The sequence below is a fragment of the Solea solea genome, chromosome 9 (assembly GCF_958295425.1).
Source record: "Solea solea chromosome 9, fSolSol10.1, whole genome shotgun sequence".
NCBI classification, from domain to species: Eukaryota; Metazoa; Chordata; class Actinopteri; order Pleuronectiformes; family Soleidae; genus Solea; species Solea solea.
The window spans coordinates 22,093,689-22,237,867 of NC_081142.1; the positions used below are offsets into that span (position 1 = coordinate 22,093,689).

The 144,179-nt window shown below is 40.7% G+C and overlaps 8 protein-coding genes and 1 non-coding gene across 13 annotated transcripts; 4 read left to right on the top strand and 5 right to left on the bottom strand.

Moving 5' to 3' along the window:
- Nucleotides 1–29,325: 29,325 nt before the first annotated feature.
- On the bottom strand, nt 29,326–33,762 carry LOC131466015 (alanine aminotransferase 2-like). The gene is made up of 11 exons (XM_058639051.1): nt 33,616–33,762; nt 33,356–33,445; nt 33,181–33,289; nt 32,942–33,078; nt 31,533–31,776; nt 31,373–31,452; nt 31,146–31,282; nt 30,747–30,918; nt 30,424–30,579; nt 30,000–30,112; nt 29,326–29,854 (listed from the first exon to the last, which is right to left on the bottom strand). Exons 1-11 carry the CDS (start codon nt 33,712–33,714, stop codon nt 29,764–29,766), a joined length of 1,428 nt encoding a protein of 475 aa, XP_058495034.1. The 5' UTR covers nt 33,715–33,762; the 3' UTR covers nt 29,326–29,763.
- A 2,235-nt stretch (nt 33,763–35,997) lies between these two features.
- Nucleotides 35,998–40,438, bottom strand: ndufa11 (NADH:ubiquinone oxidoreductase subunit A11). The gene is made up of 4 exons (XM_058637559.1): nt 40,301–40,438; nt 39,326–39,418; nt 38,421–38,543; nt 35,998–36,178 (listed from the first exon to the last, which is right to left on the bottom strand). The coding sequence occupies exons 1-4, from the start codon at nt 40,377–40,379 to the stop codon at nt 36,066–36,068; spliced, it is 408 nt and encodes a 135-aa protein (XP_058493542.1). The 5' UTR covers nt 40,380–40,438; the 3' UTR covers nt 35,998–36,065.
- An 817-nt stretch (nt 40,439–41,255) lies between these two features.
- Nucleotides 41,256–42,728, bottom strand: mrpl55 (mitochondrial ribosomal protein L55). Its single transcript, XM_058638835.1, has 3 exons — nt 42,595–42,728; nt 41,819–42,014; nt 41,256–41,544 (listed from the first exon to the last, which is right to left on the bottom strand). The coding sequence occupies exons 1-3, from the start codon at nt 42,639–42,641 to the stop codon at nt 41,395–41,397; spliced, it is 393 nt and encodes a 130-aa protein (XP_058494818.1). The 5' UTR covers nt 42,642–42,728; the 3' UTR covers nt 41,256–41,394.
- Nucleotides 42,729–43,531: 803 nt separating this feature from the next.
- Nucleotides 43,532–54,964, top strand: LOC131466175 (leucine-rich repeat-containing protein 24-like). The gene is made up of 8 exons (XM_058639358.1): nt 43,532–43,871; nt 46,963–47,156; nt 47,561–47,647; nt 48,324–48,515; nt 48,894–49,062; nt 49,195–49,457; nt 49,969–50,544; nt 51,806–54,964. The coding sequence occupies exons 2-8, from the start codon at nt 46,980–46,982 to the stop codon at nt 52,214–52,216; spliced, it is 1,875 nt and encodes a 624-aa protein (XP_058495341.1). The 5' UTR covers nt 43,532–43,871; nt 46,963–46,979; the 3' UTR covers nt 52,217–54,964.
- Nucleotides 54,965–57,949: 2,985 nt separating this feature from the next.
- On the top strand, nt 57,950–62,201 carry ahsg1 (alpha-2-HS-glycoprotein 1). The gene is made up of 7 exons (XM_058639282.1): nt 57,950–58,195; nt 58,777–58,887; nt 58,991–59,075; nt 59,482–59,651; nt 60,216–60,332; nt 61,404–61,481; nt 61,643–62,201. The coding sequence occupies exons 1-7, from the start codon at nt 57,995–57,997 to the stop codon at nt 62,084–62,086; spliced, it is 1,206 nt and encodes a 401-aa protein (XP_058495265.1). The 5' UTR covers nt 57,950–57,994; the 3' UTR covers nt 62,087–62,201.
- Nucleotides 62,202–62,568: 367 nt separating this feature from the next.
- sass6 (SAS-6 centriolar assembly protein) lies at nt 62,569–73,516 on the bottom strand. The gene is made up of 16 exons (XM_058639281.1): nt 73,295–73,516; nt 72,622–72,682; nt 72,459–72,538; nt 72,252–72,356; nt 71,984–72,152; nt 71,380–71,457; nt 71,126–71,245; nt 69,879–70,070; nt 68,731–68,925; nt 68,519–68,608; nt 67,836–68,015; nt 66,350–66,431; nt 65,394–65,503; nt 64,733–64,836; nt 63,161–63,252; nt 62,569–62,835 (listed from the first exon to the last, which is right to left on the bottom strand). Exons 1-16 carry the CDS (start codon nt 73,354–73,356, stop codon nt 62,783–62,785), a joined length of 1,773 nt encoding a protein of 590 aa, XP_058495264.1. The 5' UTR covers nt 73,357–73,516; the 3' UTR covers nt 62,569–62,782.
- A 1,084-nt stretch (nt 73,517–74,600) lies between these two features.
- Nucleotides 74,601–117,253, bottom strand: nfic (nuclear factor I/C). 5 transcript variants are annotated; one of them, XM_058637778.1, is made up of 14 exons: nt 113,655–114,161; nt 102,915–103,085; nt 102,620–102,796; nt 100,482–100,665; nt 94,038–94,112; nt 92,086–92,160; nt 91,576–91,708; nt 90,839–90,960; nt 90,334–90,447; nt 90,064–90,221; nt 89,398–89,481; nt 89,008–89,191; nt 86,703–86,791; nt 74,601–85,124 (listed from the first exon to the last, which is right to left on the bottom strand). In XM_058637778.1, the coding sequence occupies exons 1-14, from the start codon at nt 113,682–113,684 to the stop codon at nt 85,104–85,106; spliced, it is 1,617 nt and encodes a 538-aa protein (XP_058493761.1). In that variant the 5' UTR covers nt 113,685–114,161; the 3' UTR covers nt 74,601–85,103. The 5 variants fall into 5 exon arrangements, with proteins under 5 accessions (XP_058493761.1, XP_058493762.1, XP_058493759.1 ...); XM_058637779.1 differs by lacking the exons at nt 86,703–86,791; nt 113,655–114,161 and adding an exon at nt 117,094–117,253; XM_058637776.1 differs by lacking the exon at nt 86,703–86,791 and having other exon boundaries at nt 113,655–114,163.
- On the top strand, nt 99,016–99,103 carry trnar-ucu (transfer RNA arginine (anticodon UCU)). The gene is given in 2 exon segments: nt 99,016–99,052; nt 99,068–99,103. It is a non-coding gene; the product is annotated as a tRNA-Arg (tRNA).
- A 22,344-nt stretch (nt 117,254–139,597) lies between the features above and the next one.
- LOC131465320 (uncharacterized) lies at nt 139,598–143,855 on the top strand. Its single transcript, XM_058637894.1, has 3 exons — nt 139,598–140,073; nt 140,726–140,855; nt 142,280–143,855. Exons 1-3 carry the CDS (start codon nt 139,796–139,798, stop codon nt 143,021–143,023), a joined length of 1,152 nt encoding a protein of 383 aa, XP_058493877.1. The 5' UTR covers nt 139,598–139,795; the 3' UTR covers nt 143,024–143,855.
- The last annotated feature ends 324 nt before the right edge of the window (nt 143,856–144,179 follow it).

Genomic DNA, 144,179 nt, shown 5'->3' on the forward strand with positions numbered 1-144,179 from the left:
AGCTGCTCATTTTCTTCTGCTGAGGAGTTTGGAAACAAAAGAGGAAGACGATCAGAAGCAGCGTGACTGGTCCACCTCTGGTCCACAGTGAGAAAGTCAAAATTCCTTGTGCTTGTGTTTCCTTGTGTCTTCTGCTCACACTCACGTACAGTATACTGTGCAGTGGTGACTCAAGCACCTCAAGTCTGCTTTCATGTCTCAGCCTGAGCTGCTGCAGAAGAAAGAAACAATCGACTCTCTGTGTGTGTGTGTGTGTGTGTGCATGCGTGTGAGTATACGCGTTGACACACACACACACACACACACACACACACACGTATGCACAGGCCTCGGTGAGCCCCCCTCTGAAGGATCGGCGATCAGGATTTGAGTGGTTTTCGCTCGACAACGCCGACGACGCAGTGAGATCATCACTAATTGATCCTCCTTTTGAGTTCTGGGGGGGGGGGGGGGGGGTAATATTGCTGCTGTATGGGGTTGTCATAGCAACTGGCCCATTTCAAAGCAAAGGGGATGTGGATGCTGGGGTTAATTGGGGATGTTGGGGGTGGTTGTGAAGTGTGTGTGTGTGAGTTGTTGATGTTCTATAGATGCAACTGACACACATGCACACACATATATATATACATATATGCATATATACGTATATATACAGTACATATATGTATATATACGTATATATATACACATATGTATATTTATATTATTCAGAAACCTACCATGTTACCGTGTTACCACACCATTCAATGTCATTTATAAGGTTGCACAACATTATATTACTCGATTAATGGATTATAAACAATTACTAAATCAATTGTCAAATAATTCTCTCGTCGATTAATCGGTTTGAGTGTTTTTTATAATTAAAACAAGTCCTCTTTCAGCTTCTTTAATATGTTCTGGTTCCTTTGCTTCACATAACAAAGAAATCATTAAGACTCAATCATTTTGGTTTGTGGACGATTGAGAACGTCATTGATTATGAAGATAATCGAAAATAACGTGACAGTCACAACCGCAGAGTCGCTTTGATGTGGATGTTTCAGGCAGAAGAAGAGAGAAGATAATAACATGGAGATGGACAATAAATGATTTTCCACGGCGTAAACAAGGTCACACAGTGACGTGGTGGTTAGCGCATTTGCCTCACAGCACCGGAGGTCACTGGTTTAAAACCTCTCGTCCAGTGTCTCCTCAAGGTTAAGAGAATAAATGATGGATTAAATGATTAAACACTGCATTTAACCATACAATGTAAATAATAATGCACCTGCCATCTCTGCGGGACCAGGTCCTCCCGATCCAATCACGCTGCAGCAACAACAGCGATTAAAATCACCATGGCAACAGAGTTCCTACCTGAAAGCAAGGCTGTGGCAACGCTGGAGGAAGAAGGATGGAAGGATGGAGTGAGAAAGAAGGAAAGAAGGAACACTTTACACTGTGAGGCATTAAAAGCCTGGCAGATAATCAGTGAGTGGAGTCATTCTTTCTCTTTTCTGTCTTCCTGTCTTTTATTCAATTACACTCTTTTTTCATCCTCTAAATGTAAACACATTTCAGTCTCACAGTCTGTGTACATTCATTTCAGTTTATTTAATCCTTGTCCTTTCAATGATGTCGTGAATAAGTGACTAATCGTGTAATGGCGAATCTCTCGGGAGCATTTTTTCTTTTTTTTTCCCGCTCACGCTCGCAAATATTCCGTGCTCTGCCAGAACATTGTTGCGTGTTCTGGTTTTATTATGTTTTCACAGGCTGTAAAGTCCGAACACTCATTTCCGTACACACCACATCAAGCGTAAAATCATCCGGGAAGATTTCTCTGGTGTTCACTTTATTTTCAATCATAAACACTTTTAACACGTTGGATTTTGTCAGTCGTTTTTCCCTCACATGAGTGGTCTTTTGTTGCACTTTCAAAAGCTGAGTGAGGGGGAGTGGCAAGCCGTGCAGGGGGCGTGGTCTGGTCGTGAAATATGACACCAAGTCCCACCTCCTCCATGTGACGAGCGTCTCAGTCGCTCACTCTGAAGACAGAAAGACAGAGACAGAGAGACGACAAAGACATACTGTAGCTCTGGCTTTTATGAAAAAAAAGGGGGGGAGGAGTCTGGGACAACAAGCCGTGTGCTGGTTGGACAAGAGGTTGAACCAAGAAAGCCAATGGCAAATATCAAATGCAGTTGCTTGTGTTTGACCAGAGAGGCAGTAGATACATGGTTTTTATCACATGTATATTTTCAATACTTCACACTAAACCTGGATCAACACATAACATCACTGAATACACTGGCTTTCACCTAGTTACACTTGGTTGTGTCTTGTGCTTTTGTCTCACTCTTGTCCAGATTAAATCGTCCCTCGGGCCACATTAGGGCCGGATGCCGGACGTTCCACACCCCTCACCCAGGCGTAGAAACCCTCACCTTCAGAGAGACGATAGCTCACCAGAGAACAATGCCAGCGTGATGAATGGAGTGTGAACAAAGAGGCCCACGAGGCTCGTCATCATCAGGCTTCATCGAGTCGGTGCACATGAAAAGTGTGATTTAAAGTGTAAACATCAAGGACTCGGGGCTCTGAGCTGTCCTTGTATCCTCTCACCTCTCTGTCCACTCTCTGTTTTCTTTGTGAGTGAGTGAGTGAGTCATCCTTCTTGTGCAGATCAATGAATATCACCACATGGGTCCCCACAAACCTCCACGTGCTTCCTTCTTCCTCTGTCATTGCCATGGAGACACAAGCCATCAGCCTCACTACAAGGCGAAGGGACTTGGGTACACACACTGACAGTTCCTCAATTTAGGTGACGGAGGCAACCGATTCCTCGTTCCCCTGATTGCCTCCTTTGGTCTCTCAGCGTTCCTCGTCCCCGTCTTTACAGGTTCACACTGTGAACTGTTTTTCCCGTATACGAGCACATACGACTCTCCACTCTCACTTTTATAGTTCCCCAGTGTCTGCTGTGTAACATGGTCACGGCGAGTTCACACAGTGGCAGGAAGATCCAGAAGGACACGGAGAGAGCTGAGGGTTTGGGAGAGTTTACAATAAAACCAGAACGTGATGGGACGCGGGGGAAATAACACAAAGCATTTAAAAATAAAAGGGTCACGTAACAATTGTAAGTTGAAGGAGCAGTCGGTGAACACAGTGAAGGAACATGCGAGGTCAACACAGACGTGCAACGCATTCGTTTTAAAAACGAAACTGTCTTGTGATTTTATTGGAATCGATCTGAGCGCCTTGAAATATGGACAAATATGGTCACGTGTGTGTGTGTGTGTGTGTGTGCGTGTGTGTGGGGCAAGGTCTGAACTTTTGGTCTCTTTCATTCCAAAATAAAACATTTATATTCCAGAGGTATCAGAATGGGGGGATGTTGTTGTCTTGTTCACATCATGTGAGGTTGCCATGACAACCGCTCCACAAATAAAGATCAACCTCAGTCCGTGTTCTTTTCTTAAAGCATTCACAGACTCTGTGTGTCTAATGTACTGTACGTTCTTCCTTCACTAACACTGAGTATATGGTGTATTTACTGACGGCAACAAAGTTGTTATAACACTCACAGACATTAGAAGGTGTTTGTCTCCGTCACAGGACATCACAACCTCAGGAGAAAGTGTTCCACACTGTGCCTGGATCACATTTATGTGACGTAATTACTAGTGCTGTCAAACGGTTCAAATGGTGAATCGCGATTAATCGGATTAATGTAATAGTTAACTCGCGATTAATCGCAATTAATCGCACATTTTTATCTATTCTAAATGTCCCTTGATTTCTTTTTGTCCCAGTATTTTTTCAACATATCAACATAGAAAAGTGGATCGGCTTGCCCCCTGGTGTTCAGGAGGAATAAACCCAGAAAATACAAATGAATTAATATATGGCTCCTACAACCAGGAAAGCACTCTTATTTATCTCATTATTGTAACATCCTGAGTAGCCTTGTGTCCTGTTTTCTGTTTTATTTTGAAATAATTACCATTGCCTCTCGTTTCAGTGTCTGCTTCCCTCCTCTGGGATCACCTGCCCCACCAGTAAGCGTCAATGTCCGTATTTAAGATCGGTCACTAGGAGCTTTTGTGCTTTTGAGTCCACATCCAGTGTTTGTTCAGCCTGATAATTATATTTTTAACATTTTTGAAACACTGTACGTCTCTACTCAAATATAATCTTTTCCATGGTTTGCAAAACATGTGAAATAGCAGCAGAAATAGTCTCAGATATAATTTAAGTTATATTCAATCCTCATTTCAAGCTTTTTCACATTCTCCATAGTTTAAGCTGATGATCTGATGAGCTGTCTGTTGTTCTTACATCTGTGGGGACATTTAAACATTCTGCACTCAGAGGCTTTAAAGCTGCATCGTGTAACTTTCACACATTAATGTCCATCAGCTCCACATGACTCTCTTTGTTTGTTTAGATTACAGTGACATTCCCACGCTGCACACAGGAAGTCTTTTGTCTTACGTTTTAAGACAGACAGAGGCCACAGCGACGCTGGAATATGACAGAAAACACAAAGAAACTTAAATTCTACTGCTCAAAAAAACCCTCAGCAGTTTGATTGGATAACTCGCTGCCTGTCCCTGTGATGCTGCTGTATACACACTAACACTCCCTCAGTCAGATCTGATAGTTTTGCTTGACAGAGCCCATTTTAAGATGATGAACGAGGCATACAAATAATTCTTTGCCCTTTTGTACGATCTGAGCTGTTGCTGTTGAGAAGGACCAAACCCAAACATGACAACATTGTGAACATGTGTGTTTGTGTGTCTTTGTGTGTCCTTGTGTGCACAGATTTGCTGTGACAGTCAGTTGCCTCGGAGCTCTGTGACCAAAGTCGTCCAGCGAACACGGGAGCATCAAGTCGACGTCAAGCGTCACATCAATGTCCAGCGAACCCGCCACTGAAACACGAGCGAGAGACGACCGCTGTCCTGCGGAATAAAAGTGGAGAAACAGGCAGAAGAGAGAGAAAGAAAAACACCCTGAGACGACGTCAGAGACAGGAAGAGTTCTGTACTTGACAGCAGCGATCCAAACAATACAGAGAACAAGTCAAAGACTTGATAGTCCGATAAATAAAACACATTCATTCTGACCTGCACAGGACTCGACAGCAGGCGAAGGTGAGGAAAACAACAATGAAAGCACTGCAGCATTTCTCAGTGTCTACATGTAGAGTGTGACTTTAGGACATTTTTGTGGCATAAAAACACTGGGAGTGCTCATGGAGACAGAAGAACTGTTTGAGTTTAGATTCAATTCTTCTGTCTCCATGAGGACAATTTGAATTGTGATTATGTTTAAGGTTAAGGTCAGGCATCATCTGAATCTGCCTGGACTGATTTCACTTGGAGACAACGAGGAACAACAGTAAACACTGCCTGTGTTTTTAATTTATTACTGTGACCCTGCACTATAAATGTCATACTTCATACACTGTGTTGACAGGATCTAGAAGTGAAACCGTTTTCGTTCCATATTATTAGGTCAACTCTTCAAAGATAGTTTGGTATGTCGTCCAAATCTTGACAAAAAGTCACAATTTAATATGTGGTCCAAAATGTCATAGTTTAGAATGCCGCCAAATTTTGAAAAAAAAGTCAGTTTAGTATGTCGTCCAAATTTTGACAAAAAAGTCACAGTTTAATGTCTTCCAAAATCGCACCAAAATGTCATAGTTTAGTATGTCGTCCAAAATGAGACAAAAAAAGTCATTGTATAGTATGTCGTTCAAATATTGACAAAGAAGTCATAGTTTAGTTTGTCGTCCAAAATGAGACAAAAGAGTTAGTTACTGAAACGATGGTTTTGTTGGCTCTGTCTATGTGAGTGCTTCTGCACCACCTTGCAATATGAGCAACAGAGACATCTTAGAGTAACAGCGATAAACTTTTGCAATTCACGGGAGTTGAACCTACAACCTACAGATCTGGAGACAGACACTGTACCCTTGCACCATAGAGTCTGTTATACATCTAAGCAGTTATATATGTCGTCCAAAATTGCACCTCAACATGGGACTGCAGCTCTACCAAGTGAGCTAACGCCACACCAAATTTTGACAAAAAGTCATAGTTTAGTATGTCGTCCAAATTTTGACAAAAAGTCATAGTTTAGTATGTCGTCCAAAATGAGACAAAAAAGTCATTGTATAGTATTTTGTCAAATTTTTTACAAAAAAAGCCATAGTTTTGTATGTCGTCCAAATTTTGACAAAAAGTCATTGTTTAGTATGTCTTCCAAAATGAGACAAAAAAATAATTGTATAGTATTTTGTCAAGATTTTGACAAAAAGGTCATAGTTTTGTATGTCGTCCAAATTTTGACAAAAAGTCATAGTTTAGTATGTCGTCCAAATTGGGTTTTTTTTAAGTATTTTTCTGGGCTTTTAACCAAAAGTGTAGTGCAGAGAGACAAGATAAGGGGAGGCAGAGACTGGGAACGACATGCAGCAAAGGACTGTGTGATATTGGATTTGAACCGGGGTCGTCTGCAGTGAGGACTGTAACCTCAACATGGGACTGCAGCTCTACCAAGTGAGCTAATGCCACACCAAGTTCTGAGAAAGAAGCCATAGTTTTGTATGTCGTCCAAATTTTGACAAAAAGTCATAGTTTAGTATGTCTTCCAAAATGAGACAAAAAGTCATAGTTTAATATGTCGTCCAAATTTTGACAAAAAGTCATTGTATAGTATGTTGTCCAAATATTGACAAAAAGTCATAGTTTAGTATGTCGTCCAAATTTTGACAAAAAGTCTGAGTTTAGTCAGTCATCATCTACCGCTTTATCCTCTGCCAGAGGGTCGCGGGGGGTGCTGTGCCAATCTCAGCTACATTGGGCGATAGGCGGGGTACACCCTGGACAGTTCGCCAGTCCATCGCAGGGCCACACACAGATAGAGACAAACAACCATTCACTCTCACACTCACGCCTATGGTCAATTTGGAGTGTCCAATTTACCTATCCCCACATTGCATGTTTTTGGACTGTGGGAGGAAGCCGGAGAACCCGGAGAGAACCCACGCACACACAGGGAGAACATGCAAACTCCATGAAGAAAGGCCCTTGTTCCAACTGGGGCTCGAACCCGGGTCTTCTCTACCAAGTGACCTAACGCCACAACAAATTTTGACAAAAAGTCATAGTTTAGTATGTCGTCCAAAATGAGACAAAGAAGCCATAGTTTTGTATGTCGTCCAAATTTTGACAAAAAGTCATAGTTTAGTATGTCTTCCAAAATGAGACAAAAAAGTAATTGTATAATATGTCGTCCAAATTTTTACAAAAAGTCATAGTTTAGTATGTCCAAATTGTTTTTTTTTAAAGTATTTTTCTGGGCTTTTAACCAAAAGTTTAGTGCAGAGAGACAGGAAATGGGGTCCACAATTGCACAGAAAAGTCATAGTTTAGTATGTTGTCCAAAATTTGACAAAAAAGTCATAGTTTAGTATGTTGTCCAACATTTGACAAAAAAGTCATAGTTTAGTATGTCGTCCAAATTTTGACCAAAAAGTCATAGTTTAGTATGTTGTCCAAAATTTTACAAAAAAGTCATAGTTTAGTATGTTGTCCAAAATGAGACAAAAAAGTCAGAGTTTAGTATGTTGTCCAACATTTGACAAAAAAGTCATAGTTTAGTATGTCGTCCAAATTTTGACCAAAAAGTCATAGTTTAGTATGTTGTCCAAAATTTTACAAAAAAGTCATAGTTTAGTATGTTGTCCAAAATTAGACAAAAAAGTCAGAGTTTAGTATGTTGTCCAAAATTTGACAAAAAAGTCATAGTTTAGTATGTGATCCAAAATGAGACAAAAAGTCATAATATAGTATGGCGTCCAAATTTTGACAAAAAAGTCATAGTTTAGTATGTTGTCCAAAATGAGACAAAAAAGTCATAGTTTAGTATGTTGTCCAAAATTTGACAAAAAAGTCATAGTTTAGTATGTCGTCCAAATATTGACAAAAAGTCAAAGTTTAGTATGTCGTCCAAATATTGACAAAGAAGTCAAAGTTACTTCACCCCAGGGAGTGTGAGTAAATTAATAAGTTTTTGTTAGCTCTGTCTATGTGAGTGCTTCTGCACTTCCTTGCAATATGAGCAATAGAGACTTGTTAGAGTAACAGTTATAAACTTTTGACTGATGGGAGTTGATCTAGCAACCTTCTGATCTGTACCCACTGTACCCTTGCACCACAGTGTCTGTTATACTCCGTAGCTGACAGAGGGTTGTTGGGTGAGCGGGGTGAAGTCTGCCATCTATGATTTCCTTGTTGTCAGAGGCTGTAAAGTATAAACAGATTTATTTTCAGTCACAGTCGCCCTCAGCGATTAAAAGTGAGCTTTTTCCTCACCCCCTCATTCACAATTCAGCTGCTTTGCTTTGTGTGAAAAAATCTGTCACTCAGTCACTCAGGATATATTATGGCACCAGAATCTCCAGAGCTGTGCACAAACACAAACAGACCTGCGAGGAAATAGCCACAACCAGCAAACGAGAAGCTGCGGAGATTATTCCAGCTCATGGACAAAACCAATTACTTTTAGTGACACTGACTGTTTGATCCTCGCGGCTTTTGACAAGTTCTGTGCAAGAGTATTTAAAAAAAGGACAAAATCCATACAGTCCAGTAACACATCATTGTCAAGTGTTTAATCACAGTAAACAAAGTTCCTTAAATATTTCTCCATAGAGTTTCCCCACTCAGATCCAAAGGACGCACTGACTGGATTTCACTTTATTAGATTTGATTGACAGCTCCGTCTCCGTGGCAACATACGCAAATGAAATGACGGCAGACTGCAATTTTTATGTTGAACTCCAGCTGCCCGTCTAGACCAAGGGTGATGTCAATGCATTGATCTGCATCATGATGATCATGACAGCTATAAAGAAACACATAAAGAGTTTTGTGTCCACTCATAAACACTTTATTGCAATTCTTAATATGAAATCTAAAGACCAGAAAGTTTCTTCTGTGTTAATGTGTAAGAGTTGATTTAATCACAAATAACTATGGAACTTGTGCGATTAATAGAGATTAAGAACAAATAATCACTTGACAGCTGTAGTTTCTGGTCTTCTTCAAATACAGACCATAAAGCAGGGTGTGGCTATTGTTTGATTGGCAGCAGATGTCATGTGACCTGCCAGTACTTGAAACGTTGTTGTCGTTTCCACTGAGTTTTTTTTGTGTTTCTATTAGGAATAGAACTCCAAAATAATCACTCCTAACCGTTTTATTTTTGGCACCACTCCCTAGAGTAACATGGCACGGTGCGGGGTGGAGCTAGACTGGCTCCACCCACAACAGTCAGTCTCTTCCTGATGTAACTCCATCGTTGTCTGTTGTGTCGAGTTGTTGCGGCACCGCCCACTCCTTGTAAAGCAGTTGTTTTCAGAGTAACTGAATCAGTACTTCCTCCGTGACCGGAGCACAGACTCCGTCTGACAGTCAGCAGTGCTGTCACTAAATACACCAGACTCCTCTGTTAAATATTGAGATTTTAGACATTTCCCTGGTAATTGTTGTAGATTAACCCACGTTTTTTTAGGATTGTTAAGTCTTTCTAACTGATCTACAGTTCGGCATTGTTCGGCTTGATCCTTGTGATGGACGCCACTTGCTCAGGGCGTTTGGAACCTCGCAAGAGCAGGTCCTAATTATGCTAGTGGAAACGCAACTTAACCGTGCCGTGCCCTGCCGAGGCGAGTCGAGCCGGTGGAAACAACATGCCAATAGTGACACAATTGGGGGCTGTGCTACTATAACACACACACACACACACATTAACCTAATTTTAATCCTAATTCTAAAAATAAATCTTAACCCATAAACTGGTGTGTTCATGGATTGTCCTCTCCGTGTTTCCTATGGTTCATAGGTTGTTTGGTCTTCTTGACACAGATGTATGAACAAGTACACACATGCGTGCACACACACACACACACACACACACACACCAGCCCCTGCTGCTGCAATGAAATTACCGCCTTTATCAGAATGTAATCACTGTTATTGTGCCGTCCGTCCTCACACTGCCACACAGCCAGAGGAAATGGCTGTGAGTCTATTTCCAGGCTGTGAGCTGCAGCAGACACAGAGTCCTCTGCAAACATGTGAACATGTCGATACTTTATAATTATCCAACATCCACTGAATTGTCCCGCAGAAATCTACCATTCCCGATGCTGTAATAAACATTATATTTAGGCTATAATTTGACTTTCAAACATGTGTGGCATGAATGTATTATTTCTGCTCTTTTCCCACGTCGCCCGAGGGGATGAGTTCATCGTCAGAGGCAAAGGTTCCTCGTGGACAAAACGTGGGCTACAGTTTATTTGCAATTCAGATTCCGAGACTTGTCTGTTGTGTCCCTGACAAACGCACGCTGTGATTTCATTATCCTGCTCTCTTCTCTTTGGAGCGCTACATGAAAATCAATCCAGAGGAGAGCGGAGGAGCAGAGGAGTGCTGAGATCACCGCAGATTCTTCTTATCTTTTCACACACGGTGACAAGAGGCCCGACAAGTGTGTGAGGACCTTTTCATGCACGAACACTAATCTTTTTCAGGGACAATTAATCCTCATGGAGACCAAAAACCTGGTCCTAATGAGGCAGAATCTCATTTCATTGTCGTGGTGTTTGTTCATCTGTCTCTTGCAGAGTGAAACGTGGGTTTTCAAAATAAAAGTACAACAATGCAGCATGTGTGAGTATTTAACTGTCAGCATGTGTGTTATTAACCTACTTTATATATTATGAAATAACACCCTAGGTTTCCCTGTTGTGTATCTAATAAAGGACTATCTTATCTTATTTCATCTTATCTTATTCTGCTTTAGTGTTTATTTGAGTCCAAATTTGACCCCAGATTTAAAAATCAACTCGCTATATTGAAGAAACTATACTGTGTTCAAATTACATGGGAGCCAATGGGAGCTGAGCTCCTATAAAAAGGGGGTTGGGCTCCCATGAAGGTAGTAAGATCGTAAGTCCGTGCGAGGGTCCGCCTACATCTCCTCCTTTTTCTTCAATAAACTGTTAAACTGCCGACAAACACATTTTACTACAAATTTGTTGCGTCACGTTGTTTGTGACGTGAGCACTAGCCGTAAGTCGCTGTACTTAAACAAAACTGCGGAGAAGAAACCGTCGGTTTCTTTTTTGCAGATGTTTCCACAACAGATAAAGTGTCGCACAGCACCGAGCGTCCACACACTGAAATAATAAGTTTTTCCGAGTGGAGTCTGGACGCTGGCAAGTACGTGACGTCATTCGGAGAATCTCAGCGCTGACTGGCCGTCGCGGCGTCGCATCAGCACGATTTTTGGCAAAAATTGAAATATTTCAACTTGAGCTTCAGATGCAATTTGTGCGATAGATGAGATGGGCGCGATGCGGCGGGCGAATATCCTGTCTGTGCATTGACTTTGTTTGTGAAGTTGTCGCACAAAATTTTTTCGTGGTGTCCGGTGTGAGCACAGCATTAGATTTACCTGATATTTCGCACTTTAGGCAGTTGCCCCTTGGTGGTAATTGGAGAGAACACATGTTTGAGACACTTCAGTCCCAGAAATGATGTCAATGTTTGACACACGGAAATCCACGTAGAGTCTCCTCACATATCCTCACAAAGTCATAAGGAGTAGAGTTAACCTCTGCTGATCTGGAGGATGAGGATGAATACATGAGAGTCAGTAATGACAGTGAATGATGTAACAGTGTCAGTCACTGTCTGTCACTCATTATCTTTAACTCCCCTGTCGTCCTCCACTCTCTTTTTTCTCTCTCCTCTTTTCTCTTACTGCATGTACTCATTGCTAAATTGGCAGCAGGTGGGGAAGAGGTACATGTAGCCACGATTTAGCCAATTACAGTAATGATGGGTGAGCGCTGAGTCTCGTTTCCTACAGTAATGCACTAAAGTCAGTCCGCACACTGCATACCAACGCTCTGTGTGAATCAGGACTGGGCCTGGTGTTTGAACTGTGGTGTAGGGAATCCCTGGGTTTTTTTTTTCCCCTCCACCCGAGACGTGGTTGCCATGGAAACCATCTGCCATAGGCTTAAGTGAGCCTCTGTAAATGTCCTGAGCCTTACAGAAGAAGGTGCCCAGGATCCTGAAATGAGAGAGTAGTTAAGTAGTAGTAGTAGTTGTTAGAGTAGTTAAACACAGTTACTGTGTAATAACTGAGTAACTACAATGTAATAACCACATCATAGTGTAGTAACAGTGAAATAACTGAACAGTAATTCAAATAAAAACAAAAACATGTAGTACATGTTGTGTAATTGCTGTATAATAACAGAGTAATAACAGTAAAATAATTCCACGTACATTTCTCACAAATAGTTTACACAGTAACTTTGTAAAGTTTGTCAGAAAATCATAGTTTACACTCTCGTACATGATATAAAAGTGAAATATTAAATGGGAAAAAAAGAAGCCAAATGCCAGTATTGCTGCTTCTTGGTCTTTATATCCCATAATGCTTTGCACTGGATTAAATCCAAAATCCAAAATAGTCCCTTTTAGATGTTGTGTTTGTGTAAACACAACATGTCTGTTTAGAACACGAAGGTTTATTTTGGTAAATTGTGACTTCAAGATAATGGAATTTTGACCACCAGTTTCTATAAAACTGCACAACACACAACAATTTTAATGTAAGTAGTGGAATTATTTGAAATATAAGGACATTTGATCAATGGATGAGTTGAACTGTGAATGGAACATTTCAAAGTGAGCCCATTTTTGTGAGTAACATTCACACATTAAATTCACCTTTGCATGTTTCTTGAAATGTAATGATACAAAACGATGAATGTAAACAAGTCCAGGGGAAGCCTTTAAAAAAGGCTTTGCATAAAAATGTAAATACCTATTTGTCCTATAGCTAGATTAGATTCATAATCCTGTCTCTGTGATGCTGCTGTGTAACACTTCTTTAAACTGCAGTTAGCCACTGACTCTGTACTTACACACACAGAATGTCACGGCAGCTGAAACACTTCTCGTTCACTTTAAAATGGAGCAGTTAATACGACGTGGACGAGTGAATTCACTGTGAGTCTCAAAAAAACTGATTTATACGTCGTGGATCTTGTCACCTTGCAGGAAAAGGTAAAAAAACAGAATAAATGTACTGTAGATAAAAGGTTATTAGCCACACTCAGCCTTTCAGATGCTCCTATAGATCCTCTAATAGTTGCAGATGCTGATGCACGGCAAATCATAATAATTATATAGATCCTATCCATGCAGATTAACTGCACTGACATGACTTTTTCTATGGTAAAAACTGTGATAAACAAAATAAGTTCCATCTAAGAGCAGTGAACACTCTCAGAGATTTTTTATGCTGAAGTCACAGCATATTCCCTGCACTCTGTGCCACAGAAGCTGCCGCTAATGTTTTCTATTGACTCTGTCTGCTGTAATCTCATCAGGATAATGCACTGTGCATGAAATACTCACAGTCTATTTTCAAACCCCCCCCCCAAAAAAAAGATCAGTCAATCATTTCCACTCTGTAACTTAGTCGAGGGATGGATTTTCTTACATTATTTTTAAACAATCACCGTCCGTGGGATTAAACGTGCAAAAAGCTCGACGGGGTGAATCGACCCGACGCATACGGGTCGAACTGCTTAAGTGGAGGTGAGGAAAACTGATCTCCAACACACACACACGACTCTCTCGGACACAGGTGGACGATGAACTCCGAGTCACCCGGACTGTAAATCCACAATCTTTTCTTTACGGTGTCAGAGGAGGCCACGTCTGCGTGTAAGGCGACACCGGCGTCTCCTCCGAGCCAAAGGAAACGTCAGGTGATGCATGTTAACTCGCTGGTATTTAAGTAAACAACAGGACTTTTGTCAGGAGGACCACAGCTATCACATCACGTCTACGCCGTGCGTAACGGTGCGATCCTTTTAATTGCAGTGAGTGAAAAGTCTCCCAAAACATCACTAATATGCTGCGTGAAAGCACTGATTATACTCGTAATGATGATAATGTGTGTGAGCACACACTTGCAGGGTGTAATTTGTAGATGAGAGAACACGTAATAGTAATGATTATTAGAGAATAGGATGAGTCATAATTACAGTAAGTCGAATTCTCATTGTTATATGAAAGAGTGGGGGTTGGATTCCTCTGTGAAAGCGAGCGATCTCCCCCCGACCAGGCACCTCTCGCCAGGCCGGTGTCGCTTTCTGTGGGATTTGTTTGGCTAATTAAATCGGTCGCTCCGTCAAAGACCAAAGCCCCGAGGGCTCGTGACGCGGGAGCGCCGGCATGAAACTACAACGTAAAGCGAGCGAGGTGAGGGTGTGACAGAAAGCTGATACGACAAACACAACCAGAGAGAGATCGCGTTACCAGAGGTTCTCAGAGGTGGAATCAATTATTTCCCTTTGACGCTGAGAATAAACTCCTGGTGTTCAGGAGGTGATCACGTGATCGAGGCAAGACAAGAGGTCGTGTGACGGACGACCTTTGTTTCCAGACCATTAAACAACACGATGAGCCTGTTCTATGCAGAATAACATTGGGATGCTGTGTTCCAATTACATCGGACGGCATCTCGGCCGCAGCGTTGTTAGTAACAGTCAATGATGATGGTTTTCATGCACACAATGGATAAAAATGGAACAGAGTTGTCTGTACAACTGATTTACTGTCAAACCACTAAGACAGGGAATCCTACGAAGGGTCTGCTGAGGTTTATCTTACTGTGCACGTCGGAACTTGAACAATTAAACATTCTTGGGTTAAAGGGGGTAAACTGTTTGATAGCCACATAAACATAAACAGACAGAGTCAGTGCAACATTATGGATGTCAACTGTCATAAAAGACTCCATTTAGTATTTCAATGGCTACCAAACAGCTTCTGTTCCCTCAGCAGGAAGTTTTTCAGTGTGAAGATCTTGTTTCTTAGCTTTAATTTTCTAACAATTAAAAATCTCTGGCTCCCCACACTCCTCACACTCCTCACACTCCTCACACTCAAACACACAAACAGAGTGATGCATCCATCACAGACTAGCTTTCAGCAGCACAGGCACAAATCCTCTTGCATCAGTGGCTGGTCCAGAATGTGACTTTTCGGGGGTTTAAATGGCAGAAATGTGAATATTCTACCCTTAATAGTGTTTGCATAAGTAAGCAGAAGCTAACTTTGCAAACAAAGAGGAAGGACATGCTTTCTGGCATGCAAAGGCCACCGTAGTTCCCTGAGCAGACTGAGCAAAGGACTCCTTAGATTTCACTAATTCTTACAGACTGACCTCACCGTACAAACCTGTACTTTAGTATTACTCTGCTGTAAATAAGAGTGTACTTCATATACAGTACTTAGAGCAGAATACTGAGCTTCTAGTCTGTTCTGATCAAGTGAAAAATAGTCCGACTTTTTGGGGAGAAAGCAACAGTTCAGTCGGGGGTGGGGCAATATGTGCTCAGAGTTATATCACAATATTCCATCATGAGTTTCATAAAAGATCAGTAATTCTTAAATAACTTAGGGCAGCAGGACATATAACACACACACACACATCTGGCTGGACTTGAAGGACTGATGTTGTTACTCGGACTGAAATCTTCTCTCGTTCACGTTCCACTGACGACGTGTGATGTGTAACCAATGTTCCGTGAACCCGCTCCAGATGCTCCGGTGTCTGTTCAGCCTCGGGCGGCAGTGCAGACGACCACTGTTGTACTACTACTACTACCACTACTACTACTACAACTACAGTACTGTAGTCTCTGTGGAGCCTGTTCTAGCTGCGGGGGGGGGGGGGGTGACTGGAACAGCAGCTGAAAACAGGAGCTCCACCAGCCGTGGCTCCAGACAGGAACCCCAGACACGGCCGAAAAGTGTAAAAACGAAATACAGCAACAAGGCCACAACAAGCACGGTGTACTTGGTGCCTGTGGTGCCCGTAGTTAGATAGTAAAAAACACACTAATGTAGTTGGAAAAAATTTAGAAAATTTAGATTTAAGGGAAAAAGCTAGAAAATACCTTGCAAATATGGAGTCCCACGTGCAATACTGTGATTTTACACATTTTAAGTGCAATATACATATATAATATCCCATGTTTGTAATGTGAATATCAAGCCAATACTTTATATAGTCTGGAAACTGTCTTAACTTTTGTATAGTCTTATTGTTAATATCTTTATATAGTGTATAGTGTATGAGCGCGACCTCCGACACACGAGTCAAACCCGGCAAGAACGTTACAGCGAGCATACATGTCTGCCGTCCACAAAAATACACCGTGGTCCGTCTACGAGGTGTTTGCCTTTGGAGGATCCAGACAGAGCTGTAGTTCCAGGGCCACGTTGAGGAGGTTCTATGAGGTTCTACCAGAGCCGAGTAGTGTGACACATCTCGTCTTTGAACACCTCCAGAACTGATCTCTGCTTAAGGCAAACAAAATGGCCTTCAAGGTTCCATGAGCCATCAAGCCCAGAGCAATTCAGCTCGAGCTTCTGTTCCCATGACAGCGGCAGCAGCAGCAGCAGCAGCAGCAGCAGCGGCAGGAATCAGTCTGCTCAGAAATCTCACAGATGACACTGATATGTGCCTCAACTGCAGCACAGCACGACTCACTATGATTCTAAAATAACGCCAATGTATAGTCGGAGATTTACAGGAAGCTCACACGTGATATGATTTATTGAGGGGGGGGGGGGGGGGGGATCAGCAGGGTGAGCATCACACGGAGGCAAAGGAAGCATTCTGTGCAGCAACATCCCAGGAGTCTGGTTGATAGAGAGACAGTGCTGTTGAAATTCAGATCACACCCACGCTCGCTAAACATGCTGCTCACCAGGGAGGGTAAAGGATGAGAGACAAAGGGGGAGAGGGAGCAGAGAGAGGGAAGGAGGGGGGGGAGAAATTAAGGGACAGTTGTAGACAGAGGAGGAGGAGGAGGAGGAGGAGGAGGAAGAGACTTGCTGTGAAATCACATCACCGAGGAGCTTTTGTTGAAACAAGGAGGCATCCAGATGGAATCACGCTCGTTAAAATTCCACCTACATTTGAGCTCACATGTGTTACGTAATCCCTCTCAAAGTTTGGATCAGACGTTTTCCTCCCCTGAAGCTGAGCAGCAGCAGCAGCAGCAGCAGCAGCAGCAGCAGAGATGATGATGATGATGTAACACAGAGGGAAGAACGCAAACACATGACATCACCTGCGATGTGTGGGATGGATTTTCACTGCCTGGTCAGAAGTTTGTGCTGTGGAAGAGCAGCAACTTAAAGCTTGTTTTGTGTCAGACAGTGATGACGATGTCTGTCGCTGTTGTTGTGTTGCGTCACCACACAGTAATGTTGCTCGTAGCACTGCGATGTCCTGGCTCCCGGCAAAGTTACTGCAGCGACACAGTGAGCAGCAGCGATGAGGCTGAAATGCTGAAGGTTAGCAAACATTAAAAAAAAAAAGACTCAGTACCTCTCCAAAAAACATCTCAACCAGAGGAGAGGGAAAAACAAGGGTCTGCAGTCGAGATGCATCACAATAGACGACTGAAAGCGCAGAGAAAGTGGAAAAACAGAACGGTTCATACAGGTTGTTGGAATTTAAAGAGTAACTGAACTCCTGGTCTGAGGTTAACTCTAAATACACAGCGTGTGCCTCACATCTGTCTGTTCATTTTTAACACAAAATACATAATTCAAATACTTTTTGCAAAGCTACCAAGAGGTGGAGGTGGATGAGTGAATAATATTACTAGATAACCATATACACTAGTTTGGTGTTAGGGGTTTAGTGACTCTTTAACATATATCATGTTTTTAAGAGTCTGTTATTGTGACTTTGTCGTCCCCTCTCACCTTGTGATAATTCTCTTCTGAGACAGCGACACACTTTCTCTTTCAGTCTTTGCCTGTTGCTGACTCCTCAAGTGAATAAACACAGAAGAACACCTTGTTCTTGAAACGTTGGCAGCCACGATGTTGTAAATCGAGATTGCACTAATTGTTTTTAATGTTCAAGAAATGGGTTTTAAAAGTGACAATGTTTTATTACTTTTGCTTTTTTTGGCAGAGCAAACATTTTTTAATATCGTGTAGCTTTATTTTCAAAGTCATTAAAGAATTGCTCTCAGAGGATTGACTTCCCCGCTGGTCTTTGGACTTTTGCCCAATATGCTGTCCTCTCTAATTCCTCTGTCGTTAAATATTACTTCCTTCTGTATAAACCAAACTGTCTGGATCCACATTGACAAACTCACATATGAACACAGAGTGTCTCATTTGTCCTGTTTCAGCTGTGACTGAAGGTAAGTGAAGGTGAGAATTGCAGAGTAAATGAGAGTTTGCTGGTGTGCTTAGATTCCATCACTCTTCAGTCCGTACAGCAGATTACTAACACTGCTTCTCTGCCAAGTCAAATATACAAGAGCATAATGTTGACTCTCTCTCATGATTAAAATAACAAAAACACAGTTTACCTCTGACTGTCTCATGCATTTACACTTGGAAGGGATTACATTTGAATTTCTTTAACTTGTAGATGTGCTCCTTGTGTGTCTCGCAACCGCGTCTCAAGAAGATTATGTTCCTGCACAAGTAAACTGAATTGTTGAAGGATGTTTTGCAAGGACTTAGTTTTCTCCCACTCAGCATTCAGCTAAAGCAACTAAAAAGCAAAGAGTTTGAGACAATATTCTGATCCATGGGTGGAGGACAGAGAAGGACAGGCGATGACAAGAGTTTTCTCATTTCAGAAGTTGGCAAAATTGAAACATCATGGACGTAGAAGAAGAAGAAGAAGAAGAAGAGATGTTCACCAACCAGGAGACCACAGTGTCGTTGCCTCCTCCTTCGTCTCCTCCTTTCCTCTCCTGCGTTCACCTCCAGCATGCAATCAGTTCACCTGTGGCGAGAGCACACCTGCTCCCAGCAGCTCAGCCTTTATATTTCCTGCATGCTCCTGCAGTCACGCTGTTTATGGTGAGTCTGTTCTCTCCGGTGTCCAGTTCTGTTTGGAACCGATTGCCTTTTTACATTTATTGAACCGTTTGAATAAACGGTCGTGTCAAAATTGTTGTTGTTGTTGTCAAAATGACATTTTGGACACAGGGACACAAAATGTGTCTCCAATCTGTGTGTATATATATATAGACTTTGTTGTCCTCCTATGACGATCAGAGTAAGACGGTGTCTTGGATACATTCACAATAGCAGGGGAATCTCTGGAGGATCCACCTGGTCACTCGCTGTGGATACTCTGCCTTCTCACATGAGCTGATTTTGGTCATTTGTCAGAAATAATAAGAGGGACCAGACAGGAGATTCTCCAAAGCAACTTCTCTAGACTCTTTGTTTGCCTTCGAACAAAATCTCCTGAAGGTCTCTGGAGTTCAGTGCATGTCTGAAAGCACTACAGTGCTGAGGGAAAGTCCATTAAGGTCAAATTGAGTTTAGAGAAATGGCATTAATAGCATTTTTATTGAGTTATAAAGTTGAGTTATAAAGAACAGCTCCAATCACTCTGTCTACTGTTGATTCTCCAAATGCAACAAAAGCTACACGGTGTTGATTAGGTGCAGCATTCAATCAGAGCATTAACGCAGCAGTAAAAACAAGGCATTATGGGTAGAAGAAGGCTGAATCTATTGGTACCATTTTGGTGTCCACCCCTCAGCCAGTCCCTCCATGCTCTTGTCTTGGTTTTTGGTGCCTGTTTATTCTGGGTCAGAGACCTTTAACAAAGTGGTGGTCTTCCGTCAGTGCGGCACTCAGTCCCCTCCTCTGATCTACAGGACATTTTTAGAGCCTTTTGTCCAGGAGGAGGACGACAACGAGGTTTGAGTGCAGTTGTTTGTTTACTGTCACGCAACATATGACCCTTCAGCGGGGGGCCTCTGTGTGTCCTGCTCATGCTGCTATTAACGGAGCAGGAGGGACAGAGGGTCACTCTGTCATCGTGTGCATGTCCGGTCCGAGGTCCACTCGTCTTCACCTTTTTTTTTTCATTCACTGGCATTTTTATTTGCAATAATCCCAACCTACGTACAGTACATATAGGTCTTCTCAGTTTTTTATGGTGCAGTGGCAGAAATACGCTTAAGAATCAGATTTATGAGGTTTACTGGTGTGTAAAATGATGCCAGTTTGTAGCAGTAAACTATAGAGCTGAAACGATTAATCTATGAATCGATTATTAATCTATTACTAAATTAATCGACAACTATTTTGATAATCGATTCATCGGTTTCAAGCTTTTTCATGATTAAAACAAGATTTCTGATTGTTTAAGCTTCTTAAATATGAATATTTTCTTCATTTCTTTGCTCTGGATAACAAATTAATCATTAAAAGTCAATCATTTTGGTTTGTGGACAAAACAAGACATTTGAGAACATCATCATTTCCAGGTTTGAAGAACACCGATCAACATTTTTTATGGTTTTCTGATATTTTATGGAACAAACGATTCATCGATTCATCGAGAAAATAATCAACAGATTAATCGATTATGAAAATAATCGTTAGTTGCAGCTCTAGTAAACTATGTAACATTGTATCTGCATTACAATGACAAACCTGTGATGGTTTGCAAACATGGACGGTGCTCCCACACAGACGTGCACACGCTTAAACATACTACTCGCCTTGCAGCACCTACACTTCCACTAATCACTATGGCAACCAACTAGGTCGACATTTTCTTCTCACCAGCATCACCGCGTTGAGGGAAAAAACAATAATTTCACAGCATCACACTTCCTCACCGTGTGTCACACAGTCACTGCATATCTGTGAGTTAAATTATCAGCGTTCCTGGCTGTGGCGTTTGCTTCTGCTCTGTTTGGCTCCTCAAGCACATCGTGTGGTAAAGTGCAGCTATTCATAGTCTATCGATGAGGAGCGACAAAAACAGCGCTTAATGACGTGTGAAACGTGTGCTTTTGATGGCATGTGTACATACACGGTGCAGTACAGTGAGTGTGTTCAGAACAAAAGGACGACACGTCCGCAGTGTCTGTCTACTGATTCCTGTCAAATAACGAGTGGACAATAAACGATGTGAGGACAATTAGACAAAGACACAAGTGGTGTGTGAGCGTGTGCGTGTGTGTGTGTGTGTGTGTGTGGTGCATGGAATCATTCCTGACATTTTATCCCACGGTGAGATTTGGCCACTAGAGAGTGAAAAATTCATCTTCATCATTGAATCCTGATCTAAAAGTCAGTGAATCAGTCGCCAGATCCCCACATGTCTTCAGTTTAGGACTGAAGACGACTCTTGGATGAGCGATACAACTACTGAAGATGACTGAGAACCACCTCAGACATATTCACCATCATAAATTTCCATGTTACTCTCTATTATGTCTATTATGTTCTACGGTTCCTACAATTGTGCATAAAAATCTGATTTCCTGGACTAATAACTATTGTCACGGCTTTCATGTCATTTAATCAAAAAAAAAGCACAGAAGTTCCGCACGACTGTGCGTTCATGAAGCCAGGGGAAAATCATATCCCACAATTCGGCGGTTCGGTTGAACGTCCCGACTGACAGTTTGCGGCGGTCACTTAGCGACGACAAAGCCACCTAAAACGAGCCGATTTTAATACTAGAACACAAAAAAATAGAGAGAGCTTGCAGTCATAACAACACTGTACACACTTGTATATGAGCTAGTTAGCTAGCGATGGCTACCATTAGCTAACCCGCATATGTCATGCTGTTCTATGGCCTCCCAAACTTTTCTGTACTTTTCCTCACTTTTTCCTCCTTTTCTGGTGACCTTCTCTCTCGTGTTTGACTACAAAGCCACAGACCGAGCATCGCTTCGATGTTCACAACTGTGTCGTCACCGCAGTTTCGCGCAGCCGTGTTGTGATGGTGACCCTGCCCATGTTGAGTAGGTACTATTTTGTAGTAGAAAACCAACCAAACCGTGCAGACGCGAGCCGAAGCAGTGGAAAGGGGGCTTAAATTAATACTTACTGATTTGCATTTAGCTTTGTATTATTAGATTTGTGAAAAATTGTACTTCCCAACCTCATTTTCCCCTGAGTCGAGAAATATCTTCATCCTTTTTTTTGTTTACGTGCCCACCAGTGACACTTGGTCACTTGGTCTGAGGCTTGGAACTGCGACGCTAATTCCGCACTTTTTAGACTCACTCGTAGGAGGGCGGGACCTCATTCCCAGGATGTAAACAGTGTCCGCCATCTTTGCTAACAGTTAACAGGACCAAGTGTCACTGGTGGACACGTAACAAAGAAAAGAATGAAGATATTTCTCAACTCAGGGGAAACTGAGGTTGGGAAGCACAATTTTTCAAAAATACTACCTCTTTTCTCGTAATGCAAAGCTAAATGCAAATCAGTGAAGTTATAACGGTGTCGCTATCTATAGTCATAGTGAGTGTGGTGTCAAATCTTGATCTTGGATCTCTGGAATTAGGCAAAAATAAGAACAGCGAGAGAGAGGAGAAAAACTAAGTGGAGGGAGAGAAAACAAAGTTTTTGTCATGATAAAAGGTTGAGTGTCGAGATGTCACCTTTAATGTCCGTGTGACATCTGCACATAAACCAACTCATGGCTGCTTTACATAGCAATAATGACGGTTGTGCGTCGTCTGCTGCTGCATCCAGAGAGTGATGAAAACTGGATGATGGAGCATCAGTGAGTCACAGCGTTTCCTCAGGCTGTTTTGTCTCAGTGGACGAGTTTTAGATTGTGAGCAGGTGGACTCGGGTGGATCACAGACAAAAGGCTGCATCTGTTATACTTTTTTATTACAGTGTTTTTTTTTGTTACTGTGTCCATTATGTTGCTATATGTTCTCCAAATGTCTGCACATGTGATTTACAAATACAGTTACACACATCCAACACTCCTCATTGCCCAGAGGAGAATTATCCTGCGACCGCAACAATTGCCAACCTACCCACCCACACCCACACACACACACACTGACACACACAGAGAAAACAGAGCGCAGTCACAGCCTGTCTGCAGTCCCACAGGCCAGCAGAGTAAATGAGGTGGAAATGTATGAAGCCTAAAACATCCCCGGGGAAACATTACGTGAAAGAGACACCATTTTACCGAGGAGGGGAAGCCACACAGGGGCCAAGAAGAGAGGCAGAGCAGAGAAACCAAACCAAGCAGGCAAACACAGGCTACTCATGGTAACATAAAGCTGAGAATCCATGCTCCACAGACTGGACAAGTCAACGTCTCATCGACTGCTCAAATACAGACACTCTCATGGCTTTTGCCCCACAAAGGTCGTGTTGACGTGGATTGCTGCCTGCGGTCCACTAAAAAATGTTTTTGTATGCTTGATTGCTTCATTTCATTCTCTGAGGGGAAAAAATTCTAGTGTAGAATAAAAAAAAAACATGGTTTTTTTAACCCACAGTGAGACTGAAATGCTTATTAGGGGAAAGCCTGGATTACCGACCAGGTAAAAGTATTTATTTGTTTAAAAATTACACTTGACGGCCAATTTATCAGGTACACAGGAGAGGACACCTATTTACATGGCAGTAGTGGCATCTTCTGTTGCCTCGCGATCACTTCAAACCAGTCAGGTCATTCTCCTCTGACTCCTGGCATCAACAAGGCATTTTTACCCAGAGAACTTTCTGCTCACTGAGTATTTTCTCTCTTTCAGTGAACCCTCGAGATGAAATCCCAGTAGATGTGCACTCTCTGAAATACTCAGACAAACATGTTTCTTCATGCCATGTTTTGAAGCTCGGTTTGAACTTCAGCACGTCATCCTGGTCGTGTTTACGTGACTGAATGCACTTGAGCAGTTGAACACGTGTACTTATTAAAGTGGCCAGTGCGTGTCAGGGTTCCCACACCTTGGTTGACATCAAATTTAAGGACTTTTCAGGACCAATTTCCTCATGGAAATTGGAAATTCAAGGACAGAATGTGCTGATGCAGCTTAAGATGGAGGACAACTTGTAAGCGCCGCTTCGTCCATGATGGCGTCCTCTTTTACTGATTTGCAGCACGGCTCTGCATCTGGATCAGTGACTGGGCCAAAGTCAGTCTTTGGTAAGACAAAGATCTTGGAATTTTCCTTTCCCAGGCATTATGTCGTTCATTTGCTCTCTCTTCCTTAACTTTACTCGCTCATTGTTCTGCACGGAATCTCACGGTAACGGTGGAGAGTTAGTGAGACAGAGACAGTGTCCACAACACCGCTCGTAAGGATGACTCCACGTTTGTCCTGCGTAGGCCAAGTCTACGTACATCGAGCAATGCAGGGCATGGAACAGTAGGTGGCGTCGTAACAAACAAGCTCTTTCTGTCTATTTAGGAGCATTTTCAATAACTTTCAAGGGCCTTTTTGTCCCAAATTCACAAGCTTTCATGGGAACCCTGGAGTGTATATCAGGTTGTTTCCATGGACCATTATGTAAAAAGTGGGCATAGTCTTCAGGTTTGCCGAATAAAGACAACCCGGATGTAAGAATATATTGAATAGCCACCAGGGGGCGACTCCACTGAGTCATTTTGAATGGAAGTCCATGGGAGAATATCCTACCCCTCTCTTGATTTGCTGTATAACAACAGTGGAATATCAGCACTTTGTCAATAGAAGATGACGTCAATTTTGTAAAATATTTTCCCACTGAAAATAAAATAGACAATTAAACATGCCGTATAAGAAAGGACACCAGTGGGACTAACAGAAGCTATCATCCAACTGCTGGTGACGTCTGTAAATTTCTGATTGCGAAAACCTCAACTTCATGCTGCCAAACTGCAAATCTCAAGGCTCCAAAATGGAATTTAGATTGTGTCTCAGGTTGGTTATAATATTATTTCATAAGCAGCACAGCCAGGATATTATTCGTTGTTTTTTATACAAATGAGACACATTTTATAAGAAAACATTTCCTCTGTTCCACTGAAATAACCAATTCCTGGACCTGTGACAAAATGTCCCCGCTCGACCCCGCAGTCATGTGTGGATGTTTCCTCTGACATTGATACAATTATGTATTCCCTGCAGGCTTTGTGAGCAACACGCTAACTGTCTCACCCCTAACCAGCAGCGTCCAAGGTGCTCCCTATTCACTGTCACCTGTCCCCATGGAGCCTGCAGGGGCAGCTGTACCTGCCAAAGCCCCGTCAACCTCCTCCCCCCCGCTGCACGGCATCCGGCACCTTTCACCCCCAAAGCGACACCTTCCATTTCCTGCTGCTGGCATTCAACGTTCAGCAGCCAAGGTATTTCAGCGCAGGCAGAGTCAGGGAGGGGAGAATAAGTGTGTGTGTGTGTGTGTTTGTATTTGTCGCCTCTTTAGGACCTTCTCTGTCATAATCACAGACCTTGTCAGGACCAGTAGTCCTCATGGAGACCAAAACCTGATCCTACCAAGGAAAAAAATCAAATTTTTGTCCAAATAATAAGGCGTAAACGCTGTGTCCTTAAAAGGAAAGCTGTGGGATCAAGTGTGTGTGTATGTGTGTGTGTGTGTGTGTGTAGCCTGAAAACACACATTCTAAGTGTTCCCTAAATGTCCCCGCTCGCAATAACATCTTGGTGAGATAGAGTGAACTCCTCTCGGGAGGTATCCATGGCAACCCATTGTGTCAAGCCTCACTTCTCGGAAGCAGCAAGCTGTGCCCAACACTCGAGAGCCTGACACGAGAGTCCTTTCAGCACAAGATGCTCGTCAAGTCCCGCTGCAGTACACCTGCGCTGCCACAGGGAGGCAGGCAAATCAATCGTAGCGGTCAGATGTTGCTTAAAATTGCTTAAAGGGATAATACAGGTTTTTTCTAGTGTGGTTTATGATGTATTGACACAGTGTCAACAGTCAGCACGTTTACGTGCACAGTTTAATCGAGCTACAGTACTGCAGTTCATACGTCGTCTCCTTCTACTTCCGGGTCAAAGACCGGGGAGGACCTTTTGGTGCATGTGCACAGAACGCTAAGTCCGACTCCAGGCCGACTAAGCATACACATGCAGAGTAATCAGACTATGAATCGCATTATCCAGGTATGTTAGTCCGACAACGACTAGCTCGATTTTAGCTTGGACTAAAACATGTTTATATGACATTAAGAAAACTGAAATTATTGTCTCAGTCTGACTAAAATCTAACCATTTAACAGTCAATAGTATTAGATTAGTTTCTGATTGACTTGGCAGTTAGTTGTGTTCCTGCATTCGTGAACTTTAATATATTTAATTCTCTAACCTGGCTTCACCTCTCATCTGTCTAAAAATGTCCCAGCAATAAGATTTTTTACCATTTTTATTGCTGTTGGTTTCTTCTTCTTCTGTGTACTGGATTCTTCTGTTATTTGTCAGGACCAGAAGTCCTCATGGAGACCAAAGTCTGGTCCTCATGATGTAGAATCTAATATCAGATGACCAACGTTAAGGTTAGAGACTTCAGGCATGTCCAAAGTCCACCCCGCAGGCCAATCACAGCTATTGGTCAGACTTTGTACAGCCTGCAGCTTCAGTTTTATAATGTTATCTGACTCTAGATGTGAAAGAAAGGCTTAGATTTGGTTAAATTACCATTTAAAATGATAATTGTGACATTGAAAATGTAATTATTATAAAACATAAATAAAACTGTTGCTTTTACTGTTAGAAAAAGGTCTGAAGGGACCCGGAAATCTTCACAAATCTGGCCCTTGTTAAGTTTTTGGTCACCCCTGGTAAAAGCTGTCGGAATGAATCAAATCAGGAAGTTAAAACAGAACCTGTTTCACCTTGTTACAGGAAGAACTCGCTCCCTCCTCAGCACATTGGTTCATCCTGTCCCTGCACACCACGTCCCCGCTGATGTCTTACTCTTGTGTCCGCGTGTCACCTCCTGTTTGTTCACACCGTCAACAGTGAGGCGCGCCACATTCTCTGCGCCGCACGTGTGCTGCGCCGCCCGCCATCGCCCGTCATGTGTGCAGCTGAAATCCAGACGGGCAGGCAGGTCAGCAGGCAGATGGCCAAACAAACAGCGGGGATTGGATTAACACGAGTATCTAATTGCATTTGAGAAAAGCAGAGAACACACCAGAGGAAAAATTAATAGTGGCATCCAAACGACGGCTCAGTTACATAGCAACATTGGCTCGATCGGGGGGAACTTTACAAATCACTCTGCGCTCAAAGGTCACTGTCGTCTATGTGATTCATGACACGACGCCGGCTGATTCTGGGATGTGAAATATTCCAAAAAACACAAGAACTTTACTAAGTTCATCACATTAACTGTGATAATGAACATCTTTTAATCGTAAAAAGGTGATGTAATAAACAAACATTTCCTCCAATGAAAAATGTCACCTAACTACAGTAATCGAATACTTGTCTGGTCCATAAAATGTTGAAAAATGTTGATCGTAGATAGATAGATAGATAGATAGATAGATAGATAGATAGATAGATAGATAGATAGATAGATAGATAGATAGATAGATAGATAGATAGATAGATAGGTAGGTAGGTAGGTAGGTAGGTAGATAGATAGATAAAGTGTGGTTAAAATGTGCAAAAAAAACATGTAGATAAGGTGCATAGTGGGATAAATGTCCTTGGATTTTACGGCAGATGTGATTTAGGAATTTTAAGGAGCTTGTTTTTAATTGTTAAAAACCCCAATATAATCGATTTACAATTATTGCAGCCTGACCTTACAGTGTTCAAAGGGTGCTCCAACTGTGGGAAAATGACACGACCTGAGTGGAATAAACCACTCTAGATATCACTGTGTGCAGTCACAAATGAACACATTTCAATAATGAAGTCCATGTTTCTTTCTTTCTTACATTTTAATTGTGAATATGAATATAGAAACCAAATCAGAAAGCTTGAAAATAACATTTTAAGTTGAAAGACTTCATGTAAAAACATGGATACGTTTACACTTCTTTATTTCTTAGAGTTCAGATCTGTCATTAAGTTCCGCTGTCGCAAAAGTCTATTATTTCTTTGTGCCACTGATATTTCTTGCCTTTTATTTATATATTTTTTGCAACGCCTGTCGACAGTGTGTCACAGTATTTCTCATATCATATTTTTGATTGATTTATTTCCTCCTCCCCTTAATCACTGTAATCATGACTGTTTATTTCCTGCTCCTCCTGTAAAAGCTGCTGATTCTACATTTTCTTTCCTCAGCCTCCTGCGATGGAGAACCCACCGCTGAGCACTGAGGGTGGGGGTGGGTGTGGGTGTGGAGGGGGAGTGTGAGGACTCTGCTTTTGAGGAATGAGCCGTCTCACCCCTCTCTCTCACTCACACACACATTTTAATTCGCTCCCTCGAGAGCAACTGGGGTGGAATAATTACATAGCATGAGCAAAATTGAAGCATGGCATTGAGAGGATAGAGAGAGGGAGTAGTAGATCGAGAAACATAGCAAAAAAAAGAGGGGGGGGGGGGGGGGGGGTAGCAGCCAGTTCCTGTGGGTGAAGCTGAGCCCTGCACAGCAGTTATCACGTTATTTACAGCTGAGGATTTAATACATCGTTTTATAATGAGGCTCCAGCACAACGGCCTGTGATCTGGAGCTCGCTCATTCACTAGTCCCGGGCTCCACTCCAGGAGCAGGAGGAGGAGGAGCTGCTGTGTGAAGGCCAAGCAGATGCAGACCAAACTGGATCACACTGCTTTATTGTTTTAGTATAAACACACACATACATGTTTTAGAAATATGAAATGTGTGTCGCCCTAATTTCCACGAATCCACAGCCGCAGAAAGACGAGGACGGGATGCTTTGATGGTGTAACGCCTCATAGATGTCGCTCCCTATATGCAGCATATGAAACATACAGTATATACAGTGATGAATAAATGATGCGTTGTCTCTTTGTGTTCAAGACACATTCAAGTCCACATTTTTCCCCCCCAACATTTTTTCACCAGCAACAGCATCCAGATGCCTGTGACCTGTGACAGCATCTGCCCACATGCTGGACAACACTGACACCCTGTGGTTCCACAACGACATTGGGGATCAATCTAAATTGACCGTAGGTGTGAATCCCTGTGATGGACCCCGTCTTCTGCCCTATGAACCCACCACGTGAACCTCATGTGCTGGATAAAGCAGTAGAAGAAGGATGGATTGACGGCAAATCTATATATTTTCAGGGACAGTGTAAATGCACCAGAGTTAGTCCCTGGACCCAGGTTCTTAATACTAAACCTTAAAGTTAAATTACAATGTATAAAGACAATACATGTCTATTCAAAGACAGAAAACAGAATTACAACAATAAAGACAAATATAATTAGTGGAGTCAGAAATGCATCCAATCGTTTCAAAATTAAGTTTTCATTTTTATTGGAATTTGCCTCAAATCGCTCATTTTAATTATCAGGCTTTACCGTCGAGGCTTTTCCTTTGTTATGTTTTTATCCTGTGAAGCACTTTGAGCTGTTATTGCCTCGCATGAAAAGTGCAGTATCAATAAAGTTTGATTGATGGACTGACATCTGTTAAAGCAGTAGTGCCATAGGGTAAGCATGCATTTGGTTTCTGCTAGGGGTAAATAAAGATTTGAATTGAACATGTTGCATTAACACACAACACAATACAGGCTTATTTTGAATGATAATTAAAAAAAAAAAAAAAATACAGCAAAGAATAAGACCCTTAATAAAGGAACTGCAGCATATTTTCATATTTTTCAAGATCAAGAAATAACTTAAACCATGAAAACCATGCTTGTCTTTTCCATCAGTGAGAACCTTCCAGCAGACGCAGGTGGAAAGACCGAAGACGAGCCAGGACCTGGTCCAGAGACGCAGGAGGAACCAGAACACACAACCTGAGAACACAAAAATCCACACTGACATGAACACATTCACTCAAAAAGGCAACAATGATTCCTCTCAACAGCATATATATATATATATATATATAGAGAGATATATGTATATACATATAGCATAAGATGGAGCTTCTCCTGTTACCTGACGTGGTAGTTTTGATCGTCGTGTCCATTCTCACAGCCCGGTCCCAAACACACGCCTTCTTCTTCCAGAAACCTCTGACAGTAAAACACATCTGCCTCCACACCTGACGTCTGAAATCAACAGCAACAGCAACAGCAGCGTGATTTTTCCACCGACTCACATGTTTAACGATTCATGTGCAAGACCATGTGCACATTTGACCTCTGAAAACAAACACTATGGATACAAACAAAGCTTCGTCTGCCTCCAGAACATTTCATACACAATCCTGACGACAATTACATGTTCATTTATATAACATATAACATTAAACACAACATAAAAACACAATTTATTTGCATTATGACGCCTCCCTGTGACATTGAAAAGGTGAATGAAAAAATCACATCAGTGCAAATATTCTGTAGCGTGAGTGTCTGACCTTTGCCTCCTCAATCATGTGACTCGGTAACTGCAGACGAGGGTAAAGAAAGACTCCGCCCATCGCCGGTTGACAGCTCATCCCCGGTAAAGCGTTCAGAAAGTCACACGCCCGCCGAGCATTCTGGGACAGTGTTTTCTGTCTTTGGAGAATCTCCTACAATGGAGGACAAAAAGATGACAGACAACAGTGTGAAACCAAACACGTCGAACATGGAAGACAACAGAAAGCTGGCGTACCACTGTTTTTATTCCACTTCTATATCACTACATCTCTGTGTTTTTAGTTCCGTAAGAAAGCGACTTGTCGTTTTATCCTCTCACCTGTGCATATTTGCCATACGACAGATCTCCAGGTGTGGGTGGATTGACCATTAAATTCAATGTGAGATGTGAGAGAACCGGCGGACACGTGGTGATCTGCAGACGTTTGACGTACGTCATGATGGGCGGGTCGACGTTGACGACCTCCATGTAAGCTCCTCTCAGACCACACCTACAGACACGGTGAACATCATTATTATTATTATTGCCTTATATTTCATGTGACGGAAGCTTTTGTCCACTTCCAGCAGTGTTGAGGTCAATGAAATGTTTACACTTGGATCCTATCAAGATCAGTATAGAACTTTACCAACTTACATAAGCATGGAAAAAAAGAGTGTAGGTCAGAGACTAGGCTTGCTCGAGGTTTGCTCTTAAAGAAACATGAGGAAAACTCACTCTCCCATGCTGGCTGTCGATATGGAATGGATGGAGATCAACTCCACTGCCTCTGAATACTTCTTTTCCATCTCAAACAGGACTTTCTTATAGGAAACAAACTGTTTGTCTTGCCCATACACACTGTCCTGGTGCACCTAGAAGGTCCAAGAAGGGACATTTAAAGGTGTGTGTCTGTGAACTGGAACTTAAAGCCACCAATTTTTGGGGTGCAACTTTCTGATCACCTCATGAGCCAACAGCACCAGACCCTCTGTTGCAGCAAATCGGATCACTTGTTCTATCGTCTCCCTGTCTTGCACATGACCTGGCAGGACAGGTAACCAGTTAGCATCAAATATTCAAATGGGAAATCTACTTGATGTAGGTGCTCATATTGATAATTACCTGTGGGGTTTCCTGGGTTGCAGATGTAAATGGCTCTGGGCTCACAGTGCCCCCTAGCAGCCTTCAAAGCCTGGTGCAGCTTGTCCAGGTCCACGGCCCAGCCTCGCTCCTCCGTGAGCTGGTACGGCACCGTCTTCACCTCTGACTCGTCCATCAGACTGAGCAGCGTGTGCGGGCAAGGCGTGGGGATCAACATCCCCGTCTGACTTCCCCCGGACCCACAGCTCATCAGGTGCAAAAGGAGCTGAACACAATCCAAGCGACAACACGCAAACAAAGGACAAACATCACGACTTGAGTGGGAAAAAAAGTGGAGGAAAGATTCTAGTGGTTGCTGTGCTATGATGGAGGTCAAACATTTAGCATCCATTTCAACATGTTATTATGCAGTGATATACTGTAACTGCTTCAACAGTTGGTAGTTTAGGTTTTAGTTTTAAACATATAATACAGAAATAGCATTATATCAAAACATATTATGAACAACCTGAAATTTCTTGAGAGAAATTTGTGCAATTTAACGATATTATGTCTAAGTTCACCATTTACACATGTGATCACAGTGAAGCTACACAAAACATTTAATCACAGGTCTCTGGAACTGAAAAATATGGTATTTCACATAACATGGAGGATAAAGAGGTAGAAAATGGATGGATGATCATCCTGTGGGCCTGATTGGACCCTCTAGCGAGCCGGTTCTGGCCCGCCGGTTGTGTGTTTGACACTCCTGGTTTAAATCAGTGCTAAGCACTAAGTGTGGTTTACTGAAGTTAGATTGAAAAACGTATTCATTCATTCATGTCTATGTTTAAAAAACAAACAAACAAACAAAACACTCCATTGGGGGCCCCCTGGTGGCCAGGAGGCCCTTAGTTCACTTATGCATCGGCCGGCCCTGGTAGTCATCACGGTGTGTGTGTGTGAAGGGTGTGGCATGGTGCGGTAACAGAGACAATGAAAGAGGGATATTTGTTTCCGTAGGTGATGATGAAGAGGCTGGAACATGTTTCCCCGCAGCCTGCCGTGTCCTCCCACCCCCACTTCCACGAACACTTCCACAGCATCACACACACGCAACATAAAAGTAAAACTTGTTTCTCTTGTCGACACCCTCACTGTAGTAACACACACGAACGTGACCAAATAAAAAAGCAGCTGTGTTTTCACTCCAACTAAAGTCTCCACTTAAATTCACTACGTTTCGCTGCCTTTTCTCAAGGACACTGATACGTGTCATCAGTCATGCGCAAAAAATAATAATAATTAAAAAAAATGTTTTAAGTTAACTTGGGGGCCCCCTGGTGGCCCTACACAGCCTCTTATAAATATTTAAATAGCTGTAATTGATAAATAGGAAGCCCCAGAGTGAAGGGTTTTGGGGTTTTGTTTTGTTTTTTAAATCATACCTGAAAGATTTTCTGAGAACCACTGGAGAAGATGATGTTTTCTGGATGTGAACGCACTCCGCCATCTCGCCTCGTTATGAAGTCAGCAATGGTTTCCAGGATCTGTGGCGTGCCATTGGTCGTTGACGTGTACGAACCTAACATCACAACAGACCATAGAGGCTTATTTATTGTGTTTTTTGGGGGGGTTTTGCCCATGTGTTTCTCAAGATGAGAGAAACCATTTTATGGATTCTCACCCACACTTCCTCCACTGCACCACCCCAGAAGCTTCTGTGCCCGCTGCCTGGCATCCAGAGGGAAGTGTTCGTCCTTGAGGAGCTCAGGATACTGACACATTGCCAAGACCTGAGACAGAACAAACATGGAATAACAGGCACAAACAGTCCACGAGGAACTATGGGAAACACCAACCTGGCGAACGAATGAGATGGGCGCCATCCCTGCCTCCTGGGGATCATGTGAACTGACATCAGTCACCTTTTGGAACGGCCTCTTTCCTCCCTGTGAAGAACACACACTCATTGTTTGCTCAATGCCTGAACTGTCATACTTCTTTTACTACAGCTTTAAACCTCTGTTCTGAAAGATCAGCCGTCCTTTCTTTGAAGGACGAGTAGTGAAAAAGAACTTCTCCTCAGCCCACAGTGGTTTTGGTCGCTCAGGTCACTCACCTCGGTGATCTGCTGTGTGATGTGAGCAGCCAGAGTCTGCAGACCTGTGGACTCTCTGATCGCCAGCACTCTGGGGTTCACCTGCTGCAATGAAGTCATCTCTGTTGCTCTGCTGCTGCTGCTGCTGTTACTGCTGCTGCTGTTGCTCTGCTGTTGTTCTGCTGCTCTGCTGCTGCTGTTCTGCTGCTCTGCTGCTGCTGTTCTGCTGCTGCTCTGCTGCTGCTCTGCTGCTGTTCTGCTGCTCTGCTGCTCTTCTGCTGCTCTGCTGCTGCTCTTCTGCTGCTGCTGCTGCTGCTGCTTTGACACAAAAAAATTTGAATAAAACCAACACAGCCTGTTAATCTGTGTACAGAATGCCCCAGGCTATTAAAGGTGTTGGTTTTTCAACACATAGTCACCAACCCTGCAGAAAAAATAGATAAAGGCCACATTTTCTTTCTTTCTTTTATTTTTTACTCCTAACTGTGATTATTTCTCATGTTACATTGTTTACACCAAAAAAGTAAAGAAAATGACAGCATTAAAGTAGCCGGCCACATTCAATGACCTTATCATTTCAGTAAATTACTGTATTACTGTGCTTTGTGTTCAAATAAGAATTTGAATATTTCAATATTTATCACCAGCTACAAATGAATGTGGCAAAACTGTTTTGATTTCAATCGTGTTTAGAGCTGCTTCGCTTGTTGTTCACATGGAGCTAAAGTGATATTTGTTTGGACAGAATATCAATATATCTTCAACACTCCCGACCAAGCCAGAATGAAATTCTCTGGCCTGCGACTCACTTCCTGTGATGAGTATCGAGGTTTCACCTCGCCCTTCTTCTAAAAAACCTGGAAACAGTCCACAGCATTGTTTCTCTAGACTTTCAGACGAAGAACAGCACGACCGTAACTCACCTAACTCCCCGGAAAATCCAAAAGTGAATGGATCAGTGGCAAATGGGCTTGATTTGTTGAAGGTGTTTCACCTCTTACACAGGAGGCCTCAACAATTGTGAAGGTTTGTGTTGGTGAAACCCAAGGATTTGACCATAAAGTGAAAAATGGGCGGTGCTCACCGTGACTCCAGTGAGTCCTAATGACTTTAATGTCGTCAGGCTCCAAACTGCCATGAGAGTCAACTTCAGTTGTGTGAAAGTTCTGGGTTATAGACACATCTACATAGATAATATACGGTAGATGTGTCAGAACTGGAACTTTGAATGGTTGTTTGTCTCTATGTGTGCGATGGACTAGCGAACTGTCCATGGTGTACCCCACCTATCGCCTGATGTAGCTGACATTGGCACAGCACCCCCCGCGACCCTCTGGTGGAGGATAAAGCGGTAGATGAGGGATGGATGGATACTCACACTCGTAAAGCAGAGATTCCACTGAATCTGAGGGTATGAATTAAAATAGTCCACACAAAAAGCACCAAGGAGATAAAAAAACAAAACATAACAAAGAATAAAGACAACAGAAATCTCTACTTTCTACTAATCTCTATTTTGTTTGCAAGTACATTTGTCAATATCATTAATTGGGGGAAACCCCAAAAAAGTTTTTTTATTATAAGCCCAACATTTCCGCAATTGGGGAGCCCAGAGAGATTCTGGGTAAAATAATTTTGGGCTACAAGCCTGTATAAACCTAATATAAATAAAAACACAGCTCACACTACATGAATTACAACATAGTAAACTTTGTACGCTGCTTGAACCCACACGCAGTGTACGATTCCTGGATCGAACACTCCACGCACACCAAAGCACCGCGGTGATAAAAGCCAATGAATAAACAGAAATCTCTCGTTTTTATAAATGTAGCATGGTATTAGCAGCTTGTCTAGACTTTCTAGATCACAGACTGTATAAAAGAGGTTAACATACCTTTGTTTAATTCTGCTGTTTGCAAAAAGAGACATTTCCACCGAGTTCATGGTCTCAGCGCTTCTTTAATAGAACAGAATGTTGATTTTGTAAATGATGTTCCCCACTTAGAGGAAAACTGAGTGTTAGGTTATTTCCTTGACAGAATATGTAAAATCTCGCCGACTATTTCCGTAAAGAATATTTGTCCATGTGGTAATTAAGTAAATTAAGAGAGAGAAGTTTGAGTGTTTCACATACAGTATTGGAACAGTGAGGCCAATTCCTTTACTTTTGCCATAGACTGAAAACATCTGGGTTTGACATCAAAAGATAAATATTTCAGCTTTTTACTTCCAGGTCTTTACATCTGGATCTGATACACAGCATAGAAGAAGGCACCTTTTGTTTGAACCCAACCATTTTTCATGTGAGAATCGAGGTAATTTGATCTTAGATGAAAAATGGAATGAGGTTTTTCTGAACACTGGAGAGACTGTAAAAACCTCACTGCCGCGATAACTTCCTCTTTTTCACAATAACTTTATTTAATGAACTCTTTTTACAACATACAGTTAATTTTTACAGATGCTCCTCATAGTTTGGGCGGCCCATAGATCCTCCATCCCTCCATCTTAGCCGCTTTTGAGAAGAAGGCCAGCGTTCCCAGACCCAGGCACGCTGTCGTTCCGGTCATGGCACTGTGGGCTGCAGAAGAGAAAGGAGAAAAGTTAAAATGCAGATTTTACACAAGTATATCACGAAATATGAACCTTCTCTTTCATCTTCTCTAAGGATGCATTCACACTCGGGCTGGGCAATATGGACTAAAAGTCATATCTCGATAGTGTTTAGCTGAATGGCGATACTCGATATTTATCTCGATATTTTTTCTGTGACGTAAATGGGGTTTCCCCCAAAGCATTATAGCATATTAGATAAAATGTTTTCCAGAGGCAAACCCTTTAAAAATAAACAAACTGTCCATTATAAGTTTAAGCCACATGCCAAATGTCAGAGGTCACTGAAATAAAAATGCTCCTTGAATAAAATAAAATAAATCTCTTTCCTGCGTGACAAAAATATACAGTAATTAATTCAAAAATACAATGCTGTAACAATTTGAACAGTAACAATAAACATTTTTCCACTGACGTATTTTTACTGCAACTGCAAAGCAAACTGTTATTTCAAAAAGAAAAGAAACGCCACACCCCCTTCCTACATATTTTTCAAGTTATTTCATTTCAAATGTTAAGAGGTTATTATGTCCTCAATTTGTAGGGATCAACACAAATTGAGAATCTTAATGGCTGGGTTAGGGTTATGAATTCATTCATACAAACTCATCAACTTTGCCAACTCAATAACATTGGCTTCACAAATGTTTTCATATTTTTGGACAAAACAATAAAAAACGATGACTACAATGACAGAAGGGTACAAAATGTATAAAATACAAGATATAAAAAGCTTTCCATTTAAATGAGTGATACTACAAAAGTATAAAAACACACTCAGTATAAAATAATATACACATGTACAAACTAACAGGAAATAAAAACAGACTTAAACAAATTGGAACAAACATGACTAATAAAATAAAAATCTGTGAAAATGAATGCCCAATTGGGTTTGAACACTTTTCTCAATTATTTCACATCTAACACAGCTTGTTGATATGATAATTAAATTATGTCTTCTAGTAACAGAAAATAAATCAAATCTCTTTAGTGTGTGAACTATGAACCAGCTAGTTCCCGCCTCCTCAGCACGAGCTGAACAATAAAACACACCAAGAGAGGCGGGACTTAAAGGTGACATAGAATGCTTGTATCACACATATTTGTTAGTTATGGAGGTCTACTTATATATATTAACTTGTTTTCATGGTGAAAAACCTCCTAATCGCTGCAAACGAGCCAATCAAAATATCTCCTCACTGACGCTCTCGTCAGCTGTGTTGTTTCAGACCAAAATCACACCCCCAAGAACGCGGACTGTGTTGCGAGAGTAATTCTTCTTCTTCTGCGGTTGAATGTACGCAACCGGATGTGCACCGGGCTAGTGCCTGGAGCTACGGTGGTGAGAGACGTGGTGAGGTTTACTGATGACAACAATAGCAAACGGAAGTGCCGATCCGCTTTGCAGAGCCCAGGAAAACAATAAAACCCTATTTTCTCAGCAGTGGCTGAACTGTTTGTTCTGAAACTGTAGGGTTTCAGAAACGAGGTAATAACGCAGATACACACACAAAAGCAGCGTTAATTGGAGCTTCCGGTCTGTGTCGCCTTTAAGGCAGAAGAGGCAATCATCAGCTGGTCACACTCAAAGTCGGTGTCATGTCTGAGGCAACAACAGGAGAGGGAGGGGGAGAGGAGGCAGCTGCAGCGAGCACAGACACAGAACGGCCAGAGAAATGGAGCGACTGTAGTAAGGCGAGAAAACTGCAGAAAAGGTGTGGGTGTTGTGCGACGCCCCTTTAGTGTGTGTGTGTGTGTGTGTAGGGACGGAGGGGGAGGAGAAATAGGTGCGAACTGGCAGCCTGTGTATTATATCTTGTATCTATATCGATACAAGCAATATTGTCCCATGTTATATCTCGTTTAGAAATATGTCGATATATATTAAAACAACGAGATATCGCCCAGCCCTAATTCACACCAGCCTTATTAAGTACAGTTTGTTAAAGTCAGTGTGAACATAGTCCAGATCTCTGATGGGGAACTAACAAGCAACCAAACTCAGGAGCAGTTCATCGCGCGTGTACTCTATCCACACCTTTGACTGGAAGCATGTTCTGATACTGATACCAGATGTGAAATGGCGAGTACATCATCAGACCATACTTCAAAAAAACCTGAAGTATACCTTTTAAGAGACTGGATTCTTGTCTTTTGGTTTCAGGTGTGAAGGCAGATTTGTTTCTCTATCAGGACTCATAACTTACTTCTGGCTCCCAGGAAGATTCCAGAGGCGCAGCCACCGATGAAGTAATTGAGTGGTTCATCTGGAGCTTCGCGAGCCTGAGCACTGAGACATGTAGCCATTCCAAAGATGGCCCCCATGGTGGCTGAGAGAACACAGACAGACAGACAGACAGACAGACAGACAGACAGCAGGTGTGGGTTATTGGTGATATATCGTCGTCCTTCCTCGTGCAATACGATAATATACGTTAAACCAGGGCAAATATCGGTACATTAATGAACAAATCAAGGTGCTCTAAAGTAAACAGTTTCTGCCAGTTTCACTCTGTGTCACCTCACGGTGGCTCTGCTTAAATGAATGAGGGGAAACTTGAGTGGAAGTGACCTGGCTGAAGAAAGAGGGAGTTCACAGTGGGATAAGCTACGTCAAGAGATGCTCCATCCACCTTCATGACCTTTGACCTTTCTCTATGTCGTAAATAAATAGAGAAATCCTGCACTTTTAACGTTTCATGTTAACATGTTTGTTTTCTTCAGTTAGATATAGACAGATATTGCGATGTTTCGCTATATGATTGTCTTGCAATATAATGATTACAAGAATCGCAGGCATCATGTGTATCACGTATCGCGTCATGTAAACAGGTAAACTTTGATTCACATACTTAAGGAAGAAGAGGTGAATCAAAAATAAAGTAAGGCCAGCCTAGAAAAGGAGAAATAAGATGGAATTTAAAAAAAAGAAAGTAGACCAAAATGTAAATAAAATAATATTAATTTGATTTTTAAATAGGGGAAAGACAGACTGGGAAATTTTGTGCTCACGTCTCCATTGACAATAATACATTTTGGTTCATATTAATTAAGCCCCTTTCAGAGATTAAGTCAGATTTGGATTTTGAAAAATAACAACAAAAAACCTTACCCATGGTGACAGTCGCGGTTGTCGCTTTTTGTACTGCTGCGATTGCAGAGTCAGGCTGGAATACCACGATGTGATAGGCTGAACCAACCAGGCCTGAGGGGAAACATGCGCACACACACACACAAACATAAGGGGCAGGGTGTAGTCCAACAACTAGAGCTGAGCCAATGTCTATATTTTATCTATATGTTGACATGAGACAAGAGATGCTTAGATTTTGTAGCTGTGATGATAATTATTGTATTTATTATATTGATTAAATATGTGAAATACACTAAATATCAGTCACCCAATAACACAAGATGTGTTGTATCAGAATGTGACCATATTTATTGTTTGCAACACACATAAATATCATTACTTTAAAGAACTAAAGCAGGTTTTATCTGAAATGAAAGGTAATAATAATGTGATCATTAACAGTGAATTATATTTTATTTTAGCGTGTATTTACAGTATGCTGTCACTCTCACTCTTTGAGAAGCACAAACTTTTCTTGAGTCCAGAGAAACAACCTGCACACACCCAGGCCAATAAACAACAAATAAATTAATCGGGAAAATAATCGCCAGATTAGCTCACTGTCCAGAATAAACTTAATAAAGATTTAAACTGAGTTTGAAAAAGTTTGTCACAAGCTCAAAAAGACTTGATAAATATTCTTCTTATCTTTTAGCAGCAGCTTAAAGGCTATTTGTTGGCTTTATAGACACACTGGCTGCTCTGTGGTTTCAAATAACACTAACTACATATGGGGAAACCACAGTTATATTAAACACATTTTTATCTCCCAGTATTTGTGTTTTATTTTGAAAGAAGTCTGAGCCGAAGCCTTTTACCGGGGAGCTAACCTGCTAGCTTATTCGAGTTAGCATTGACAGTAGCTAAACATTAGCTGGTTTTGAATTCGCGGCCCGGAGAGAAAAATACGATGATTATGGTCAGCGCTTTTATGTTGCTATCGCTCATATTTACCTAAAGCTGTGGCCATTTTGGTGGTAATCCATGTTTTCTCCAAACACGCCGTGCCCTCTGGTTCATCCCAGTAACCCATTTTGCACTTAGCCCGGACCAAGGACGCGATTGAGGAAGTGGATCCTCGCGAGAAGACTGTGTCACACGATTGTATTTTGGTTTGTGAACTATCACTGCCACCTACCGGGCTGGAGTGTAAAACCCTCAAAGTTTATTTTTAACTACACATTTAAACATAGATATATATATATAAATAAAATAATGTGAGATCAAGATTTGGCTAAACATTGATTATTAGGTCAAATTTCAGGCTCTCGATTATTTAAAAAAAAAGTGAGAATATTTTCATTTCATAGTAGTAACAACCCTGTATTATATTATTTAACCAAAGTCCACCCAAAGTTCATTTTATTTTTTACTGCATTTAAACATTTTGAGCTTAACAAATAATTTAAACACTATAACAGATATTTAGGTAACAAAAAAATCTGGAAACATTAAATAATAAATATACTGTATATAAATAAGATTTCCTTATATATATATATATTAAAAAAAGCATGTAAATATAGGTGTTCTTTACAAATGTGGCCTTGTGGATGAAAGATTTGTCTGAAATAAGAAAAACATTAACCATTATGTCTAATTTCTTGTTCTCTATTATTATAAAAAATTTTTATATAAATATAAATATAAAAATTATAAAAATATAAATATTGTACTAATAACTGCATTTTCGATTTAACCATTCAATTGTGTGAACTACAGTGTGAAAATAAGAACATGAAACAATGAGACGTTACATTAATTTACCTCAAAGTCAAATCTTAATCTTATAAATTTGCTTGAAGTGATTTTTTTCAGTGGATTTCTAAGTACGGAATCCTAGTTAAGGATTGGATTTCGAATGGATTAATTGTTGTAGCCTTTTTATGAATATTCATCACACGGAGGCTGCATTTTTTATCAGTTTATTAACATTATAACATATTAACAATGTTACTATGACCAGCGTTAGGAGACAGTAACCTCATCCTGGCAGAATCACAGGAAAACGCAGCTTCTGATGAGTGTCCGAGTCTGAGATTCTTTCATTATTTCTTCTTCCAGAACTGACTGTATTTGTCGGCTTCAAATTCGTCTTCGTAGACGACCGCCGTGGACGTCTTCTGCTTCTTGACTGCTCTCTTTTTCTGTCGTGACCGCCGCTCCTCCTCGGACAGAGTGGACAGATCAACCGGCATCTTTCAAAACCCACAGACACAAAGGAACTTAGAACACATCGACAAACCCACGCCAGGATAACTTTAAAAACAGGTTAAAACCACTGGTTTCAACTCTTCGTCATGGTGTCAGTTTTGTAAACTGGATAGACAATAAAGTAAGACACATGACTGGACACCAGAGTGACCGACAACTATTGTCTTTACCTTAACGATTATGAAAATTAAACTAAATTAAATCGTGAAAATTAAACTAAAATGTACTCCAGAGAGTGAATGTGGTGAGGTCGCTCACCATGAGGATGTGTCTGGGTTCTTTGTATCTGATGTTGACTGTGGATCCATCAGCTCCCACCAGCATCACAGTGTACAGCCTCTCATATTTCTGACGACCACAGCGGACAATGGATGTCCTGTTGGAGTTGAGCTGAGCTGTGTGAGTGTGGAGCGACGACACCTGAGCACAGAGCGGCGACACGGTGCCGACGCACCTGTAACATATGAAAACATAAACACAAACACACGCACAGTGTCAGTATAACAGTCTTTCATTAGCACGGTATATATAATATGATCTACATGATCAAAACTGTTTATAAAACTCTGCCAGCAAAACCTTGAATAATTTAATATATAAAAGGTTTCTACTAATCCAGATTTATGTGAGGAGAGAAATTATGATTTCAGGTAACTATTTATTACTTTACAGGAGAAGCTTTTTGAGGAAATATTAGCTTTAGGGGGCGATGTAGTGTCAAATGTGGAACGTACCACTTCAAAAACAACGTGTATCTCCGCCCGTTTCCTTCATGAAAGCAAGCCACCTATTTAGTGTAACGACGTTCAGTATTTTAGCTCAAGTATTGCTTGAGAACACGTAATTAAAAGCAAAACGTTACGTTTCCACCGTAAAGAGTAACAGCGAAAATGGACTCGTCCTCTGCAGTTGGTTTGACCCTGTGGGTTTGACGTATATGAAGACGCGAGTCATCTTGATTTTTCAACCTAACCTGTTTAAGATTAACTCATAGTTAGTTGGTTCGTTAGTAGTTAGAGTGAGACAGTTCTTACCGCGATAACACGCTGTTGTGAAGAGAACAGAGTCTGAGTGCAAACATGTTCACCGCCGCTTCTGACAACAGGAAGTGCTCCTCCGTTGGTCGAATGCTGGAGTATCCGGAGTAAGTGTCCGACTGAAATTTAGAGAATTAAACGTTCCGGTAGAAGAATTCGAAGACTCGCTTTTACTGTCATGAAATCTAATTTCTATACCAGGATAAACATTTCTCGATGCTCAAGACAGAAACACAAAAAAAAATCAGATATTTATGCATTTTCTTTGTGTGCCATTGGCTCCTATTGAAAAAGCATGTTTTTGACTGAAATTTCAATTGTATTTCTATTTTTATTCCTTGGGGTTGAAATCCCTTCAAAATGTTTTTAATTGTTTCCACTAGATGAAGTAATTTTTTTATATAATGTAAATCTACCACTGACATGAATGTATTTGTTGTATATGGCATAACATGATAAAAAATCATTACAAAAAAAAAGATGCTGTCTTTGTTTTGTCACTCCCAAGTTCAGACAGCCCCCTAAAACAATCAAATTTGCATATATTATGGGATGGAAAATAATTCACTCTTTGTTTTCTGGAATTTGGAAGTGTGTGTGTGTGTGTGTGTGTCCTTGTATTTTAGCTCCTTTTACCTTTTAATTATTTATACCTATAATCATTATTTCTATAACGTTTTGTGTGTGTGTGTGTGTGTGTTGTTTTTCTTCAGTCAGCGTCAGTCACGTGATGACTGGGTTGGAGGTGATGGTTGGTTAGATTAACTGAGTCAACACTGTATGTAGAGAGAGACAGAGAGTGTATGTGTGTGTGCGTGTGTGCTGACGCTTTTATTGTGAATAATTGTGAGCGGAAGTGGAGGAAACGTTCGAGGCGCAGACTGTGGTGGTGATGAAGATGATGAAGATGATGAGAGGAGAAAACAGCTGGATGTCATACTGATGCTGCTGCTGCAACAAAGACACCACTGCTGCTGCTGCTGCTTCTTCTTCTTCTCCTCCACACTGACCTCCTCCTCCTCCTATTCCTCATCCCTCCATCCTCTCCGTGTGTGTGTGCGTGGACCCACAGAGCTCTGCTCTGCTCTGCGTGGAAACATCCTCCAGCTGCGGCTGTGCTCTCCTCTCCAGCCCCGACAATAGACGGGGATAATGAGGAGCGTGTGAGGAGCAGCTGCAGCTACACCCCCTCCTCCTCTTCATCTTCCTCCACGAAAGCGCAGTAAAACGTCGCGTGGACTCTGTTCTTCTTCTCCTCCTCCTCCTCAGTGCAGGTACGTGTTGTTCTCCTCCTGCTCCACCAACATTGATCACTGATGATTATTGATCAGTGGGGTTTTTTTACCAGCGTCAAAACCCACACACACACACACACACACGCGCGCGCGCGCTTCTTTACTACATATTCATATTAATAATCAATGAGATTTATTGATTAATTGATTAATTGGCTGATTGGTTTCTGTGTGTATGTGTGTGAACACAGTCCTGCAGCAGGGCTGCTCCAAACATTTATAGGGCCTCTCTACTCAAGCAGACCTTTATGATAAGACTTTAAAATATAAAGCAGCTCCTTAGTTGTCCTTAAGGGGAAACTTGGACTCTTTAAGGTGAATGTGAGCGATTAAAACTTCACACATCGATCGGAAACTTTAACATTGTCTCTTTGTCATTGTTTTCGTATAGATTCAACATGGTGTACCATGAAAAAGGCGTTTAAAATGTAATTTCTATAATTTGTCACATGACAAGAGAGGTTAGGTTAAGTTATATTTCTTTAATTTAACATTTAATGATATATAAACATGTCAAGTTTTACACATGTGTGTTTTAATTACCATTGTCTACATGTTATTATATAATTAACGGTTTTGATTCTGTTTCTGTTTATTTATGTCTGTTTTTGTTATTTATAGATTCATAAACGTGTTTTTTGTTGTGAGATAGATGTCAAAACAAACTTATTAAATGAATCGTCAGTGGTTTACGGAAGCGCATTCCATTCATTTAAAAAAGTGAGTAATTCATTTTTTGGTTTGTTTTTTTTAAATACTTTTTTTCGAATACTTTTTTTCTTGTTTTTCTGAGTAATTTTTTTTCCTGAATTATCGAGAATCTGAAGGTTGGAGAAACCTCCAACCTGCAAGTGACTCCCATATTTTCAGCAGTCTCCTGATCATCTCTTGAGTCCCCAGATAGCCAGCCTGAATGCATTTCAAATGCATCATCTTGTATCCTTGGAGCATGCCATATCTGTCCAACTGACCCTGGACAAACATCACGGTCTAGCAGATCTGAATGAGCATTTCCTTCTGAACAACCGCAAAGTCCTCAGGTGCCTGAGTAAAGTCGACAAACTAATGGTGATACCATCTATGTGACTTAAAGACAGGACTATCTCCCAGTGTCCTTAACCCAGATCAAAGTAAAACTTGATTAAACCAAACAAGCCGTCCATATTGTTATAAATCGAATCGAACTCTCAATAAAGGAATGAATGCGTTTATTGTTTCAAATGCGCTCTAAACTCAGAAAAAAAAAATTCAGTAAATCAGAAAAAAATTACTCCGAAAAACCAACCATGAAAAAAAATGACCCTGAAAAACAGAAAAAAATAAATTACTCAAAAACAGAAATAATTACTCTGAAAACAAACCAATTTTTTTTTTCAAGTGAATGCAATGCACTTCCGTAGTGGTTTGAGTGTTTATTTAAATAATGAAAACGATTTTTCAGCTTCTTAAAAAAATGTTTCTTTGCTCTATAAAACAAAGAAATCATTAAAACTCAATTATTCTGTTTGGTGGATAAACACTGACTCGTTTCATTAAGGAAATAAGCTGCTCTAGTGTTCAATATCATCCTGAATATGTTTAATTTGCAATATAATGATGGATTATCAAGACATATTTTCAATTTTATTTCAGTAAGTTAGTTTTTCACGTTGAACTTGAAGTTCACTGAAACTCCAGGTAATTTTAGGTCTGACGATCTGACAGGAAACGATGTGTTTACAGTCAGTTATGATGACTGACTTAATGCTTCTTATATGTGATATGTATATATTTTCTGTTTCCTTTGCTCCATAAAACAAAGAAATCATGAAAACTGAATCATTTTATGTTTGTGGACAAAAACAAATAGTATGATGGATTATCAAGACAAATCTCCTCATTTCAAATCAATGACAAGTAAATTTTTCCTGAATTGTTTGGACTTTTTTTTACTTTGACTGGCGTCCTTCTCCGTCCATCCTGACCAGACTAGTTCACTCGCCAGTAAATGATGTTTATATAGTTAACTATGGGCGACGGAAACCACCAAAATTAAAAAAAATAAAGAAATGATACAGTAAGGAATGTTTTCCTTAATTGTTCAGTTTCTTAAATGTGAATATTTTCAATATAAACAAAGAAATCGATAAATTTTGGTTCATAAAACAAAACAAAGACATCAAGATTTTGTGGTTTGGTGAAACACTGATCAACATTTCATGGACATGGTGATTAATGAATTAATCTGGATTAATAATGGTTGGTTGTGGCTCTGCTTAGGCGCAGTCTTCTCTTCCTCCTCACTCTGTCATTTTAATCCTGTCATTCTATCAGAGACAGAGCTGCTGAGTAAACACTCGTAGGAACGTCCTTCAGTGAACAAGTGAGTCCAGCAGCTCTGAGAGGAACAAAGACAGACAGACCCCATATTCATGTCAATGTCATGGCATAGATGGTTTCCATGGTGATGGAGATTTTCACACACACACACACACACACACACACACACACACACACACACTTAGATGAATATACAATAGAGTTTTATAGCAATGCCAGTCAGCCACTTAAATCAGTGGTTTCTCAACATCTTTTCATTTTCTACGAATTCCTCAGCTCCACTAGGATCACATGATTCTCCTCCAGGTACCACAGCTTGAGAACCGTGGTTATAGATAGTATTGACTGACACGGGTGTTGATTTTATTTCAGTCTTCACAGAGGCTGACGTCGCTACAGTGATCAAACTTGATTGTGTATTCGTCACAGAATCTCTGTCACCATGGAAACCATCCATGATGATCCATGACATTGACATGAATATGGGGCGTGTCCGTCTGTCTGTCTTTGTCGATTTCAACTGAAATCAACTGTTACGGACTTTTGAAGAAGATAGCGTCACAGGACGACCAAGACCAGCACCGCAGTGTCCAGTCAGAGCGCTGAGGTCAGCTGACCCTCTGTATATGGAAAACAAAGTTATAGAGCAGAGGTGACCGATGCCCTGCCCAGGCACAGCAGATGTGTTTAAAAACCTACTTTTACCCCATGATGACCTCCTCGGGTGTCTGTCTTCTGTCCTCCTCCTCAGCCCCGTCTCTGGGTGTCATGGCTGTGACGTGGGTGCGTCTTGTCTCCGCACTGCTCCTGCTGTCCATCGTCAGTCCTCGCCTGGCCTCGGCGTCTCCCTCGTGTCCTCTGAGCTGCCGCTGCTACAGTCTCACGGTGGAGTGTGGCTCCACTGGCCTGAGGGACATTCCCAAACATGTCCCCGTGTCCACACAGGTCGGTCCATCCAACCCCAATATTTACTGACATTAGAGTGGATTTTAGATGTCTTAGAGACACTGGAGCGTTTTGTCGATCGTTCATTGTTTTTGTGTGGTTCACTTTGACGTGTGCTGCTGACCTCTTGAGTTTTTACCTGGTTAAATGAAACAAATAAAACATCGGACTGCACGTGAAAGAATGAAACTCACTGAAACAAATTGTCCTGCTGCAAATACTCGTCTTTAAAAAGCCGTAGTAATTTATTTGTACTATTTTTACACCTGTTTTAAATGTCTATGTTCATGTTTTTTGTGGTTTGTCTCAAGTTAGAACAAAAATCTATTTACAGGTATAATTAAAATCACCTGACCTGACCTGAGCTGTCCATCCTGTCTTCATGTTGTCTTCTCTTCTTCCAGACTGTCTTCCTCCAGGACAATGTGATCGGACAGATCCGTCGACAGGACCTTGTTCTGCTGAAGCACCTGCACTACCTGTACCTGCAGGTGATGAACACACACACACACACACACACACACACACACACCCTAACCTTCAACGTCTGGTCCAAAGCTTCTGTTGTCATTTAAACAACTCAATTTATTCAAGTAATTGATGAGTTGTTTTGTCCATAAAGAGTCAGAAAATGTTTAGAATGATTTCCTTGATTGATCGTGTACTTGCTTTGTCCATAAAATATTGATCAGTGTTTGTCAAACCTGGAAATGTCTGTTTTTTGTCCACAAACCAAGCTTAAATCAGTTTTAATGATTTATTTGTGATACGGAGCAAAGAAACCAGAAAATATTCACATTTAGGCTGAAAAACAAAAGAAAACCTAGTTTTAATTATTAAAACAAATTGGTAGTAATCAATAAATAATTTATTTAATCGTTGCAACCCTCAAAATGTGTGTGTATTAGGGATGGATATCATTTTGATTTTATTGATACTGATCCAAATACTGCTTATTACGTAGTGAAAAACACTGATGTTTCCCGTGGAAAAATTATTAATTTATTTATCTCACCACTGTGACCAAAAATGTCACTCAACATCAACAAGGGACACAAAATCTGACTCTGAGCCTTTAAAGCAACTTCAACGTCTAATTTCAGAACCGTAAACACAGTGGTTTAAATGTCCTGAGTAATGAGACGTCTGTGTGTTCACCTCCTCCAGAACAACACCATCTCAGCAGTGGAACCCGGCTCCTTCCAGAACCAGGGCCAGCTGTTGGAGCTGGCTCTGAACGGGAACCGGATCCACCTTGTCACGGCTGACATGTTTAAGGGACTCGAACATCTGCGCATTCTCTACCTGGCAAGAAACGACATCACGCGGCTGCAGGACTTCACCTTCCGTGGATTACAGGTGAGACTGAGGTCCAGTCCAGAACTAGAGCTGAGATTTAGTCAATAATAATAAATAATAATAAGACATAAAACAAGCTTGTTTATGTCTTATTATTACTGTTGTACAAACATATTGCTAATATGAAGCATGATAGTGTTTTTTAAAGAACAGCTCACAGGCTCATGTGTTTATTATAACATGATATTAGAGTGGCCACATGTGGCCCACGATATCCTCTAAATGTTTTGTAGCACAGTGAGCGTCAATGGAGGGAAACACGCTCTCCAAAATGGCATTGTTTTGGTTGTGAGCGTTGCATCATAGTATCTTGTGGCATCAGCTACAGGAGCTCTATATAAAGATGAATAGATCTCACTGTTTGTGCCTACGCTGCAGCGTCTGCAGGAGCTGCATTTGCAGCACAACAGCATCGACATGATAGCAGACCAGGCTCTTGCTGGCCTGACGTCTCTGGCTCTGCTGGACCTGAGCCGCAACAACCTTCACACCATCGGCCCGGCGTCGCTGCGACCTCTCGTCAGCCTGCAGGTGCTGCGCATCACAGGTGAGACGGTGTCAGTGGAAAAAATCCATCACCTTTTGTCTCTGAACTCTTTGATGCATCATCTGATATCTACAACCAAGACCTCAGTGGTTCCAGCGTTGACTCTGTTGACCTCTGTTTTTTTTGCCGTAGACAACCCGTGGCGCTGTGACTGCGCTCTCCACTGGCTGAGGAGCTGGATCGACGAGGCGGGCCAGCGGCTGCTCAGCTCGGCAGAACGTCGCCTGGTCTGCACCGAGCCGCCACGTCTGTCTCACCTCAGCCTGGTGGAGGTTCCTCTCAACAGCTTGGTGTGCATCCCTCCACTGGTGCAGCTGGAGCCCAGGAGGCTGGCTGTGCGGCTGGGAGAGAGCCTCAGGGTGTCCTGCCATGCCTCTGGGTATCCTCGACCTCAGGTATCACGTGACCGAGTGTGATTTCCAGCTATCCTGGAACGATTGGTTTAACCTCGGCAGATCTAGTTTTGTGGGATGAATCGCTTCGTCGTTTACTTCTAAATCGACATGCTGTAGATCTGGGACTGACATGTCAAAATTAAACTTCAAATATCAGTTGGAATATCTTGTTTAAAGTCCAGGGAACTGCAGCTCTTGTGGATTAGGACAGGTACTGGGTGTCCAGGTTGGTAACATCACTAAAATAAGACCACATCTGAGATCACCACACCACGTCTGGATTCAGCTTCTGTGGAGAGGTCGCTCTCTCTCTGACAGACACATCGAGACAACCATTGAGATGTCCAGATTAAAATCAACATGTTGACTTTAATCTGAACATGATCTTCCATCTTCCATCTTTATTCTTGAAATTTTGAGTTTAATCTCAACATATCAAGTTTTTAGGTGTAACACTAATCATGTAGATGTTACTGTCTGTAACCAAAGCTAAATCTCTGCTCTTCTGCAGGTGACCTGGAGAAAAGCCTCCCAGGGTAAAGTGGCGCTTTCCCCTCGAGGTCTGGTCCAGGAGGTGGGTGCTGGAGGCGGAGCCGGGGCCGGGACACAGGAGCCGTCACAGGAGGGCAGGGTCAGTCTGCAGAAGAATGGCGCCGAGCGTTTCGACCCCGACACTGGCAGCGGCATGTTGTTTCTCAGTAACGTGACGGTCGCTCACGCTGGCTTCTACGAATGCGAAGCCTGGAATGCGGGGGGCGTGGCCAGGGTGACCTTCCAGCTCGCCATCAACTCGTCCACTTCCTCCTCGTCCTCATCCATCTGGGCCTCGTGGTCCCAAGTGTCCTCACCGTACTCGCCCGTGTGGCCACGGCTGAGGAACCACGGCCCGGCTCCGGGCTCAGACGTGAGCCGGGAGCCACTGTACGCTCTGGGTAGCATGGCCTTCAGCTCCCTGGGCGCCGCCACGCAGACCGCCATCGCTGTGGGCATCTCCCTGCTGGCTCTGACCGCTCTGCTGCTGGTCGCCATGATCTACAGCCGACATCACCAGCGAGATAAGGAGGCTGATGGAGCCGATGGAGAGAAGGTGTGTGTCCGTTTGAAACAGCAGCAATATCGGGATTAGGTAACGTGGACACTCTAGATCAGGGTTGTCAAACTCAAATGACCTTGGGGCCAATGAGCGTCTAATCTAGAGTCTAGAGAGTGGGAAAAAACAACCGTTCAGTAGCACAATCTTAAAATTAAAACACAATGTTGCATCATGATATCACAATTAAGATATTCATGATGATATTTCCCAGAATTTAAAAAGTGCTTGTTTTGATATGGAATGACGTGTACTTAAACACAAGTTTTTTACACAATAAAAACTTATTTATGATGCAAACTGAATCTACAAGCTCATTTATACATGTAATTGAATGTTGTATGTAATACATTCAATACTGTGATAATTATGACTGAATGTCTTATTATTGTTATAAAAGCATTGCTAGCAAACATATATTATATTATATCCCGTCTATATTCGATCACCTCGCTGGCAGCCGTGCCTCAGCTACACACTGTGTTTAAAATAAGGTGAGGTCGTGGGCCATGTTTTCATTACAACATGATATTAAGTGGTGGGCCGCATGCAATAGATTTGGGGGGCCACATGGGGCCCGTGGGCCGCCAGTTTGACACCTCTGCTCTCTGATTTTACACTTCTATCTGTTTGATATCTGATCCCGTGATTTTGACCAGAATCAGACAAAGTTCAAAACAACAACAAAAAAACTGAAAATCTGATATTATCATATGATCTAATCTTGGTTTTAATCCGGATTAAACCTTCAGGATGTGTTGATCAACGTGTTTTTGTCCCAGTGGGATTATTTTGATCCAAAACATCGGGATTATTGGTGATTAAAGGATGAGCATGAGGTTGATATAAAAATATGAAAAAGTTTAAAGCACTCGCATTATTAAAATGTAAATGTTTTCTTACAATTATTACAAATTATGCATTTTTCTTTCCTTCAGAAAATTAAATGTTGCTAAATCACAAAAACTTATTTTTTCATCCAAAACTGTATTTTTGATGAGCTGTTTCTTTTAGTTTATTATTTTTTATTGAAAATACTGTATATAATAAACCACACTGTGTATTATTTTATATCATCGTATTTCATCACACAGGGAAAAAGAAAGGAAATTGTTCAAATGTATGGAGCTAAAAATTCGGCAACAATTATCCACTTTTGGCCAAAATGATGTCTCAAAAAAATCAACATCAGTTGTAGAAAAACCCACATAAATCAACTTCTGTGCAAAAGTAACAAAGTTGACCTTTGACCCCGCAGGAGGAGAGCATCCTGTACGTGAACGACTACTCTGACGGACCCACCACCTTCGCTCAGCTGGAGGAGTACCGCGACGAGCGCGGCCACGAGATGTACGTCCTGAACCGGGCCAAACCTGTGCTGCCGCCGGCTCCGCCCACTGCCGTGTCCACCACTAACCGTGGCTGCTCCGCTGCCTCAGACACCTCCAGCCACAGCGTCTCCTCAGAGGCCGCACAGACCCTGACCCCGACCCTGGTCCCCAACAAACAGCAGCAGCAGCAGGGGGAGGTGGACATACGGACCATGAGGAGAATGGCGGGGGAGGGAGGGGAGGCGGAGCCTGTGATCACATCAGAGGGTGAAGGGCTGTTTCTAAACCACACGGGTCTGTTCATGGACTCTCAGATTGCCTACGAGATCCACTGCTGAAGAGGACAAGAGAGAGCGAGAGTCCGCTGCAACACAGTGTGTGAGTGTGTGAGAGAGGGAGTGCGTGTCATAAACACTGGACCATTAGTCGTCATGGAGACCAAAACCTGGTCCCAAAGAGGCAGAACATGACTCATGTCTGGATTTGAGTTCAGGTTATGGTTATGGTCAAGGTTACACTGCAAAAACAGACTTTCAAAAATGTAAAATTGAGAAAAGAGAAAAATTATTTACTTTTTACTAATTTTAAGACACATTAGAGTCTGAAAATGTTTATATTCATGCATTAAGGTTACATTTTCTAGCCAAGCAAAATTTGCCTAACTCAAGGGCAAGACAAGACAATTTACATCAAATAAAGAATATTTGGCTTATTTCTGGTAGGGGCTGTTTTACATTGTAGGGTAAAAAATAATTGAAGAAAGTAAAATAAGCCACATTTCTGGGAAACTGTTTTTATTATTTACCTAAAAATAAAAAATAATCTTGGCAAACAAATTTTGCACCAGGTAAATAATCTTATTTTATATGTATGTTGTATATTGTATGTGTGCAAATTCTAAGGTTTAAGATTTGTAAAGTTTGTTTTTTTCTGACTCAAATTCACTTAACTCCACCGGCAGATTCTTTCAGGAAAATTTACATTGATTTAAGAATATGTGGCTTATTTCTAGTCGGGTTGTTTTACAGTGTAGGGGTTAATGCTCTGCACTGCAAAAAAGTAATAAGATATTACAGCTTACCCAAGCTTTAGTTATCAGTAACAAAACTGAAAACAATGGTTGGGAAGAACAATCAGAAATGATATGGTTTAAAGCTTTACATTTTAAGACAAATATTTGTTTTATAACAAATAATCCACTAGCAGAAGGTAAATCAGTTTAAGAATATTTGGCTTCTTTCTTACAGGGCTGTTTTTGCAGTGTATTCAGGGATGTCCAAATGAATGGACGTCAATGTCCTAAGAGGAATAATGTGTTTGTGCGTTTTACAGCAAAGACGGCCACGTCCTGCATCTTCTGAAATCCACCTTGAACTCACAGAATCATTCATTCGTGTCATCTCTGAAGGAGAACTGACTTTCTATGAGACTCTCACAGGAAACGGTTTACAAACCAGCTTTAAGTAAAAGAGCACCAAGGCTTCTTAGTGGACACACTGTGACACTGCATGTGCTAACAGACACAAAGTGTCCCGCACAGGAACATGTGGGTTTAGCATTTATCAAAGCTACTGTCGTAGCAGAACTCTGTCTCTGTCTTTGTTCTCTGGGGGGGACGTTGTGACATCTTCCTGTACTGGAGCATGTGGGAACCCTTTATGTGCGTTTTTGTACCTGTTGTTAATGTCTTCATTTAAATTGAACACAGTTCAGTGATGGTGGAACTTTTTAAAATGATTTATTTACCTATTTATTCACTAATTTATTTATTTATCTGTCATATCAAAGGGATATTTTTACGCAGCATCTTAAAGCTGTAGTAGGCAGGACTCACTCAATTCATTTTCTTCTGCTTTATCTGACACATGAGGGGTTGTGAGGGAGCTGGAGCCGATCCCAGCTGACAGAGCGTGAAAGGTGGGGGTCACGCCCTGGAAAAGTTGCCAATCCATCAAATTGTGAGTGTCCAATTAACTTCTGCATGTTTTGGACTGTGGGGGGAAACCGGAAAACACAGAGCATACCTGGACCTTCTTGCTGTGAGGCAACAGTGCTAGCCACTACTCCACCGAGAGGCAGGATCTCTGGACATTATTGGTTCAAGAATCAAAAATGGGATAGGATTAGGGTTTCACAAAAGAGTTTGTGATGAGCGTCATGTTTTCTTAGTTTTGTGTAAGATACATCATTGCTTGCCAAATTGTTCGCTGTTTGTCCGACATGTTATAGCCAAAGTATTTTAGCTTGGTTTCACAAAGGGATACATATTGTGTGGCTTTGGTCCAGCTCACTTCCTCCCCGTCCCATACCACGTTGAAGCCAACATTGTCATCTATTAATCCAGATTGTGGTGGTCGGGTTTGATACTTTAGTGATAAAGCTTACGAGGCGACGAACACATTTATATCAGATTATTGAACGTAAACTTAGGTTTAAGTTGCTAACAGAAGGACAAACTTACCTGTGTCTCTAAAGGCCCTGGTATACTTCCATACACAACGTGCGCATGGCACGAATTGTGTCATCAACGCAGATTTTGGAACTGATAAACCCGCACTGATGAAAACATCCTTGGAGGTAGTAATAAAGGAAAAGAAACCGGTGTCTCTATTAGATCAAAGATTACAGTTTGGAGTTTCATCCAGTATAATTTCCGGGGGGAGGATGAGATACATTCTATGAATAGTAAAGTGCTCTTATCCTCACTCCTGCTGCCTCTTTGTGCTTGTGATTCCGTCAGTGTTCATATTTCTGTTTGTGCATTCTAGTTGTTTTTTTTTTTTTTGTTTGAAACGATGCCTGAATCTGAATGCCTCACTCGTTCTGGCATCTGTTCTGAGTCGTTACTGTTTAATCAGGTCGAGCAGATCAGTCACTGTCAAGGACAGTGTTTGTTTTTCCACACGCGACAGCTCAAGTGTCCAACGTCACGCTTTGAGTCAGTCCATTGGTTTCAGTTGTACAAAGGAAATAAACTTTGATTTTTAGATGAAACCTTTGTTGGGTTATGTTTGTGAGGAACAATGAATTCTACTGACAACAATGACATTTTACAGCCATCAGTCAAGATCATTACCACTAAATAACCATTAATTGTTCTGTATTTTAACCCCTTATACCACCATGTTTAATAACGGGGGAATTTACCACAAACAACTCATTGGACAAAACATTTTAAAGGTTTATTAAAGCCTTTCCCAGGATTTATCTTAATCTTGTTTGTACTTGATTTTGTACTTGAAGTTACTATGAAGTTTTCAGTAAATACCAAGTATCTTCATACACATGAAATCCCACAAAAGGACTCTAAACACTGTGGTACTGTATGTGGCGTGGTAATGCTGCATTTTCTCATGCCCGTATTTTTATACATTTGATTCGTCCGTATGGATGCGTATTACTGCCAAAAATAAAAACAGCTCAGTGTTATATTATTTAGACTATTTGCACAAACCTGCTGGAGTTTCTGGTAAAGACAAAGCAAAGGTTCATGGGTCAATGACTGGACCAAGGTTTGTTAACTGGCACACGGACCCAGGAGCAAAGTCAGACAGACAGAAAAATCCAGACATGGAGACTGAGGCTGGGATTTGTTTTTTATTATTATTATTGTTACATTTTATATTTTCATGTCTTGGCAAAAAAAATTGAATAATGAGTTTAAATTTTTAAATTTTACCACCTATGGACCAAACAACCAACTGATGAATGGATAAAATAATAAAAATGATGAATCAATAATGGAAATAATCAGTGGTTGCAGCCATAAACATCTGTTTTGTTTTAATCTTTTATCTCATATTCTGAAAGGTGTTTTATAAATAAATGCTCAGTGTTGTGAGATTCCAAAGCGCAGAATCTTTATCTCCAGATATTGAAACTTTCTTTAAAAAAGCAGACAAGGGGGGGCATAATTATGGTTTGTAAGGCCTACCGTCAAATAAATGACACTAATCCAAGTGAGTCTTTGAAATTAGGATTATCAAGATGATTTCTCAATCAGGAAAATGGAGGAAATCAAGGTTTGACTTCTGACCCATTCTTGGATAATCATTAAAAATGTTTGTTTGATTATTGCACCGTCCAATCACTGTTCACGTTTATCTGTCTGTCTCTGGGTAAATAACTCATAACCTTGACATTCCATTGGATGAGGCCTGCATTCTGTTTACATACAACTGTTTGAACATGAGGCTGCACAGTTTTATCTTAAAATTACATGAAGCCACGAGCAGTGGATGAAGGGTTCAAACTAAGGAAATCTGGTGGTGGTGAGAAGAGTCTCATTATCTGAGTCTGAATAAGAAGCAGTAATGCCAGAGCAATGAAACTTGGCATGCACCAAATTCAACCTTTCCTGATACTAAGTGCATTGTTTCCTTCCGGATCCAGATTTTTATAGCTGATTGAGGACTTTAAAAATTAGTAATACAGACCTTTTGTGAACATGGGCAACATTTGGTGACCGTAGTCACTAAACATCTGTAGAAAAGTGGCTTAACCCTGCAAGGACATTCATGCTGACATGGCTGCCACATTATGGGATGATGCTCCAGGTTTATCAACTGTGCAAAAGTGGGCAGGTGAATTCTAGAGGGTTACGGAGAGCCTTGAAGAAGACCCAAGGTCCACCACCCAAGAAAAATTAACGTTTTCACCACATGGTGATGGACGACAGACACTTGACCGTTCGTCGATGGTGTTCGCATCTCCTGAGTGGAGAACCTTCTGAACAATGAAATTGGAACTGAACTGTGGCACCAACAACTCTTCTGTCTTGAGCAGCGTTGGTATTTCCACATTGACAACACAATGTTGACCTTGTTTTATGATGCTTTTACTGAATGTGTCTTGTCTTTTTGTCTCACTGCATGGTCCCAAAACTTGTCTCTTCAGTGCAGAACTGCTCCAGCTCAGATCGTCAAATGCTCAGGTGACAGCACATTCTGTATTCAAGACAGATATCAATAGTAGGCTCCATTTACATCATTAGACGTTCACTACGTTGCAGATGAGATGTCGAAAAACCACATGGACGCAAACGTGTCTTGGGCTAGCCATCGTCAGCAATATCGGTTAATAAGAACAACACTTTACATGGTATTTTGGGCTCACACAAACGGTGTAGCAGAATGTCCACGTATGAAAGTGGAACAGCACTATTCATGCAACTGATTTATGACATCAGTGCCATTAACAGTTCAAAGTAGAGAGTGTTTTGCCTAATGACACAGGTGGTAACCATCTTGGAATCCCATGTCGGGGCTTGTAATGCTGCTCCAAGTTACTAAATTGGTAGTCTGACTTGATGTGGAGTTCCTACAACAGGAAATTTCGACTTCCGACAACAATGGTGGTGAGCAAACTGACGAAACGGCTTCTGAGCTTCTTCCCACTGGACACAGGTTTACAATCCTGAGAGGTACAACAAAGAGATATAAAAGTAGCTTTGGTCCTCCAGCCAATGCACAATTCAACAAGTACCATGAAGATGAGCAGCAAAGTTGCTGGAGCAGCACTGAACAACCTCCACCCCCTGTACCAGGTCAGGTGCTTGAAAAAAGACCAGAACACTCTTGGCCCTTCCAAGCCTTCCACTGAGGGATGCATTGTTGACTCACAGGCTTTCCCCTGGAATATTTTACACATTTTGTGAACATTTGCCATCAACTGTGACTGGATTATTGGGCTGAAAATTATGTCCGGGTAGAAAACATTGAGCCTTGTTAGTGAGTTTGAGACTATGGCGTCATTGCCTCCTTACATAATCATTACATTCAAGGAAGTTCTCACCAATTGCTGTGGTTTACAGTCATCAGCAGTTCTTGAGCGCCCCAGGCAATAACCTGCTTTATCAACCCTGTTGCAATGCTCCTGGACCCAGAAACAGTCTGGCAACATTTCAAAGTAACCTGTACTGTCCTGGTATAAAGTCTCTGTTTATTTTTTGACTTTGGCAGCACGGTGGACTTGTCCTCATGCGACACCGCTTCACTCTCTTATCTGCCCTCTTGTTTATCAAACTCTCTGCCAACCACCCGAGTCTGTCAACCTGTCCGGGTCTTTAAAACGTGCCGAGCTGCAGTGCTCAGCTCTGTCGATCTCTGCGTCACACCATGAAGACACTACACGTTGTAGCGCTGCTGTGTTCAGCTGCGCTGCTTTGCGACACTGCCCCAACTGCCCTATTGCCGGTAACGTGCAGCGAGGATGGTATGGCAGCGGCTGCACGTTTTGCAATGCACCGTATCAATGAGAACCATCACCATGGCTACAAGTTCAGACTTGGTGAGATCAAGGGAAACAAAATAGACAAGGTACTGGAACCTGAGATGAGTCCTACGGCACATGTTCTCTACAAATGTATCAATTTACAGATCATTTGGTGTTTTTAATTTACACTCTTTTTCTAATTTATTCCAGGTTAACTCTTGTTTCAATGTTTTGGTCATTCATTCATTCTTTTCATGCTACCACTGTGCTTTACAGCTGGGGTCGACAGCATATTTTGTTGTTACTGATGGATTATTCCACGACAACCTCAATATTATATAATGAAAACCCAGTGACATAAAAGAGTCTCATTAAACTCATTAGAAAGCAACTTTACAAAAGGAAAAGAGAGTTGGACACTAAACAAGGGTCCTTGGGCTAAGGACTGCAACATTTTAGTATTCAACAATATGAAGATGAGAATCAACAATCCTTCCGAGTGCAGTTTTAACTTCTTCCTTCTTTATACTGTTCCAGAGGGATGACAATCCCACAACGGAGTGACTGTTAATATGGCTCTGACACTTTTATATGTTCTTTATGACACTGCATTTGGAGGGAGTAGTGTTGAGTGAATATCTAATGCTCACTAAGGCTGTGTTGCACTCTTCCTCTGTTTCTCCAGGTTGATGATGGCTGTAATATTGAGCTAGAGTTGGACCTGATTGAGACAAAGTGTGCCATCGTCAACCCCAAACACTTTGAAGACTGTGATACTCGGTTAGAGTCTTCGCGGGTAAATACTAAACAAACATTTATGTAATGCACTTGTTTTTAAATCAATGAGATGTTAAGTCCAGTATGTGCAGGTAAATGACTCTGTACCTGTGTCTCTGTAGGCAGTGGTGGCCAACTGCACCATTATGATGAGTGTCAATGCTACCGGAACAGCCGTTAACAAATATAACTGTGACACGAGACAAGGTGGGCTCATCTTCACCAGATAAACATTCTGTTGTTAGGCCTCAGCACCTGTTACAGTTGAGGTTGGAGGTTGAAGTTTTCTGTTTGTCCATTTGTCCAATGTATGGTAATGCAATAGCTCAACATTTATGTTTACATGTTTTCTTGGACATTATTCGTTTACCGAATCAAAACAATACTAGGTGTCACAGATATGGCTGTAAATATGTTGCTACATTATGCACAAATTGGCTCTTGGTCCCGATTAATGTTGTGATTTGGGTCATGATAGTTTGCCATCTTTAAAAAGTGGTCTCAGTCTTTGTTCCCTCTGTTGGAGCTCACGTTTATTTTTATTAAGGCTTGTGTTTGGTTGTCACTGCAGCCTTATTTAAAACAATAATTCTCTCTCTCTCCCTGTGTGTAGAAAAAACTAACATGGAAATGGCGATGATCTGCCCTGACTGTCCAATCCTGATCTCACTTAGAGATCCTCAAGGTCTCACCTCCATTAGAGAAGCTGTGGCATCATTCAACAAGAACACCAGCAATGAGCACTTGTATATACTGCATGAAGTGGGCCGCATCACGTCTTCGGTACGTTCTGCTATTAAAACAAGAACAAGCATTTATTTCATTTAGACTTAAGCCTGATTTACACTCCCGAAATGCCACACCTTTGACATTGAAAATATCTGAGAGGGTTGTCCCCACTCACCCCCTACCAAAAGGACTAGCTGACCTTTGCCAGCTAACCTATCTAGGAGAAAAATTGCCATATTGGCATCTGAAGTTAAATTCCGCTATCAGGTTGTATTCATGCGGAAACATAATAAAAAGTCAACTATCTTTTTCTTTGTGGCACTGCAATGCTGCTACACCAGAAACAGAGAAGAAAACGCTGAGCGAGCACACGAAGCATGCACACCGTGTGCAAACCTAAGGGAATAAAGGAAAGAAAACAGAGCAAACAATCTGCAAACTCAACAGGACGATGACCAATATAGATGACATCCTCGTTTTCCCAAAGTAGCGTATTGATTATCTACACGAACAAACATGGGACGAATTTTGACATTTTCCCACTGTGGGATCCGTTTAAATCTGTGGGCCAGTGACAATGGAATATAAATGGGCCTTAACACTCTCCTTCTCTCTCAGTACATGTTTATGGCAGGGATGGGCTACTTTGCTGAGTTTCTCGTTGTGGAGACTGACTGCCCTAGAGAGAGCAGAATCGCACCTCAGGCTTGCAGACCGCTCTGTGCTGACAAAGCTGTAAGTACAAACACTACGAACAGACGTATGGTGGACATTTACAGCCACATATTGATAAACTACAGATTGCATTATTATCCAAGTGTGTTTTATTTTAACAGACAGTATCGTACCCGATTCAAAGGAGTGGGTTGTTGTCAGGCTTTTGCATTGCTGACTATTTGAATCAGGAACTCCTCAACATAGGCGGAGACATCATAGCACGGTGGCGTGAAACTGCCGCGACGTCTAGACGTGACACCAGAAAACTAGTGACTTGTAAAGCAGTTGTTTGGGGTGTAACTGAATCATTAGAATCAGTTGATTAAAAAGATTTGTTCACAGAATGGTTCAGTACTTCCTGCATGACCGGAGCACAGACTGAAATACCACTGAACGTGGTTGTGATTGGGCTCACGATCGCCGGCTTCCAGCAATGCTGTTGCTTAATACCCCAGACCAGATTTTTCCTTCGCTAAATGTTGGAGATTAACGGATGTTTACAGGATTTTTAAAGTCTTTTTAACTGATCTACTGTTGGACATTGTTGGCTTTGACTCTTATGTCAGACGTTGTGCTCATGACTCTTCAGTGACGACACTCTCCGACCAATCAGTGGCCGGCAGTAGCCATCCTGGGACTATGTAGTGGAAACGCACCATAAAGGAACCAGGACTGGGAAAGACTTAAGGCTAGAGTATGGTAGCATATGTTGGGTTATATTAGTGTGTGCTAGCAAATGTTGGCATATGTTTGGATATGGTGATAAAGTTTATTTAGGTTATATGAAGACACGTTAGCATGTGTTCAGGTATAATGGTAGCATACATGTATGTGAGGATATTTTATTGTTGAAAGTATGTAAGTTGTATGAAAGTATTTCATACAATCTAAAGTGCATATTAGCATATGTTACAGTATGTCAGGATACATTAGCAAATGTAAGCATAATGTATGGGTATGTTGGCATGTTTTAGGATTTGTTTAGGATTATAAATATTCATATTACTGCTAATGATTATTGCATCTTCAGTGATGTAATGTGGCTTTAAGTTTTCATTTACCTTCACCATTTCCCTTTTCTCTCTGTAGCGCTTTGCTTTCTGCAGGTCATCTTATACAAGCAATAACGGAATTTCTTCTGTTGACTGTGAATTTTATCCCGCAGTGGTGAGTCTACATTCTAAACATAATGTTCTCATTAACCTTCCCCTCCAGTTCTTCTGGTTATTCTCTACATTACCCATTCATTTTGTTGCCATGTTTTGAAATATTGTGCTAAATACAATTATATGTACTTCAGCACCCTCTCTGTTGGTTCTCCTGAACAGGACAATGCTCCTGAGAAACCTGATGATATCCTAATGTGTAGACGCAGTTTTGGTATAGCCCCTCCTAATCCTGGGCTCACCGTAGAAGCCACACCATCTACTGATGGAGGACCTCCACATAGAGGTCATGGACCTCCACATAGAGGTCATGGACCTCCAGATAAAGGTCATGGATCTCCACATAGAGGTCATGGACCTCCAGATAAAGGTCATGGATCTCCACATAAAGGTCATGGACCGCCCCCTGGTCTAGCACCTTCTGCCCCTCCTATCGGTGCTGATCGCAGTCCTCATGGCCCACCTGGACACGGAGGTGTGCACCCCTTTCTTCCCCTCCATCCCTGTCATAGTATCATGGCCTCAAGTGACACAGCCATCCACCCCATTTGCCCCTTTCCTTTACCTGGAGGACCAAGACCACGACCACGACCAAGCGAGTCATAAGATTCCTGTTTGCCGCTGTTCAGAAGATTTACTCTGACATTCTACTGCATGTAAGAGCGACTTAAAAGCTGACAACACATTACAGAAGATGCACAATAAAGTGTCAAGGTGTCAATCTTGTGCAAAGTGTCTTCCAATGAGCTGCACATGGTGCAGAATTGCTGGCTTTTTGACAGTGTTATAATAAATCAGGCAATAGTCAGTGTTAACTGTACTGTGCACACTTCCTGCACCAAGCAACCACCGTGAGCTAGGCAGGTTCTAAGTGAAAACATGTTTACCAGCAGGGACACAGCAAAAGAAAGTTAGTGCTACACATGGACGTTGGTGTCGCAAAGTTTCTTTCGATAAAAACACAGGACGACAAAGGAATGTGATAGTGACGGTGGTCAAATTCCAATATTTCACTAATCTAATTCCATTTTGTGCAAATTAAATAGTTGAGAGTGGTAACAGAAATTAAACACCAGTGAGGATGCAAATCTGTTTTACACTTTATTATACAACGAAAAAGAATAAAAACTCTAAAGAGATGGCAGACAGAAGACAGTTAAATACATTAATACATTCTCCATATCCACATGCAACAGCATTTACTTTACCCACACATGAGAAGACAGACCATAAGGGCATAAATTAAAACAGCACAGCGGTGGTAATTTCTGTGGAGGGAGCTAAAGCCAAAGAGAGGTCGGGTCATGCGGAGAAGTAAGCGGAAGGTGCAGCGGGCTTTGTTCTCTGAGGGAACTCTGGAACGAAAGACAAAAGAACATGAAGAACTATGACGACATCCTTACTTACATCCAACATCCCGTTCACTTTAATATTACAAATTCTTTGTATGCTGCACGAGGAGACGACAACAGACAACACCACTACTCAAACCCTCAGCGGCACCACCCTTAGCTACTTCCGCATTACAAAATAAACTCTTACAAGGTAAACATGATTAAAAAAGTATGTTCTTATTACAGAGCGTGATGATGCACAAGGCAAATAACAGATGCAACCGTTTTTAACCGTTCAACACGGTGAAGCTTATCGGCGAGGGCTCTCAGTGACTATCAGATTTACCTTTGTGAAGCAGGTTCGACGGCAGGCTGTAGATCGGGATGCTGTCGTCTCTCCTCTCAAAGTACTTAGGATCCAGACTCGTGCCGTCACCACTGAGGACGAAGGAGAAAACGCGTGTGCACGTGGAACATTGTCATAAAACTTCCTGGTCAGTGCTCGTTTTTGGGCAAAAAAAACCCACTCCCAAAACGACTGGTCAGGCGGTTTGCTCCGCTTACAAAAGCAGCGCTCGAACTCTATGAGTAAGTGGCAGTTTACTCAGTTCAGCAGGCAGCAAGTCACTGTGACCCACTTCTACAGTGAGTAGCAGCGGCTGATGGGTCAGTTGGTCAACTTGTCTTATTCTTACATGTTCATAACTCACATTATCTACTGTTAATGCAGACTGACAATCACAGAATAGTGTGTGTGAGATAGGGGTGGGCGGTATACCGGTGTCATAGTCAGCACCGGTGTGACATTGCGCCATGATATGGATTTTGCAATACCGTCAATACCGTGATAAATCAATTGAGCGCCAATAATCTCCTAATTCTAAATAATAATGCATTACATTTTCTTCAAACGTTCAGTGGTCTGAATATCTGTCCTTATATACTGTATATCTTGTTGCAAATAAAAAAGGTAAAACATATTCGGTGGTAAAAGGGGAGTGGCCATTAAATTAGCGTAACGAGCACTTGCCAGAGCTGTACACGGAGGTACGGGACAGAGTAATGAACGAAATTCGCCACCTTGACGCCTACTCGGCCACTACTGATTTATGGTCCAGCCGGACTACTGAGCCATACATTAGCCTCACCATCCACTTCATTGACAATGACTGGAAGTTGCGCAGCAGATGCCTCCAGACCGCCTTCTTCCCCGAAGACCACACCGGAGCAATAATTGCGTTAGGACTGAAGGATGCACTTTCTGACTGGTGCTTGGATGAAGCGCGTCTGATAATTAATAAATATACGAGACTCGCATGTTTTGGACACAGACTGCACAACGCTATTTGTAAGTTACACTATGTAAACCTAACATTTCATATTCAGAAAATTTGTCACGTCCTTTTCTGTTTAGCCGTGATTCCTCTGGGGACCGGATCAGAAAGGAAAAAAAACTACAAATATCAGATTAGAATATTATTAAAAAATATGTACTCCTCCCAAAACCTACCAAAAAAAAAGTAATACCGTGATATTATACCGTCACCGTTCAATAGATGAAAAATACCGTGATATTAATTTTAGGTCATATCGCCCACCCCTAGTGTGAGAGAGAGAAAGAAAGAGAGGTAGAGAGTCTGTAGCCTGTGTTTTCCAGCAGCAGGACCTGGGTATGAGGTCACATCCTCGGCACATGCTGCGCCTTGTGGTCAAGTTTCTCTTGTAAAAAGGGATTTTATTCTCAATGAGACTTTGTCTGTTTGAATAAAGGATGTATGTGTGTGTGTATATATGTATGTATGTATATATATATATATATATATATATATATATATATATACATATACATATACATACATATACATATATATACATATACATATACATATATATATGTATAGTATTAACCCAGACTCACGTGTGTCTGAAGGCCGACTGAGCCACTTTCTGTTCAGCAGGAGTAACATCTGCGGTCACCACAGGAGAGACAGCTGGTTTACCTGACTGAGGATAAAACTGGGCCTGGGAAGAAAAAAAAATACAACATCGGGAGACGAAGATTAAAGAGATAATTCAGTGTTTTTTCTCGGTTTAACTCTTATTGCAACACAAGGAGAAACAAGCCCTCACTCTGTAAAGAGCTTTCAACAAAAGCCCATAGAGAAAATGTGCATTTTAAGCCTGCGGCGTCATGTAAGCTGCTGGTCTACTGCTACCTCATTTGGTAAGTTTGTGTCAATCAGGGAAATCCAAACAAAGAATTTCAATCCTCAGAGTCACAAAATAACATAAATGAACTTACTGATGGAGACAGCAGTGGATCAAAAACTCCTGTGTGGCATGATGTAAAATCGCTGGTTTTCTCTATGGGCTTTGGTGGCAGGAGTGAGAAGTTTTACAAAGTGATAGAAACTTACATATCCAGACGTAAAAGTTTGTTAATCAGTGAGATAAAGCAGCAAATATACTCTTGAGATACTGTAGACATTTTACAATGTGAGCTTTTCTTCCAGGATTCAGTTCTTCATAGAACCACAAAAACAAACAATCTTTGAGGTCACTGTTCCTCTCATTCATACCCTCAGTGTGGCTGTTGACGATAAAACTGGAGGTTTGTGTAACGCGTCCGGAGTCTGTGGATTTCTGAACAGCTGCTTTTCATTGAGCTGCTTGTTGAGCCAGGTGATAACTGTGGGAGGAGAGAAACACAACACGCAGACGTCACTGCAGGTTCCCTCTTCAAACCAGCTCCTCCTTTTTCATAAATGAATAAATCAAGTTGCCTTAACCACTTTGATTCACATTTTAAAAGCGGTCTGTGGCTCACGATCAGCGGCGCTGTCCCAAAATACACCACTCCACTTTAAAAGACTCCTGTTAAATATAGAGGTTTCCCTGGTAGTTGTTGGAGATTAACCCATGTTGTTAGGATTATTAAGTAGTTTTAAGTGATCTACAGTTCGGCTTGATTTCTGTGTGGGAGGTCTCTTCCTGTGACAAGACTCTGGCCAGTCAGCAGCCAGCAGTCTGACCAATCAACGCATAGTACCTGCTTAAGCACACTTGGAAAAAATAGTTAAAAATAGCTAAAAGGCTAGTGGAAACGCTACTTAAGGGCGAGGCGAGTAGAGCCGGTGGAAATGTGCCATTAGTGAGTTGTTTTTTTAATAAAATAAGAGCAGGTTCTTTTATTTCAGCCTCTGAAATAGAAATATTTTCTGGTTTCTTTGCTCCTCAGTGACAATAAACTGAATATCTGAGGAAAAACATCAGGACAGTGGAGGACATTGCTAGGACCAAAATTGGACACATTTTTATGACATTTTAAAGACCACTGAGACATTTGTGATGGAAATTGTTTACACTCTGAATCATTGTAAGTGATATTGTATCATTTTTGGGAATTGAGGACACATGGACACAAAGACATTTTTTAAATCAGCAATGTTTGCAAGACTGAGTCCCTGAACAGAATTATACACAGTCCAAGAATGAAGGAAATGAGAGAGAAAGAGACAGAGACAAACATCCTCACCGTTCTCATTAGTTTTCAACACTTCTTTGCTTTCATTCAGCTTCTGGACGGTCACATCCAGCTGCTCCTTCAATTTTGAAACCTACAATAACGCAAATAACACCATCATCAAATCATTATTCATCAAGTTTACAAACCGTCAACTGAACCTTTTTCATTTTTGATCCACTGGATCCAGAAGAACTTTCTGGATGTGTGTAGAACTTTGCCTGCTTATAGCTTTTACCATCTTAGCAGTGGGGAACCTTCAGGGCCTTCTACACCTTCAGAGAAGGCCCAAAAATATATCTGGACCAAAAAATATGAGTATTAAATAATATATACTGTATATGTATATATATTTTAAAAAAACTATGTCATTTAATTTAATACAATACACTGATTACATTTCCTCTCATCTATGTTCTAAAGTTTACTGTCAAGTTCCTATCAGCAATGAAAGGGTTACTGTCCTGAAACATGTTATCCAATCAGAATTGTCCATCTCTATTAGGCCCGGTTAGCTGGCTCATTCATTGGTTATGACTTTGCTAATCCTGGGGAAGGCCAAGCTATGTGTTTTGGTTCGGAGAGTGATGGGCAAATTGACCAATTACAGTTTGATTTTAAGTGGCTGGGCCAAAAACAAAGGATCCTCGGCCATCGTGAAGTCCTAACAGCGTAGGTCTAACTGCAGACCACAGACACACTACATGACACACAGTCAAATGGCGATAGCATCACCTTTTTCAAGGCAGCCTTTCACAGAAAAACTTCAAACAATAAAAAATGGAAGTCCAACTCCAAAACTGGAATTCAAATAAAAGGTTATGAAAATTATTATTAGTTGAAGACGTGTTTTACCAGCTTGTGCATTTGAAATTGTATTGTAGTTTGAGGATGCTCATGAATTTATTTGTCAATGTTTGTATGGTTTGTTGTGCACCGTGATTTCATAGCGCTGTCCATGGTGATGAAATGAGCCTCAGAGTCTGTGTCAGCAGCGTCACGGGGTGACCTCATTTTATATTTTCAGATTTTGGCTATGTTTGTACTGAGCATGTCTATTTAATTTCAACCATGTAGCCTAAATGGTCTCCAGTTCTATGAAGTTGATGTTGAGAATTGATCTTGTTGCGGGGAATGTTATTGTATGGTCTATTTGTTTACATTCTTGTCATCATAAACTAAAGAATTCCAGTTGCTTAACGCTTTCAATTCATCATACTGTTGCTTTTTCATCCACGATAATTTATTTTCTCGGCAGTGATGGCTGAGGTGAAGGTCCAGCTGTAGTGCTCACGGTTCGCCACTGCATCTTAGATAAACATGACAAAATTAACCCTGGTTTGAGACAATAATCAACAGATAAATCGAGTGCTTGTTTGGTCCGTAAAATGTCAGAGAATCTTGAAAGATTTTGATCTGTGTTTTACCAAACTTGGCAATGATAAAGGATTCAGTTAATGTGTGTATCTGCTGCAGGTTCCTGGAACCAAAGACGTACCTGCTCGTCTTTGGTGACGTTCTGTTGCTGAGCGCTCTGCAGCTCCTTCTCTGCAGTCTTGAGTTTCTCTGACGTTTCCTGTAGAACCTTCTCCTGCGACACAGTCACAGTGTTTTTGACTTTTATCTTTCCTACGAGGCCTCTGACTTCGCCCTGCAGCTTCTTGATGATACCGTTAGCCTGCGGCGAAAAGAAGGAGGGAACGCGATTTAAGCTTAAAGTGGACAGGAATACATTCAAAAGCATTCTATTAATTGACAAATCATTTTTCACACAGATAAAATGCGACACAAAGTGCTTTCACACAGAAAAACAAAATATCACCTGCCTGTAAATTAGGAAATGGGAGGTATAGATAACTAAATATATAAAAAAATAAAAAAATAGGGGTGGGCAATATGGGAACAATTCTAACCACGATGTACATTTTTATATTATTTGACATCGATATATGTCAAATGAGTATTTTCAAGCTGCCAAGCTTAATGGTAAGGCTTTGGTTATAATTAATGAATTCTCTATAAGACACATATTATTACCTTTCATTTCAGCTGGGTTAGGGTTACAGCTGGTTTATTTCTTTGGCTTTTTGACGTTTAATGAAGGACATTTACGTGAGCTAGAAACTGGAAAGGAAATTGCCTTTAAATTCTATAATAATTGCAATAATCTTAATCCCAAACCTTGATTAGCTCCTCCGACAGTGATTTCACCGTCGTTTCAAGTTTTCGATTCTGAAGTTCTCTACTTCCAGCGTTTTCTTCCACAGATTCCTTGAAAAACACAAAAACACATGAACAGAATTAGACTTACAGGGTTATTCTGGGAAATCATTACATGGGGACTGATAAGGTAAGAAGCTCTTGTTAGGCGATATTTTCATTCAGTCTCTCACCTTCTGCTGCTGAGTGGCCTCCAGCACCTCCTTTGTGCGACGCATCAGCTGATCCTTGTCTTTGCACTCCTGCTCGAGAACAGCCACTCTCATCTGCAGCTGGTTCACCAGGCGCTCCTTCTCATGGACCTCCGTGTCCAGAGTGCTGTTCTCCCTCCTCAGAGACAACACCTGCTGCTTCAGGCGCTGACTCTCCTGCACAAATCACAGCAGGAAACAATCTCACATTGACAGTGAATTAATTTGCTTGTTATATCCGCGAACATGGACTCGTCAATGCCCAGCGTCGAACTGCAGTACGCTGAATAGCTTGGGAAACTGATGATTGTAATTTCAATTGATTGGTTTTAATCATCAATACTAGTAATCTGTTTTTCCAGCGTCTGAAATGTGAATATTTTCTGGTTTCTTTGCTCCAAATAACATAGAAATGTTTGGTTTGTGGACAAAAACAAGACATTTGAGGTTCAATCAATATTTTTTCATCATTTTCTACAATGGCATGTAAAAGGGAGAGTGCTTTCGGGGATGACAGTCAGACTCTTTAACTGAGGGGAGGGGGAGATGGATCGATGTATACGGAAAACTACAGAGTTCGGATAATGTGGATTTGTGCAAATTAGAAGTACGACTGCAACAACTAATCGATTATTAAAATAGTTGGCAACTAATTTAATAATCGATTACTTGGGTCTACATTATAACACATAGAGTTGCTGCCCTCTTGCTCGAGTTTGTGACGGACGCAAATGCACATGAAAATAGCACAAAAATAATGTTGCTGCTGCACAATGAGAAAATTTGCATTTGGTGTGACCGAAGCCCATTTTCAGACACAGCAAACAAATAATGTTACATGGTTTTTCAAACTGTGCAGAAGCACTGTGTGTGTGGGTTTTCTCTGGATCTCCGGTTTCCTCCCACACAATGCAGAGGTTAATCGAACACTCTAAACTGACCATAAGTGTGAATGCGAGAGTGAATGCATTTTTTTGTGCGAATTGACCCTACGATGGACTGGTGAACTGTACACAGGGTGTGAGCCTCATGTGGAGGATAAAGCAGTAGACAACGGACGGATAGTTTCTCCAAAACAAAAAAAACCAAAAACCGCACCATCAAAGGTTAGACACCGCAGCTTCCCTTACCTCCTCTGCTCCCACCAGTTTAATCTTCAGGTCTCTGATGGAGGACTCGTTCTTGTATTTCCTCTCTGTCAGCTCTCGGCAGGAGGCCTCCAGCTCGGTCACCCTGCTGTGTAGCTGTTGGCTGCTCTTCTGATGAGAATTCTCCAGGTCCTGACGGAGCTGCTCGTTCTGCTGCTGAAGCCTGCTCTGCAACTGCGGCACACACCAAATAAACACATCAACACTTCATCTCTGTTGACCATCGACGTCACGATTTCTTACAAATAAGTGGTTGCTTGCTGGGAAAAAAACACTAAATTATGAAGTGCATCTTCAAACTCAAGACCCTGTGCTGCCTAAAAAATGAAGTGAACTTAGGCTGAATAATTGGTTGCTTCTTGTGAGTTTGGACAATGTAAAACCTATAAAGACGGCTAAACTTGAGAGGCCGTTAAAGAAAAGATATGAAGCAGAATTTAGGATCTGTTCTGTTCCACTAAAGCCGTTTTATGACATGAATCCATGAAGTCTGGTTTGTCGTCACAGATGATGAACACAGGGAGAGACAGGATACTGACAGTTAAAGATCAGAATCTACATTTAGTCTTTCACATAATAACAGATTAGTCCATGACTTTTCTAAATCAGTCAGATTTGGCAAGGTGGTAAGAACTTAAAAGGTCTGATATGTTGACGTGACACTGAGTCAGTGTATTCTGGTTGGGGTTTAGGCCTCAATTCAATACAAAGCCTCATCATAGGTGACACTGTTTTTAGTTTGTGAACAGAGTAGGGGTGGATGACATGGGCAAAAAATAATATTTTAATATTTTTTGCGTTAACGATTATGATAATTAACCGATATCCTATAAAAATGTGATTTGGATTGTTAGAGTCAATTGTTGCTTACTTGTTGCTAACTTTCTATAAAACAAAGACTTTCATAGGAGGAGTCATGTGACACTGAATTCTGCTCATGCTGCATTGAGGAAGAATTCTGCTGCATGAGTTTCAGTGCGTAATTCATCTTCTTTTTTTTGAAAGGTCACTGAAATACTCAACAATGTCAATTTGCATATATTTAAAACAACAATCACAATATCATCTTTGCCGGAATATCTTGTCCGGCAGTAGTACAAAGTATATTAAATACACACACAGCTCACACAATGTTCACACCTATGTTTTTACAGTGAGTAAAATCTATAGAAAAGCAGGACATTTAGGACTTAATACAGAGACAGTCGAGGAAAGATTGAGAGTCTCACCTCGACAGCCTTCTCTCTCTCCAACTGTAGCTCCTGTGAATGACGAGTGGACAGAGAACTGCTCTGACACGTCCACTCTGAACGCAATTTGTCCAAATCCTTTGTCTTCTCGGACAGAGTCTGTGGAAGAAGGACAGACGACATGTTAAAGCCCCTCCCAGATCATTTTTTCCACATAGATAATGCCTAAATCTGTTGAGTTAATATGAAGGATGTGTGGGACTGTGATCACCAAACACAATGTCAAAGGTCACCTGTTGAGTGTAGCTCAGCTGCCTGGACAGATCTTCTTCAGTTTTCTTTAGTTTCGCCTCCAGGTTCTGTTTCTCCACCTGAAAGACCAGGGTCACAGGTCACAGGGTTTAAAAACATGCAAACGTCTCAACTTGAGTGAGTTTGCTCTCATGTGCAGTGACTGTTTTACTGACAATCATAACATGTGACCGTGAATGGAAGAAATCACCACTCCAGAGCTGATTGCAATGGACAATCAATCATAAATTAATATTTACCACTCTTCTACATTCATGTTCCTCTGTGAGAACTCCAAATAATGTATGTATAACTTTAAAACAGTAGTCCAATCTTGACATTTAGCCCTACTGAGGCTATTCCACGGGAAAGTCAATTCATTTGATTGATAAAGCAGTTAAAAAACAAACAAAAAGGTCAATTAAATTCATCCCATTTTACACTATGTTTCACTGAAAGAACTAGAAATTACCATGTGAACATAACTGACCTCAGGTCAGGAATTCAAGCTCTATGCTGGGCGGCTGAACACCGGCGAGTAAAAAATAAGCTTCATGAGTCTCAGGAAGAACAAAGAAGATGAAAATCTATGTTGAACGAGCAAACCTTGAGAGACGAGAGACAAACTGCCAGGTAGTCTTTAATCTCCTTGTCGGAGCCTTGGACGAGCCGTAAAGACAAGTGGTTCAGGTGTTTGAAGGCGTTTGTCTCCACGACACAGAAGTTTGCAGGGCCTTCGAGCACCGGAGACGGACACGACAAGTGCAGCAGAAACCTGTGGGAAAATAAAAAATGTTACACTGTCATCTATCTATCTATCTATCTATCTATCTATCATCACAGTGTGTGATGTCGAGTTGGTGTTTGTTCTTACCTTGGATTAACTGACTCTTGCTCAGAATAACACAGATTAAGCAGGTCGATGAACTTCTGAGGAAATGAAGCAAAGTCGACCAGCAGCCCCTGCTGGACTTTTAGGCTACAACAACAAAAACAACAACAACCATGAGTGTCAGCGACTGCAACAAGCTTCTTCACACCATCTAAGAAACTAGGACTTTCGCAATGCACTGATTTGTACCTTTGGAAATCTTCTTCTGATATGGAGAGGTTGAAGAGAAAATATGGATCTAGATCATCCGATAGTCTCACAAGAAGATCCTGACATAAAAAAAGAACCACAGGTCAGACAAAACGAAGACGACGTCTTCAGTTTATTTATTCAACACAGAAATCACACTCACCCTTTTGTGAACTGGACTTGTCGTCAACTGGAGCTCGATCTTAATACGAATATTTGCTTTTCTGAAAAATGAATGTCACTTCAGTATTTATGGAAGTGAAGAGCAGTTTTCCCAGTCAAAAATATGTCACGTTAAAACACAAACACACACGTCCGACTGTGAGAGTGTGAGCTAGAGCTGAAACAATAACTCAACGAATCGATTACTAAATTAATCGCCAATTATTTTGATAATCGATTCATCAGTTTGAAGCTTTTATCATGACTAAAACAAGATTTCAGATTTTTAGCTTCTTAAATGTGAATATTTTATGGTTCTTTGCTCCTTATAACAAACAAATCATTCAACGTTTCCAGGTTTGGCAAACACTGATCAAAGTGTTCCAACATTGACATTTGACATTTTATGGAATACAATGATTAGTGGATTAATCGAGAAAATAATTGACAGATTATATCGATTATGAAATAATCATTAATTGCGGTACGACAATAATCATCTAACACAACGTTTATATACCGTATTATATAAGTGCTGCTCAAGCAAAGCAAATGTACAGTATATTATAAACAAACAACTCTACATGTTCATGATCTGCACTGTCGTTTTTAAAATCCCCATATTTACCACAATTAAAGCAGACAATAACAATAGTTTGTGTACAAACGCTCACCTTTCCTCGCACTCTCTGCACCTCACGTTCACCTGTAACACTTTACTGAAAAGCTCCTCCATCTTAAATCACTTCTTGTTCTTCGTCTTCTTTGAATGTTTTAATGCGTCACTGAGGCAGAAAACTGCGCCGCGTTAAAGCACAAATGTGCGAGAAGGAGCAGCAGCTGTTTTTGTTTTTTTTCTGTCACTAGTTTTGATTTGGCGCTTTTCAGCCGCCAACTGCTTTGACCCGGAAGAAGAACATTAAATGTCAACGTAAATGCTTCTCCTCACTACCGCCCCCTGGCGACTCGGAGTGTACGGAGGACCATAAATGAGATGATAATACATAAAAGAAAGAATGAATTAATTAATAATAGAATAAATAAATTGGTAAATAAATACAAAAAGAAATTTAATAAATGTATTTGTCAATGTGTTTTTAATGGTCGATTTTTATTTATTTAGTTATTTCAGTATTTATTTATTCTTTCATTTATTTCTTTATTCATTTATTTCTGTAGTTATTCATTCATTTGTTAATTTATGTATGAATTCTGCGTTAATCTTGTTATTATGTAATTTATCGTCCTTCATAGGAGTGGAATTGTTAACTTTTAGTTAAAATTATCAAATGTATCGAAATCACTTATAACATTAACATAATAAAAGAGGTAATATATGTGGAGAATTAATTATTGAATTTTAATATTTGTTGTGATGATGCCGTGTAATTGTCATGTAGAGCAGAATAAAACAGCTTTTAGTGTCTCAATAATAACATCAGAATAAATATAATAATATAAGACATGCAGTACTGTGCAGAAAAGTGTCAAGGTACCTCCTGCTTTGTTGTTTTTAATGTGCTAATTTAGGCATTTTGAGAATAATGTCCTAATATAATGAGAATTAAGTGGTAGTATTGGTCATAATAATGGAGTTCTTTGTCACATCATGTGGATGGAGGCAAACGGCAATATGAAATAAAATAAAATGTAGATTATTAAGACTTTATTCTTGTAATATTACAACTTTATTATGACTTGAACACGGTTTAAACTTTACAGACAGAGAAACTTAATAACTCTTACCTAAAGAAGGACATTTGCAGTTACTCAATTTAATTTCTTACTGACATTAACAGTAGCTTAGAAAATTATAAAAAATATATGAATTTAGTGTTAGTAAATGCTGCAAGACAGCATTAAGTAATGTTGTGTACAAAGTGTTACAATAAATGCACTTTATTTCTTACAGAATGTACCTTTAATGTGTGGAAAAACCGTCTCATAATGAAAGAAATGAACAAACAGGAAGTCGTGGTGTGAATTGTGGTATAGTTTGTTTATTAATGGTATATTTTTGCATAGGGAAACATACTCATTTCCAGTAATGACTTCATCAGCATTTGCTGACAGCAATGGCTAAATATGGTTATAATGACATTATTATCAAAGATGTAAATATCCCCCACAGCAGATGAACAACATTAGATCAGGAACACTGGTTCAGGCAGCCGTCTCTCATCCACACCGGGACAGAAAGTCCAACGTTTGACCACACAACTCACTTCCTGTCCCTGTCTGAAGGCTTTTATTTTTACACATACATATGTAGAGAGAGAGAGGAACGCTTTATATCATGCAAATAAATGTTGAGCACTGACATTTGCAGCCACGGCTGAAAAACAAACCAAAGGAGGAAAAATAAAAAAGGTACTTCGTTTAGCTCTCGTTTAAAAAGTGCGACAAACTACATCCAGAACAGAACAGCGGCCTTTTTCTACTTCAGCAGGAAACACCTTGTTTATTATGCTCTTATACTGGAACACTGAGTCGCAAATGAGTGCATGTTTTGACACTTTTGGTGTCGATAAAGCTGTGTTTTCACTGAGTGGAAGTGGAACGGTTCAGTTTGGTAGTTTGGTACAGTACCAATCGTTCCCCACCCTTCCTTTGGGGCACTGGAGTAAAATGGTACAGTCAGGTTGGAGCTGGTCACAACACTGAGCCGATTGGGCGACCAGTGTTTCTTCAGTGCCCACAGTCGTATTGCTTTCTCATACAAAGCTTAACGTCTTGTTGAGAGACGCGTGTTTTCTACGAAATTTGTTCTCTCCACTAAAAGTCTGTCGGACAACGTTTGGAAATGCCAAGGAGCTAAATAATAAGGTGCATATTATAGAGAAACTAAAGCAGTGATGCCAGAAAGACCGGCTCATATCAAATACTGCCCATTTCTTGGTTGTTTTCCTGACTGATTTGACTACTGACTCTATACTGCCCCCACTACTTTCCGTGGTATTGCTCCATTTTGTCCGTCATCGTGAGCTCTCCTTTGAGGCGCACAATGACGGACGCAATGAACACAAAGTACAGACGAGTATAAATGGGCCTTAAGGTGTTCCACCATAAAACATAATAAAGCGATGTTTCAAGACTTCCTGTTGGTTTCTGTTTGATGAAAAAGGACTGTGGTCTGTGTAGACAGCAGCCATGCAATAACTGATGAAAGCTGTTCATGCCTATGCTCTCTCTGATGTAAGGGATATATATCTGGAAGCAAGCAAAGCAGTCCTTTTACTATAATAACCGAAAAAGAAAACATGAGGAAAAGAAACGCAAAAACAAAATGAAGCTAACTCTCTCAGAAGCAATTTACCCTCAGATAGAGAAAAAGAGTCGACATGGCATCGCTAGCTACGTACAAATCTACTGGCTGGATACGCCAAGTGAGGCGCTCTGAAATGAGACTCTGGCGTGCAAAGGAATTCCGGGATATCTGGGAACATCCACGCATTCAAATGTCAACACGCTCCAGAGGATCCAGCCCGTGGATTGGGGAGGACATAGCTACTGTCTGTCATGGGACACCTAGCTGTACAAAATCTGTTTTTCAGTAACTACCGTACGAAAGAGGTTCTTCAGCTGCTGCGTCTGAATCAAAGAAAGATTTCTCAGGGCCATTCAAAATAAACTGATTGCAATTCAAGTACTAAACAGCGAAAAAAAGAAACGGAAACTTGACGATGAAGGTTTTCAGGCGACAGCAGCAGCAGCACCAGAAGCAGGGTGTTGAGTCACATTAACAGTTTATAGAAAAGAGCCCTCGATGAAAACATCTCCTCAAACCAAAACTCCTCCTTTTGGTTGTTGGGCGTTACACTTGAAACTTCCAATCACAAACTCGGAAATTCCAACTTCCTACTACAACTGGAACGCACCAATATTCCAGAACAGGCCCTGGCCAATCAAATTAGCTTGATCAGTAATCAGACTTGAGTCCCAACAACGGCCGCCACCAGAGGCTACTGCTTTAGCAACACGAGCAACTCTTAGCACGAAGCCATGACTGAGCACCAGCAGCACCAGTCAAGAGGCACGCCCACTGCTAAAGCACTAATGCTAAAGTGTACGTGTAAGTGCATTAGAGCTACTTCTAGTACTAGCTTGAATCTGCCAATCACAGTCACAGAGCAGGTATGATTCTGACTGATGTTTATCTTAACACATCTCCCCCACGCACACGTTTGGTTACCTCAGCTAACAGGGCTAACAGTTTGTACCACAGAGAAAAGAAAACCCAGAGGGAAGTTATCTGCGGCGACATGATTTAATAGTGACGGACAAACCAAGTGCAACCAAGACTAAACTTCAATCAGTAAGTTTCCTACCTACTGAAGTGTTTTAAGGAAATGTTAGTGTTTTATTAAAGGTAAATGCAACTCCATGTAATGGAAACAGATGAAGTCAACTACTCATCAGTTAGCATGGATTTGCTTATTTCTTTCCTAATTCAGTCATAATTCGTGCAAACTAAAAAGAAAACTGTTAATCAACTTGGCTTCAGTCTTTTGGTGTTTGCTCGAAATTTTTCTCCAGCTCTTTGGGATGATTTATGGCTTGTCACCTTCAGCCCATCTTCCCTAAGTGAGCGACGATCTCGATACAGAGCATGTGACCACGTGGTGTGAGAATAGAAAACTTAACGCAAAGTACAGTGTACAAAAACAACTCAAATGTAAGTAAAATGACAGGCACTGCTTGTTGATTTAGTTTTTGGTTGTTCACTGTCTGTTTCTATGCCGATGACCTGCTGATTTATTTCACAAAAAAAGTGCCAATCTTCCTTGATCCAAATAAAAGATACAGTACGCGTAAGAAGCAAAACAACATGTTATTTAAGCCTCATTAAGATTCGAGTTTATTGCCACGTTCCAGACAGCTTGGGATTTAGAAATCTGTCAACCTCCTACTTGGGAAAAATGTAAAGCAATGCTGAGTTCCAACTGGCCAATTCATCTACCACGTCAAGGTATTGACTGACTGCCAGGAGCTGTTTGCATCCAAATCACTGAACCACACTTTGAACAATATGCTGCTTTTAAAACTTCACGACTGCTTTCATCCTCTATAGAAGAGACGGTTTAGACTTTATTTTAGCGACAGGTAAAAGTTCTGATGGACAATACGAATCATCAGTGATAAGATTCCCAAAGTACAACATCCACATGCTCTGGTTCATCAGCTGGAAGAGACACGACCACCACAGAACCATGTCACTTATAACTGTAATCCACCACATCATTTTACCAAAATCTACAAGTAAATGTTAATCTCAGGAACATTTTTCACAGAACTAATGGTTTAAATATTATTACTTTGCCTGCTTGACAACTGTATTCTAGAGACCTGGGCTAAAACTGCTGCTGACAGAAGAAGAACCAATGGTTATAATGAGGTCCAGCAGGTGACAGTAACGCAAAAGACTTTGCAACAAGGAATAACGGGATAATGGGAATCATTTTGTCTTTTTAAAAACAGTGGTAGATAAAGGATTAGCATTAGTCCTTCTGGGGTGATTCTGGTTCCTCCAAAGGTTCCTAGATCCAGGGGAAATGTCTCTAAGTCCAAATGCAGTTTAGTAATCTAAATATATATATGTATATATATATGCCCATTTTCCCAATGATGTGTAGTTCTGTAACATAATGAACATATTGTGTACTGTTGTGTCCTTCCCCCAACATTTTACCAAGAGATTACTGTATACTTATTGTCCATTCTGTCCTGCCTTCATTTAAAGGTCATTTCTTCAGGAAACTAACAACTAACAACAGAAAAATCAAATTTCAGCCAACAAAAGTCAATGCTCTGCCTTTATCCTCTAACAAAGTATTAATAATCAATCTTCATACTTGGTCTTAGTAATACAGTCTTGGATGCGCCATGGTCTTATTATAAAGGATATTAATAGAGCCAAACAAGGAGTTCTGAATAAACAAAGAGTGCAAACATGAAACTAACTTTCCAACCTGCTTTCAGGGCAATCAATCACAGTCAGGACTAAAAATCAACTTCACCACAGCTGGGTTTTCACTGAGGATCGTTTTTACGAACTTTTGCAATTTTTTTATTTATTAAAATGACCGATGAACAAGTGATCATATATAATGGCTAATATCCAAGGTCTGGTAGAGTCTGGATGTTTCAGTGTAGGTCTGATTTTTTGTGAGTTTTGTGAAAGGAAAAACTTAGTGTAAATTTAGTGTATGTCATTATTTAAAGTGCCATTAAATGTTTTGGTAAAACAATTCTTACCTAAGTTTTGTCACACGTATTTGGATCATCGTTTGCTCTTTTTAAGGTTGAACTGTCATTGTAACGTACATCTGCAGCCCAAAATTGGTCGTTACTCAACACTGCAGGTCAGAATTTATCAGGTTGCTGCCAACAGCTAATAATCGACACATCAGCACGTTTGTACTGGACTCTGGGTTTATACTGGACTTTTCTCAATACTGTCTCTTATTAAAATAACACATTCAGAGGACTGTGCCGCCTTGGCAGACACACACACACACACACACATGCTCTTTGTATACATTCTACTTCACACTCCTTCACCCTGCATTAACTTCCACTTTTCACCATTCATCACCTTCCCTTACTTCCAGCCCGCCCATTTCATGGGTTCTAAATTGTGTGGCTTTGCCACGGCCAAGATAAGAACAATAATAATAATAGTAATAAAAAACATTCTATACATCGTTTCGTGTGTCTACGCTTTACACGTTTTTATAGAAACTGCTGTGTTTAAACCTATAAATCTACAAGCGACAGAACAACTCAAAAACATTTTAAATAACCCAAGAGCCAAGTTGAGTAAGAATAGTGTTAAGTGCATGCATTCATATAAAACTCATATCGTATCCTAGCACATGGTCAGAGTCATCATCATCATCATCGCATTGGAGCCTCATGTTTAACATGTTTCCATCAGTCTGGATTTAGTCGCTTGGCCACTTTGGCTAAATTCCTGACTAAATATTCACAACCTCACATTACAGACTTGCTTTCATTCCCCTGCAATAAATACTTGGAGATGTGTTTGGGGGTATTTGATACTAAAGACTTTAAAGCAGGACGAAGACAGAGCCGAACTCTACTCTGAAGAAGTATTATTTCCACCCAGTGGAGCGGTACGGTATGGTACGTAATGAACCATCCATTCTTTGGCACCCTTCCCTTGGGGAACCAGGGTAAAATGGTACGATGTGGTCAGGTACGACGTCATCTCACTGACGTGGCCAAATAATGGTAGCACGTACCAAGTACAGGTACAGTTCTCCGCCGAAAAGGAAGCCTGACCTAGGTCTTTACCATGCCAAACCGAACCGTACCACGATGGAAACAGCAAAAGTCTCTGAAAATGGCTTTTGTTTGTGTTTGGAACCATTAGTGTTCATGTGTATTTAGCAAAATGTGTCCACGGTGACATTGCCCTCCTCAGGACTCTCCGAGTATAACAGCAGACATGTATTTCCCAAAATGCCACACTGTAAGAATTATCTTAAAAGGTAGCAGAGAAAAAAATGGCTGGGCCACAGTGGATGAGGGTGCAGTTGTGTGACAGCTTCATGTGGCTGTAAATTATATTATTTTTTTAACGTGTGTATGAACTCAACTGTGCCAGGACTCAGACGCAGAGGTAGACTGATTCACTGGGCTTTATATTTGCCATTTGTATTTGCTGTCATTTAACTGTTATATCCGCCTATGAATGCAAGGAACCGTCCGTCTTTTAATTACATAACTGTTTAACAGTTTGCGCGACAGACTTCAAACTTAGCAGGCAACTCACTCAGGGCACCAGTGACCGACTTTGACAATGTTTGGATGAGAATTGCAAGAGATATCAGTAGAAATGTGACAGATGTATATCACAAAACGAGCCACTCTCCCCCCCCCACACACACACACAGTACCGTCTGAATTATTTAAATCTGTTGTTATCTGTCATTGTTATTTTTTTTTTAAAGCCTTGTTAAAAAAATGAGAGGATTTCGACAACTGAAATGCTAAAGTGCTCCTTTTTGAAACAGCTAGGAAAAGTGTTGCGTTCGTGTCAAGTGTGACTCCACTATTGACTCTCTCAGCTGCTGTAATCTGATTACACATGTGCTGTAATCTAATAACAAAACCTGGCGTGACACAGACGAAGCGCTCACACGTCCACTGTGGTCCAGGTGTGAGTTCTGTCGCCGCCTCTGCTGCTGCTAATGAAATAATCCGCTGAGCTTAAACACGCCCTCGCCTCATCGTCTACCTGCTACATCGTTTAATGTCAAGCAATCACACATGCAGCTTTTTTTTTTTTTACTTCTTTTCTTTTTTTTACAAGTGCTACCAGCTGTACCATGATAAGTATGATCATTTCTCCATAATGTATTATTTATTATTCTTTAACTAAAGGCAAGGCACATAATGTGTTTCATGATATATCGTGCAAAATAGAAGTTCAACAACAGGGCAATTATTAAAATCCAAAAGGAACTAACAGACAACGATTCCCTGCACTGCCCTCTGTCGCAGTGTCAGAGAGAGGAGAAGAAAGAGAGGGATTGAGAAGAAGAAGAAGAAGAAGAAGAAGAAGAAGAGGTATTATTAGTTTGAGCCATGCATTCTTGAAGGTCAGCACAGCGACCAGGGGACAGCACCATGCAGTACAACAGCTTTAAGCCGGCTTTAACCCAAACCTTAAACCACAACCAGGAAAAGTGAGACACTAAGGGGCGCTGAGCGCTGTCGACTTTAACCTCAAACCCTGGGAGAGGACAAGGAAGACACACACACACACACACACACCTGTGTTCAGACTGAACGCAGAGCAAACCTGGAGGTTTCAAGGCCTTTGCACGTCGACAGTGACGCAAACAAACGACACAAAAGTGCAAATAATTCAGAGATTAATGTCAACGTGACCTGATGCAACCAAGCAAAAATAATTATAATATCAATGCCAGACCAATTATTGTGGCTGCAGTTTTTTTAATGATCGGCATTGGCCAATTATGAATTATTAATCAGCCAATTATTAATTATTACAAGGCTACAGAAGAGAATTATGGTGAGATTTGAATATTGTTTTTACAAAAAAAAACTTTCCTCAGAAGTCTTACTTTTGAGAAAAAAGATTTTTGTTTAATTGTATGGAAGAGGATTAGTGCCACATGTGGCATTGTTTTTGGAAACAAAATGAAATATACATACATGTCACTGCAGTGCAGACATTAAACCATTAATGCTGTTCAATAACTGGTTACTGAAGGTTTTTTTGTATAATTTGTTACCATCAACGGTTATGTAAGGAAATGTAATAAATATATGGACCAAAAATATTGGTACTGATTCAGAGAGAACACCTTTAATCAGTCCTGCTTAATGATCAAATACAGGTTTAAAAATATTGTAAATGTGCAAAGGAAAAAGAATAAGTGTCTGATGTGCAAAGGCCTTGTTATTGATAAAGAGGGAAAATAAAGGTCTGATCCGATTAAAGACACACATACACACAGTTTCCACACATGGAGCTGGTGAACGCGCTGGAAGCTTGTCAAACTCTTTTTAGGGTGGAAACGTTTGTGCAGCTGCTTCTTCTGTGTCTTTAAAGGTGTGTTTTTGTTTTTATTATTTTTCTTTCTGCTCTGAGTGAAAAAGAGCAGATGTAGAATTTCCTGTGATTCCAGCGACCTCAGCTCCGCTCCTCCTGCTCCTGCTCCGACCACAGCCGAAGTCAGTGGAATCATATTTAAAGACATTTGATCTCTGCAGGGCAGCTGGAAGGCTACTTAAAGGTGCAGTGTGTAAAATTTATCTTTCAGAAATTAAATATTATTATGCTTTTACTCCACCTGACAAGTAAGAACTCTTGTGTGTTTTTAACCTTTATGTTCCACAGGAAGTGCATTAATTTCCATGGAATCCTCCGTGTTGTGCCACCATGAGTATTCAAATCTAAAGAAGGACTTATTTTTTGTGTTTTTATGCTTCTGAAAGGCACTGTACTTTCACATATACTCTTAGATTTGGAAACAAAGGGTGTTCAGTTGGTTGCAATATGCTATTTCACCCCTAGATGGCACTAAAACCTACACACACACACCAGTCTTTTAAAGCTGCAGTATGTAAGATTTAGGGGCACTTATTCTCCAGTGGCAAAAAAATAATTTTACAGTGGCCCGCTATGGACAAAACTAAACGTCTTTTGACATGTGATGAGTTTTGACGCTAACTGAAGGCTACACATAGGCTTTCCGACACACTTGAAAACCTTTACACACTAAACCTTTAAGTAAGAATAAAAAGTGTAAGTGGTCAAATCTCTGTGAGTTTGCCCGACGTTCAATCTGACCACACCTCAAAGACACAAGAAAACACAAGAAAACACAAGAAAACACAAGAAAACACCAGACCTGGAACTGAATCTAGTTGCGAAAATAAAGAAATATATAAAACGTCAGTTACTAAAAAAAAGAAAAGTATTTTACTGTGTAATCATGGAAATATTATATAATAATATATATTTTTTTAAAAGTGAATTTTACTTAATATGGGATTTTCTTCACCCTCTGTGTCTGCAGATTATCGGCAACAGTGAAAAAATTAAACACGGTCGACAAAGTCAGAGAAAAAAAAAGACTATAATTGGATCTTGAAACACATTAAATTGACCTAGTTACATAAAGACAACCTGTCTTATGTTAGTTTTAATGAAGTTTGTCGACCGTTTTTTACGGCATTAACTTCTGCGACGTCTACGGCAGGCGTCTCAAACTCAAATCACCTTGAGGACAATAAGTGTCTTTTCTGGTCAAGTAAAAATATTTTTGACGGAATTTCATTAAAAAAGGTGTCTGTTTTGTGATAGAGCTCAATAAAAATCTACATATATCACAAAAACAGACTGTCGGGGCAATGTAATTGATTGGGACGGGCCACATGTGGCCCTCAGGCCGTGAGTTTGAGACCTCTGCTCTAAGATGTCGTCATTAACACAGACAAAATTAGGCTAAAAATGCACAAAAAAGCTCAAAATGAATGAATCTATGGGAAGCCAAACAGGACAGGATATTGCTTTGCCTCTGACTTTCTGATTCTGACTCGACTCACTCGTCTGTCTCCGTGTGTCCAGCTCACCTCGTCTCTGCCTCAGTGCCGGCTCGGACCCTGGTGTCCACAGAACAGAACAGAAGAGGACAAAGCAGGAGAGGACAGGAGAGGAGAGGGCCGCCGGATTCTTTGTGCTCAATCCAAGTCTGTGTGCGCGCGACATAAAAACATCGTTAACTTAATCATAGTGCAACGCCTGCCGCTCAATCTCTCCTCCTCCTCTTCCTCTCTAATCTACAAAAACTCCCGCCGCTGTCGTCCTCAAAGCAGAGCAGTGACACACACACACACACAAACACACAGTCACACACATGCACCACGTGCTACAATCTCAAACACACCCAGTTCAGCACATGATCCTGGTTTTTGTTTGTTCAAAGTCTTTCTCACTCCAAACGTTGTGCCTTTGGCTGCTTGGACTATTCTCCATCTGTCCTGACAGAGCGATGGAAGCCGCAGAGAAATTCTGCCGGAATCACCCGGGGTCAAAGACCGGGTTCCTCCATCCTCCGTCCCCGGTGTCCAGCTACAGCGTCGTGTGTGACGTGTCTCGAGGACGGATATAGCTCTTATATTCCACTATTACTCATTGTTTTTTTTTTGTTTTTTTTCCGATTTAGAAACAAAGAAAAGAAGAAGTCTTAGAAACATGAGCCTCGCGAAGCAACGTAATGGTTTCAGCCTGATGATTGTCAATAAAAAAGACAACGCCTCCGTCTTTTTGGTGGTAAAAGAAGAAGAAGAAGTTTCCAAACCAAAAAAAAGTGCAAAGAAACTTTTACATATCAACAGCAGGGTCTCTCACGCTATGTTGGTTCAGAAAATAAGGGAGGCTTATTTGCATATATTAGAAGCAGCACCTGCAGCAGAGGAAGGAGGAGGAGGAGGAGGGTTTCATTCTGGAGGTTGAAGGACGGGGGGTGAGGTCCATGTCCGGCCCCAGAACAGAGGCCTTTCACTGGGAGACCCACGGAGAACCAGGGAGCAAGGGAGGGGAGTAAAGGCTGACATCCATCCCAGGGAAACAGGCCTCTTCCTGGGCATGTGGTTCAGTTAGAGGCTCGTCAGTCAGGGTCTGGTTCTGCTCCGAGACAAAAACCCGGAACGTCTGCGTGAATCCACTGCTTTCTCTAGAAAAAAATCATCATCAGTGAGCGTTTGTGTTGGTCTGTAAAAATGTCTCCGTCCGTCCGCCGAGACTGTCTCTCACGCACACACATGTAAACGTCGCTCGCTGTACGTTTACGTGTGTGTGCGTCTCCGTGTGCTGCTGCTACAGAGCGGAGTATATTTTTCCTTTGGCGACGTCTTGACAACATTGTTTCCCTTCATCCAGGATGGAACGTCCACGACAGTCGGCCGTGCTCCACAGCGCCCTCAGTTGCCCAGATACCAGGACTGCAACACAGAGACACACATGGTGTCAGATAATGAAGGAACAGACGTACATGACTGATAATAATATGACTCTGTATTCTGTTGTCTCTGATTTTAATCTGACTCTGTAATATGTTGTTTCTGATAATAATCTGACTCTGTAATCTTCTGTTTCTGTTAATAATCTGACTCTGTAATATGATGTTTCTGATAACAATCTGATTCTGTAATCTGATGTCTATGATAATAATCTGACTCACATAATACAACTCTGTAATCTGATGTCTCTGAACACACAAACTATAATCTGACTCTGTAATCTGATGTCTCTGATCACATTTACTATAATCTGACTCTGTAATCTGATGTCTCTGATCACACTCACTATAATCTGAATCTCTCATCTGAGTCTCTGATCACACTCACTATAATCTGACTCTCTAGCCTGGCTCACAGTAATCTGACTGTCTCTGAAAGCTCTAATCTGTGACTCACACAGATGTGTTTTGTCTAAATAGAAGCCACATGAACAATGAACCTGTTTAGTTCTATTTATGAAAGTTTAAAACTTTATCAGAAAAAACAGCAAAGGAAAACAAATACCTATAACTTCATAAATATTGAAATAATTTATACCTGGCAGAATAATTTTATCTGGGAACAATTAAATTAATGTTATATTAATTAATATTCACATGTAAGAAGCAGAACATTCAGAAACCTGTTTACATTTGTTTTTAAACAAAATCAAACCAATTGATCAATAATAAATGTAGTTGTTATTGATTTTGTTATCCCATAATAATTAATTCATTGTTGCAGCCAAAGATTTATCATAACCATAAAGACTTGAACCTACATGAACTGAAAAAGAAACCTTGTTTTTTGAGGTTATTGTTGAGTCTGTTTATTCACATAGAGTGGGCGGGGTTTATGAGCTATAGCACAATACCACAGTCGGCCACCAGGGGGCGATCCAGATGTTTCACTTATGAGAATCTGTCTTCACATGACAGAAGTGAGTGAACTTTGACCTGATATTAACGACACACACTGATCTCAACATGAAGAGAGAGGGAGAGAGAGAGAGAGAGAGCGAGAGAGAAAGAGGGAGGGAGACAGGGAGGGAGAGCGAGAGAGAGAGAGAGAGAGAGAGAGAGGGAGAGAGTCATGACTCAGTGGTATTAGTAGAACACTTTCTGGGGCAGTGGAACTGCAATGCAGCACAATCCAAAGTTAAACCACAGGACCCAGCTCAGCTCTACTATACTATACCATACTGTTGTGTTCTGTTCATGTGCAGAACCTCATCATCACAATCATCATTAACCATGGAGTCATAAAAGTCATCAAAATATCTCTGCTGACTTTGTCAACTCACAGAAACACGTGTCATGAAAATGAAGTTTCAAATCATATAAAATTCAGTGTGAAGTCTGAGACGTGATGAGAAACTGGATTTATGTTCCTAACATGCTGAAGAATCCATGAAGAATCGGTTCAGTTCTGTCATTGATTCTCCTCAGTCTGATGTGAAATTGGCGTGAACTTCACGTGAACTTGACGTGAACGTGACCGTTTTTAAACAAACATACTAACCTGGGCTTGGTAGAGTCCACCTGGGTCTCGGGGGGTGACTCCAACAAAGGAGGAGCGACTGGCAGGGGGAGTTCCAGGGGCCGAGTATGCTGAGGGTGTTTGTGGTGACAACATAAAGTAAGTCTCAGTAAGGCTCTCACAACGTCACGTGACTGATTCACTTTCATCAGGCACAAGTTTTAAATTTAATAAACAAAACAAAACACAGGAGCTACAACGACACCAGTCACGGATTTAACCTGTTTGATACAACTATGATCTGACTCTTTGACCTAACTCACACTTATCTGACTCGCTAGTCTAACTCACCTTGATCTGCCTATTTGACATAACTCACACAAATCTGACTCTAATCTGACTCACACTAATCTGACTCTCTTATCTGATTCACCTTGATCTGCCTATTTGACATAACTCACACTAATCTGACTCTCTAATCTGACTCACCTTGATCTGCCTGTTTGACATAACTCACACTAATCTGACTCTAATCTCACTCACACTAATCTGACTCTCTAATCTGACTCACTCTGTTCTGACTCACACAAATCAGATCATCTCTAATCTAAATCATTCTGATCTGACTCCCTCTAATATGGCTTTCTGAACTGACCCTCTGATTTGATTCACACTAATCTGACTCTCTTAGATATAATTCACTCAGATCTGACTCATTCTGATCCAAATCCTTCTGATTTTACTTTTTCTAATCTGACTCTCTCTAAATTGACTGCTCTAATCTGACAAGTGTGTTTTTAAACGTCACTTATAGTTGTTTTATTTTCTCCCAAGGACACAGTCAGATTAAATCTGGGAGTAAATCTTTGACAAATGTCTCTAATCCACTGATACAACAGGAACCTAATGAATGAGAATATAAAGGTTCAGGTTCAGGTTCAGGTTCAGGTCCCTCTCCTGTTTCCAGGTTCTTTAATTCTCTGCTTTGGATCAGGAAGTCATATTAAAGGTACATTCCCGGTAATTTCACTGGTTGTCAGCAGTGGTTTCCATGGGGATGTTTGGTAAAGATGTTGTGACATCACAAAACAAGATAATCATGGGGGATGACACTAGGGCTGCAACGATTAATAATGAGTTTGAATGTTTGATAAAATAAATAAAACAAGTTTCTCTCATTTTTCAGCTTCTTAAATGTGAATATTTTCCGGTTTCTTTGCTTCATGTAAGAAAGAAATCGTTAAAACTGAAGAACATCATAATTTTCAACACTTTCTAACATTTTATGACATTTTATGTACCCCACAACTAAATTGATGAATCAAGAAAACAGTCGGCAGATTAACAGATTATGAAGATAATCATTAGTTGCAGCCCTAAACAGGACAAAAGTGCAGTATTGTTCCATCTTCCTGTGCATAAATCCTAATTATCCTTTCATCTTAAAGCTGTAGCACGTCATTTTAAATATAAGTGACTGTCATTCTGTTACGTTCAGATCGTGCTGTTGTCACACAGTGTTAGATAGATTAAATCAGATTAGATTAGAATAGACTTTATTGATCCCACACTGGGGAAATTCACATGTTGCAGCAGTTAAAGGACAGATAAATCAGTATAGTACTTCTCAATATAGTGGTGTTTAGTTATTGCATTAAGAAAGTTAATCATTTTAAGTCATGATTTATGAACACAGGGCCGAAGCACATTGCGCTAGTAAAGCGAGAAATGGCTGCAGGTGGTTAAATTGTGACTGAAAATGCCAGTGTTTGAGTTTCAGACCAGGATTCTACTGTGAATTTGGAACTTTAAGTAGATTATGGAACTTTAAGTAGATTTTGGAACTATAAGCCGAATTTGGAACTTTAAGTAGAATTTGGAACTATAAGTAGAATTTGGAACTATATGTAGAATTTGGAACTTTAAGTAGATTTTGGAACTATAAGTAGAATTTGGAACTATATGTAGAATTTGGAACTTTAAGTAGATTTTGGAACTATAAGTAGGATTTATAAGTCTTTTTAACTGATCTACAGGTGGACATTGTCTTCTTTGATTCTTGTGTCGGACATCACGCTCATGACTCTTCAGTGACGACACTCTCTGACCAATCAGTGGCCTGCATTCTTTTGACGTCACATTTTAGTTTCGGCTCAGCTGAACCTCATCAGAGCAGGAACTAAAAAAACACCAGGTACAAGGTTCTACCACTGATGGAGAAGCAAATAAAACAAGTTGTGCTAGAACTGTGTAGTGGAAAAGCTCCATTAGTTACCTTCTAAACAAAGTAAGCTTGAGAAGAATGTAAATGCAACTCTTCGTCTGCTTTATGATCACAAGCACTTACTGGGTGACGTGGGGGAGTTGGCTCCCCCGTCAGAGGAGGTGGTGGTAGCCTTTGACTCAGAAGGCAGGGTCGACCTGGGGAGGGAGGCGGGGTTAGAAGCCAGGGAGGAGGTGGGTCCAGGCGGTGCCAACATCTGAGAGGAAATGTAGTGACTGGGCACTTTAATCTGGCTGCTGCCATTCAACTGTGGAATAAACAAACAAACAAACATGAGCTCCAGCACTGTTACGCTGCGAACCCGGAAGTCAGATCTGGGAATGATGTCACCCCGGAGTTTACCGGAAAAATTGGGAAAAACAGGACTATGTGTGCGACTGATTTACTGTGAACAAATACAACAGCAGTGCGAGCAACAGTCAAAGTAGCAGTGTTTGTACAAGTGGCAGCCACCTTGGAATCCCATGTCAGGGTTGGTAAGGTTGCTCCGAGTTTCCGAGTTGGAAATCCGAGTTCAGGAGGCATTCCGAGTTCCGACTACAAATGGAATACACCGTTAGGTTACACGAACTTTAGTCCTCAAGTAAAGTGAAAGTTTTTCCCATCATCCTCTGAAACGTAAGAGCTATGATTATGTAGCGGCAGCTCGTAGAGTGCAGTTTAAGCTCCACTACGCTTTTCCGCATAAACAAGCATTAACACGCTACGCTTAGCGGGGACATGCCCCCTTTTCAGCGTGGTAATATCAGGCATTTTCCTGTTTTTTACATTTCAATCCAAGTCCTCTTGCCGTTTATGAGCTTTTAAATGTTAACTTTTTTAAGCTGAAAAATCAGTCAAATCAGCCGCGTCGTCAGTCGGCCTGGATTTCACTGCGTTAATTTCACCCCACCAACTACCCCGTCAATATTCAAGCTTAAAGCGGCTTCTCTGAGAATATGAGGTGTATTTTACAAATATAAACAAAGATATTGCACATTTTTACACTTTCTTTGTATGCAGATGACACACACTAATACATTTGCAAAAAACCTGACAGGTGTTATTGGGTTTGTTCTTCTTTCAGTGCAAGAAATAATAATGATTTAAGTTAACAAGAAGAATTGTCCCTGTACTCACTGAGCTGGGGGTTTGATTGGCGGGGTCACAGGCCAATGAGACGAGATCTTTCAGAGGGTCCTGGGCCAAGTGAGGAGGGTAGCGGATCGCTCCGTGAGGGAAATAGGAGGAGGACGCGAAATGGAGGGATGAGGAGGGGTGGGTGCTCCGAGACAGACCTGGACAGAGATGAAGAGAGAGACGTCACATGTTTATGTGTGTGGATGCGTGCATTTTTATGACTGTGAGGAAAAACTCTGGAAAAAGTGTGCATGTGTGTGTGATACTGACCACTGTGAACTGCTATGACTGGCCGGTGGTGCTGAGTGAAGGATCCCATTCTTGGTGAGTCTTCCTGGGGAGACGGACTGTCCAGCTCTGCTTTCTTCACTGGAGGAGACAACCCTTAAAACACACAAAAAAGGTTTCAGTCGTACATACGTACATAATGGTAAATTATGGTTTGTTTTTGTGGTCTGTCAGCAATTATTTCTGGATTTTGCACCCAGCGAAATAAACATTTTAAAGGACCAGTTTGTGAGATAAAGATGAATTATTGCCATTTGGTAGAAATTTAATATAAAATAATAATGCTGATTTTTTTTTTTGTATAAAATCAGCAGATTGTGTGATTTATTGTTTTCATTACTATATACACACACATCTTTAGAGTTGAGTCATGATAACTGAAGGCTACTGTAGGTTCCTCTTCATGTGTGGAAGAGAAGAATGAGGTGTAGATGTGTATGTGTGTATGTGGCCTTTAAATGCAGAGTGGTACAGTGTCGTCTCTTACCTCCTTCCATGTCGTCAGTCCAGTTTCTGGAGCTGCTGGCAGGAGAAGACGGCGAGTGGTAATACTCTCCTCCAGGACTGTCAGCCTCCTCCTCCATGGAGCCAGACTTATGTCGCTTACTCCTGCACACGCAGAGATATTTTAGTTATTTTCTAACATCAGAAGAGACATTTATATTAGAGAAAGTGCTTTGACAGCTGATGTCAAGGAGGGTAAAGAATGAAGAATGTCGTTTGTAGAGATTATTGTCCACAAATTCATCTTTTTCAACTGTTTTTTGTAGTTTTTGTGTGTTTTATGTCCATAAAGTTGGCAGATTTTTGGGATCAGGTTATAGATTAGATAAGATTGGATGGATTAGATTAAATAGAAACTTCATTCATCCATTTGGGGAAGTTATCTTCGGTGAAATTCAGGTGCCAGAAGTAGGTGCCAAAATTAGCAAGACACAAAGAGGCGGAAATCATAGAAGAAAGTAAATGAAATTAAAATCATCCAACATCGAAAATTATAGAGCAATAGAAATGTGTAAAATATCTACATTTTGGCGACCAAAACCTGGTCCTAGTAAGGCAAGAACCTTGTTTTTGAGGAACTGGATTGAATTGTGGTTAGGTTTAAGGTTAAGGTTAGACATTTTTGTTTAGGTTGTCCAAATGAATGGAAGTCAATGAAGAGTCCATACATGGACAGCTGCATGAACCTGTGTGTGTGTGTGTGTGCCTGTGTGTATTTACCCGCTGGATGAGGTGCTCGCCAGTGATCGTCTCACACTGACCGGCTGGTTGACAGACTGGTTGAGGTCATAGGCCAGATGACCCTGGAGTTCCCCCACAGAGAAACTAGGTCCTACTCCTGTGACCACTGGAGCTACACACACACACACACACACACACAAAACACAAAACACATAAAAACTGCGGTTATAAACTAAGTTGCGACAGCTTTAATATCGTATTTATTGTACATGCTTTTATTGTGAAATGTAAGCATCCTCAGGGTAGAATGAGGGACATTTGATCAGAATGGTCTGGAATAACGTCCACTCCATCTGTGTCTATACTTGTGAAAAGCACCAGGGGGCAGTATACGTGACAGATACTGTGTATTCAGTCTGTCAGGCTCTGTGATTACAGTATAATTGTCTATTTCTCTGTCATTTTCCTGCCAACATGGAACAAAAAAGACTTTTACTTTTTTGGTGAGGGGGACTGTGGGCCATGTGATGAACAGGAAGTAACACTTACTTCTTGAGACTTGGACCAGCTCAGTGACACTGAAAACTCCTGATGTCACGAAACTCTCCTGGAACTCTGGACCGTCTGTGGAAACACGACAACGGACAGACACAGAAACCTTATCAACCACTGGTTGGAGGACATTTAGTGAAGGTGAGGACATTTTGTCTGGTCCTCAAGCTGGGTTAAGACTTGGTTTTAGATTTAGGTTAGGGTTAGATTAAAGCTTAGGTTTAGCTCAGAGATGAGTAAAAACAGTTTCAGAAAAGCCTTAAAAGTCAAAATAATCAAAAATGATTGATATTAAATGTAAGAAAATATAAATTAAGGATTATACTGTTGTTGTTTTGTTTTTGTTGGATTTTTTTGTTGCTTTTCCATATTTCAACTTTGCTGATATTCTGGGTTATTGGATTAAATGTGCAGATTAGGCCAAAATAAGACGAGAACTTCAGTGCATTCCTTTTCTGGCCACTGATTTTGAGGAGAAACAAACCAAAACAAATATTAATTCATTCATTCATTCATTCATGATTAAGGTAAGGGACTAAGGTAAGTAAAATGACTACGATTGCACGATAATGTGTGTTTATGAGAGAGTAAAACAGTTATAATTGCATTTATATACGTTACATAACTATTTGTTATGATGAATTAATCCCTCCGTTACTTGCTCTGTTAATAGATTTAGTCATTTTGTTCATAAAAATGGTCAAAACAAGTTGATTCATGTGTTTTTGTGAACTTCAAAATCATCAAATGTTTAGTCCACAGACCACAGATATTCAGTCTGTTTGTTATAAAGGAGCAAAAACTAAAACTATTCACTATTCACATTTAAAGGGCTAAAAAACTAAAGAGTTAAATCAAATTGATGGCTGAGTAATTAATGGATTCACTTGTGCAGATCCGGTCCATTGAGTTCATTCATGGTGGCATAAAATAATGGAGCCTTTGTTTGGTCTCAGTACAAAGTTTTTTTAATCGGAAAATCGTGTTCTCTCCGTTTCTTTCTTCTTCCAGAGCTGGTTTTGTTTTTGCGTCGTCAAACACTATAATCACGCCAAGAATCTCTCAGAACAGGAATTCACTCTCTCAGCACAAAAATTTTAGACTTTTGAACACAATGTATTCATAATGTTTTTTTAAAAATGAAATGATTCTTGTTGTTATGACATGTGTCTCTTATCACTGATGTCCACTGTTTTCGCTCTGTGACAGAGACAAAATAACCAGCAGGTGTTTTTAATGTGGTTCACTGGAGCTGGTGAATCAGTGAGCACACTGAGATCCACTGTCTGCAACAATTCATTGATTCATAATTTATTACTACATTATTTACATAAATAAAAACTATTTATTTGACATTTCCTGGTTTATGAGCAACTATGGTTTGTGGGAATCAGAAGACGTTGTAGGATATCATTATTTATCTCACTTTGAGGGTTTGTCATCATTTTTTGAAATGTTTACACAGCATATTAGTTCCTATTATCACCATAACACAGTGTAGGGTCTGCAAATCACTAATGACTTCACTTCACTCTCCTGTAGCTATTACTACAACATCTTTTTAGAGGGAAAAACATATTTTTTCATAATTTCTGGGTATTTTATTCCAAATATTTGCTAATATCATCATCTTAATACAGTGTAGTGTGTATTTTATTCCAAATATTATTTAATATTATCACCATAATATAGTGAAGTGGGTTTATAATAATTTTAAACTTCACTAGTCCTCCTGTGGATTATACTACATCTTTCTCATAATTTCTGCGTATTTTATTCAAAATATTTGCTAATATCATCATCTTAATACAGTGTAGTAGGTATATACTGATTTAGTCGTCACTTATCCCCTGTAGATTATACTTCAACATCTATTTATTGATTTTTTTCATAATGCTGGGAATATTGGGAATTTTTTATTGGGAATGAAAAATGAAAACACAGTTTACCCATGGTGGTGGTTCGACTGTCTTCCTGATCAGAGCCGACACCAGTGCGACCGGGACTGCTGCTCTGCTCTGCCTCTGGACACACAGAGACACAGAGAGAGAGACAGAGAGACAAAGAGACAGAGAGTAAAAACCAGGACATTTTTATTAACTTTAATACAAACATATGCCTGTTACATTCACATCACACAATGCTGATTCCTCAGTTTAGACCTTGTGTCGCACGGTGACATTCCTGCGCTGGATTTGTTTTAATGTCAAGACAAAACGTAGGCCACAGAATTCTACTCCTGTTGAATTCTAAACACACCCCCCTCCCTGCTCTGCTGCTGTATACACACGAATGCTCCCTCAGTGAGGTCTGATAGTTTTAAGATGAAGAACGCTACATTGCTCCACTACATTTCCTCTAACTCTCTAAGTTACTCAAACAAACCAAACTAAATCAGAAGAAGGAGAAGAAGAGTTGGTATTTTGGTCTGTATTTATATAGAGCTTTTCTAGTCTTGATGAACGGTTTTACACTATAGTTTTCACCCATTCACACATCTTTTTCATTCACCTTCACATGCTGCAACATAAGTGTCTTTGCTCAAGGACACTTTTATAATACTTTTACTTTTACTTCTATGACTTTTGATACTTAACTACAGTAAATGTCATAAACGTTAAGATTTTTACTTGAGTAATATTATAAAAAAGTGACTTCAAACTTCTACTAAAGTCATTTTCTGGTCACATACTTTTACTCAAGTATCACCTTTAAGTTTACTTTAAACAAGACTGGAAATTCTGTTTCATCATTTCTGTTCACAAAGAGGCAGAAAAATAAAATAGTAGCTGTAAAGAGTGCATCCAACAATATTCTTATTCTCATTCCTACTCATGCGAGTTCAAACGACAGCAGATCTGAGTTGTCCTCTGACTGAGTGTAGAGCTTGTGTATTTTTAATCAGAAACTCCTGTTTTTCTTTTCATGTCAAACTTGTTTTTCCTCCATTTCTCCTTCATTTCTCTTGCTTCAGCGCTGGTTTTACTTTTTACATTGTGTAATGTCATAATCTTGCCAAAAATCTCTCAGAGGAAGAAGGAGAAGAAGAAGAAGAAGCAGAAGAAGAAGAGGCACAATAAAGGCTTTAGGACAAAATATATTCACATGTTGGTGATGAAACGAAGCCAAGAACTTTCTGAGTCTCATGTTAAAACTGTTGAGGGCTTATTTATCTATAAGTAACATCATTCAGGGTCACCCACCCACACACACACACACACAATTTGTTTTTCCACCTCAGTTTTTCTGAATTCATGATATGATTTTACCGGGAAAAAAGTATTGGCTGAGTTTTCTTTTTTAATGAATGAGATAAGTTTTTCCATCCATCATCTACCGCTTTATCCTCCACCACAGGGTCGCGGGAGGTGCTGTGCCAATCTCAGCTGACATAGGGCGATAGGCAGGGTACACCACCCTGGACAGTTTGCCAGTCCATCGCAGGGCCACACAGAGACAAACAACCATTCACTCTCACACTCACACTTATCGTCAATTTAGGGAGTCCAATTTACCTAATCCCCATACTGCATGTTTTTGGACTGTGGGAGGAAGCCGGAGAACCCACACGGGGAGAACATGCAAACTCCATGCAGAAAGGCCCTTGTTCCAACCAGGGCTCAAACCCGGGTCTTCTTGCTGCAAAGGCAAGAGCGCTAAGCACTACACCAACCGTGCTACCGTGTACCAACGAGATAACTTTTTAAATAAGATAATTATTCCAGAATTTTCCGCTCAATGAGCTCTTGTTTCTTCTTGTAAGTATTTTCACTTTCTTTTTTTTTTCAAGAAATAAAATTTGAAAAAATCTCATCAACCTTTTCCCATCACAAATAACATTTTCCAGTCATAAAAACAAGGTAGGGGAGAGAGTATAAGTTTAAAAATAATATAACGAGTATATTGTTTGAAAAAGTCCTTGAGTTGCAGATCGTTGTGTATTTTGGAGAGAGTGAATGACCTTGACAAAGAAGTCTGCTGCAGCTGCTGATTGTATTGACCTACATCGCCTCCCTGAGGACAAAAGGTTGAACAGCCAGAAGTCATCCATTTTGGAAAAACAAAAACTCCTCCTAGCACGTTTGAGCTCGCCAGGTCAAACTCAGTCCATTTATTCTCGACAGGTTAATGATTAAAAGTTGTCAAAGCATTTTCTCTACGTCAAAAGGCGTGGCCTCAGGGCTCCAACAAAATTGATGTTAAATGGCAGGAAAACTACTTTAAAATTCCAATTTTTGAAAGTTTTAACGTAAACAGAACACCATGAAATTTCTCACTGTCATCGAATATGACGAGTCATTATAAATTTATTTGGTCTATTATTATTACTATAATTGTTATATTGGTATTGCTTTAATGAGTTCTCAGGACAAGAGCAGTCAGAGAAATCACTTTTTTCTCATCTTTCAAAAATCCACCTCTGAAGATAAATAAGTGTGTTTCCATGCGTCAGTGTTATATTATGTTCGTACAAATGTTGAACTTACATTTAAAAGCACACACACAATTACTGTGAACCAGGCTGCACTTAAACTACTTTCTGCTACAGCTAAAGTAAACATGACCGAATCCAAACCTACAATTTGTCTGCAGGGTGTAAGCAGTTTGTAAGCGGAGGAAAAAGTTCAGGATAAATGTAATAAACACACGTGATCATATCATCACATCCTGATGTTTGTGTCGTGTTCTTGTGTTTGAGTAAAGTTTAATGTCCAATTCAACAGATCGTAAACATCTGAATACACACATTCATCTCCTCCAGAGAGATTTGTGTCAATATTTTCAAACAACACTTTTTAATTTAAGAAATATTGCATTTTATTGTTTGAAAATCCAATTGTTCTTTGCGCTGTGGTTTTTTGTTTGTGGGCGGGCCTTAGGAAGCTGCCTGCTGATTGGCGACTGAGTTTTGGAGCGACAGCTCAATGGACCGGAAGTCTTGGAGTCGCTGTCTGTCTGGAACTTGTTCCGCGTCGACATCCAACAAAATAATATAATATAAATATCTAACGTTTATAATCGGACAAACGTTAGATATTTAAAATAATTTTGTCAGATGTCGACGGGAAAAACTTGGGGGAACGAGTTCCAGACGGACAGTGAATACATTTTATTTTCAGACATTTTATGGGCCAAACAAAAACTTCAGTACTCAAGAATCAAGAAATCAAGTTTGACCTAATTTTTGGCTTCTCCCACTAGGGGTCGCCACAGCGGATCATCCGCCTCCAACTTGTCTTCTTTGTTGCATCAACTGTCCTCATGTCCTTCTTCACAACATCCATGGTCACCTTCTCCATGGTCGTCCTCTCTTATCTCCAAACCGTTGAATCAGAGCTGTCCTTGGATTATGCTTATTTCTAATCCTGTCCATCTTGGTCACTCAATAAAAATCACAGCATCTTCAGCGCTGTCACATCAAGCACTGCCTGAATGCTCCTGGATGTAACGACTGTTTTTGTCATTTGTCAAAACCATAGCTAAAGGCGAGTGAACTTCAGCTCACTCTGACACAGAAATACAGAATGTGTGTGTGTGTGTGTGTGTTTTTGGGGGGGGGGGGGGTGACGTGGAGTCGGACACGCCCGGACGCACTCTGGATTTAAATCAGCGGCCACTGGTGCCGTAGCATGCGAGCAGTGCTGTGCCATTAAAGCGTTGCCTCATTGTGTGAGTGAGTGAACCTCCCACTGCTCCTGCAGCCGCAATATAAAACCCAGATGCGCTGTGTTTTCCTTCAGCTGTTTTTGGACGGGACTCTTAGTTACATTAAACATATTTATACAAATGGATTTCAAAGGACCAATGAGAAACAGGTTCAGCAGCAGCGGCTCTGAATTTAACTGTAAAATCGTTTTAAAATGCCCTCTGAAAACATTCTACAACCACCATGACAACATGAAGCTTCTTCATACTGTATTCTCCACATGTTTTCAAATTTGATTTGAACAATCACGCCTCTGTGTGATTGTTTGGGAAACACTTTCTTTTTCTGGTTCAGTTTCCTGTTTTCGTTCATGAGAGAACAAACTGAAACAAATGGTGAGATTTTTGTGAAACAAGTAAAGTTCCTGATTTTTGTTCCAAAATTAAATCATAACATCTAACGCAGGCATGTCCAAAGTCCGGCCCACGGGCAGATATAATGTATTTATTTCAGGCCAGGGAAAGACTGGGACACAAGATGGGCCGTGAGTCCTGGGTTCACAAACCCACCTGTGACAGACAGATTCATGCATTCACCTCCTATTATGATATCTGACTCCAGATGTGAAAGAAAGGCAGAATTGTTTCATTTGTCTGAAGAGACCTTGACACAAATGTGTCATCAAAGAAAATATTAAAGTTTTAGTGAATTAGATGAAGAAAAATTGTGATGGGTTAGGGTTAAAGGTTATTGGGCTTGTACCCAGAGGGTTGCTGGTTCAAATCCCTCAACAGATGAAGGGCTGAAGTGCCCCTGAGCAAGGTAACCAACCCCTATTGCTCCCCGGACATAGAGTGCTCAAATGAGTGACATTTGAGCACTACAACATTAACTCTGTATATGAAGGGTAGATATAATCAGCTGCACTCTCCTTACATTAATGCTTCATTGTTATTTACAAAAAGTTATCAAAAATGACCACGTATGATCAAATAAACATAAAGAAAACAAGCTCTGAGCTCGTCCTCGGTGTGGGGTTTAGTGCTGAGTTCAGCGTTTTTATGAGTCTCAGCACTAGAGAATTATTGTTCACGTTTCTAAATAATGAAGCCATGGAACTTCCACTAATAATTATATATGGGCTGTAAATTTAATCCATTTCTCAGCACGCTACGCCAAAAAAACACAAAGCAAATCAAGCGCTCCTCTGAACCCCTGCCTGACTGTGACTGCATGTGGGGATGTTTTTCTATCTGTATCTGAAAGACTCTCCAACAAGTGGCTCCGTAGCGCAATGGATAGCGCATTGGACTTCTAGGTATGAGAGAAGAGATTCAAAGGTTGTGGGTTCGAGTCCCACCGGAGTCGCAGCTTTTAATAGCAGCCCAATGTCAAGTGGAAAACAATTGAGATGATTCAAAATCCCCTGGAACAGGTCAAGGAAGAAAAGAAGAAATGATAGGTTAAATGCTAATTGCAGTGTGAAATAAAATCTAAATCAAATTCAATGGGAGCTGCTGTTGCTGCTCTATGCAGCTCCAAGTAACACGACGTTAGAGACAGAAAAACAGAATACGTTGGTGGTGAAAGACGGGCAGACAAATGTAGGTCATAGAGAATGCAGTGTCTTGGTAAGTCCACAGGGGGCAATAGACAGTCAACTTTATTTATATAGCACATTTAAAAAAAAAAGCTGCAGTTGAGCCCAAACCCACTGAGAAGGCTTCGTGGGAACATCCAGGAGTGACTGAAAAATCCCAGGTACAACTTTTAACTGGGTCAGCTGCATTTTGAACCTTGAACCTTACTGTCCACAACACTGTGTTTCAAGTGTAGATAGACATTTAAACAGTAAGAACAAATGTGCGTAACTGTGACTATATTAACACACACAGCGTTTTTAAACACAGGAAGTGTCCTCTCAGCTGCTTCCTTACAGTTAGCCTGGTTAGAGAATCAAATCTAGGTCTGATCACTGGTCTGAGAGACGCAGCAGCAGCAAAGCTAAAAATAACACAGCAGCCCACATCAACACTTTTAGTATGAAGTGCTGGCACACATGCACACCATGATCTCAATTCACTCGTTCATTCATTCATTATCTACTGCTTTATCCTTGCACATGAGGGCACGAGGAGGTGGGGCCACCGAAAGGTGGGCGTCACACGTGGACAGGTCACCAGTCCATCACACGAACAACACAACACGTAACTGGGATTGTCTCACATTAACATCTACGCTCAATTTAGAGTGTCCAATTCACCTGGGCATGGGTCTTTCTGCTGCAAGGCAACAGTGCAAGCCCCTATTCCACCGTGTAGCCCGAGTACTCATCTCACACAAGGCAGAGTAATGGATGGTTGGGTACCTTGCTCAGGGGCACACCAGCTATTGCCCTGTCCCAGGATTTGAACTCGAAACCCTCCGGGTTACAGGTGCAATTCCCTTCCACGTGACCATTGGCTGCCATTAAAAGCTGCTACCCCAGTGGGACTTGAACCCACAACCTCTGAATCAATTTCCAAACACCTAGAAGTCCACTGCGCCACAGAGCCTCTGAATAAACTAACATTTAGTCCTCATTTCCTGCAACTACCTGATACTTACACCTTAACTTGGCACAAACATAAAAACATGAATCAATAATTTTACTGTCATTCCTGCCACTTCTGTCAGAATGAGTGTTTTCACTGTGCGTGTTTTAATCCGTTTGACAGCACATTATTGACAGACAAATCCATCTTACCTCTCTCCTGGACGTAGTACGCGAGGTAAAGGTCGAGCTCTTTGACGGAGACGGAGATGTGTCGAGGCTGGACGCAGAGCAGCGGGTTGGAGCACTGGCCTCCCTTCACGAGCCGCTCTCCGTCTGTGCTTTCCAGTGGGATTCCTTTAAACAGGATCACCATCACCAGGTCCAACCTCCACACCTGCACAAAGACAGAACTTGTCACTACAGACAATAAAGGGTAAACGTGACCGTTCCCCTTCCCTTTACATACTTTCACACACAGACATCAACGCATACTTGAACGACAATTTCAGATTAAAACCATGACAAAACCTCAAAGCATCACAAACATTTGGCCTAATACCTAAGAATTCTTCACCACTGAGTTCGTACGCCGACTTTTTTACCAATAACATCGGATAATTGTGTAGAATCAACACACTAACGAACCACAGAGGCAGCGAGAGCGGAAATTACAAAGTAACCATGAGAATATGGTGCGTGTGATGTTGTCATTAGATCAGATGATACTGTAGCCTGTTATTTATGAAACCAGATGTCTGTCTGTCCTTCACTAATAATCCAATTACACGACGTCTGAGCTGCAGAACAAACACGTGATGGAGACTCAGAGGGGACTGCTGTCCGTGCAGCTGTGACTCACAGCGGGAGTTAAAGATCAAGATAAGAGTAAATCACCGTCCATCAATGGTTACAGTAACAATTGATTGTGAATGTGTCACACTGTCAGTGATAGCAATGACATGTGCAAGTGTCTGGATTAAAAGTCTTCTGACTGTAGAAGAACAGACAGATTAAGTAGGTAAGTGCTCATGTCAATTTGTTAACTGACAACACATGCATTGGTGTGTTTCTTGTATTTGTCGTCATAAACACTGATCTGGTCAGGACCATTGGTCCTCATGGAGATCAAAACCTGGTCCTGAAGAGCAACCCTGGTTAAGTTTAGTGCTAAAATACGGCTAAGAAGAGACGTTTCCTGCTAATCTTCGCGACGGTCCTGACTGATGCACACAGGCTGCAGCAGGTGAGGACGTGGACGTGTGTCTTCCTCAAAGCAGCTGAGATTATGGTCGTATCTACAGAGAAACGATCAGAAGGAAAACCCTAAGTGTCTTTGATTCACTGCTCTGCTCGTTACGTAGCATCTGAAAAAGAGGCACGTAGAAGAATTTCTGGTGCAACACCAACAAAACTGCTGACTGTTAGTTTCACCCAAGGTAGCAGCTATCGGGATGACATGATCACATATCAGGTGGTCACGCAAGACTATCGTGGTCACGCAAGACTTTCACAATCACATAAGACTATCGTGGTCATGCGAGACTATCGTGGTCACGCAAGACTTTTACGGTCGCATTAAACTATTGTGGTCACGCAAGACTTTTACGGTCGCATTAAACTATTGTGGTCATGCAAGACTTTCACAATCACATAAGACTATCGTGGTCATGCGAGACTATCGTGATCACACAAGACTTTTTCGGTCGCATGAGACTATTGTGGTCACGCAGGACTTTCACAATCAAATAAGACTATCGTGGTCACGCAAGACTTTCACAATCACATAAGACTATCGGGGTCACGCAAGACTTTTTCGGTCGCATGAGACTATTGTGGTCACGCAGGACTTTCACAATCAAATAAGACTATCGTGGTCACGCAAGACTTTCACAATCAAATAAGACTATCGTGGTCACGCAAGACTTTCACAATCACATAAGACTATCGGGGTCACGCAAGACTTTCACAATCACATAAGACTATCATAGTCACATGAGACTATCGTGGTCACACAAGACTTTCAAAATCACATAAGACTATCGTGGTCATGCAAGAATATCATGGTCACATAAGACTATCATAGTCACATGAGACTATCGTGGTCACACAAGACTTTCAAAATCACATAAAACTATCATGGTCATACAGTATGGGCAAGTCCCATCTGATTTGGAGGACAGGATACAGGAAATTGTATATCTCAAAAGAGTGATCTAAGGATTCTCTTTTCATCTTTCAGATAAAAGTCAATATGAATCATGTACATGGGTTCTCTCAGGGTTCTCTCAGGGTTCTCCAGTTCCAAAAACGGTGGTAGAAAATGTATGAGTAAACAGGTTTGTGTTTACCTTGTCGGCTTGTCGCAGACAATCTATGCGTCTCATTTTGCCCTTCTGGTCAGGGTTGGACAGGACACAACACGCTGCTTTCTTGCCCGTGACTGACAGCACAAAGTCTTCTCTGCACTCAGGTCTGATGTCCTTCCTTAACTTAGCCAGGAGACGACTGGCCCACTTCTGTTTCACCTGACAACAACAGAAGAACATATTTAGTGAAAGAATATTACATAATTTAGCTTGAAGACCAGTTTTTACAACCATATCTGTACTGTACTGTCTTTGGATTTCAGTTAGCTGAACACACCTCTGCCTTCTCTCCCAGAAGTTCATCTTTCACTGCTCTCTCCTCTTCTTTGGTCATCCTCTTCTCATGTTTTTTGAAGTACTTCCTTTTCCTGGCCTGGAGGTTGAACCATGTGTAGGCGAAGGCACGGACCTGGGGCAGCAGAGCCTCAATGAACGGATGGAACTCATCCTGCACGACAAAACACACAGACACAGACAGACTTAAGTTTTTTATGAACCAGGACAATCTGTTTTTTGAACTCACACACACAAAGTTTTTTAGTAAAGTCCTTCCACAGTGTTGACGCAAACTGTTACCACTTTTACTCCACTACATTTCCTCTAACTCTCTTTGTTACTCCCAAATAAAACCAGAAGAAATGGTATTATGGTCTATATTTATATAGAGCTTTTCTTATCATGATGAACTACTTTACACTACAGTTTTTACCCATTCACACACTGCAACATGGGCTTAAGAGTCAAAGACACACAAAGCCAGGAATTGAACCCACAACCTTCCAGTTGAAAGACCACTGGCCCTACCACTGAGCCACCATGGCGCAATCCTAACTCCGCCTTACTCTTACCTCTACAACATAAGTACATTTTATATCAGAAAATGACTTTTGATACTGAAGAACAGTAAGTTAAGTATATTTTAAGGAACTTTAGAGATGAAGTTTAAAAAGTAACTAAGAGTGGACACTGACAGGCAGGTTTATTTAAAGTTAGTCACGCCTCATTTATTCAGCAAACCCTCAATGGAATCCAAATGTCTTCTGCTAAACAGAACAAATCACACAGCCCCACTCAATAAAAACAAAGATATTACAGGGTGGCACGGTGGTTCAGCGGTTTAGAGTGGGGCCTCTCTGAGTGGAAGCTGTGTGTTCTCATGCCTGTGTGGGTTTTTCTTCCATATTCTCCAGTTTCCTCTCAAGGTCCAAAGACATGAGGTTAGGTCATTTGGCAACTCTGAGTCAGCAACTCGACACTTGAATTGTTGCCGCCATTATTTCATGTCAAAGTGAATGTGCTGAGTGCGAGCGGCAACAAAAACCAACTGTTCGAACACTTATTGTACAGCTTTGCACTGGAATGTGCACGGGAGTGAGACTCCTTTTTTCCACTGTGGCTCTGCACCAAAGAATAATAAACCTGCATGATATTTGAACTTCACTGCAAAGAAGAAAAGTCACTTCAGTTGGAAACTAAATTTACCAAAGTTATATGAAGACAACTTGGCTTTATTTAGTTTAAAAAAAAAACTAATTCATTTAGCAACTGAAGTCATTTTGTAAAGTTTGTCAACCTCTTTTTCAGTGAGGTCAGTGGGCAGCCCATGGCCAAGTGGAAAGGGAGCTTGGCTTGCAACAGGAGAGTTGCTGGTTTGGGTCCCCACCAGGTCAAAGGGACTGGGGTGCCACTGGGCAAGGGAACCAACCTCCCATTGCTCCCCAGGCTCTGCTCAGGTCTACAAAGTCTTTACCTCACCTTTCTGTCCCCCATTTTTCCTTTCACCACAACCTGTCTTGGCAGATGCCGCACATCTTTATACAAATAAAATTGAATTGAATAGTAAAGCATGGGTTTAATGATGGGTGGTTCTCCTACGGCGATTTGTAAAAATACAAACATACAAACACGCCTCATGACCTCAAACAGGGTTGAATCTTGGGTTTTAGGCTTGAATGTAGGACTGGGCGATAATGGCTGAAAAATAAAATCTCTAATTTCCTCACTCACTCATCTCCTACTGCTGCTTCATCCTCCACATGAGGGTAGGTGGGCACTGGTGCCAATCTCAGCTGACACAGGGCGAAAGGCAGCATAAACATGGAAACAAACAACCATCCACTCTAACACCTACAGAGGGAGGAAGCCGGAGAAAACCCACATACACACGGGGATAGAACATGCAAACTCCATGCAGAAAGGCCCATGTTCTGACTGGGTTCTTAACCACTACATCACCTGTGTGACCCCACACAGAACTCTATTTACAATTGTTCTCGACTACAGGTGACAAAGAAATTATTCACATTAACAGGTTTTCGCTCTCATTTGTAAATGTTTGACATTTTCCTTGAGGGATTTCCCTGCAACAAATCACCAGCTCCAGAAACATGTGTGCGATAACGAGCAGAAATATTACTTTCTACCTGCTTCAAACAATGTCCCAACCTCCAAGGAGGAGCTTCATTTTCATTAACAACAAAACTACAAATGCAAGTTCACCAAAGTGCTGTACATTGCATGTTTTCTTTCCTCCATAAAACACAAGAAATCCTTTAAACTGAATCATTTTGGTTCGTGGACAAAAACAAGACATTTGAGAACATCATCATTTCATTGATCAACTTTTTCAACACTCTCTGACATTTTATGGACCAAACTATTAGAGAAAATAACAGCAGACTAATCTATGATGATAAATAATAATTATAGTTGAAGCTCTAAAGTAAAATCAAACATTTAATCATCATAAAACTCCTTCATTGTACACATCTACGCATGGGTTTGTCTGTAATATCTTTTTTCATGCGTGTTTCTTCAGCCTACTATTATTCTCTTATTTATTTTATTGTGGTTTTGAGCTGTATCCGTTGGCCTGATGGTTGAGCCTCTTCAGCACCAGGTCTGAAAAAGGTGTTATTTCAGTTTATATTACAACACAAAGAATGTTTGTCCAAATACCAAAGACCCCTGGCTTTGGTTCAGACTCTAAAAGATTTTCTCTGTGGAATCTTTACAGTTTCCTGCTATGATCCCGGGCCCACGATGACAGACAGTTTGCTGTTTGAAAGGACAGGTAACCTAATAAGTAGCAGACATTGTGGCCTGTTGCCAGGCTTTGGCAGGCTCGTGGTTATCATTCCCGAACACACTTCAGCTTCCTGCTCTGGATGAGTGGAAGCACGCCATAAGTGTGGTTTAAATCCAAAAGCCGGTGAACCCAAGGTCACGCGTCCTTAAATGCACTGGTACTTACATGACATTTTAAATTTATGTGACGTGACACTGTCGTAAAGACACAGCTGCAGCTGAAGATCGTTTTTGTGCCATTTTTATAAGCCACTCACTCTCCCTGCACCAAAGTCCATAGAGAAAATCAGCAATTTGACATCACAGGATACAGTTGTTGATCCCCTGCTTCCTCCATCACTAAGTTCAAATGTGTTATTTGGTGACTTTGTTGTTTGAAATCCTCTGTTCAGATATGACACAAGTGACAGAAACGTACCACACGAGGCAGCAGTAGACCAGCAGCTACTGTGTCCCTGACACTTAAAAAATGTCGAGGTCATGGTCCCAATGCGATTTTTTGTTGTGAAATTCGGCGCATTTAAATTTTGACCCGCTCCATAGATGTTTGAAGGAAAATAATAATTTTTAGAATCCTCACACCACTGAGTGAGTGCTCGGACCATACTAATCAACCAATGCCAATTATAAAAAGATGGAAAATCTACCTCTGTGTCCCAGATTTACTGCTCAGTTTACACCAGATCTGGTTATTCTGACTGACTTCATAATTTGTACCAAAGTGAAGTCTACAGAATTTTCTAGGTTGCAAAGCTGTAGCACGTACGATTGATTTTTGATGACATTTTAATCGTGCAGCACCACCATCAGGACTGTTGACTTGCATTTGCAGCTAAGGAAGTTTTGCATGGCCTATGCACCAGAAAATAAAGTTTGTAAACCACCCACCTTCCTGCACCAAAGCCCATAAAGAAAATCAGCGTTTTTCTACAGCTGCCTCGTTTGGTACGTTTCTGTCACTTTCCTGTGTGGAGAGGGAAAGAGCATCAGACTGTCTGAAGTAATAACCACATGGTCCAGCAGGGGGCACTCTGAGTGCAGCTTGACCTCAGGGCAGAAAGATAACAGTGATGTTTTTATTGTTTTGCTCGGACAATCACGAGACCACAGCATCTAACATCTCGCGTGTGGAAATATTCCCAAGTGAGGCCGCGCAACCTTGACTGACTAATAACAAGAGACAGAATTATAATACAATGATGTAACACAGCTGTCTCTGCAAGTTATATAGCTTTCTTTTTCCTTTTTTTGTTACTGTTTTTGTATGATTGGATCTTGAAAATACTCTCTAAAGCGCTAAAGCCTGTGAGATAATGTGGCCTCCTCCTGACACGTCTAAAAATGCAGACCGTTGCCTCATTTTGCCCCCTCTCACGTTCTGTAGCTGCAGAAGAACTGATGAGGTCTGGTGGAAAAAAACCTCTGCAGAGACAGACTGAGACAGACAGGAAAGTGGAAACACAGCATGCACACTGATAACTCCAGTCCAGTTAACCACAGATAAACTCCTGAACACAGGGATCATGGCGTGTTCCTGCTGTAGTCGGAAGTAGGAATTTCCAACTTGGAACAACCTCACAAACCCAGACACCAGATTCTAAGATGACTGCCACTCACATCAGTTGTAAAAATACTTTGCTTCTTTTACTGTTAATAGCTCTTCTGTCTTGTCAGTCACACACTTGCTGTAGTCCTGTTCCAATTTTCATCCAGGTAAAGCCTAATTCACAGCTCCACCAATCAATGAAACACACCCACTAACGCCTCCTTTAAACTGATATAACTCACTTCATTTTAAGTGGTATTTAAAGGGTTTAAAGAAGGAACAAGTGATTTCCCACACACTGATAAAATTCCCCCAAAACAAAGTTCACAGCTGCAAACAGGGAAACTGCTAAACTCTAAGCAAGGTCATCTACAGGATACAGGTTTGTTTTTGTCTAGCAAGAGGAGTGGAATGGCCAGCGGCGCCCATCCATAGAGGGCGCTAGGGCGCCGCCACACCAGTCTCACGTGAAGACCTCCCACGGCCGAGTGGAAGCGGCCTGATGCCAGCAGACTCGCTGCTCGCTTCTATGTGAGTTGTGCTAACTTTACCAGCGCTTAATTGCCCGTTTCATCGTGGAAAAAGAAGCACCAAACACCTTTCTCTCACTGCGAAACAAGCCGTTTCATAGGCGAAAAGCTTCAGCTTCTTAAATGTGAATATTGTCTGGTTTCTTTACTTCATATAAACAAAGAAATCATTAAAAGTGAAACATTTTGGTTTGTGGACAAAAACAAGACATTCTGAGAACATCGTCATTTCCAGGTTTGACAAACATTGATCAACATTTTTCAAAATTTTCTGACATGTTATGGACCAAACGATTCCTGGATTAATCGGGAAAATAATATGAATGAAAATAATCGTTAGTTTCGACCGCGTGGTGAACCAACCTCACCTCACCTCGCCACGTCATGTGGTGACGTAGAAGGAGGGAGGCGAACACCAACGGAATCACATGGTTTCATATTTCCCATGTAAACATTAGATAAAGAACCACACACATGCAAATAATATTATACGTGTGTACAGTGGGTGTGTCCTCACCCGGGGTCATGTGAGTCACGTGAGTCATGTGAGTCAGAAACTTTAAACAAAAGATAAAACACAGCACACCCTGGCATTAACAGGCAAATCCTGCCTTGATGTGGCCAGACCATAAAAAATCAATACAGCAGTTACAGTGTGTCAGTTACAGTAGTGAACAAAGAAGGCAGTGATGTCAGTTTTTGCATCTGACATTTAGGCTGGTGAACGCACCTCTGCAGAGTCATCTGTTTAATGACTGTCGCTCACATCCTGCCCACACCCGACATTCGTAGCATTAGATAAAAGGGAAGTATATAGATTATTTCAAAAAATATCAATTAGATATGAGAGGGAATGGGGAATTTTTTACATCATTATTCTCCTTTTCATGTGTATAACGTATTTAAATAAAATTATTACTGTGTGAAATTTGTGCAGATCTAGGCTAGGACAATATTTAACCTCAAAAATATGGTAATTTGTCACACATTTTGGCTTCATGAAATATTGCACCTCGTGCAATTTGAAAATTGCAGCAAGCAGAAATGGACCGGAAGTCATCACAGGCTTAATTGATTTAATCATTCAAAAATATGATATTTTTGAATGATTAAATCTTAAAAAGTGTTGTGTGAGGTAGAATACTTGGAATAATTGCCAACGCTAAACCATTTCCTGTTGCTGCTCCTTCACATTAAAGGCGTTCCAGTGTGGGTGGGGTCATATATATATATATATATATATATATATATGTATATATATATATATATATATATACATATATATATATATATATATATATATATAAGAGGACAGTTTGTGAATCAGTTTTTATGTTGGCAGCAGAACAAAGAGACACAATTATTAAACCGTTCCATTGTTTGATATAAAAGTAATAGTGCAGTGCATGCAGCAGCAGCAGGAGGAGGAGGAGGAGGAGGAGGAGGAGGAGGAGGAGGAGAAGGAGGAGGAGGAGGTGGTCACGGTCAGGTCAGCACAGGTATCCTCGTCAAAAAAAAGAACACTTTGCATGCTCGAATCTGTCCTTCATTAAAATGTCTTTCTGGTAATTATACTGCCAGGAGAGATTTGGGCTTTTTGTCCCACATCAGCAAGAATCTGCTTCAGCAGCGTAATGTGTTTGATGTCTGCGCATACGACAGCAGAAAGTGAGAACTGTGTGAGTGTGTGTGTGTGAGAGAGCTGGGGAGGGTGAGAAGAGTGCGCCGTAAAAAAGGGCCCCCAGTGGAGCTGAAGCAGTGGAGAAAAGGTTCCACGTACTGTACGTACGTCAGATTTACAACATTTATTACATTTCCGAGAACCAAAGTGGAGAGAGTGCAATATCAGTCCACTATTATTACAAAACGGGGGCTTTTATTCTGAAAATAACGCTTTTAATGTCGTAACTGGATTAAGATACATATAAACAATAGTTTATAGTTATTTTAAGGTAAATTCAAAACTCTATTTTTTTTACATGCAATAAATTCCATTTGTTTAAGTTCAAACTCAACGAAGAATCATTTTATTTGAAATAATCGTGATTATTAGCCCTTTAAACTAAGCTGTTATCAGACCAATACTGATGCTGAGAATCATCATATCAGCTCATCCCTGAACAAAAACATGTCATTTGTTATGAAATAAATGTCCAACAGTGATTATTTAATATCCATTTGAACACAAATGATTGTTAAGACTTGCTTTGAAGTTCCTGTCCATTCCTCCTGTTATTTAATCATCGTTTTACTCCTCAACACTGCACCAATAAAAATAATCACAAGATGAGAAGATTGTGAATATTATATGTTGTATTGTCACGTGAAGTCATTTGCAGACTGACTTCACGTGAGTCTGGCACCTTTTGTTTGTCACATAAAATAAAAACAAAAGATTATTTTCGAGAATTTTGGTTCCAAGAAGCCAATGATGATGATTTTCCACAGACGAGCTTTCACAGTTTCACTGGTCTGTGGGGAGTTTGGACACTTTTAAAAGCCAAAGATATTGAGTGGAGTAAAAGCGTAGATGTCATAGTCTGAGACACACACACACACACACACACACACACACGAGATAAGACAGAGATTCTCTCTTTACAGCCTTTACAGTTTTATAGGCACCAAAAAGCACCTGGATATTTTACGGTGTTTAACGGAATTTGGCATCTGTACAATTTTGGAGAAGTTTGTGGGACAATATTGTCACTGCACACGCACACACACGCACACACACGCACACACACGCACGTTTGTGTAGCTATTATTTTAACCCTTCATCCCCAACAGGATTTGTCACGTGTTCTTTTCATGACTGTAACTCGTAGACCATTTGTGATATCTAGAAAATTCAAAAACTATGGACTGGCGATCGGTGAATGATGAAGCCTAAACAAAGCCTTAACTCTACCCTTAACCATAACTAGTTAGTTTTAGTAATGGGAAAAAAAAGCAGCTGAAACTCTATGTTCTATAGGTTTACCTCAAAAAAGAGGTTCTGACTCATTGGAACCAGGTTTTGGTATCCATGAGAACTACTGGTCAGTGTTTATGACAAAAAAAAATGTCCTAAAGCTGTAACAAAAATGGACACTCATGGACATAACAATCTATAGGTCCGAGAGGACAAGGCTAAGTCTACGTACATCAAGCAATGCAGGGCATGAAACAGTAGGTGGCGTCGTAACAAACAAGGGAGACATGTACCTAAAATTCAAACACTTTCAATGACCCGTGTCTATTTAGGACAGTTTCTATCCACAAACTTTAAGGACCGTAGGAGCCCTACACTGTACCTTTAATTGTCTTCTTTTTTTAACTAGTGTAAGATCACAATAGTGGAATATGCTGCCATTCAATTACAACAATCGTCAGCTTTAAAACATAATAATAACACTAAAGAATGGTGACAGTTATTCACATGAATAAAAGCAGCAGCTGAAAACTGATCCTCAGAGCAGACTCCACCTCTCTCAAAGTAAATCAGTCCCTGACACTTTTCATTCATCTTCACTCTCATTTACACGCAATAAGTAAAAGTCTCTCCAACATTGACGTATGTACAGTATATATATACATATATATATATATCTATGTTCATATAGATTGCAGTTCTTTGAACATCAGTTAGCAGATGTAAAGCTGCATTAGTGCCTTCTTCTGGATTCAATCAGCTATTGTGTTCCTCTTTGTCTTTGGTGTTTTACAGCTGTTGGCATCAATAATGCCACAACAATGTTGAGCAACGCAGCTGAGCAGGGGAACATACTGTAGAGATGACACATCTGAGGCAGGTTCCAGCTAAAAAGCACATGTTAATTCAAGTCCCTGTTCAAGCACCAGAGAAGAAGAAGAAAAAGAAGATTTCAGTTGTTTTCACACCCAATATTCTCCGCTAGACTCTGTACGATTGGGGACTTGGGCATTTCTCCCGGCTATCGATCTACATGCCCCTATGTTTTGGTTGCCCCGCGTTGCAGTCCGCTACCGGCGTTTGGTTCTCTCGAAGCAAACCGAGACCTATCTACGTTTTTAAGGTGGACTAAGTTAAAGTTAGCATCCTCCATAGAGCTGCATCACTTCCTTCTTCTGCACTTATGGTGCGTCATTCCAGTTTAAGTCAGACTCTGTACGATTGGGGACTTGGGCATTTCTCCCGGCTATCGATCTACATGCCCCTATGTTTTGGTTGCCCCGTGTTGCAGTCCGCTACCTGCGTTTGGTTCTCTCGAAGCAAACCGAGACCTATCTACGTTTTTAAGGTGGACTAAGTTAAAGTTAGCATCCTCCATAGAGCTGCATCACTTCCTTCTTCTGCACTTATGGTGCGTCATTCCAGTTTAAGTCAGATGTTGGAATTTCCCAAATGAAGGTGAAATCAGTGAAGTCACACTTCCAACTAAGAAAATCAGGGCAACCACACTTCTTCATTCTTTTTGATGTACCTTCTACCTTCTTTATGCATGAATCTGCTCCCATCTACCTAAATGCTCCCTAAAGGCTTAGGTTACCCCTCGACTACTCCGTTCATCAAATGATTATCGTCTGGCAGTGCCAACACCCCACACAAGACAATCCAGACTCTTTTCATGTGTTGTTCCACACTGGTGGAATGACCTACCGAGCGTGACCATGAACAGGGGGCATCCCAGTCTATCTTCAAGAAACTCTTGAAGACCCAGCTCTTCCAAGAACATCTTGTGTCCTAGCACTTACCCCTACCCCCTCTCCTTCTGCACTTGCATCCACCTCGGCACTCTCACCCTCTATCAGTCCATTGTTCGCTTCACACATCAGTTCTTTCCAAGGCTTCTTCTATGTAGCTTAATCTGTTGTAAGTCGCTTTGGATAAAAGCGTCTGCTAAATGCTTAAATGTAAATGTGCCTCTTTATTCTCCACATGAGGGTCATGACCCTGGTGCACTGGTGCCAATCACAGCTGACATACACCCAGGACAGGTCATCAGTCCATCACAGGACCACAGATACAGACAAACAACCATCGAGTCCCAAACCCATGGTCAATCAGGAGTGTCCAGTTTTCCTGACCGCAGAGTGTCTCCAAGCCCGCATCTATTTCCGGTCGGTACATTAAGCAGTCGCTCCAAAACTCAGTAGCCAATCAGCAACCAGCTTCCTAAAGTCCCGCCCATGTTCAGAATCAAACAAAATGACCAAGGAGCACAAAAAAAACAAGTTTGGAGAGAAAACGTAAAAGAGTCAGAGCAAGCGAGAGTCCGATCATTGCAAATCCCCAGGACAAGTCAAGGAAGAAAAGAAGAAAAGATGGGTTAAATGCACAATCAAAAAAAAATCCAAATCAAATTCAATGGAAGCTGCTGCTGTTCCTGCTCTATGCAGCTCCATGTGAGGGCAAGTGATACGATGCTTAAAGACAGATATACAGAAAAACAGAATACATTAGAGGTAAAATCCATGACAACCACGTTCAGTGGTATTTTAGTTCATGCAGGAAGTACTAAACCATTCTGTGAACCAATCTTCTTAATCCACTGATTATAACAATTCAGTTAAATTCAGAAACCACACATAACAAGTAGTGAACTTTGTGAAAGTTTGGAGCACAACAGTCGTGATTCTGATCATTGCAAACAAACAAAAAAAGTGTCTTTTCAAACAAATAAAACACAAAAAGTTTAAACAATTAAATCTATATTTGTGTATGATGCGGTTTGTTGTTATTGATACTGATGTAGAAGCTGCTCTCTGTGGTCATGTATGATGATGACAGCTGGATGAAGATGACACATGTTTGTGTCAATAACTATCATCATGTGACATGATGTATTAACAGAACATAAACTTTAGAGCAGGGTTTGTTGTTGTTGTTTACCTGAGACAGAGACAGAGGAGAAAACATCATTGTGATGATGAGCAGCAGCAGCAGCAGCAGGAATCAGAGCAGCTGCTGTTTGAACATAAACATCCCTGGACTCTTCATTTCCACTGCGTCGTCATTTATTTCTTTCTCTCTGAAAGCAGCGCTGCCTCCGGGTTATTGGAGAAAACGCTGCATTTCCTGGCATCTCTTTCTCTTTCTTTCCGTGTGTTTTTATTTTTTTCTGCTTCTGCTTCTTCTTCTTCTTCTTCTTCAGTGTCTTTATAATCCACAGAGGGAGCAGTCTCGTGTGGACTGTGCCGCGTTCACTCCACAAATGATGACACGCCAGAAAAGTTGCGGACCCGGAAAAAAATTAAAAAAAAAACAGCCCCGCGGGAAGAAAAGCGGAGGGAAAGTTAGAGGAGGGGGAAGAATGATAGAGAGAGAGAGGGAGAGAGAGAGAGGGCAGCAGCAAATGAAGAAGAATATGGCCGGAGGTGTAACAGAGCACGGGGCTGTCTCTATGTGTGTGTGTGTGTGTGTGTGTGAGAGAGAGAGAGAGTTAGTGAGAGAGAGAGAGACGGTGATGAGGGGGCGAGGAATAAAAAAGTGAAATGACGTTATGAAGTGAGCCCATCCCAGGCGAGCAGGCTTAAAGACGCAGCAGCACAAACAGAGACAGTCCGAGAGAGAAAGACACACAGACAGAGACAGACAGGCAGAGAGACTGTAACACAGTTCATGTGAGGATCCTCTGACCAACATGAAACACACACACACACACACAGCAGTTAAACACTGACACCTTTACACTTGCTACTATTTACACTGTGTATAAATACTGTGTAGTATATGCACAGTATACTGTATATACACTGTACGCACAGTATATACACTGTACACACTGTACGCACAGTATATACACTGTACACACACTGAACATACTGTACACACAGTACTGTCTATATACCATAACACCACTGTTTTATAAATGTCTGTTTTCAGTGATGATGACAGTCAGATGGCGGCCCTATATTAACAGAATCCTGAGTGAACACCAGTGGAGTGTGACAGTGATTTGGCTTCACGCTGTAGATCTGTTTGTCAACAACAACTGTGTTTGTGCTAACAACAGAATCTCTGAAGAAAGGAGTTTTTTCTCTGGTGTGATCTCTTCACCTCAAAAACCAACACAAGTGTGTTGGACAGAGGTTTTTAAAAAATGTTGTTTATGAATTCATAAAACAATGTATGAAGTAAAAGTTACTTTCAGTGAAGTAGCATTGAATCTGATTTAACTTCACTGACTTCATACACACACACAGGAAGTTCTGTTCCAGCAAAGCACTTCAATATCTGATGCTGCATACCATAACACACACACACACACACACACATGCACACACTGAAAGCTGGATTATTTTCATGCTTATTTTCATGTGTGTGTTTTATTGTATTTGTCACCTATTTAGGACTATTTTATTTCCTCTGGTCCTAATGAATCAGAGGAACTGGTTAAAGAATTGTGGTTATAGTTATAGTTAGTCCTTAAAAGGATACCTGTACAAACCTGTGTGTGAGATAGAGAGATAAGAATATAAATGTACAGCGTGTTGTTGTTGTTGTTTAAATGTAACATGGTGGCTTGTGCAGTTTTACACTGACACCAGACACAAGATTGAATCATCTTAAAAACCAGTTCAGTTCAATCATTTCACTCCTGACTCTTATTGTTTGGTCCATAAAAACATAAAAATGCAGAATTATTCAGTTGTATTCTTTTTTTTTCTATGGGAGCTTAAAAAAACAAAGAAAATGCACATTTAAGAAGCTGATAAACTGAAAACAAAACACTTTACGCAGCTTTACTGTTAAGAAGTCATTGTTTTCTCGAATTATCGAGTAATCAGTTGGTCCATAGTCAGCAAATGTTTAAAAATGCTAAATTATTCAGTTTTAATAGTTTCTCTTTTATGTGGAGCAGAAAGAAAAACAAGAAAATTATATACAGAGCTAAAAATGAATCTGGAAAAACTCTATTGAAACAATTAATCGATTATCAAACTAATTGATGATTAATTCAGTAATAATTGGTTAATTGTAACAGCACTACTGTCAAGTAAGTTCACACTTTTGTTTTGTTTTATTCGGCTTTAAAAATTAGATTCAGCAGAAGCAGCAGACATTAAGAAACACTGACAGGAGAATAAATTAAATACAGTGGATTCTCAAGTTTAATCTGTGTCATGTGCTGTAGATTACGTTGCTTTCACTGCTCTGTTCTCCACTCTTTGTTCCTCTCACTGTTCTCCAGCAGAGCTGCGGCTTCAGCCTAGAGCTCCACGGCTCCGCGGCTCTGTGCTGTGGCTGCAGGCCGGGACAGGAGGCCCTCTGTCGGTCTGTCATTCTAACTCGACCCCGCTGGCTTTAACTGCGGCCATTTTCTGCTGACTAACACACACACACGAGCGCGAGCGCGCGCGTGCACTCACACTCTCGCGCACACAAACCCAGAGACGGAAGCTTAAGCTTGAACTTCAAGTTGGCTCTGCCGCCGTCCCGCGTGACGACCGGAACGGCCTGCACGTTCCCACATTCAACTTTCACCCGTGGCTTCACGCACTCACACCCGCTCACTTACTCACGCGCACACACACACTCATGTCAGTGCGTGACACATATCATTAGCCGGTGAGATGAAGGCTGTTTAACGACAGGGAGACGACGCCGCTTCAAACCAAATCCCACTCTACACTCCATACAACTCTCGACTCTGACTTGTTTTATGACACAATTACAAACTGTCTTGTTTATGTTATCACACCACATGTTGTAAGGGTGTCTGTGTCAAAATTCGGCACACATGTCATTTCCCGAAACAGTCTAATATTAACACAATATCAAGTTTTGTCATGCTTCCGCCCTGCGCTGGGCTAAACGGAAGACGCCAGTACACAGAGCAGTCAGAGCTGAGTTAAAGTTCGAATTTTTAGTAAGTAACGACTGTCTTAGGTGTTCTTGTCTGCGCCGAATTGAAGTGCGAACCCCCACAATTCATCATGAGTCTCAAGTCTTCATGTGTGCGGTGTTAGTGTTTGTTGATGTGGGAGGTGAAATTGTATTCGCTTGATTTTTAAATGGAATTCAGTTTCATTTTCTCTCCACGGGGGAAACGTCACATATTGGACTAAATATAAATGATTTGGACACTTTCACAAACTGAAAATGAAAAAGAAACAGGGAAGTGGGAGGAATTAGTGTCCCTGACATTTAAAAAGGGGATGTATCCACAGCTGCTTTCTGCTCCACTTTGAGCTGCGTAGCTAGTGTTATTCACTCCGCTCCTTAGCATTGCGTCTTTTCTTCCAAAAAAAAAAACAACCAAACACCACAGTGACATAAAGGTACAGTCCGCTACAGTGTTGTACCGGAAACACGCTCTTTGTCCTACCATTTCGAAGCTGAGCCGCCGCCGTTAAAGCTGATCTCAACGCCTGCCCATCTCGCGCCGCCGCTCGTTATCATTCCATAGGCTATTCATTTCTGCCATGGTGCGCGTGCCAGCTGGAGTAAATCCGCGGTGCTCGAGACCAGGAACGTCCCGCGTCAAGCTTCCCATCCCACCACCACCTCCACCTCCAGCCCCAGCCCCAGCACCCCACCCCCCCCGGGAGGCTGCGGCAGAACAGAAGAGTGTGCTACATTCACCTCTGCTCTGAGCTCCACTCTTCATCCTCCATCCTTCTCTGTTTTCATTTTCACACTTTTATCCTCCCTCCTTCCCTTCTTATTAGAACTGTTGTGGTTTCTTTCAAACCTTTAAAATTCTCAGATTATTGGACTGCATGATTTTTTAGAGGAAACTTTTCACAAATAAACCTCCTTATACCTAAAGCCACATTGCAAAACCTTCACTGATTTTTGTTGTGGTTGATGTTTTTATTCAGGATAAAGTCTTTATGTGAACAGAATCACTCAGTGTGTTTATATGAATGCTAAAAGTCCAATTCTAGTTTTTTTCTAAAAAAAAAATGGTTTTCTTAACGTCATGTAAACACGATAGTCTTAGTTGGACTAAGAATTAAATAACATCATGTAAACATGTTAGTCCAACTAAAATTAAGCTAGTCTTAGTCGGACTAAGAAATAAATCATTCGGTTTTCTTAGTCCGACTACAATAAAACTAGTTTTAGTCAGACTAAGAAATAAATAATTCAGTTTTCTTAGTCCGAATACAACCAAGGCAGTCTTAGTTGGAGTAAAAAATAAATAATTCAGTTTTCTTAGTTCGACTACAATCGAGCTAGTCTTATGCTATATTTACACACATTATATATAAAAGTATATACCTTCTTTTAGTGTTACATAGTTTGACACCAGGAAAACTTGTTTTTGTTGTTCGCACATTCAAATAACTATAATTAAATGTATCCCCTTAAAATCGTATTGTATGTTTCTGTTTCTAAACAGAACAAGTGTGATACCTGTTCAATCTGTGCCTGTTTTTCTTGCATTTCTTATCCAAACAACATCATATTCGGCACTGCACACACCCTAACCGTAACCCTAACCATTTATCAAGTCACCTGCCACATTTGAAGCCTGTCAAACAAACTGTTGGACAGTTGATAAGGTGGACATAAGGTGAACATTTATAATGTTTAAATGTTGCATTTATAGAAAAACTTTGAGAAAGGGCAAACTTCAAATTTCATAACAAAATCCACAAAAGCCACATGTTTTTCTTTATTGGGTTTACTATTTAAGTGCAGGAGAATGACTTGTTATAGGCTTACTAATGACAATAAATGTTGGCAAGTTTTAATATTAAGTTATTAATATAGTGCACATTAGTCATTTATCTTGCTGTTGAACTCACTTTTCCAATGTCTCATTTCCTGCACCAAGCACCAGCACACAGGAGTTGTTAATCTGCTGATGCCTCCTTCACTGAGTTCAAATGTGTTTTTTGTGACTATAAAATGTAAAATATACAATTCTCTTTCACTGAAGTGACGTAAACGTATTAAACAAGGTGGAAGTAGAACAGCAGCTCCTGCGTCAACATGAGCTTTAAAACACTGATTTCTTTCAATGAGGTTTGGTGCATGAGAGTGTTTTCAGTTTTCAGACAAAAATGGCAGCTTAATGGTGAGGAAAAGCCGGTAGACATGTTATTAAAGGTACAGTGTGTCAAATTTAGCAACTTCTATAGGTGAAGTTGCACGCCACAGTTGAATTTTTTCCAATTCTGCACATGTGAGAGACTTTACGTCAAATGTCACAAGATAAGATGTCATAAAATATGTCCATATTTGGTTATATAGAGTAGAACTGGCTGAAATATATACTGCCTCAAAACGTTGGAGAATAAAACAAATGAAAGGAAAACCTCAACCAAGCTATTATTTTACTGCTATCTGCTCACAAAAATGATCCTCCTCAGCTGTCACATCAGTATTTAGTAAACAAAACAGCAGCAGCAGCATGCTAAATCAATTTTCTCCTCAGTGTGTACTCGGACTCTGCAAGTTAGCTCAGAATTAGAGTCAGGTTTAATGCCAGGTTAAGTTTACACAATACTAGATATTTACTCTGGTCAGTGGTGTGCATATGGAGTTAAAGAAAGAGATACTTACAACAGAGTGAATATAATCTAAGACAAAAGTCTCAAACCTTCTGAAAGGCCTCTTAAAAAGGAACAAAATAAGGTCACAACAAAGCGACACAAGCGTCTCTGTTTCACTGCAAAAACCGATTGTACTGCCGGGCACAGACGAGCGTCAGAACCTCTGTGGAGCTGATTCTGCTCCTGATAGGAAAATAAAAGGCTCATTATTGGAGGAAATAATAAAAAAAATGAATGAATATATTCAGACAATCAGGTGATTGTACATGTATTATTTGTACAAATAATACATCTATAGATTTATAGATATATACACATATATACACATATATATGTATACATGTATATATGTATATATATATAGATGGATAGATAGATTATATATATATATATATATATATGTATATATATATACATATATATATAGATAGATAGATATAAATAAACATTATTATTATTTTAAGTTCAGTTTCCGCCAAAGCAAACACTAACTCTACACTGAACCTTTAAGGTATCACAGGATATTAAGGTCAGTTTAAACTCTCTGTCATGTGGTCAAAATAAAAGCCCGACTGATCACTAAATAATCCAATAAATAAAAGAATAGAATCCATGAGTCTATCAGACGCCACCATTCCAGGTCAGTCCAGCAGATGGCAGCAGTGCAACTAAAAAGAGACGTCACAGCAGACAAAGTGTAGAGTAAAAAAAACTGCTGAAATGAAAACTAGATAACAATTATTTTAATCACAGATGTGTGTGCTGGTTACTTTAGTGATCGATTAATCTTTGTTAGTTTGATCAAAAAAAAAGCCTCTTTGTCCACAAACCAAACATAATTTGTTGTTGTTTTTTTTTACATTGTGCAAAATAATAGGAAATATTAACATTTAAGAAGCAGAAATGTTTATTTAACCAATGAAATAAATGATCAAAGTAGTTCATCATTAATGCATTAATCAAATAACAATCAATTAATATCACTGCAGCTCTACTATGATACGTATATGGTTGTCATCGATTCTATAGTTTAATTTTTTCCAATACAAAGTATAATTTTAAAATGATGTTAAATGAGCAGCAGCACTTTAAATTGTCTTGTTCCATCCATGTCATGTAATAAATCCATAAAGACAAATAAGAGCCATAATAAGAGCAGATTAGAACAGACATTTCCACAAACTTTAGATTTATATATATCATCTATAATCACAGGAATAATAAGAATATAAACATGATTTCAAGCTTAAAAACAAAGCCACTGTGTTTCCTGATCTTCACATTTAACCATCGAGTGTGTGTGTGTGTGTCCTAGAACAAAGGAGCAGCACTTGCTGACTCAGCTTCCTTGGATCTGCATAGCAACTCTGCTCTGGAGCTCTGAATATTCACTACCACTCACACACACACACACACACACACACACACACACACACACACACACTCGTACAGCAGTCTCAGTGAGGACTCAGGGTGGGAGAAAGTCACAGATTTTTACCAACGTATCACAATAATTTCTGAAACAATTTTGAACCGATTATGGGAAAAAAAAGCCACAATGGTGTAAAATTAAGATAAAATTATCGTTGCAACACTGAGCTCAGGTTGAATCAATTGATCGCTGAACATTGACGACAAACATGTGTCGTAACGCCTGTCTGTCCCGCTGTTACACACATTTGTCGTGTGGCGAGTGGACATACAAAGTCAACACACGCACGTTCAGCCACGCTGAATGATTGGCGTAAGAATGCGAATTGTGCAAAAAAAACGGGAATGACACAAAAAACACACTGCGATGCAATTCGCGGTGCTAACTTTTACCGTTTCGAGTTTACGTAGAAAGTCAACGCAGTCAACGACAGATTTCGTGTTGGCTGGGCTAAGCGAATTATGTAAATATAAACCAGATGACGCGATGTGCTATTTGCGGTGCTACCTTTTCGTGTACAAAATCGGTGGTCATTGTATGAGGCGAAGTTTCAACGTGAGCTACTGGAGCATCCTGGACGCGGTGTGTAACTTTCACTACGGCTGTTGGAACGAATTTCGTGAGTCAAATATAATTATATTATATTATAATATATAATATAATGGTTGGGTTGCGCTCCAACGTCTCCACAACCCTCGATTACGTGACAAAAATGGGGAAGCTAAGCGAGGAGAAAGCTATAGATGAGATGGATGACTAAAGGGAAAAAAAGAAAAAAAAAAAAGGGCTCTCACACCATCCAAGTTAATAGTTAACCTGATTAATTGTCTCCATGGATTGGATCACTTTGTGACTTTGGGACGTGTAACATTCCAGGCAAAAAGTCAAGACTGTCACTCACGACGGAATAATATGGACACATGTACAGACATACACGTAGTCTGATTACTGTCTAGAGCAAGACTGCATCTCTGAGTGATACCTGCTGCTGAAACATGTTTTGTCAAACTAAAAAAAAAATGTTTAATGAAATTATGTATTGTACGATGAAAATATGTATTCTGTGGGTAATGGGGGCAGGACTAGATAAGCTTTTGCTTCTCCCGCTTTCCCTTTCGGTTTATGTGTATTGTGTGAACTACACTAAGATGCTATGTAATGATGATTGATCTAACTGACATGACCGAAATAAACATATAAATAAAAAAATATATAATATAATATAATTTTTTTATACACGTTTTTTATACAAATGTGGCAATGGAAGCCCAGCCCTCTTTCCATGTGAAAAACAAAATGCTTTGCTCATGTACGACCCTCACAGAACAAATAAAGTTTTCTCAATCGTAACAATATCACGTTCACTCAGAAATGACTGAACGTGCGATTGTTGTGGAGATCGAACATCCACATCGCAGGGTTCACAGCTGTTCGTCAGAATGCTATTACGGACAAACTTGGTACTTATTTGCAAAGACATGAGACCTATTAACATCTCGCAGGGGTCCAAGTTCAAAGACTTCATCCAAGAGCTTGAGTCAAGGTACACGGTTCCTAGCCGTGCGACCACCAGCGACAGAATTACCAGGGAAGAATAATTATTATTAAAACTAGTACCACAAGCGGTAATGAACGGGTTCATAGCTCGTAACGGACACACCTTTCACCCAACAGGAAGTCGGCCATTTTAAACGGGAAGAGCCCTCTAACATGCCACAGGGACGCTGAAAATAGTCTGAGCTGAAAATAGTCCGAGCTGAAAATAGTCCAAGCTGAAAATAACTAGGACTGAAAATAACTAGTACCGCAAGCAATGAATGAACGGCAGATGAGCTAGAGGACTCGCACAGCAACATGTAAAAGCTGCACAGCTATCAAGTGGAGCAGTTATTTGCCCCGCCCACTTTCATTTTTTAATGCACATTCCCCGAAACACTAATAAACGTAAATTTACACCAGGTCTGATGCGGTTGCAAAAATTGGTGAGTTTTGGGGCATGTTCAGGGCCTCAAAAACGCGATGAAGAAGAAGATGAGGATGAAGAAGAAGAAGAAGAAGAAGAAGAAGAGGAAGAATAATCCTTATGATTACAATAGGGTTCTTGCAACAGAGTTGCTCGAACCCTAATTATGTGACAGTCGCACATTTCATAGACATAGATATAATTCTCAAAAACACCTCAGCTCAGGCGAGCCACACTGCCAAAAACGTTGCAAGTACAGTAGAACGTAAGTTGTGAGTCAGTGGTGCTCTCCATCACCACGGACAGCACGGCTAATTCCATTAACGTTGTCGACAGGCACCTGCAGGCCGCCAGTGTCCCTACATGGCCCAGTGGACAGAACGCATAACAACCACATGATATTAAGTTAAAAAGAATAAACGAAAAATAATAAGGAATGGAATTTGAATGGGACGATAGAGGAAGATTGACAGCCCTAAAACAAACCACTGCACAGAAGCAAGCAGACGAGTAGTTTGCATTGAGTGAATGACACAAAAACTTGAGTTACGCAAAAACGTGGCGCAGGCGCACTATTCTGATGTGAAGTCTCCGTGTGGTGAGTGGCCAGGTCGAGGCACAAAAACGCACTGCATTATTCGCAGTGGAAATGTTTCCACGTGGTGAGTTCATATAACAAAGTCAATGCACATTTCATGTCGGCTATGAAACACGAAAAATGTTAAAACCCAACCCCATCACATAAGAAAACACTGGACTATTTCTTTTCATGGTGCTTTCTCTGTCTCTCTCTCTCTGTCACTCTCTCTCTCTCTCTTTCTGTCTCTCTCTCTCTGTCTCTCTCTCTCTCAGACGACAGATGTTGGTAGAATTAAAGTCTTTAGTTAAAGCAGAGATGAGCACAGATTACACAGAAACTCAGCCTCTTCCTGCTCAGACTCAAACATCTGTAACAAAAACACACTTGGAAGAAAACATCGTACGACGAGTGAATGAAATCATCAACATGTGACCCAGATTTTCACTTGCAAATGAGTATGGATTTCTGACCCAGTTTCAGACCAGATTTAGACAAAAATCCAGACATGATTGTCAGGTTCAGTCACATCGATTAACCACTGTTCATTTAAAGTTATTTTAGTTAAGCATAAAATTGAGTAAAATGTGCATTTTTTGATAGATTTTGGAATAAATAAGTCTGTTAAAGTCAGGTCACAACAGAAGATCTTTTTCCAGGCTTTCAGTTCCTCAGCAGCGTTTCCCCGTGAATCTGTCTTCCTTTCTGAGACCCACACACACACACAATGTCATTACAGGATCACACTGCCCGCTGCCCTCCTACACATCATCTGCCACCCAGTGAGTTTGTTTAAACCTAAACGGGAGTCATCCAACGATAAAACGTGACAAACAAACACATTTTAAGCCCTTAATCTTAACTATAATCACAATTCAATTCTTAGTCCTACACTTAACCAGTTCTTCTGCATCATTAGGACCAGGTTTTGGTCTCCATGACGACGACTGGTCCTGACATTAGGAATGCATGAATTAGCGCTTTTCATGAATTATATGTTTTAAAAAGTCACTGTATAGAAAGTTTGGAAACACTGATATATAATGTAATGTAATGTATTATTATATAATATAATATAATATAATATAATATAATATAATATAATATAATATAATATAATATAATATAATATAATATAATATAATATAATATAATAAAATAAAATAAAATATAATATAATAATCGGACTCACCATCCACCAGGTCTTAGCAGTGACATCATAACACAGTTGCCATTTAACAGAACTGTCTGCTTCACCGCAGCCTCCGGTTGTAGCTGACATGGACATGACAGCAGAGGGGGAACCACCACCACGTCACACTTCCATGGTTCCACGGGGAACCTGAGGAGGTTTACGGTAAATCCGAAAGATGAGACGATGACGACGACACCAATAACGCCAAGATTTCTCAGTATTTTCCGGCCGTTTTGTCCTTTTTTCTTTTTCTTCCTCCTCCTGCACAGAATCTGATCCCAGGACTTTTACTTTGGCCGATTCCTCACACAAAGAGGAAGTAGTTTTGTCTCTGAAGGGAACAGCTGTCAAGATTTATGACGGAGAACTTCAGCGTCAATAAAACTAAGGTCCCTTAAGTTTTTGCTTGCATTAAAATAAATGGCGTGGACATAAATGCTGCTGCTGAAATCTGTTGACAGCCTGTGCTCCTTCTGTATCATGTCTCATCCTGGTTTGGCTTCTCAGTCAAGAACCTCAGAGCAGATCCAAAATTGGACTCAAAAAAAGTCCACATCCATCCAGGTTCAAATGTCTTCTTACTCCTCCAACACACCAATCAGAAAGAGAGGTGGTTTTTATTTACACGGTTAAAGATTCATATTCCAAAAATTCTACGTGGCGTACGACAATTTAGGCCTCAGCTGTTAATCCACATGTGTGTCCTGTGTCTCTCAGTCCACCTGTCCACGTCCAAGCGTGTCTCCACTGAAGAACTCCCAGTCACATCCAGAGAGAGAGCCTGCGTGCACCAACCAGCCACCAACAAAACCAACAAACCAACCAACCAAACAGCCCGTTTCATGATTCCAGTGAGTGGGCTGTGACTTTGAAGAGGCAGATTAGGTACTCGCACACACACACACACACACACACACAAATCTTGCCAGTTGTCTCATATGCAGTCTTGTTGCTCCAAAAGAGTTTTATCTGTATCCTCACTGTACCAATAAGGTCAGAAGAGTTTCTGTCACAACGTGGTTTGTCTGTGTGTTCCCTCACTGTGACTCAGAGCCCATTTTAAAACCTAATGACATTGACCTTTCTCTTTTGGTCTCTCTCTGTCTCCATCTCTCTCTCTCTTTCTGTCCTTCAATCTTCCTCAAAGCCTCTGAATAAAAGAAGATTCTGCAAAGAACCTCAAAGGTTTCCGCAACTTCAGACCACAGAAGAAGTTATTATTGTTTGTAGGGACGCACGATTGGACTTTTTGCCGATGTGCCGATACTGTATAGGGAGTGCTTCTATATATAAATATATACTGTATGTTTTCCCTGCAACCAGCTGCACAGGTCATGGGGTTTTTTCGCTGGTCTGAGGCAAAAAAAAAAAAAAAGACAGTTCAGATTGTTTGTTCAGACTTCGGTGCAAAATATTATCCCAAGATTTGGTAATCCTTTGGGATTTGACTCAGACAATGGGACTCCTTTTTACAGCAAGAGTTTCTAAGGGATCACCGTCAAAGTTCAGCATGGGTGGAAAGGACGACCAGGTCTGTTGAAGAACAGTTACTCAAAGACAGGCCTGGCCCCATATGAGGTCCTCAATTGGTAGACCATTTCAGTTAGTACTAAGGTTAGGTTAGCGATGCCAATCGGTTAGCGATGCCAGGAGAGGAGGATAACGCACCCTTTCCAACCTGGTGACCTTTTACCTCTTTACCACCCTTACGTGTAGGAGGGCCACCGACGCAAGTTCTGTTGATATCAAGTCAAGTGTCAAGCTGGCTTCCAATCCTAAGATTCCAAGGGGATTCCGAAGCCGCCGTAGGAGACCATCAGAGACTTGAGGAATAGTGACAAGGAGGAGGCCAAAAGAAACATGACCTTGATGAGCTGTGGAATCTTCTGGCTTGGCCACTTCATCATCTTCATCTTTAGCTATTGTGCAATTGTTGTGAAACAATCGTACCATGTGAAGAAAGCATACACTATGAATGAATGAATGAATGAATGAATGAATGAATGGAGAAGAATAAGTTTTAGTGCATGAAGGATCTGGATATAGATGCTTGCCTAACAAGGGTTTGGGTTTCCCTACCTATACATATATATATCTACAATTACTTCAATACTGTCGGCGATTAGACTGTTTATACTGAAGGAAAATGAAATTCTCTGTATGGCAAGAACTCAGTTCAACCCAAACTTGTCCGTCACCGACTTTCCTTAAATGTTATATATTTATAACTCGTGCCAAACAATAGCTACGATCCCTGAAGCGTGCTCTCCGTCCTCTAATCACAAAGTGACAGCTAACCAATGCCGTAACTCAATCAATTTTACAGTAAGAATGCCATAGAATCATTGCAAAGTACGGTCACTTCTATTTTGGACATTACAGTAAAGAACAGCGTTTCCTTTACGATGGTGCTGGAGGGAAACGCCATAATACCAGGTTTATGCTTCACTGAAGAAGACTTTTAGCAGCTGCATGAATTATTGCTCTCGTCTCACAGCAACATCACAGGTAGTGAAATATCGTTTGAATTATTTTAATCTAAACCACAAACATATCCAAGAGACAGAGAGTGACGACTCTGAGGGGAAAGACGGAGAGGACTGTTTACAAGATAAGGTGACCACAAAAGAGCTTAGAGGCAGAACAGGAACTGGTAACAAAGTTAAATAAGACACAAAACATAGGCTGACAGAACAAACGTTATCTGAAAAATAACTGAAAAGAGGTAGGTGGCATATCTAATCCAATCCAATCCAGCTGTATTTGGATTATTAAGAACAGGAATCCTTACCCCTGCCTCTTGAAATTGGATTTAAAAATGTCCATGAGGTAAAATTGATTGTGAAATGTATTTGATTTAATTGAAATGGAGAATGATGAGTCTCACTTTCTTCTGAAGGCAGCAACAGTGAGCATTGGTTGTCTACATGAAAACACAAGAGTGGTGTTTTGAGATTTTGAAAAAAAGACACTTTCAGGGCTCCCAAAACGCTGTTTGGTGCAGATGAATCTCCAAACTTTGCAGGCGACTGACTGAGGGCACCAGTGTGTACAGTGCCGACTTTGATGTCGTTTGGATAAGAAATGCAAGAGATATCATTAGAAATGTGACAAGTATATCACTAAATGAGCCACTTAGACCCCACACACACACACACACACACACACACACACAGAGAGTGAAGCACCAATGTTCAAGGTAAAACATTAAAAATAAACAGAACCAAAAACCCCACAAACACAAAATAGACACACACTGAGTGGATACTGTGTTAGTGCTGTATAAACTGTATGCAGGGGAGCTAATGAGGGAAATTAGAGCAGATGTGAAGCAGTGAAACCTCAGGAGGGAAGAAGAAGAAGAAGCTCAGGAGGGAAACAGAAAGTAGGACAGGTGAACAGAAACACTGTCAGACCGTTCTGCTCTGAATGACTCTACAGTACAATAACTATGTTTACATGTGCAATTCCATCGTTTATATCAACACAAAATCAAATGATTCCATTGTGGTGTATGTACGCATGCATCAAGGGTTGTAGAAGAAGAAGTAACGGTAACAATACGGGAAAGTCGTGATACCAGACACGTGATAGCACCAAACCGTATCAAATCATATCAACTGTTTATATAAACACATACACCATATACCAGTGCTCGCGTTTGGAATTTATTCCAATTACTTATGTCTATGTAAACAGAGCTAATTTCAGTAATGGCAGGTCATGTCGTCACCTGACCTTGGTCGGACCATTTTTCCTTTCACCACAACCCAGCCGTGGCAGATGCTGCACATCACTCAGTCTGGTTCTGCCAGAGATTTCTCCCTGTTACACGTATCAGTATTGTGCGGTTTCTGCCTGACGATATAAAGAATTGAATTAAAATATGTATGTAGGCAGATGAAGGAAAGACAATCTAAAGCAGAGGGGTCAAACTCAAAATGACTTGGGGGCCAGTGAACTTCTAGTCTGGTTAGGACAGTTTGGGAAAAATGTAGTGTTTAGTGATTAATAATTAAAATGATATATTGATAATCCATCATGATGTTGCAATTAAAAATGTTTTGGATGATATTGCACACTGTTCACGACGCAAATTACATATCCATGACACAAAAACAGACAATGGAATCAAAGCATTAAATCAAAGTAGAAGTACCACTTCCTTTAGTTACAGGACAGGCTGGGTTCAAATGCAAAAAGACACATGCAATGAATTGATTTTCATTAGAAGATAAGATTACAGGCTGCCAAATACATTCAATGGGTTAAAAAAAAAAGGGAAAGAAATAAGTTGTGGGTGACGTTTAATTTTATTTATTCTGGTTCTTAACATTTTCAATTCCAGTAATATATATATATATATATATATATATAAACCATGTCGGGTAAAATAGGTGATAAAAAAAAGCCAGCCTTTTTGTCTGTCTCCATGGTTGTTTTAAGTTTCCCCTCAACGGAGAACGGCTATGTGGAGGACCTTTGGATTTTCAGGGTGTGGTGTCAGTGTGGTCAGCTTTAGTGTCTATGTCAGCCCACAGAGCTCGAGCCTCACAGCTGAGGGCCCGAGGCCTGACCGTCAGACACAAACCACACTGAGCTGTGGAGAAGGTCAAGACTCTGCAACAAATGTCTCACTGCCGCTTTAGGCTCCACTTTATCCGGCATCATTATTTACGGCTGCATTTGCCCTTCAGTCTTTGCTCCAGTGAGGAGGAGGAGAGGAGACAAGAGGAGAGGAATCAGGAGGCTTTTTCAAGGTTTATCAATGTGGAAAAGCCCTCACACATCACACACACACACACACACATATACAGTTTAAACATACGTCTTGTAATTAGTAGTCCTGTCAGTCAACTCCAGGCTCCCACCCCCTCACTTAATGAGCCAATTAACCTCCCTCAGAGGTGTAAACATCCAGCCAATCAGGCTTAAACACAGGAGCTCTGAAGAACAACAGGACATACAGAGAGAAAATTACAGGACAAAACACACTCACACACACACACGCACACACACAAACACACAGGTTTGTGGCAGCTATTCTTCTCAGGACTCGCCAACATCTCCTAACCTTAACTCGAACCAGATAATGTCCAACCCTAACCGTGACCACAATTCAAATCTTAGCCCTAAACTTAACCAGTTCGCCTCAGAAATGAGGTCCTGCCTCATTAGGATCAGGTTTTGGTCTCCATGAGGACTACTGGTCCTGACAAGGTCAGTGTTTATGACAGAAAATGGTCAACAAATACAAGAACACACACATATACACACTTTGTCCTAACCCCTGAACAGACCTCACACTTACTGGATGACAGAGCAGAAATGCTCACTCCACGCTGTGGTCTGCAAATCTGATTTTCCTGTCAGTGCACGGCCTCGCAGTAGCTCCTGCTACAGAAGCACCAGACGTACCAAACGACCCACGGCCAGAACATTTACATCACATTGGTATCCTAGTGCGGAGCTCAAGCAACGTCCAACTATAGTTATGTTTGGAAATATACACAGGGACATCGCTTTTGCATGGAAGTGTAAATGTTTGCGTGCGTGCAACAGAATTTTGTGTTGTGTGGTTTGGTATCAGTCACGTCGTTTTCCATGACTTCATAGCTCCTCCTCAACGTGGGCGGAGTCATCACAGCACGGCTGCGTGAAACTGCCATGACGTGGTTTTCTACGCAACACAACAAACACACAAACTAGTGACTTGTAAAGCAGTTGTTTTGGGTGTAACTGAATCATTAGAGTCCGTGGATCAAAAAGATTTGTTCACATAATGGTTCAGTACTTCCTGCATGAGTGGAGCACAGACTCCGTCTGACACAGTCACTGACCTGAAATACCACTGAACATGGTCGTGATTGGGCTCACAATCGCCAGCATTCAGCAGTGCTGTCGCTAAATACACCAGACTCCTCCCAACTTTAAGTAGAATTTGGATTAGTATTTTTAACTGATCGACAATTCTGCATTGTTTGCTTTGATTCTTGTGTCGGACGTCTGACCAATCAGAGGCCGGCAGTCTGCTGATGTCACATTTTAGTAGTGGTGGGTAAGTGAAGCCTTATGAAGCACTGAGGCTTTCCTAACAATTGTGTCGACAAAGATTCAAAGCTTCAACGCTTCAGTGACGGTGACATCTGGTGGACAACTGAAGCCATAACAGCCACCCAAGAGCACGACTAAAGCACTGACACTGTTTCAATCCCATGTCAGCAATAAAAGTTTAGAAAAGACTGCGTGGTCATTTTAGTGTTTTGTTCATTCATACTTGCCCATACTGTAAAACATCCCAGATTAAGCAAAAGAATAAATCTAAATGATATGAAGGGTTAAATGTTGGTTAAGGGTTTAATTAAAGCGTTAAGCTTTATTTAGAAACTGAACTAAATGTCCATAACAGGGTAAGAGATCCTTCCTACTTTGCAAATGATCATGGTATTTAAACCCAGAAAGATAATTTTTGTGTTTTACTCCAGTGTCCAGATAATAGTTTGTCATTGGCGGACTTGTATGGTTAGGGAGGAATGTTTATTCACAGAAGTAGACAGGTTATTTGTATTCATAGGTTTTTATTTATTTAGAATAGTTTTTTTCCCACTGTGGCATGCTACAAGTAATTGAACATTTGAAACCCATTTAAAAATGAAAAATCTGATTAAATAATGGAAACATAGGATGTAGTTATACCTTATTTGGTGGTATAAGATCAAAATGATCCCAAACTTTTGAACGCCACTTATTGCTTGTACTCGTCATAACATCTCCTCACAACCCCATTTTGAGGAGTAATGATGCATGTTTATAGCTTGTATGGCGCCAAACCACTCAAATCTGTCAAACTGTCATTGGCTCACAGCGCATTGAAACGCTAAAGAATTTAATTTTATTAATCCCCTTAGGGAAAGCATTCCTCTGCATTTGACCCATCCTAGAATTAGGAGCAGTGGGCTGCCACACTGAGTAGCGCCCGGGGAGCATTGGCAGTTGGGTACCTTGCTCAGGGGTTCCCCAGTCCTTTTTGGCCAGGTGGGGATTTGAACCAGCGACCCTCTGGTTACAAGTCAAGTTCCCTTGGCCACAGGCTGCCCCACTATGAGCAAGTGAAACGCACTGACAGACTATGAGCCAATGAAACACTTCGAAACATTTTGAAGCAATGAAGCACTAAGTGCTTCGGTCACGTGACGCTGGTGTTTTGATACATGCTCCGCGACACAAGCTCTAAAGCCTCTGTATCATTTACCCATCACTACATTTTAGTGTCAGCTCAGCTGAACCTCGTCAGAGCAGGTAGAGACGAGCTGTGCTGGAACTGTATAATGGAAAAGTGCCATAAGAGAATAGCAACATGTCCACCGATAAAATTGATCAGAATTCAGTGTCACTGAATGTGACATAAATAAGACAGACGCACAATTAAGAGTAAAGGTAGTACAGTGTTTTTTATTTTGACTCAAGTGGCAGACATCTTGGAATCCTACACCAGCAGGTTTTGTTAGATTTCTGCGATTTGAGAAACTCAACTCCGACTCAATTCTTTACACAGAAATTCTGACTGGTGATCTGTTGTAAATATAATAACAATGCTCATTAAACAGCATAAAAACGTACTTACAAACATCTCTTTGGTCCTTTCACGGTCAGTTAGTGATGTATGTCGACAGCAACATGTTTGTTGACATGAACTGTCTGTGACTTTGTTTTAATCCTTTTTGTTTTGTTTTGGTTATAGACGTTTCCCCACTTCCTGATTCTAGATTGTTTAGTTTTCCCTCCATTTACCTGGCCACGCCCACTCCCACAGTCCCTGCTGTTCTCACCATGTCAACCTGTGTATACATACACTCAGTAGCGACTCAGCACATCATGTACCTGCCGGATTATCTTTTTCTTTAACAAATTAAGGAGATTTTCCACAAGGAAACTTAAATGTCCAACAATTCTTCAACGTCTTTAAAAAATACAAACTAAAGTAACACTAACAGTTCCTTTTGATTGTAAAAACCTAACAACAATACCCTGTCCCTAGATATGTAAACGAACATACGGTATATTAGAACACATTAAACAGGACTGAACAAAGATAATCAAGAACATACTTTTTGTCCTGTAAACAGTTCTTTTGCAGTGTTACAATAACAAGACATTATATATATATATATATATACTGTATGTATATATATATACCATCTTATACCTCAGTATCTTTGTCTGTGTTATGGGCTCCTCTGGTGGTGACAGAACATCAGAGCAGCTGCTTTCACTGAAACATTCAAACACAGAGGAAATATTCCACACTTTCCACACCACAATTCCTGTCTGACTGTCTAATTGGGAATGTTTGGAAACGTTACGGATGTATGCACGGATCCACAGGTGGGTTTGACACTAGAGGTTCCCGCTGTAGTAGGAAGTTGATGGCTGCCAGTGATACTTCAACTGTTATTTGCACTTCTGTTTCACAGTAAATCAGTCACAAATCACACAAACACAAATTCACATTTGTGTTTGTGTGTGCAAAATACCATGATGAGTGTTTTTATGGACTTTTACCACTTCCCAGAAACGTGATCAACTCTGAGGCAACGTCATTCTCAGTTCTTTTGATCGCACAAGTCTTTGTTTTTGCTTATGATGATTTTAAAATATTGCTTTTAGTTTATAAAACACTGAGTGGTTTAGGCTCACTATGATCCATGAATGCAGACCACTAAGGTCATCTGGGTCAGATTTGCACTTTGTCCCCAGAACCAGGACAACAACGTGGGGAAGCCGCCGTTAGTTTTTATGCCCTTCAAATATCTGGAACAAACTCCCAGAACAGTTCAGGTCTACAAAATCAATTCATTCTTTTAAATCTAGTCTGACAAACCTCCCTGTTTCACTACTGCATTTAAATAAAAGTAAAAGTATCTTCACTGCTGCACCTCAGCCGTAACTGCAGCTTTTAGTTTCTTTAAATATTATTTAACCTCTCTATTCAAATGTTTTTATTGTGTTTTATTATGCCTGTTATATCTTTAATGCTTCTTTTTTTTTATTGGCAAGCCCTTTGAAATCCCTTGTTGTTGAAATGTGCTATATAAATAAACCCTGTCCTGCCTTGCAGGTCACAACTAAGTCTCTAAGTGTTTGCACTCAGGTCCAGAGTCAAGTCCCATAAGTCTTGAACCTTAAAGCAGAACTATGCAGGATTTTGTTTTACAGTAATTTAACATTTTCAGAGTTGTTGTGATGACGGTTAAATGTCTTGTTGTGGGGAGATAGGGGGGCTTCTCTCCACTCCCCCCTACTGTCTGTAGCTGTGTTGCCGCTGACCCGGAGTCCTCAGAATCAGGAGGTCTCATAAAAGTCTTGGTTGCAACTCCAATGATGGATGGATGTATGTGGACGGTGGTTTCGTGAATTTCGTGAATTTCGTGAAACGTCATTAATAACTTTAATTATTCAAATTTGTCCAATTAATCCAAATGTATTGTGATTTTAGGCAATCGTTACAAATAATTATGCCATAAAATGACAGCAAAGATCAGTTAAGTTGTTTATTATAAAAAATAAAAAAGCTTTATAAATTGTATTCCTGCATGTTTTATTTGACTTTAGCAGTTTCAGTCTCGAAAGGCAAAAAGAGTGAATGAGCACAACTTAGGCCACTTCAAAATAAAAGCCCACATTGAATTGATGGGCAGTGAGACTGAGATATGATGCATAGGATGTTCTGATGTTTACATGCTGGTTTGTTTGGTTTGAATATTGATGTCCAGCTCTGAAGTCATGTCATAATCCCATGACACAGCCGGCCTGTAACACAAGACGGGAATAAACACACGGGTTAGAGTTTTAGTCGTGAATGTGAACCTGTTAAATCTGATGTGTAGTGGATTAAACAATGAGGCTGGTGATGTAAATGCAGATGTTAGGCAGATTCCACTAAAGCTGGGAAAATTTGGTGAAGGACATTCTGCTGCAATGTGAAATGCCGCCAATAGATGGTGCTAAATTGGCTAAAATCTGTTTTGGTGACCACATTTGTCACAAACTGGTTCCCAGCATCGGGTCATGTGCAGTGTTGTCATGTAACCAGGGCCGGCTCTACCTAATTTTGTGCCCTAGGCGAGATTGCTCTCCGGTGCCCCCCGTGAGATTGCTCTCCGGTGCAATCTCACGGGGGGAGAAATTATTTCTCTGCATTTGACCCATCCTAGAATTAGGAGCAGTGGGCTGCCACACTGAGTAGCACCCGGGGAGCAAGGGGGGTTGGGTACCTTGCTCAGGGGTACCCCAGCCCTTTTGACCTGGTGGGGACTTGAACCGGCGACCGAGCTGAGCGCGGTGGTGCTGCTGGTCAGTGTTTAAAGGGAGAAGCTGAACAAATCTAAGTCCACTGTCATCTTCAGTGTTAAAGCGTCTTAAGTGCTCAGGACCACTTATTGTGCTGACGCTGGCTTTCTCGATTGGAACCTTGGCCCTGAATACACACAGTCAAGATAAGAGAGGAGTGGCGTCGGGGCACATGATCCTTGAGCTGCTCTCTGGTCTGTTCTGGTGTGTTGTGTGTGGGTGCGTGCGTGCGTGTGTGGTGGACCTTTTCTTCTTCAGGAGCCTGCGAACAATCAGGATGGTGAAGACGATGAAGAGGAAGACGACCACGGCCGTCAGACCCACGAGCCACGGAGTCCATGACGCTGCTTTCACGTTAGACCTCGCACCTGAACACATATACACACACACACACACAAATATGACTGTTATATGGACAGCATACCCCCATAGATCGTATAAATAATAGATTAGAGAGAGAATTAACTGTTAATTACTGTAGATGAATCCCAATCTAATCGAGTAGATTGCAACAACAAATAATAATTTCATGTTTAACTCTAACCCTTAACTAAAAACAAACGTAAACATTAAATTAACCTTAGCTAAACTTAACTAACCCTAACCCTAAAAATATACCCTAGTCCTCACAAATATACAGTATATATAATATATTGTATATATAAGTAAATATATGTATTATACTGTATGTATATACATATATACATATATTTATATATATAAGTAAATATACAGTATAAATGATATACAGTATATTGTATACTTTATATTTACTTATATATACAGTATATAAGTAAATATATATATATTACTGTATAATATACTATATATTTACTTATATATACAGTATATAATATAAGTAAAATATACAGTATACAGTAAGTACACACACACAAAATACTCCCATTGGTAAATAAATGAGATGATTTAATTGAAACTAAAGTCAACATGTCTTCATGTGTATGAACTTAATTCATTTATTTTGTCAACCATTTTACATTTTAGTGCATGTTTCGCAGCTATACAAAGATAATTCAATGATTCTAAATTTAAATTCACATCAATATACCACATTATGTCATTTAATTATTTTGTCAGTGTTAACTATACACAGTTAATGTCTAACCTTAACCTTAACCATGACCACAATTCAAATCTTAGTCCTAAACCTAATGAGGTTCATGCCTCAGGAATGTGGTGATACGTGCTGTGACTAACAGATTAACAGATTAAAGGTATAATAATAATAAAGTTGAAACTGATTAGTGTTGCATGTATGCGACCATAAAGAGATTACAGAGAGGAGTGTTTGTTTTGTTTGTTTCCTAAGTACTTACGATGTTTATATGTTATGTCCTCTTTAGGTCAAAAAGTCTCATACTCCTGGCTCGTGGTCCACTTGCGGCCCCGTCAATCAATTTCCTGTGGTCCTCCACTTAATATGAAGTCATAATTATTATTATTTCTGTATGTTTACACTTTTATTTTGAAATTCTATCATTATTGCTATTGCTGTTACTGTTCCTCATGAACATTTGAGTCATTTGAGTTTGAGACCCTTGCTTTAGGTCAAGTTTTTTATTCAATTAAAATCACTTCTATCAAATTTTATTCAGGTCATTTTGGTATTTTCTAATTTTCTGTTCCTGTCTTCAGTGCACTGAAGTGTCCACTTTTTCTCATCTGTTCAGAGTGTGTTCCAGGCATTTTTTTCCCCCGTCCCTATTTTTCTGAGTTAGTCCCTTTCTCCAGACTGCAGAATTTATTTATCTTTTTATTAATTTTTACTGTTCCTTTTGGGTCTGTTCCTGTGAGTTAGTCACTTAAATGATTACAAACAGATGCAGTTCAGAAAAAAAAAATTGTGAATAAAAAAACATGCACCATAATGAACTTAATAAAAGTCAAATGAAGAGAAAATAATGAGTTTTACCTTTTTCAGCTGAGCAGCCGACAGCAGACAGCAGCACACATAGCACAAGAACAGTCACATCCATCATGAATAAACACACAGAGCTGAATGGACACCACTGTACCCCAGTGAGCGCACACACACACACACAGAAACACACACACCTGTAACGCCAATTGTGGTCAAAGTTCACAGTCCACAAATCTGGGTGTGTGTGTGTGTTTTTTTTTAAAGTTTCCTGTTTACAAGCCTACAGGCTACAAAAACATAATTTCTGAATAAAATAAATAAATAAAAATAATAATAGTTTTTGAATTAAATAAAAAAGTACAGTTCCCTGGTGGTAATATTCTTTTTTTGTTCAATATCACAAACTTGACTATGTACCTACACTGATGTCTGATACAGTATTTTAAAAGGAGCCCTGGCTATGAAGACTTGTAGGCCCTAATAAGCCACAATTGTTCTCTTGTACTAAATATGTTGTCAGAAACACATAAAATATTGCCATTGATTTAAAAATCTATAATATTTAGTACATATTTTGACATACGTAGGACGCCATGTTTTTCGCACGCAATGCACTCGGGGGTACCACTGGTGGTACAGCAGGTACCACCAGTGCAACCTTATGACGACACTACCCAGAGTGCATCGCAACGACAACACACTTTTTGTGTGAATGCAATTTCAACACATGCTGTGTTGAATTATCCAAAGATAATGTGTTAAAGGAGACACCTATTTCCCCAAGTTAAAATAGTTCCCTGGTGTCCTAATGAACATGTCTGTGACATGCTTTGGTCAAAATACCATAAGGATGAAGCACCATAGCAGTTCAATAACCCTGCCAAATACGCCCCGAACGCTCGGTTTGTGCCTGGTCCCTTTATATACAAATGAGACACAGGCAAATACACACCCACTTCTTCCAGGGGGTTTCTGATTTGTCCTTTTTACTGCGCTCACTCAGCTCCTGTTCCCTCCGCCCCATTCCTCTCCCCCTCCCTCCACTAGTTCTCTGACAATATCAACATGGCAGCGTGCGCGGAAAACAGCGAGAGTGCCGTCACAGGAAGAGACGTCCGACACAAGGATCAAGCCGAACACTGCCCAACTATAAATCAGTTAAAAACACTTAGGGACAGCACCGCTGATCGCCAGCGGTGAGTGGCGAGCTGCATAGACTGCCACTTTATGTGACTGTATCAGACTGAGTCTGTGCTCCGGTCATGGAGGATGTGCTGAACAAATATTTTTAATTAGGACGTGTCAGAATGGTCAGTTATGAGCTCTATGTGACCTTTTCTTAATAATGTGCGTTGGTGAAATACCAACTGATGCAGTCTGATGCGAAGTGGTGCAAACACACAAACACACGTTTGCTGACTATATCCGGCACATTAGCTTCATATATAAAATCCTCTGAGGCTGGAAGTTTGTGTAAAACACTGTGCTCCACTGTGCAGCCACCAACAGCACACTTGTCCCTCCACGTGGAGCTAAGGTGGAGCTCTCGAAGTAAACTTAGTGGTGGGGTGGTAACATTCGCGGTGAAATGTGCATGCTGCCGTCATAAGGCGCAGGGAATTCAACATTGAGTGTTTTATCGCCTATACTTACACTAAGGGGGACCACGAAAAAAGGACTGTATTCTTTTTCCACACTTTGGCAACTGGTAGGGCCTCCAGAGTCCCAAATATAAGTATTAAAATGATTAAAAAGTTGATTTTGCATAATATGTCCCCTTTTTTTTTTTTTACAAGGCTTTTACATACTTTTTGTTTGTCAAATTATTGACTAATCATGTTACAACGGTGCTGCTGAGGTCATTACTCATCTCATAATTTGCCCCATAAGTGACCCGTCGTCTTCTTGGATTGTGTCGCCTATGAGTGAAGAGTCCATGAAGTGTACCTGTGAAAGGTAAACTCAAGTTCAACCTCGCTTATCAAGATGCTGCTGAAAATGTATAATCAAGTTTGTGTCCAATGCACGGACAAAAATGTATTTTGTTTTGAGATAAAATACCAAATACTAGTGTTGTAGTCAAGACCACCTAAACCGAGACCAAGTCGAGACCAAGACCACAGTTTATCGAGACCAAGACAAGACCAAGACCGTTAGCGTCACTTTGCAGAATTTACACATTGCGCTGTGTTTTCCTTTTGGAGGTATTTATGCACAAAAAGTCTTTGTGGTTCAGGTAACCAAATTTTATTCTAGACGAGTTGGCTGACATCTTCTCACGGCCTCTTCTCCTGTCACTCACATGCACTGTTGTGGGGGATGTGTGAAAGGGGGCTGGAGGGGTGACAAAAATTTCAAATGATAAATGAGTCAAGTTATTGGTTGTACCCGAAGCAATACGATTTACGCAAAATCACAGTAATTATATTAACAAGTTAATCCAAAAATGCACAGGCAATTTATTGATATCCCCACAGTTGTGGTCTTGACCGGTCTTGATATAAAATCCCGACTGAGACCTTTCTCGAGTACTACAACACTACCAAATACCCAAAATAAATATATGTAAAAAAATAATATCAAAATACTAAAAATAACAATTTTGAAACATGATTCTTTGGACATAAACAGCTTAGGAAAATCAAACATCACAAATTATATTAGCTTCTACAGGTACTTTTGAACGGGAACTTTTCAAGCCATTTCAGCAATTTCTTTAAGAAATAATGTAATTTTTAAAATGGCAAAAGTTTCATACCCGAGATAACGTTGGTAAATTAATTAAAACTTAATTTTATGCACTTTATTACAAAAAATATATACACCTAAAATATAGACTGAAAGTTTCTTTGGGTACCCAAAATTACCTGAGGAGGGCAGCATTACGCCTTTATCACGTTTATTGTGCCTCAAACCACAACAGAATAAGTAGAGGATTGCCTCGGAACTTTTAACTAGGTCCTCTGTTTCTACACGTTTCCCAAAACAAGAAGCGCCACAGGAAAAAAGAAACTGCTGTTCATAAACGACAGAACAAACTTCACGGTAACGTGAAACAGTTGGGTTTTTATCGGACATTTTCTCACCGCAGAGCGGCTTGAGCCTCACACTCCACCCGGCGGACATGGAGGTAGTTATTCTCCAGCCCACGGTTGGTGAGCAGCAGCAGCTGCAGAGGACAGGGCTAAAAGACACGTCTCCTGTGGCTGTCTGTCATCCCGGGGACCACGACTACTGCTCCAGCACCGAGCCCGCGGCTCTGGACCTGGCTCTGGACCAGATTGACCACCTGCGCGGAGAAACGGCGACTTTACGCAAACGGGTGGAGGAGATTTCTGTGAGCAGCAGGTTCGGACTGCAGCGGTTTGCTGCGTCAGATGACGACATTTGGTTTTACACACGGTGAGCGAGTTTAAGTGTGACTTTACACACAGTGCGTTAACATGTATGTTAATAGTCCGGTTTTTTGTCAGACTAAGACAATAATTTGGTTTTCTTCGTGTCATGTAAACGTAAGTTTGACTTTGATTGAGCCAGTCTTAGTTGGACTAACATACCTGGATAATGTAATTCATAGTCCAATTAATCATGCACATACTTAGTCGGACTGGGGTCCTACTTGGGGTTCTCTTTGACCCGGAAGGAGAAGGAGAAGATGTATAAACTGCTGTAGTGTTGCTGGAAATCATATGGCAGCGGCGACAGCAGCTTTTTTTAGGATTTGTAATTTGTATCACGATCAACATGTACAGCAGGTACCAAACATACAGAACCACAGCACAGTCCATCTCACTGCTCACTGTTCAGGTAACAGGAAAATGATTTAATACACACTAGCTTATGGACGGATACAGCACCACCTACGGAGGCACTGACGGGCACAGCCAATAAATCATGTACTCTCGGACTCTGTAAGCTGCCCAGGTGCCTGTCTTAGTCGGACTATGGCCTTAGCTCGATTAAACTGTTCATGTTAACATACTGGGTACACACACATGTACTGACACGTGATCAAGTGACACCGAACATAATTTACAGTACGTATGTCCCACAGGTTTTTGAGTTACAACCACCTGATGGCGTTTTGGAGGCACATAGAGCCGGAAACAAGCCACATAGTGTACGTGACAAGTGCTCGGAGCAACGGTCAGACTTACGAGGTCCCGTACACTGCTGGTGCAACAGTGAGTTTAATCTTTCTGTTGTTCTTTTCAAGATGGATATGTAGTTAGGAATATTTGGCATTGTTGTAAAGGAGCAGTGTGTCAGATTTAATGGTATCAAGGTGGAAAAGCTGGATATTGTCACCAACAGAATACCTTTTGGGTCATGCTTACCATCCAAATGTATATGAGAAACTCTGGTGGCAAAATAGAGCTTGTAATTTATTTGTCCCTTCTGAGCTACATAATAACATGGTCTTGACATCTGTCAAACTCAAGGTGATAATACGGGAATTTAAAAAATAAAGAAGTAATTCATAATGGTATTTAATTTCTGTTGATCGAACCCCAGTAAATCTTACATACTGGACCTTTACCTATAGCTTTCTCAGTCTTTAAGTGATGATTCAGGTTTTTTGAAATGTGGTTGTAAATGGTGCGTTCCATTTGTAGTCAGAACCGATTATGGGACCTTCCGGGGGAACTCGGAGCAACCTCACCAACTGTTGTTATCCACTAGTATTTCTAGCCCAAGATAAATTTGCGTTTCCCACTTCTCAACTTGAACACGATGAACTTGGGGGTGATGTCACTCCCAGTTCCGAGTTCTGATGTAAATAATACACAGCAATAATCAGAGCTTAGCAACTCCTTTGCCTAGAATCTGGCAGGCTCCCTCTCATCGAGAACATGGCTGCCAGCGGAAACACAAAAACACAAAAATATGATTTAAGCCACTTAACAGAAGCCGCTCCTAATAAGATTTATGCCAGCTTAAGTCTACAACATTTTAAGAATATGTTTTCAACAAAGTCTCGTTGTTAGACCGCCCTGTCTGACAGGGAAACTGATGTTTGCAATCCACTTTCTCTCATGCACCAAAGTCCATAGAGAAAATCAGTGTTTTTAGCTCACAGCACACAGGAGTTGTTGATCTACAGCTGCCTCCACCAGTAAGTTCAAATATGTAAATGTTGATATTTTGGACTTAATTTAGGAGCAGGGACTTTAGAGACTTCAAATTAGGCAGCAAAAGACCAGCAAGTTCTGTGTCTCCATCTCCAGCTTAAAATGCTATTTTTCTTTAGGGACTTTGGTGTGGGAGATGAAGCATATTTCAAAGTGACACAATTGTATGTTTTATAGTCAGAAAAAGCTTTGTAATAGCAAGATAATACATTTATAGGATATGGTAAACTTAAGCAGGCTTAGATTTTATTGAGTGGATTGTTAGGAGGTATAAATCTGTTTTTCCTTCCTACTGGTTAAGCTGTTAAGAGCTGACTGACTCATACAATCACACTTAAAAAACCTGAACTAGCACTTTAATGTGTTATGTAGAAGTTATTATTAAAATTGTACATTTAACTTGTCAAATTAATTAATAAGCTATGCAAGTTTGGGGCCTGCCTGTGTCGTATATAACGATTTTCCTTTTTTTACAGTCTCTTCAACCAATTGATGAGTTTTTCCTCTTCATGAACTACATGTCATTGGGTCTGATGCTGAAGGACTTGTCCCACAGGTTTAAAATCCACCCGTCAACTGTGAGCCGCATCATCAACACCTGGGCCAACTTTCTGTTCCACGTTCTCGGGGCTATGGGCATTTGGCTCTCGAAAAAGTCGGTGAAAGCTCTCCTGCCTGACGTCTTTTACAGCTACTCTGACACACAGGTGGTACTTGACTGTGTCCAGCTGCGCTGCCAGACACCAGACGCTCCTCTCCTGCAGAGGGAGATGTTCTCCAACTACAAATCCCACTATACCTTGAAAGGCCTGATCGGCATGGCGCCGCATGGAGCCGTGACCTTTGTGTCGTCTCTTCACGACGTCTCCACCAGTGACAATGAGCTGCTGCGGAAGTCCGGCCTCGCGTCCCTCCTCAAACCGTCAGCCGCCATCATGATGAACAAAGATTTTCAGGTGGACGACTGTATCTCCTGTAAGGTCTACATGGTGACCAGCCCGTCCAGACAGTCCGAACCAGAGTTCAAGGAGAGGCCATCTCACGCACGACTGAGAGTGCATGTTGAGCGGCTCGTACAGAGGGTGAAGGAGCATCAGATATTTAGCACGGTGATCCCTGCGTCACTGGCAGGCAGTGTCAATCAGCTGTACACAGTGGCCTGTCTCTTGGTCAACTACCAACATGGACCTTTAGTCAAACTCGAGGAACTAAAACACTAAGATATGGGGTTTTTTTGTGAGTTCCTCAAGATTAAAGTAGACCTCATCATCAGTTGGCATTCAAAGTCACAGCTTTCCAGTTGCCAGTTAAGTGGAAATTTAAGGGAAACTAAACTGACAGCAATCATGACCCTAACATAAATAAATAGATAAAATATGCTCAGGCTTTACATTTTATTCTATTGCAGTTTCACACCAATCACACGCACTTTTAATGAGTGCGTCCCTTAAATTTCCTCTTAACTGCCCACTGGGAAGCTGCACATCTGGATGTCAACATCAGCCTCCTGATTAATCTACAAGTCTGTGATTTCCCATAGCAGTGATTCACCTCTGCTGTCCTCAGGATCTTTGGTGATTTGGCAACATGTTCTCCTGATAGCGACATCTATCCACCATCTTCATTTTCTATGAAAACAGCCAGTGAATAGACGAGTTGCTTGCTAAATTGCCTGGTATAAACTGTCTGTCAATGTGAACTTGGTGTTGTTTTATGTTTTGAATGTTGTGTGACTTGAGCTCTAAAGAGTGTTTAATGTGGAAGTGAATATTGTCAGGGAGTTTGTGACTGTTTACTTGTTTTTATACCTTTAATATAGTGTATGATGAATAATATGTTGACCCAGGGTTAGGTAATGTTTTAGATGACATTGTTTTATATATGATTGTATGAGGAGAGGCCATCTTGTCCCAGGCATCAGTATAAGAAAGCATGATGTTTGAGACAGTGTCCTCTCTTAAAGACAGATTAACACAGATGCTGTCCCAGAAAAGAAAGGAATCAACTCTGTCAACAGACCAGTGTTGTGATAAACTCTAAAGTTGTAATGTGTTCAGAGTCTTGTTAATTTTAATCCAACATCAAATACATATTTCGTACTATTTCGTACTATTGTATATTATGATTATAGTGATCAAAACAAGGACCTTAATGAAATTATATAAAGTATCACAAATGTTGTATATCATGATGGAATGTTATTAGAGTTGAAACAATTGTGCTATTAATTGATTACTAAATTAATAGTTTACTATTTTGATAATCGATTAGAAGCTTTTTTCATTCTTAAAACAAGATTTCTGATTGTTTTAGCTTCTTAAATGTGAATATTTTCTTTGTTTATTTGCTCCATATAACAAAGAAATCATTACTGAA

What these genes read in the sequence shown, in the direction of transcription:
- LOC131466015 (XM_058639051.1), bottom strand. Translation starts at nt 33,714, where the DNA reads ATGACTTCATTGCAGCAGGTGAACCCCAGAGTGCTGGCGATCAGAGAG. An exon ending in CAACCCAGGAAACCCCACAG is followed by an intron (nt 31,453 to 31,532) that starts GTAATTATCAAT and finishes CTGTCCTGCCAG; the next exon opens with GTCATGTGCAAGACAGGGAG. An exon ending in ACATGATTGAGGAGGCAAAG is followed by an intron (nt 30,113 to 30,423) that starts GTCAGACACTCA and finishes TGTTGATTTCAG; the next exon opens with ACGTCAGGTGTGGAGGCAGA.
- ndufa11 (XM_058637559.1), bottom strand. Translation starts at nt 40,379, where the DNA reads ATGGGTTACTGGGATGAACCAGAGGGCACGGCGTGTTTGGAGAAAACA. An exon ending in AACCGCGACTGTCACCATGG is followed by an intron (nt 38,544 to 39,325) that starts GTAAGGTTTTTT and finishes GTGTTCTCTCAG; the next exon opens with CCACCATGGGGGCCATCTTT. An exon ending in AATCTTCCTGGGAGCCAGAA is followed by an intron (nt 36,179 to 38,420) that starts GTAAGTTATGAG and finishes TCTCTTCTGCAG; the next exon opens with CCCACAGTGCCATGACCGGA.
- mrpl55 (XM_058638835.1), bottom strand. Translation starts at nt 42,641, where the DNA reads ATGTTTGCACTCAGACTCTGTTCTCTTCACAACAGCGTGTTATCGCG. An exon ending in CACAACAGCGTGTTATCGCG is followed by an intron (nt 42,015 to 42,594) that starts GTAAGAACTGTC and finishes CATATGTTACAG; the next exon opens with GTGCGTCGGCACCGTGTCGC. An exon ending in AACCCAGACACATCCTCATG is followed by an intron (nt 41,545 to 41,818) that starts GTGAGCGACCTC and finishes GGGTTTTGAAAG; the next exon opens with ATGCCGGTTGATCTGTCCAC.
- LOC131466175 (XM_058639358.1), top strand. Translation starts at nt 46,980, where the DNA reads ATGGCTGTGACGTGGGTGCGTCTTGTCTCCGCACTGCTCCTGCTGTCC. An exon ending in TCACCTTCCGTGGATTACAG is followed by an intron (nt 48,516 to 48,893) that starts GTGAGACTGAGG and finishes CCTACGCTGCAG; the next exon opens with CGTCTGCAGGAGCTGCATTT. An exon ending in GCAGGTGCTGCGCATCACAG is followed by an intron (nt 49,063 to 49,194) that starts GTGAGACGGTGT and finishes TTTTTGCCGTAG; the next exon opens with ACAACCCGTGGCGCTGTGAC.
- ahsg1 (XM_058639282.1), top strand. Translation starts at nt 57,995, where the DNA reads ATGAAGACACTACACGTTGTAGCGCTGCTGTGTTCAGCTGCGCTGCTT. An exon ending in TAACTGTGACACGAGACAAG is followed by an intron (nt 59,076 to 59,481) that starts GTGGGCTCATCT and finishes CCCTGTGTGTAG; the next exon opens with AAAAAACTAACATGGAAATG. An exon ending in GTGAATTTTATCCCGCAGTG is followed by an intron (nt 61,482 to 61,642) that starts GTGAGTCTACAT and finishes TCTCCTGAACAG; the next exon opens with GACAATGCTCCTGAGAAACC.
- sass6 (XM_058639281.1), bottom strand. Translation starts at nt 73,356, where the DNA reads ATGGAGGAGCTTTTCAGTAAAGTGTTACAGGTGAACGTGAGGTGCAGA. An exon ending in TTTGTCTCTCGTCTCTCAAG is followed by an intron (nt 71,458 to 71,983) that starts GTTTGCTCGTTC and finishes CTGGTCTTTCAG; the next exon opens with GTGGAGAAACAGAACCTGGA. An exon ending in AGCTGAGCTACACTCAACAG is followed by an intron (nt 71,246 to 71,379) that starts GTGACCTTTGAC and finishes CTTCTTCCACAG; the next exon opens with ACTCTGTCCGAGAAGACAAA.
- nfic (XM_058637776.1), bottom strand. Translation starts at nt 113,684, where the DNA reads ATGATGTTTTCTCCTCTGTCTCTGTCTCAG. An exon ending in TTCTGGGAGAGAAGGCAGAG is followed by an intron (nt 102,797 to 102,914) that starts GTGTGTTCAGCT and finishes TGTTGTTGTCAG; the next exon opens with GTGAAACAGAAGTGGGCCAG. An exon ending in GTCTGCGACAAGCCGACAAG is followed by an intron (nt 100,666 to 102,619) that starts GTAAACACAAAC and finishes GTCTTTGTGCAG; the next exon opens with GTGTGGAGGTTGGACCTGGT.
- LOC131465320 (XM_058637894.1), top strand. Translation starts at nt 139,796, where the DNA reads ATGGAGGTAGTTATTCTCCAGCCCACGGTTGGTGAGCAGCAGCAGCTG. An exon ending in GACATTTGGTTTTACACACG is followed by an intron (nt 140,074 to 140,725) that starts GTGAGCGAGTTT and finishes TATGTCCCACAG; the next exon opens with GTTTTTGAGTTACAACCACC. An exon ending in CGTACACTGCTGGTGCAACA is followed by an intron (nt 140,856 to 142,279) that starts GTGAGTTTAATC and finishes CTTTTTTTACAG; the next exon opens with TCTCTTCAACCAATTGATGA.